Source organism: Mesoplodon bidens, assembly GCF_964165515.1.
Source record: "Mesoplodon bidens genome assembly, chromosome: 2".
NCBI classification, from domain to species: domain Eukaryota; kingdom Metazoa; phylum Chordata; class Mammalia; order Artiodactyla; family Ziphiidae; genus Mesoplodon; species Mesoplodon bidens.
In genome coordinates, this window is record NC_138177.1 from 25,393,431 (window position 1) to 25,515,005 (window position 121,575).

Here is a 121,575-nt window from a genome sequence, read left to right on the forward strand (position 1 = left end):
TGGTGACAGCATATTAAATACCGCACAGGAGGAAGGCACACAGTAACTTGTTTCCCAATTGTTAGGCTGATTACTTCCATTTTTTTCTATTAAAAGCAATATTGTAATACACTTTATTTATAAAGCTTTTCCTCATTTAGGATTATTACTTTAGAACAGAGTCCCATAAATAGAGTTACTGATTTAAAGACAGGAGTATTTATAAGAGTCTTGGTGCATATTGTCAAATTGCCTCCCCCAAATTTGAAATAATCCTAAATGGCTTTTAAATCTTGTGTAATTTCTCCACAGAGGCTCCTTCAGGCTTCTCCATTCCTTCAGCAAATATATAGTGAATTCCTATTATGCGCCTGGCAATCTTTTGGGTCCTGGGGATACAAAGATGAACAAGGCAGGTAAAGTCTTCCTATCTGTGTCATAAAACTCTACAGAAATTTTGACTTTTTAAAAAGTAGTTATCCACTTATGCTTTCCATGGCTCCCCACTGACTACTGAACAAATTCCAGACTCCCTAACCTGGCATTCAAATTTTCTTATGACCTGGACTCAGCCGACCTGTCCACCTCACACACACCCAGGCCTGTCCTCATCACCCCTTAGTATGCACTCCACATTCTAGTTACTTCACTTTCTATAACAAACCACATGATTCAGTCCTTTTATATATATCTCCCCTCTGCTAGTTTTGAGACCTATGGTTGGCTACCTACATTTTTTGCGATCAGGTTCAAGTTTTTTTTGTTTTTTGTTTTTTTTTGTGGTACGCGGGCCTCTTACTGTTGTGGCCTCTCCCGTTGCGGAGCACAGGCTCCGGACGCGCAGGCTCAGCGGCCATGGCTCACGGGCCCGGCTGCTCCACGGCATGTGGGATCTTCCCGGACCGGGGCACGAACCTGTGTCCCCTGCATCGGCAGGCGGACTCTCAACCACTGCACCCCCAGGGGAGCCCAGGTTCAAGTATTAAAGGACCCATTCAATAGGACTAGGAAGGGGCACAGATGTTTGGGTATATCTCACAGTTCCAGGAACTGTCCCCACTGTATGGCTACCCCATCTCTGTGGCTACCTGTCCACTAAGAAAAATATGACTCTTATCTCTTGGAATCGATGCTTGAAAACATGCATACCTCTACACATCTAGCTCAATTAAATAGTCCATTCTTCTTCATCACTTTGTATACCAATTAGCATTAATTTCAATATAGTGATTCAGGTAAATGTCCACTTAAACTGTAGTGTTAGACAATATAACAAACACAAACAGACATCCGACCGAACAATATACTTAATAGAAATCAATACTAAAACCATTTGTAATTTGGTAGTTTACTTTAAAGAAACTAATTTAAAATCTTTTAGTTATAAACATGCTTGTAAAAATGTATACCACATATAGACAACTATTAAATAGCTTCAGAGAATGTGTGTGAAAGTCATTTATAAAATGTAAAGAATTCTACAAATGTTAGTTTAATCTAGTTTTTTACATCTTTTTAAAATTATTATTCTATAGCAATTTGCTCTTCCCCAAATGCAGGCTAGTCTGAGAGTAACTAGTAAAGTCAACTCAATAGGATATTGGGCACAGACTATATAAAATAAGAGTTCCCTTTATTTATATTATCCATATTTTTTCCATGTTGTTAGGATGAACTGTTGAAGGTTGGTAGTATTATTCATATATTGCCTATTCTTATGCAACATCTTGCAAAATATAATTATATAAATTATAAATATAATTGTGTACAAATACAATGCAAAGGAAAACCCCTCAAAAAGGCTATTTTCATAGCTATTTTACTTGCATATCCATGAAAGCTTGGCCTCTGCTTGCTTAATTCTTCCCAATTCTTTATTTTTATAAAAAATTTTTATAAAAAATTCTTTATAAAGCACTAGTTTGTTTGTTTCTTTGGTGATAGGATTTGATGTTGATGGAGTTGTGAGATATCTCAGCTCTGGAGATGATGATGATGATGATAATGATTTCTCCCAGGTATGATATTTAGGTTCCTTAGACCTGTATATAAACCACTGACTCATTCTTTATTCTGGCTATCACCTAGTGCAGCAGAAATATTTGATTGACTTTCCTAGTCTGCTCATTGGCATTGATTCATCAGCTTTCTTCTCGAAGCACTGGCTGCAAATGTGTGAGTTGTTTCCATTTCAGACGTCACCAGCTCTGCTTTATTGGAAGGACTCTTACAGTTCAGCTTTAAAATATTATTGATAATATTTTAGTTGCCCGTTGAAATTACCCTCATAATGTTCACAACAATTTGTAGTACTTTTTATGTAGTATACTATGGTATGTATGGTACATACATATGGTACCTATATATACAGTTATACTATAGTACGTAGTGGCTCGCACTCAACATATCTGGTAGAATTAAATATTTTAGAAAATTCTATATAATAGTCTTCCTCTTCTATATCTATATTGATCTACAGATATTAATATATTTAAAGGTTATAAACTAGCATGTACTAGGTCCTAGTAAAATTTATTGTTGAAAACACTTGGAGAGGCATATCACACTGACACCACATATATTTATTTTATGTCTGCCCAAATAAGATATAAAGAGGTTCTTAATCTTTTATTTTGTGCCATGGGCCTCATTGGCAGTCTGGTGAGCCCTTCTCAGAATAATATTTCTAAATCCATAAACTACATATGATTACATTTAAAACAGTTTTATAGAAACACAGTACTATCCATGGGCCCCAGCTTAAAATCCTCTGAAGCTTTATAGGTGCTTAGTTTGCTCAGGCTGTGATAACAAAACATCACAGACCAAGTGGTTTAAACAACATAAATTTATTTTCTCACAGTTCTGGAGGCTGGAAGTCCATGATTAAGGTGCCACCAGCAAGTCTGGTTTCTGGTGAGGACTCTCACCTGGCTTGTAGACGGCCACCATCTCTCTAATGTCCTCACATGGCCTGTCCTCCATATGTGTTTGGAGGGAGAGGGGGATTGAGAAGGAAAGAGGGGAGGGGCAGAGAGAGAGAGTGTGTGTGTGTGTGTGCTCTGGTGTTTCTGCTTGTAGGGACACTAATCTGTTGGATTTGGGCTTCACCCTTATGACCTCATTTAACCTTAATTACTTCCTTAGAGGCCCCATCTCCAAATATAGCCACGATGGGGTGGGGTGAGGCAAATATTCAGTCCATAATAGTACTACAGGGAGTTAATTATAGTTTCTCTTTCCTTTTCTCAGAAGCTCTTGGAGATTAAAGTTTTAGGACTCTGAGAAATGGAAGGCATCTAGGGATTCTAGTGATAAAAGACACCTAAGCAACCCCTAAGAATACTGAAAAGTGAGCACTGTTTTTACAATGTGTCTTGGCACTATCATGGTTGTAATTAACTTGATGAAAGCATTTTCCCTGGAGTTAATGAGTCTGACAATAGAGGAACAGACATTTAAGGAATAGAAAGAAGAGGCATGATCTGTAATGTAGATAGAAGATAATTAGAAGCCAGTCAACTGTACAGTACATTAAAAAATGTAAACTCTACAAATATTAGCTTAGTCTAGTTTTTTAAATCTATTTTTTAAATTATCCTAGCAATTTTTCTTCCCCCAGTTAGAGGAGTATAAGTAAAAGTATAAGTATTGTTGCAATTAAAAGAAGAGGGCTTCCCTGGTGGTGCAGTGGTTAAGAATCTGCCTGTCAATGCAGGAGACACCAGTTCGAGCCCTGGTCCGGGAAGATCCCACATGCCGAGGAGCAACTAAGCCCATGAGCCACAACTACTGAGCCTGCACGCTAGAGCCCGTGAGCCACAACTACTGAGCCCGTGTGCCACAACTACTGAAGCCTGTGTGCCCTAGAGCCCGTGCTCTGCAACAAGAGAAGCCACTGCAATGAGAAGCCCGTGCACCACAACGAAGAGTAGTCCCCGCTCACCGCAACTAGAGAAAGCCCGCACGCAGCAACAAAGACCAAACGCAGCCAAAAATAAAGAAATAAACTTTAAAAAAAGGTCTTCCCTGGTGGCGCAGTGGTTGAGAGCCTGCCTGCCAATGCAGGGGATGTGGGCTTGTGCCCTGGTCCGGGAGGATCCCACACACCGCAGAGCGGCTGGGCCCGTGAGCCATGGCCGCTGAGCCTGCACGTCCAGAGCCTGTGCTCCGCAACGGGAGAGGCTGCGGCAGTGAGAGGCCCACGTACGGCAAAAAAAAAAAAAAAAAGATTTAGAATTACGACAATCAACTGAGAATAGAGATACAGTAGAGTTTACCTTTCAGCTAAGAGGGCAGACTACGCGGCCGAGCTGGATGATTAATTAGCTTCCGAGGACACAAAGAGGCAGCCAACCTTGAGCACAGTTCCCTAGGTATCGCCAGGATATTTCTATGCCTTGAAGGGAATCTCAGAAACTCTCTTCATTCTGTTGGCTCTTCTTACTCTGGGAGCCTGACAGCAAAGACCCCGGTGGTCCTATATTAGTAGTAAGAATGCTGCAGACAGTCTGTTATGAAACAGGGTCCTATTAAGGATGAAGTTAGTCCTGGGCATAATATCAGAGGTATTTATGGGATCATTCTTTAAATTTTTCAGCATATGAATTATTAAACTATGTGTGTTGAAAAAGAAATCTCTGTAAGCAGCCTGCCAAACTGAAATTTGGAAAACTTGGCTGAAGTCTTTGGCCAGGCTTCTTATAGATAAGAGCTTCTCCAAGGTGCTAAAAGATATTTTTGTATAGTGGTGGAGGTCAAGCTTTGGAGACAGCTTTGGCACTGGGGGGCAGGTGGAGATTCCAAACTGACGCACTGTCTCTGGAGTTGCTAATAACATAGGGAGACTATGCTGGATGGAGACTAGGCTCCACAAGTCACCCTCTGGAAGGAGGGAAAGCCACAGTGCTGATCGAGAAAGAGGAACTGCTCTCTGCTGTTGCCCTGAAAAGTCAGACCCCAGGGATGGAACTTGATAAGTGAATTTTAGAAGATTAGGCCAGGGCTCATTGTTTGAAATCCAGGAGGTGATTTGCTAACGGAAGTTACAGTGACAGTTGTACCACACAGAGCATCCTATCTACTTGCAGGAGTCTTGAGCCCACTCTTTACCCCTGTCAGAAGCCGCAAGCCTGCTGGAAGCCAGGGCTTCCTCCACAGTAAGGAGCTCTGTCTTGCATATCTTTTGTTAGCTTTATGCCTAATTTCTTTGAAAGTTTTTGATGCTCTTGTAAAGATATCTTTTATGTCTGTTACTTATTTCCTTTATTATTTTATCTAATTTCTTTTGTTCATGCATTGGAATGCCCTGGAGGCAAAATAGCATAGTGTTAAAGTACAAGCTCTAGAGCTAGTCTGCCTGAGGTTTGAATTCTGACTTTTCCTATTTTAGGTGTATGACTCTGAGCAAGTTACTTAATCACTCTGTTTCCGTTTCCACATCTGCAAGGTGGGAATAGGAATAGTACTTACCTAAGGGTCATTGTAAGAATTAATTTTAGTGTCAAGATGGTGGCATGGGAAGATGCGGAGTTATCATCTCCCCACAACTAGGGCACCTGCCTGCCACTGGTGGGGAACTCTGACCCCCAAGGAGGTGGGAGGAACCCCAGAGTGAGCCGGTAGGATGTAGGGGGACCGAGGTGGGTAGAGAAGTGGAGGCCAGACAAGATCAGTGCCCCTGAGGCTGGGGAGATCAGGAGAGGCAGGCGGGAGGGGCACTCCAGAAGGAGTGGAGGGCGACTGCCCCACCCACTCAGGCACGGGGAGCCTGCTGAGCTTGCAGGCCAGTCCCCTGCCCTCCAAGGCCCCCCTCCCCCCACCACCGCCCACATTGGTCCTGGGGACATAGGAGGGAGGCCTGGAAAATCAGGAGAGGAGGTGGAAGCGGCCCTCCCAGACCCCCAGACCAGAGGAGCAGCAGAGGAGGGCGTCTGCCCTGCCCACTCGAGCCCAGGAAGCCTGCTGGGTGCCCAGGCGAGGTCCCCTGCCCTCTGAGACCAGGTGTGGGGGCCATGCCTGGGCCTTTATGTTCCTTGAGCCTAAGCCCCACCCCCCACAGCCCCCAGGGCCTTTTCCAGCCCTGTGGGTCCTGAGCATTGGCCCCACCCACCACCCAAACCTCGCCCTTGCTTAGGCCTCGCCCTCCACAGCCAAGGCCTTCCCCTCCCCCCTGCCCTTTTTTTTTTTCTTTTCCCTCCTCTTCTTTTTTAATATTGTGGTACTGATGTATCTTCCAGTTGTTGATTCATCTATATTTTTATTTTTACATTCTTTCTAACATATGTTAGTTTTGTAGTCTAATTTTATTTTTTACTTTGTTATTGTTCTTTTTTTTTTTTTTTTTTGCTTCCCCAGGCAGCTTGCAGGATCTTGATTCACAACCCTGGGGTCGGGCAGAAGCTCCTGCAGTGGAAACTCTGAGTCTGAACCACTGGACTAACAGAGAACCTCAGACCCCAGGGAATATTCATCAGAGTGAGGTCTCACAGAGTTCCTCATCTCAGCACCAAGACCAGCTCTACCCAGTAGCCTACAAACCCCAGTGTTGGAAGCCTCAGGCCAAACAACCAGTAAAACAGGAGCACAATCCCACTAAAAAAAAAAAAAAAAAAAAATGAGATGGCAAAAAAATATGTCACAGATGAAGGAGCAAGGTAAAAACCTACAAGACCAAATAAAGGAAGAGGAAATAGGGAATCTACCTGAAAAAGAATTCAGAGTAATGATAGTAAAGATGATCCAGAATCTTGGAAATAGAATGGAAGCACAGATTGAGAAGATACAACAAATGTTTAACAAAGATCTAGAAGAACTAAAGAACAAACAAACAGAGATGATAACGGAAATGAAAAATACACTAGAAGGAATCAATAACAGAATAAGAGAAGCAGAAGAAAGAATACGTGAGCTGGAAAACAAAATGGTGGAAATAACTGCCAAGGAGCAGAATAAAGAAGAAAGAATGAAAAGAATTGAAGACAATCTCAGAGACCTCTGGGACAACACTAAATGCACCAACATTCGAATTATAGGGGTCCCAGAAGAAGAAGAGAAAAAGAAAGGGTCTGAGAAAATATTTGAAAAGATTATAGTGGGAAACTTCCCTAACGTGGGAAAGGAAATAGTCACCCAAGTCCAGGAAGCACAGAGTCCCATACAGGATAAACCCTAGGAAAAACACACCAAGACACATATTAATCAAACTAACAAAAATTAAATTCAAAGAAAAAATATTAAAAGCAGCAAGGGAAAACCAAAAAATAACATACAAAGGAATCCCCATAAGGTTATCAGCTGATTTTTCAGTGGAAACTCTGCAGGCCAGAAGGAGGGGCAGGATATACTTAAAGTGATGAAAGAGAAAAACCTGCAACCAAGATTACTCAACCCAGCAAGGATCTATTCAGATTTGATGGAGAAGTCAAAAGCTTTTCAGACAAACAAAAGCTAAGAGAATTCACCACCACCAAACCAGCTTTACAACAAATGCTAAAGAAAATTCCCTAAGCGGGGGAAACACAAGAGAAGAAAAAGACCCACAAAAACAAACCCAAAACAATTAAGAAAATGGTAATAGGAACATGCATATCGATAATAACCTTGAAAGTGAATGGATTAAATGCCCCAACCAAAAGAAACAGACCGGCTGAATGGATACAAAAACAAGACCCTTATATATGCTGTCTACAAGAGACCCACTTCAGACCTAGGGACACATCCAGACTGAAAGTGAAGAGATGGAAAAAGATATTCCATGCAAATGGAAATCAAAAGAAAGCTGGAGTAGCAATTCTCATGTAAGACAAAATAGACTTTAAAATAAAGACTGTTACAAGAGTTAAGGAGGGACACTACATGATGATCAAAGGATCAATCCAAGAAGATATAACAATTAAAATGTTTATGCACCCAAAATAGAAGCACCTCAATACATAAGGCAAATGCTAACAGCTATAAAAGAGGAAATCGACAGTAACACAATCACAGTAGGGGACTTTAACACCCCACTTACACCAATAGACAGATTATCCAAAATGAAAATAAATAAGGAAGCACAAGCTTTAAATGATACAATAGACCAGATAGATCTAACTGACATTTATAGAACATTCCACCCAAAAGTGGCAGAATACACTTTGTTCTCAAGTGCGCATGGAACATTCTCCAGGATAGATCACATCTTGGGTCACAAATCAAGCCTCAGAAAATTTAAGAAAATTGAATTCGTATCAAGCATCTTTTCTGACCACAACGCTATGAGATTCGAAATCAAATACAGGGAAAAAAACCTGTAAAAAAACACAAATACATGGAGACTAAACAGTGCACTGCTAAATAACCAAGAGATCGCTGAAGAAATCAAAGAGGAAATCAAAAAATACCTAGAAACAAATGACAATGAAAGCACAATGACCCAAAACCTATGGGATGCAGCAAAAGCAGTTCTAAGAGGGAAGTTTATAGCAATTCAATCTCACCTCAAGAAACAAGAAAAATCTCAGATAAACAATCTAACCCTACACTGAAAACAACTAGAGAAAGAAGAACAAAGAAAACCCAAAGTCAGTGGAAGGAAAGAAATCATAAAGATCAGAGCAGAAATAAATGAAATAGAAACAAAGAAAACAATAGCAAAGATCAATAAAACTAAAAGCTGGTTCTTTGAGAAGATAAACAAAACTGATAAACCCTTAGCCAGACTCATCAAGAAAAAAAGGGAGAGGATGCAAATCAATAACATTAAAAATGAAAAAGGAGATATCACAACTGACACTGCAGAAATACAAAGGATTATAAGAGACTACTACAAACAACTATATGCCAATAAAATGGACAACCACGAAGAAACAGACAAATTCTTGGAAAGGTACAATTTTCCAAGACTGAACCAGGAAGAATTAGAAAATATAAACAGACCTATCACAAGTAATGAAATTCAAACTGTAATTAAAAATCTTCCAACAAACAAAAGTCCAGGACCAGATGGCTTCACAGGCGAATTCTATCAAACATTTAGAGAAACACTAACGCCAATCCTTCTCAAACTCTTTCAAAAAATTGCACAGGGAGAAACACTCCCAAATTCATTCTATGAAGCCACCATCACCCTGATACTAAAACCAGAAAAAGCTATAGTATCACGAAAAAAGAAAATTATAGACCAATATCACTGATGAACATAGATGCAAAAATCCTGAATAAAATACTAGCAAACAGGATCCAACAACACATTAAAAGGATCATACACTATGATCAAGTGGGATTTATCCCAGGGATGCAAGGATTCTTCAATCTATGCAAATCAATCAATGTGATACACCATATTAACAAATTGAAGAATAAAAAACATATGATCATCTCAATAGATGCAGAAGAAGCTTTTGACAAAATTCAACACCCATTTATGATAAAAACTCTCCAGAAAGTGGGCATAGAGGGAACCTACCTCAACATAATAAAGGCCATATATGACAAACCCATAGCAAGCATCATACTCAATGGTGAAAAACTGAAAACATTTCCACTAGGATCAGGAACAAGACAAGGATGTCCACTCTTATTCAACATAGCTTTGGAAGTCCTAGTCATGGCAATCAGAGAAGAAAAAGAAATAAAAAGAATACAAATTGGAAAAGAAGAAGTAAAACTGTCACTATTTGCTGATGACATGATACTACACATAGAAAATCTTAAAGATGCCACCAGAAAACTACTAGAACTAATCAATGAATCTGGTAAGGTTGCAGGATACAAAATTAATGCACAGAAATCTCTTCCATTCCTATACAACAACAACGAAAAATCACAAAGAGAAATTAAGGAAACACTCCCATTTACCACTGCAACAAAAAGAATAAAATACCAGGAATAAACCTGCCTAAGGAGGCGAAAGACTTGTACTGAGAAAAACTATAAAACACTGATGAAAGAAATCAAAGATGACATAAACAGATGGAGAAATATACCATGTTCTTGGATTGGAAGAATCAATATTGTGAAAATGACTATACTGCCCAAAGCAATCTACAGATTCAATGCAATCCCTATCAAACTACCAGTGGCATTTTTTCACAGAATTAGAACAAAAAATCTTACAATTCATATGGAAACACAAAAGACCCCAAATAGCCAAAGCAATCTTGAGAAAGAAAAATGGACTTGGAGGAATCAGTCTCCCCAACTTCAAACTATACCACAAAGCTACAGTAATCAAGGCAGTATGGTACTGGCACAAAAACAAATATAGATAAATGGTACAGGATAGAATGCTCAGAGATAAACCCACACACATATGAGCACCTGATTTACAACAAAGGAGGCAAGAACATACAGTGGAGAAAAGACAGCCTTTTCAATAAGTGGTGCTGTGAAAACTGGTCAGCTACATATAAAAGAATGAAATTAGAGCACACCCAAACACCACATACAAAAATAAACTCCAAATGGATTAGAGACTTAAATGTAAGACCAGACACTATAAAACTTTTAGAGGAAAACATAGGAAAAACACTCTTTGACATAAACCACAGCAAGATCTTTTGTGACCCACCTCCTAGAGTAACAGAAATAAATACAAAAATAAACAAATAGGATTTAATTAAACTTAAAAGCTTTTGCACAGCAAAGAAACCATAAACAAGACAAAAAGACAACCCTCAGAATGGGAGAAAATATTTGTAAATGAAACAACAGACAAAGGATTAATCTCCAAAATATACAAACAGCACATGGAGCTCAATATCAAAAAAACAAACACTCCAGTTAAAAAATGGGCAGAAGACCTAGATAGACATTTCGCCAAGGAAGACATACAGATGGCCAAGAGGCACATGAAAAGATGCTCAACATCACTAATTATTAGAGAAATGCAAATCAAAACTACAGTGAGGTATCACCTCACGCTGGTCAGAATGATCATTATCAAAAAAGCTAGAAACAATAAATGCTGGAAAGGGTGTGGTGAAAAGGGAACCCTCCTATACTGTTGGTGGGAATGTAAATTGATACAAACACTATGGAAAACAGTATGGAGTTTTCTTTTAAAAACTAAAAATAGATTACCATATGACCCAGCAATCCCACTCCTGGGCATATACCCTGAGAAAACCATAATTCAAAAAGAGTCATGTACCACAATGTTCATTGCAGCTCTATTTACAATAGCCAAGACAGGGAAGCAACCTAAGTGTCCATTGACAGATGAATGGATAAAGAAGATGTGGCACATATATACGATGGAATATTGCTCAGCCATAAGAGGAAACAAATTTGAGTTATTTGTAGTGAGGTGGATGGACCTAGAGTCTGTCACACTGAGTGAAGTAAGTCAGAAAGAGAAAAACACATACTGTATGCTAACGCATATATATGGAATTTTAAAAAATGGTACTGATGGGGCTTCCCTGGTGGCGCAGTGGTTGAGAGTCCGCCTGCCGATGCAGGGGACACGGGTTCGTGCCCCGGTCTGGGAGGATCCCACATGCCGCGGAGCGGCTGGGCCCGTGAGCCATGGCTGCTGAGCCTGCGCATCCGGAGCCTGTGCTCTGCAAGGGGAGAGGCCACAACAGTGAGAGGCCCGCCTACCGCAAAAAAAAAAAAAAAAAAAAAAAAAAAAAAAAAATGGTACTGATGAACCTAGTTGCAGGGCAGGAATAAAGAGGTAGACATAGAAAATGGACTTGAGGACATGGGGTGGGAGGGCGAAGCTGGGTTGACATGAGAGTAGCATCAATGTATGTACACGACCAAATGTACAATAGTTGGCTGGTGGGAAGCAGCCGCATAGCACAGGGAGATCGGCTCGGTGCTTTACGATGACCTCGAGGGGTGGGATAGGGAGGGTGGGAGGGAGGCTCAAGAGAGAGAGGATATGGGGGCATGTGTATGCATATGGCTGATTCGCTTTGTTGTGCAACAGAAACTAGCACAGTATTGTGAAGCAATTATACTCCAATAAAGATCTGTTAAAAGAAAAAAAAGTAAAATTTCACATGTAAATATTACCAGCTGAAAAATAAATGAGCACTTATTAAAAAAAAAAAATAGAAGTTATGGGCCTCCCTGGTGGCACAGTGGTTGGGAGTCTGCCTGCCGATGCAGGGGACACGGGTTCGTGCCCTGGTCCGGGAAGATCCCACATGCTGCGGAGCGGCTGGGCCCGTGAGCCATGGCCGCTGAGCCTGCGCGTCTGGAGCCTGTGCTCCGCAACGGGAGAGGCCACAACAGTGAGAGGCCACAACAGTGAGAGGCCCGCGTACCGCAAAAAAAAAAAAAAAAGGAGAGTGAGGCTTCTCTGTTCTTTGAAAGTTTGAGAAAATTCCTCCTAAAACTATCTGAGCCTGCTTTGGTGGAGAAGAGGACAGTTTTTTTTTTTTATTTCAAATTTAATTCCATGGTTATCGGGGATTATTCCATGGTTATTTTTTCTTGAGCTATTTTTGTTAAGTGATGTGTTTTTCTGTATACTTTTCCAAAGCGGCTCAGCGTTGACCCGTTCTTATCTTGCTGGGGTCAGGGCCTGCTCCTGTAGGTGGATGGGTATCCCCATGATTAACACCGCCACCCTTCGTTGCATATCTGTAGACACAAGATACATTGTTACTATTTTCCTGACACCTTAAAGAATGGCCCCCACATCTGGCCTAATTTGCAGCGGCTTTATTCCAAAGAAAACTCAGGAAGGTCACGTGATGAAGGAAAGGCCGGATTCCTAATACTGCGTCCCAGCTTTCCCATCACTTCTTGGTAAAGAGGCAGTTTCGATTCTTGGATTTGCAAATCCAGTTGCGTGCCGGTCTCCTGCGGGCAGCCTGAGCTACCCTCCGCCTGGGAAGTTGACGTTCAGCCCCACCAAAGTGTACCCCGCCAAGGCCGCTCTAGAGCAGCCCCAAATAATTTCTGCGCCTAAAAAGTGGATCCCCCATCCCGGGGCCGGTCGCGGTCCTGCCTCTCCCCGAGAAGGCCTAACAGTGGTGGCGCGCGGGCCCATGGACAGAAAGCGACATCGAGCGGGCTTCGCGCGGGCAAGCACACCTGCTGGTTTCGGTCCTGGCAGCCTCCGCCTATGTTGAATCTCTCGGGCGGTGACCTGATGCGTCCTGGGCTCGCACAAGTTCAAGAACCCACCTGCGCAGGCGGCCCTTGTACCGCAGGAAGGACCTTCAGTGCTGTCGCCCAACTCCAGAGCGCGCCTGGAGAGAGCCCGGGGTCTGGGCGCCCGGCGCACGCCCCTCGGATTTCAGATCCCGCCTGCGGCAGGAAAGAGGTGTGGGCGAGGCGGCTAGGTGGGTTTGGGAAGAGGAACGTTTATGCGAGGCAGTGCAGTGCCGTCACAGCACCACAGCAACTGCCTCTGAGAAGCAAAGAGATTTCAGAGCTGGTCCCCACCGCGACCGAGCGGTCCCCGCAGCAGCGCTAACCGTCTTCCCAAGACGAAGAAGAGACAGCCCCGGGAGCACTACACCGCCTGGCCCGGCTCTGTCTGTTCCACCGCCACCAGGGGGTGATGCGCCCTCATCCTTCCTCCAGGATGCTGCGGTTGACAGCGAGGACAGTGGGGCTCAGGCAACCCAGCCCGGAGTCTCAGCTCGGGATGCTACGGCTGGCCATTGGCGGGGCTCGGGTGGTCACCTAACCTGTGCGCATTCCTCCTGCAGATTAGAAGGAGGCCCTGGGAAGTCCTGGCCTTCGGACTCACACATCCTGGCCGTCCAAAGGTGGGAGTTCTCAGGCCCTCCAAGAATGTTGGAGGTCAACGTCCTCTGGTGTGTTCAGGCTTAACTGGTGGACGGTGACTGTGGCATTAGGCCACCGTAAGGTTCCTGGCAGCGATGGGCTCAAAATCATTGCCAGATTCCGGACCAGGTTGTCACCTACAGGAAGAAATCGTTGAATTTCCACGTTTGGGAACAATCTGAGAGCTGAGGACAAAAGGGCCCTCACAGCAGTGGTGAAGGCAGGGGCATACAGGGACCCCACAGAGGTCACCCAACCCTGAGAACTTGAGCCCAGAAGAAGAGAGAGCAGAAAGTCCACTGTGAGATGGCGTCCCCATCAGGTCCTAGTCAATAATGATAGCTGCCCTTGATTGACTGCCTACTGGGAGGGAGCCAGCTAGAGCTGCTACATTACCTCCTTCAGTCCAAACCGTAACCTAGTGAGGTTTGAGCTGCTGCTGTCCCCATGCCATGGCTGAGGAAACCAGAGCTCAGGAAAGTTAGGTTGCCCTAGGTTACACAATAAGTGGCAGAGTTAACACTGAAACCCAGGTCCGACTGACACCAAATCCGTGTGTTCTCCCCTTTGCCGTAATAACCACAAAAATCAAAGTGAACTCCACTGAGCATGGAATATCTGTTAACAGTATGTGAAATGTTTTTGTCATGCTTTATTTACTCCTCACAACAACCCCATTATTATCACAGTACCTTACACAGGTATCCCTTCCTTTTTGAAAGTTTGCTTTACACTTCTTGGCTTTTCCAGAAGACCTGCATCAGTACCTGTTTTCACTAACTGAAAGAAATTGGAAGAGGGACTTCGCCTTTACCCAAAAAGCAACGATCAAGTCCAACAGGAGCCCTTAGAGATCCAGCACACTCCCCAGTCAGGGAGAGTAGCACCACCAAACTCCTTCCCTGGGAACCACACTCGGCATCTCAGCATCAAGCCTCCACGCTTTGAACTGTGTCTGTGAGCATCTGTGCTTTATCTTGATTTGTTTTGTGCATCTGTTAGCAAGGTGTGTCCTAAGGTAATTGCTTTTCCCCTTTACAACATTTCAGCTTACAAAAGGTTTCATAGGAATGCTCGACGTTCAGATAGTGGGGGAAACTTGTATTTATATAGTACCTTATTGTTACTGTAGTACTCTGTTTAATCCTCATCAAAACCCTGCGAAGTAGGTACTATTATTATCACTCTCATTTTACAGGGAGGTAAACTAAGTCATAGAGGGCTAAGAAACTTGCCCACAGTTACACAGCTAATAACTGGTAAAGCTGGATTTGAGCCCAGGCAGCCCCACTCTAGAGCTCACCGCTAGATACCATGTATTATTGTTAACGCTATTGTAGGTGCTCCCTCCCACCTATTCTCAAGGATTGCATCTGAGACAAACTGAGAAAGTGTGAAAACTCATCGATGCCCTCAAACCAGTGTGGCTGATGCCATCCCTTCAACCATCTGTGTTATATATTATACTACGACTCCATGCAAACCCACACTGTGGTGGTGGAGCTCAGGCAGGCCCCATGTCCACATTATAAGAGACCCTCTACAGAATACACTGGCCTCTCATCAGGTGCATATCAGCTAGGTTAAGAGATTTAGGCAGAATAATCTCTTTCCTTCCTCCTTCCTTCCTTCCTTTCTTCCTTCCCCCCTCCCTCCCTCTCTCCCTCTCTCCCTCTCTCCCTCTCTCTCTCCCTTTCTCTTTCTCTCTTCCTTCCTTCCTTCCTTCCTTTCTTTCTTTCCTTCTTTCTTTCTTTCCTTCTTTCTTTCTTCTTCTTTCTTTCTTTTTTTCCACAAATGTCTGATGCCTGGGTTTGTTGCCTCCCCCAGTTACCAAGCATATTGAAGAATCCAAACTTAGAAAATAATATCTGAATTGTTGACCCAAGTTCAAGAAGATGAGGCACGTCCCACCCAGTCTTCTTCTATATAGAAGTAAGACTACTGCCACTTTGCTGTGTTGTTTGAAATTGATTTTGCAGGATTGTATCTGTATGGTAGAGCCTGTTCCAGTTGGCTTTACTCTTACTGTTTCCCAGTAGGGTTCTTAAGGTTTAGGACTTAAAAAGGAAAGAAGGAAAAAAAGAAAGAAAGAAAGAAAGGAGAAAAGAAAGGAAGGAAGGGAGGAAAGAGAGAGAGAGAAATAAAGAAAAGAAAAGAAAGAAAAGGAGAGGAAATAAAAAAAAATGCCAGAAGTGTACGTTTTGCTACTTCATCATTATGCTCTGTTGGGAACCTATGACTAAATTTGTGTGTGAAGAGGGTTATAGCCTGTGTAAACCAGATTCATGAATTGTCTGCTTCCATGGCAGTGACTTTAACTTGAGGAATGCCTGTCTAATACCAAATGAACAGTAACTGGAGGTCACTTTTTTACTCACTATGATGGACTGCTGAGTAGCCTCACACCCCACAGTACCTATTGTATTGCTGGGAGGCTGGGATGGCAGGGTTTTTTTGTATGCCAATAGCGAGTGCCTCAGCCTTTTCTGCTATGTGCCAGTGGAAAGAGGACACTGTCTGAGTGTGTTCAGATGCCCAGCAGAGCCAGCTTCTGATCAGATAATAATGTTAATAAGCATTTACCAAGCACTTAATGTTCCACACAAATTATTCTAATGTCTAGTCTATTCCAATGGTTTCCAGTGGTATCCTACGGGATACCTAGGAATCAATCAGATGAGGACCATGGAGTCAATTCCAGCTGGTTGCTATGGGGATTCCAGGGGAGCATATGAAAGACATGAAGGATGTCTACTGTCCGTTTCTGGAAACTGATATGGCCAAAGATTACTGAACTTTGATTTCTCTAACAGAGAATAATTTCTGTTTAGTTTGCCCCATTATAACTTTGGTGAGAGCAGTTTCTCAACTTCGGTGTTAGAATCACCTGGGAAATTTAAAACAACTTTATGCCCAGGAACACTCCAGATTGATTAAATCAGAATGCCTGGGAAATGGAACCCAGGTGCCAGTATTTTTCAAAGCCCACAGGTGATTACAATGTGCAGCCATTCCTCATAGTTTTCCCTCTAAATGTTAATAAGTGATTCACAGTGCAGGGCACCAACAGCACCAGCCAGGGTAGAGGCCTGTGAGTTGGGAACCCCAAACATTCCTGGTGAACCTGAATGTTGACCTGACTGAACTAAAGGTGTCAAGTTCCAAGATGTTTGCTAAGCTCACATCAGAAATCGATTTTACAGGATCACTTTATGAAAAGAAATAGAGACATGTTGAGGGCATTCCAGAATGGAGGTGAACGGGCCTCTGTCACATAGAGGAGGTTGAGCCTGGACCTTGGCTCCAAAAGCCAAGTCTCATCTGGTAACCAGGTTTAAATTTCCCTTTGGTTATCCTAGAGCTTTAGGAAAATTCACGCCCACCAAAGCAGCTCCCGTCCTGCCCCACCTGGTGGGCTGCCTCGGCCAGCAGAGGTGCCCTTTCAAAGAGGCTCCTACTCCAGAGGGCCAGCCCTGCCCACCAGCCCACCCACAGCAATCACAACCCAACCACAACAAGAGAGCACATGAAGCCCACACAAGGGATACAACTGGAGCACCTGACTCTGACGACCAGGAGGGTTGTGTCACTGAGCCCCACAGGACACCTTCTACATAGGACCACTCTTTCAAGATCAGGAGACAGAGCCGATATACGTAATAAATAGAAAAAAAAACACAGAGAGTTAGGCAAAATGAGGAGAAAAAGGAATACGTTCCAAACAAAAAACAAGACGAAACCTCAGGGGAAAAAGAGCTAAATGAAACAAACATAAGCAATTTACCAGATAAAGAGTTCAAAGTAATAGTCATAAAGATGCTCACTAAACTTGGGAGAAGAAGAAGTGGGAACTTCAACAAAGAGATAGAAAATATAAAAAAGAACCAATTAGAACTGAAGAATACAATAACTGAAATGAAAAATATGCTAGAGGATCAACAGCATATTAGAAGATGCAGAAGAATGGATGGGTGATCTGAAAGACTGGGTAGTGGAAATCAGAACTACACAAAGAGAAAAGAATTTCTTAAAAATGAGGACAGTTTAAGGGACCTCTAGGATGACATCAAGTGTACTAACATTCACATTGTGGGAGTCCCAGAAGAAGAAGAGAGAGGGAAAGAGACAGAAAACTTAGCTGAAGAAATAATGGCTGAAAACTTCCCTAACCTGGGGAAGGAAACAAATATCCAGGTCCAGGAAGCACAGAATCCTAAACAAGCTGAACCCAAAGAGACCCACACCAAGACACATTATAATTAAAATGTCAGAAGTTAAAGATAAGAGACTCTTAAAAGCATGAGGGAATTCCCTGGTGACCTAGTGGTTAGGATTCAGGGTTTTTACTGCTGTGGTCCAGGTTCAATCCCTGGTCAGGGAACTGAGATCCTGCTAGCCTCGTGGCACAGCCAAAAATAAACAAACAAACAAACAAACAAACAAACAAACAAATAAAAGCATGAGAAAAACAACCAGTTACATACAAGGAAACCCTTGTAACATTCTCGGCTGATTTTTCAGCAGAAACTTTACAGGCTTGAAGAGACTAGCACAATGTATTCAAAGTGCTGAAAGGGAAAAATAAAAATTACAACCAAGAATACTCTACCCTGTAAGGTTATCATTCAGAACTGAATGAGAGACAGAGTTTCCCAGACAATCAGCAGTTAACAGAGTTCATCACCTCTAAACCAGCCCGACAAGAAATCATTAAAGGGACGTCTTTAAATGGAAAGAAAAGGCCATAAGTAGAAACAAGAAAATTATGAAAGAAAAAAATATCACTGGTAAAGGCAAACATATAGTGAATCAACCACCTGTAAAGCTAGTATGAAGATTAAAAGACAAAAGTAGTAAAATCACTTATATCTAAGTGATACACAAAAAAATGTAAAATATGATGTCAAAACATAAAATGTGATGGGGGAGTAAAAATATAGTGCTTTTAGAATGTGCTTGAACTTAAGCAACTGTCAACTTAAAATAAACTGCTATGTACATAGGTTGTTATATGTGGGTCTCATGGTAACCACAAACCAAAATCCTATAATAAATACACAAAAAATAAAGAGAAAGGAATACAAACTTAATACTAAAGAAAGCCATCAAATCAGAAGGGAAGTGAGGAAGAGAAGAAGAAACAGAAGAACAACAAAAATAATCAGAAAACAATTAACAAAATGACAATAAGTACTTACGTATCAATAATTATCTTGAATGTAAATGGACTAAGTGCTTCAATCAAAAGACATAAGGTAGCTGAATGAATACAAAAACTGTATATATATATATATATATATATATATATATATATATATATATATATACTGTCTCAAGAGACTCACTTCAGATCTAAAGATACATACAGTCTGAAAGTGAAGGGATGGAAAAAGATACTCCATACAAACGGAAATAAAAAGAAAGCTGGAGTGGCAATACCTGTATCAGATAAATGCAACGCTATGTTCATTGCAGCACTATTTACATTGGCCAAGATATGGAAGTAACTTGTGTCTGTTGATAGATGAATAAAGAAGATGTGGTATGCATATATATATATATATATACATATATATACTTGTATATATATATGTATATATATGTGCGTGTATATATATGTGTGTGTGTGTGTATACACACACACACAATGGGTATAACTCAAGCCATAAAAAAAGAATGAAATCTTGTCATTTGTAATAACATGGATGGACCTAGAGGGTATTATGCTAAGTACAATAAAATAAGTCAGACATAGAAAGACAAATACTGTATGATTTCATTTATATGTGGAATCTAAAAAACAAAACAAACAAAGCAGAAACAGACTCATAGATACAGAGAACAAACTGGTGGTTGTTAGAGGCGAGAGGGGTGAGGGATTGGGAGAAATAGGGGAAGGGGATTAAGAGGTACAAACTTCCAGTTATAAAATGTCATGGGATGTAATGTACAGCATAGGGAATATTGTCAATAATTTTGTTATAACTTTGTATGGTGACAGATGGTTACTAGACTTATCATGGTGATGAATTTGTAATATATCTGTAAATGTAAAATCACTATGCTGTACACTTGAAACTAGTATAATATTGTATGTCAACTATACTTCAGTTTTAAGAAATTAAAAGAAAAAACTCACACCCAAAGTGCAAACCTGGTTTGAGCTGTGCTGTGGGGATCAAGGAAGTGTCTAAGGGACTAGTAAAAGCGGAGCAATAACCTCTTTTAGGCTGACATAGTGGCTGGGCACTTCAGGAAGGGGTCAGCTGTGGCATGAGTAGTGACCACAGGCAGAGCAAGAAACAGCGTCCTGCCAGGTAGGGGCAGAAATACAGTGGTGTCACAGACTGACTTGGACCCTACATGAAGCCCTCTGACCCCAAGACTGCCCAAGGTCCCAGTTTCCCTGATAGTGAGGCTGGAGGTTCTGTGTGAAAGGATGGGCAGGACAGGCAAAAGGCATTATTATTTGGACATGATGATAAATTTGACCTCACTTGTACAGATGAGCAGGTGAAGCCTGTCACATATTGGCTATAATCAAATAGCTCAAAGGTATAGCTCAAGCCCTGGTCGAATATTCCATTCAAACTAAGCCTCACTCCCAACCACATGTAAGTTCTCTTTGGCTTTAAGTGTTAGACAGAAGTCTTTATGTTGCTGCAGAGAAGAACGTGTCTCTGAGCAATCTCTCCTACAACCAAGCAGCTGGTAATCAGAGGTCCAGCATGCCAGGTCACTTTGTATGTAATGCATGTCATATTGGATAGCAACTTCTTTGAATAAAAGGCTCTTCTCTGGCTGGTGCATTCATGAGTAGCAGTGATCAAATAAACTTGTGTTTTGTCTTAGTCTATGTTGTCTTTGAAATATTTTATCTCTAGCCTCCCTGAAACAGAACACTGGGGAAAGCGAGGCAATAACCTCAACTGAGCAAGAAACAGTGTCATTTTGAAACATCTGTAAATACCTGTTCTACCTTTTTCAAAATCCTCACCAACAGAGTCACAGTATCCTTCTAGTCATAATTTCAAGCACCGTGTCTCCATAGTGATGATTCAGGCTCCTGTTGCCATGGTGATAGTTCTAGGAGCTAAAATACTTCCACCAATCCTTTCCCTCCTTCCCATTACCATTGTCAAACTTTCAACCTAGGCCCTTATTATGTCTTCAGGACCTAGCACCGCGCCTGACAAATAATAGGTGGTCAGTGTATTGAATGAACATGTCTGACCAAGACTATTAAAATAGTTCTTACCTGGGCTTTCTGTCTCCAGGCCTTATCCTCTGGGTTATTATGCTTTACCTTCTTTCATTTTTTCCTTTACTGCAATTTTTAAATTACTGAATCAAATACATGCTCAGTTTAGAAAACTCAAATGGTGTAGATGTCTACAAAGTTAAATAGTCCTCTCTTCACCAAAATAAATTCTAGCTGCATCAATAATTTAAACATAAAAAACTAAAGTTCTAGAAGAATTTATAATTTGTGATAAGGAAGGCCATTTTAAGGAAGAACAAAATCCAAAAGCCATTAAGAAACAGAATTAATGTATTTGACCATATAAATAATTTTAAAAGCTGCATGGAGGAAAATGCCATAAACCAAAGCAAAAGGCTAATGGCAAACTGGGAAAATGTATTTACAAAGCAAATGGCAAAAAGTTAAACTCCCTCAGTTGTCAAAGAGTTTATATATGTCAGTATGAAAAAAAATGACTAACCCAGGAGAAAAATGTTCAGAAGAAACTAGTGTTAATAGAAAAAGGCACACAACCATCGAGAAAACAAATGATAAGATGTAAAACCTCACTCATAATGAAATAAATGCAAATAATCAAAACTACAATGACAAAAAGATAAGGTTTTTTTTTTTTACTTATCTGATTGGAAAATAGAGATATTTGATGACAACTAGTACTGCAAGCCTGGAGGGAAAATGAGCAGTCTCATAAATCATTGGTGGAAATGTACATTGGTACATTCTTTCTGACAATATCTGTCAGAATTTAAAATGTCCATCTCCTTTCACTAGTAATCCCTCTGCCAGAAACTTACCCAATACATATAGTTGCAAATGTTTAGCAAAATGTATGTACAAGAATGTTTATTGCTACATTGTTTTTCAATAGCAAAAGGCTAGAAACATCCAGCATTCAAAAGAAGGGGACATGTTAACTAAATTACTGTAAATCCATACGATGGAATAAGGATGCCTCTGTGAAAAGAATAAGGTAGTTCTGTGTCATCAAAAGCAAAAGAACAAGGAGCAGTACAATGTGTAACATTTTTATTAGAACCAATAAATAGATGCTTATATCATGTGACTACATGCATTAAAACATTTTTCTGGAATGAGTTACAGGAAACTATTATCCGTGGGATGGGAGCTGGTGTTAAGGGAAGGAAAGAAGCTCTCACCTTCATTTTGTACCTTTTACTCATTAAATTTTTCATCTTATACATGTTGAATATACGACATTTAAAAAACTGTCAGCCACAGTTTCCTTTTCTCTACTTCTCCCAACTGCAGTGCCCAGAGATACTTTTAGGGTTTTTTCTATATGTATATAATAAAGATGCAAATATGCACCTTTGCATATGCTCAACTATAATTTTTGTTATTACAAAAATGGTATTATATAGAGTTCTACAATTTGCTTTTCTTATTTTATATACCATTCACATCTCTCCAGACATACTGCATAAAATTTCACAGTAAGAATATGCTATAACTTATTTACCCATTCTTCTATTAGGTTCCTCCCAATTTTTTGCCTTTACAATCAATTCTACGATGACCATCTTTTTTTTTTTTCCACGGTACGCGGGCCTCTCACTGCTGTGGCCTCCCCCTTTGCGGAGCACAGGCACTGGACGCGCAGGCTCAGCGGCCATGGCTCACGGGCCAAGCCACTCTGCGGCATGTGGGATCTTCCCGGACCGGGGCACGAACCCGCGTCTCCTGCATCGGCAGGCGGACTCTCAACCACTGCGCCACCAGGGAAGCCCCGATGGCCATCATTTTGCATAATTATTTGTGTACGTGTGTATTTCTGTAGGACCAGTTCCCCAAAGTGGAATTCTAGGTAAAAATGTAGGTGACAGGAACACAGGAGGTCAAGCCAAACCATGCAAGTGATTTAAAACCTGTGCTCCCATCACATCTTTTAACTTTCCATTGGACAAAGGCAAGTCACATGGGCAACCCTGTCAATAGGGTGGGAGAATTACACTCTGCCCATCATTCAGCCATGGCAAGGATAGAGGAAGAAGGAAGACTTTTAGATATATGTACAATCTGGCTTAGTCTGACAAATAAATAGAAAGGATGTCTGTATTTTTGGTTTTGTCTTTTTCTTCAAGGATATTATTTTCTTTAACAGGTGCTATTCAATGCCCCACGTATAATACCCCTAATATTTACCTCTACAAGACAAAGCTGCTTACGGCAAGTATCCACAACGCTGAGGACTTGTCTTCAGCCCAGCAAGGAGGACAAGCAGGAAGCGCTGGGAAGTTAATGCCCTGGAAGCAGCTCAACCAAAGATGGGAAGGGAATTGAGGGGTAAATACTCTAGATTCCTCATGTCTCAATCGGGATGATGCGGGCATTCCTACACAGTCATCCAGAATCTCCCATCAGGACTGAGTGCCAGTGGAGGGAAATGGTGACTGTCCTGAGAATGAACTCTTTTTGGCTTCCTTCCTCTCCCTGACTCACTTCCCACTCCCCTGCCAGTGTTTTCCTAGGACCACCTCTCCAACAAAGCACGTGTTCTCAAATCCTTGCTTGGGGAACCAAAACCGAGACTGCTCTACCCCAAATGTTCACAAATTAATCTCTTCTGGTTTGAAAGTTGAATGTAAAAATACCTAGAACCTGTTTATGGGGGTTCTAATTTAGTAGGTCAAGGGGAAGGCACCAAAGCAATACTTTTTAAAAACATCCCAATATACTTGACCTAAATGTCCTTTTGGAGATGACATTAATTTCAGGCAAGTCCTTAACTTAAACTTTTTATAACTTCTTATTTTCACACTGCACTATAACGATGAACTCTGAAAAAAGACTTGGAAAAAAATGAACCAAATATAAGATGATTCTTCTTTAGAGAAAAACATAAAATTCACCCTTTACCTTCCTGCCTAGCTTGCATCCTTATGAATTCTGTCCAAGCTCACTTCTACTTCTTGCCAGTTATTTTCCAGGAATACAATTTTTATTCCCACATTTTTTTTTTGGACTAGAAGGATATCCACTAACTATATCCCTTATAATAAGGTCTCTGAGTCCAGCCTATAATGAGAAGTCATTACCACTCCTAGAGTGAAAGGGACAAGGAGAAGAAATAGTGTGACCAAGGAGAATCAGAACATCTCTCCTCCATAAGTCTCTGCTTTTACCTGGGGCATGACATCAGGGCAGGTGTAGGGGGTTAAACTGTAGCCCCCAAAAGATATTTCCAAGTCCTAATCCTTTGTACCTAAAAACGTGACCTTATTTGGAAATAAGGTCTTTCAAGGATCTCAAATGTTTTCAAGGATCTCACGATGAGATCATTCTGGATTTAGGATGGACACCAGTGACCGGTGTCCTAATAAGAGATAAGAGAGGGAGATTTGAAACACAGAAATACACAGAGGAAAGAGCCATGTGAAAATGGAGGCAGAGACATTTTCAGCGACATGGATGGACCTGGAGATTATCCTACTAAGTGAGGTCAGTCAGACAGAGAAAGATAAATAACATGTGATATCACTCATATGCATAATCTAAAAAAATTATACAAGTGGACTTATTTACAAAATAGAAACAGACTCACAGACTTAGAGAACAAAAGGATGGTTACCGGGGGGAAGGGTGGGAGGGAGATATAGTTTGGGAGTTTAAGATTGACGTGTACACCCTACTCTATTTAAAATAGGTAACCAACAAGGACCTACTGTATAGCACAGGGAACTCTGCTCACTATTCTGTAATAACCTAAATGGGAAAAGAATCTGAAAAAGAATAGATACATGTATATGTATAACTGAATCACTTAGCTGTACACCTGAAACTAACACAACATTGTTAATGAGCTATGTTCCAGTACAAAATTTAAAAAAAGAAAAGAAAAGAAAATGGAGGCAGAGATTGGAGTGATGCTTCTACAGGTCAAGGAATGCCAAGGATCACCAGCAGCCACCAGAAGCCAGGAGAAAAGCATGAAACACATTATCCCCAAGAGCCTCAGAAAGAACTAACCCTGTTGGCACCTTAATTTCAGACATCTGTCCTCCAGAGCTGTGAGAGGGAAGAAATTTCTAATGTTTTAAGCCACACAGTTTGTGGTCATTTGTTTTGAGAACCTTAGGAAACTAATATAGCAGAGAAGGAATGGGGAAGAAATACCCTGGTCTCCTCCTTTTCCTGCTCTCTGATCTTGGCCAGTGCTTTGCACTGGCCAAACTCAAATGGCAAGGGAGCCACAGAAGACACAGTCTGCAGAAAAGGGCATAAAGAGTCCTTTAATCTAGGGTGGGGTGTGGGTGAGGGCAAACTGAGACTATGAGCACCATACATGAAATGGAGATTATTATAAACAAGTTGACAAATGGAAATATAGCAAGGATAGCTGGTAAATTGCTTCAGAGAGGACATAGACCATGAAGGCTAAAAGTACTTCCTTTGCTGTTGGGCTGTACTAAATCACAAAGGTAAAAGAGAGATTTGGGCTCATCCAACCCAAGGGTTTGCCTGTTCTATTCTCAAAGAACCAGGCTCACAGATGTGTCCACCTTCCTACAGTCAGTAACTGAAAGAGTTGGGCCTGAAACTAGGTCAGCCAGATCCTAGTCAGTTTCCCATTTTCTGGTGTAATATTTTCCTCATCTAGAGAGTCTTCTTTCAGTTAAGAAGGCCAACCTGGTGCTTTAACTTTCTCTGTTTTTGAGATATTTTCAGAAATAGCAGCTTTTTGTTCAGATGGCCTCTCAAGCAGAACTCAACACAGTACCGCCAGAAGCAGTTGCCCCATTTTCTCAGGAGAGAGTGTTGCTGATTCAGAGGGTGCTTTCCCAGAGGGCTGTGTTGTGAGGCATCCAGACCTACGGCTTCAGTCAAGCATGTTTTAGGGCAGCTCCGTAGCTGCCCACAGTCTCTGATTCATTGTACACATGCATTAAGCATCTAATAGATACCAGGCAATGGGGATGCAACACTGAATCAAACACAGTTCCTGCCCTCAAGGGTCTTGCAGTCTAGAGAGGAGATGAGCAAGTAAAGGCATGGGGTGGGGGTGGTCCATGGAGTGAGTACGTACCTCACCCAGCATGAGATTCAGGAAAGCTTCTGAGCCTTGAAGAGTGTGTAAGGCTGCTTTTTCCTCAAGCACCATAGAAGCTCATGGGCAGAATTTTCCTCATTCTACAGTGTTTGTTGTTTGTTTGTTTAACAGACTTTATTTTTAGAGCAGTTTTAGGTTCACAGCAAAACTGGGCAGAAAGTACAAAGGGTTCCCACATATCCCTTGCCCCCATACATACACAACATATCCCACTATCAACATCCAGCCTTAGATTGGTACATTAGTTACAATCCAAGAACCTACATTGACTCGTTCCTATCACGTTTACATTAGGGTTCACTCTTGGTGTACATTCTATGGGGTTTGACCAATGCATAAGGACATGCTTCCATCATTATAGTATCAAACAGAATAATTTCACTGCCTTAAACATCCTCCATGCTCTGCCCATTCACTCCTCCCTCACTCCTCCCTAAGCCCCAGCCCCTGGCAACCACTGATCTCTTTACTGTCTCTACAGTTTTGCCTTTTCCAGAATGTTATGTGTTTGGGATCATGCAGTATGTAGCCTTTTCAGATTGGCTTCTTTCACTTAGCAATATGCATTTAATATCCCTACATGTCTTTTCACGGCTTGATAGCTCATTTCTTGTTAGTGCTGAATAATATTCCATTGTATGCATATGCCACAGTTTATTTATCCATTCACCTACTGAACGGCAGCCTGGTTGTCTCAAGGTCTTGGCAATTAAGAATAAAATTGCAACAAGGATCCGTGTGCAGATTTTTGTGTGCGCATAAGTTTTAAACTCCTTTGGATAAATACCAAGGAGTGTGATTACTGGAATGTATGGTCAGACTGTTTAGTTTTGTAAGAAACTACCAAACTTCAAAATCAGCTATCCTATGGTATATTTTTTAAATGACTTAATCTTTTTTTTATTATTTTTCAATTTTTTTAAACATCTTTATTGGAGTATAATTGCTTTACAATGGTGTGTTAGTTTCTGCTTTATAAAAAGTGAATCAGCTATACATATACATATATCCCCACATCCCCTCCCTCTTGCATCTCCCTCCCACCCTCTCTATCCCACCCCTTAGGTGGTCAGAAAGCACCGAGCTGATCTCCCTGTGCTATGCAGCTGCTTCCCACTAGCTGTCTATTTTACATTTGGTAGTATATATAAGACTTAATCTTGAATCAAGCAGTACCTATATGAGGTGCACTCTCAGAAGCTCCAGAAAACTTCCCTGATCAGCCTCTAGTTGGAAGATGCCTCTCCTTCCAAGCTTGTTTCATCTTTTTAGTCTGAGTCTTTGAACTCTGTCAAAATCGGAAACCTTTGTACAATTGGTAACAATTTTCATTGTCATCAATGATGTATAACTTGAATAGGAACAAACGTTCTAAGAGTGCTTTGATTAAGCAAAATGCAGTGAAGGTTAAGGGGAAGAACAACAGGATGTATAACTAACTGGTCTACATACTACTGCCCCCAGGAGTATTTGCTGTATCCAGGGAGAGAGATCTGTCCTGTTTAATCTAACCAGTGGGGAAGGAGCCAACAGTTGGCAGGCACTGAACTAGAACTGGGCATACAAAGGTGAGGAGGAGGAGGGCTTCCCTGGGGGCGCAGTGGCTGAGAGTCCGCCTGCCGATGCAGGGGACACTGGTTCGTGCCCCGGTCCGGGAAGATCCCACATGCTGCGGAGCAGCTGGGCCCGTGAGCCATGGCCACTTAGCCTGCGTGTCCGGAGCCTGTGCTCTGCAGTGGGAGAGGCCACAACAGTGAGAGGCCCGTGTACCGCAAAACAACAACAACAACAACAACAACAACAACAACAACAAAAGGTGAGGAGGAACAGTCTGTGTCCTTGAAGAGCTAACCACCCAGGCATGTACGAACAAAATTTCAATATAACATGTTAAGTACTATAATCCCAAAAAACATTTATCCTTGATTTTCAAAGAGTCTGCTTAGTTGTCAGTTGATGTATCAAATCATGTGTTACAATCTTTGATGCAGAAAATATGGTTTGCTTGAATAGAGGCATTAAAACACCACAGAAGCTCAGTGGTGAGCATGACTGACTCAGCCTGGAGGGTCTGAGAAGTCTTCACAGAGGAGACAAAATTGGGGCTTAATACTCAACAATATATGTGACAATTCCTGGCACAGGGGAGAGACAGAGGTTTTAAGGCAGACAAGTCAGACACAGGTCAGCATGTGCAAAGGTGTGAAGTGGGAAAGAGCTTGGTCTGTTTTGGGGTGGTGATTTGGTGTGGCCAGAGGAAAAGGTACCTGAGCTGGGGACAGGAGGGGTGGGTGGGAGGAGACAGGATGAAAGGCAGTCAGGAGGCTACATCATGGGCAGGAACCTGACCAGTAGGATAGCCACAAACCATATATGGCTCTTGAGTATGTGAAATATGGCCTGTGCAACTGAAGGGCAGAATTTTTTGTTTTAGTCATTTTATTTATGTAAATTAAAAAATGGAAGTAGTCTAAAATAGATGGATAGGTAGATAGATGGATAGAATACATGTTGAAATGATAATATTTTAGGTGTGTTGGTTAAATAAAATATATTACTAAAATTAACTTCACCTGTTTCTTTTCACTTTTTAAAAATGAGACTACCAGAACCTTTTATGTGTTAAGCTCACATTATATTTCTGTTGGGCCGTGCTGCTGTAAGCAGTTGGGAGCCACTGAGACTTTTTGTGCAGGAAAAGAATGTGATTGGGTTGAGGTTTTATAATTACAGTTCTGATAGTAGAGCAAAGGATGGCTTGGTGGGAGAGTGCACCTTGAAGTAAGGTGACCAGTTAAAGGCTCTTGCTATAGTCCACATGAAAGCCAATAAGGACCTCAAAGAGGCAGTAGAGATGGAAAGGGGGAGCTGAATTGAAAAGATATGTAGGGGAGGAAATTGGCATGGCTTAGTAATGGATTGGCTGTGGGGGTGTGTTGTACAATGAAGAATTTGACTTTTGCCCTTGGTCTCCAAGAGGTAACCTTGAAGTCTTTGGACTTTCCCAAGTGTCTTTGTTATTCATGATGGGCCCCTTGGACCACAACTGAGTTTATGCTAATACGGTGACTCATGGTGGGCCACTGAGTTTCAGGATAGGGACTGGCCATGCCAACCATGGTCACATGACAGACCAGCCATGAGATTAGGAGGCTGGGGCTTTGAGGAGGGGAAGAGAACTTTGGGGAGGGGAAGAGAGATTAGAGTGATTTAGTCACATGGCCAATGATTCCAGCAATCATGCCTCTCTAATGAAACCCTAATAAAAACTCTGGACACTGAGGCTTGAGTGAGCTTCATGGTTGGTGATGCACACTGATGTGCTGGGAGGGCGATGCAACCTGAGGACACAGAAACTTCACATTTGGGACCTTGTCCTGTGGTTTCTTCTTTGAGCTGGTCCTGACTTTTATCCTTTTATCATGAACTATAATTGGAAGTACAACACTTTCCTGAGTTCTGTGAGTTGTTCTAGTAAATGATCAAACCTGAAGCGGTCATGGGAGACCCTCCAATTTATAGCTAGTTGGTTAGGAGTGCAGGTGAAGTGGTTACTCCTGAGCTTGTGGCTGGCACCTGAAGTGAGGACAGTCTTGTGGAAGAATGTGCCCTTAGCCTGTGAAATGTAACCTGTCTAGCTAATGTCAGGATTGTATGGCAGGGTGAAAGAGAACAAGTCAAGGATGACTCCACAGATTAAAAATATAAAGAACCCAACAGGAGATGCAGGTCTGAGTCAGAGCAGGGGAAAGTGGATTTGGTGTTACACCTGTCACCTTTGAGGTGTCTATTGTCTTCAGGGTTGAGATGTCTATAAAGCAATGCAGTTAGAATCCAGGAGCGAGTCTGGGCTGGAGGTAAAGATTTGGGGGTGCTCCATTGACAGGAGGTTGAAATAGGAATTTTTCTGCTTTGTTGTCCTCTAAGGTTCCTTATTCCTCCATCCACTTCCCTCCCACTCTACAGATCTTCCTGTGTCTTTGTCTTTTCTACGCCACCCAAGTTATTCCTTCCTCTTCATGCTCTTCCCACTCTGGCCTGTACTGGCCCCCAGAACTGCCTTCCTGCCCTAGTGTTGAGCCAATGATCTGGAGAAGCCGGATAAACAGGTAGCTCTAAGCACACCTTCCCCTGCCCTGTGTACAGTTCATCCTCTTCTCTCACCGATTTTTATCTGATAATCTGCCTACATGACTCTTGCCCTTTCTACCTTTTCTTCTGGATGCAGAGAGCACAACTGTGAACCTTTGCAGGTGGAGTTTGTCTTATCACTCATGCATAATATAACATGGTGAGAGTTCATGTTTTTAAATGCCAAAGACGTTCATTTTTCTTCCCAACAAATATCTGAGCACCTAGTATGTGCTTAGTGTTAAAGATATAAAGATGAAAAGACATACTTGTTTACAGTCTGAAGGACTTTGAACACTTACATGTTAACCAAATTCTTTTGATAATGTGACTGTGTAAATTATAATTGAGGAGGTAACCTAATATAAATTCATCTTAGAGCTGACAGAGGTTAATACATTCAAGAAGAGTCGTAAGTCTTTTTACTGTGTCCTCAAGACTTTGTCCATTAAAGAAACCAGATTTAAAAAACAAAATATTTCTTCTTTTTGGGTTTTTAAATTAATGCCAAACATCTAGATTTTTAAAGCACTTTTCATATCCTTTCATTCATATATATGTTTCATATACATCTATATTATTTTATATGTATATATTCATATTTATGTATATGTACTTTACATATCATATACAACCTCCTTTTCCCTTGCTCTGACACTTCTGTGAATATGGGCATGTGGTCTAGGGAAAGAGGAAGAATTATTTTATTTTGAGACAAGCTCTACGAAAGCAGAATGAAAACAAATCCATAGAGGTTCCAAAGACGGCCACTTGTCAAAAGACTATGCAAGGATTGGCTCTATTCCTTGATACTCTGTACTATTCAGAACCTGGTAGCAACAACATGACCTGGGAGCCTATTAGAAACGCAGAAATCCAGGTCCGAGCAAGATCTACTGAATTAGAATCTGCATTTTAATCAAGATACCCAGGTCATTCAAATGCACAAAAAAGTTTGAAAAACACTGCTCAGAGAGTTTCACATGGAGTTTTGTGAAATGCTATTATTATACAAGAGAAATTAGATTTCAATCCCCTTGTAAACACTGACTGCTTGTTAAAGACCCTTGGTGTGCTGGCCAGCATTTTTAATGAGCTGGCAGAGAAAATTGTCCACTTTTGGCTCGAGCACATTCTCCTACCTTAGGATATGGAGAAGAATCTTGAAAGAGGGACCTTTGCTCAGCACAGTTGTGCAGAGATGGACTGTGTATTGGGGGTGGACCTGAGCAAACTGAGCCCAGTTTCTCGATGCTCCAATTTCTTGGAATGGAGGTTGGGAAGAAATGTGGTCCCATGAGCAACAAGGCCTGCCCATGGCTAACTGAATGGCGGGACACTTTTAGAGCTCAAAGTTTCCCTCTCTTGGTGGCTTAAGAAAGCAACTTTCCCTGGATTCAGAATTCAGACATTCCCTCATTGGGTTTCAGCTTTTGGGGGTTTGCCTGGGTTTGAGATCTGTACCTTGTCCTGAGTTAAGTGCCTTTAGACTTGGGGGCTAAAGGTTTGGGTTTTCACTTGGAACTTGATCATATTGTAATTATTCATAGTCACCCTGGGGAAGCAGGAGCTCATGGAAAGTGCACCGGTTAAGAAGTATGGCTAGTAGTTCCTTGCTGTGCCCTTGTATTAGTTTCCTGTGGCTTCATTTATACACTACCACAAATTTGAAGGCTTAAAACAACAGAAATTTGTTCTCTCGCAGTTCTGGAGACCAGAAATTGGAAATCAATCTGTCTGCAGGGTCGTGTTCTCTCTGAGGGCTCTAGGGAAGAACGTTTCCTTGACGCTTCAGTTTCTGGTTGCTCTAGGTGGTCCTTGGGTTTTGGCTGCACACTTCCAACCTCTGCCTCCTTCTCCAGATGGCTGTCACCTCGATCTTTCTGTGTCTTCCCTTCTGTCTCTTATAAAGACATTTGTCATTGGATTTAGGGCCCACCAGGATAATCCAGGATAATCTCATCTTGAGATACTTAACTTCATTACATCTGCAGAGATTCTTTTTCTAAATAAGGTTACATTCACAGGTTCTGTGACTATTTTGAGGGATCCACAAATCAATCCACTGCAGACCCTAGCGAGCTGTGCGGCTCTGGACAGCTATCTATATAATAAGATAAGCCTCAGGTTTCTCATCTATGAAATGAGATCTCTGTTAACAATAGTGTTAATATTTTCTGACTCTAAGTCTTTTACTTGAGTCCTCTATCCCTAGGCAGAATAAGACAATTAAAGGGAACACCCTCCAGTGTGTGTGTGTGTGTGTGTGTGTGTGTGTGTGTGTTTTAAATAACATCATCCTTATGGTTCACTGTTTTTACATTAATTCTTTAAACAAATATTTGTCTAGGATGCAATTCCCAGCAAGGTGTTGGACTACAGTGATAAATGAACAAAATATAAGATTCCTGTCCTCATGGAGCTTACATTCCATGTAAGCTTACATTCTCTCCTATTGGAGAAGAGACACAATAAAGAAGTAACCAATAAATACTCAAGCTAATTAGATAATGCTACATTCCACGAAGGAGATAAGGTGACGGACAGAGGCACCAGACAGGATGACTGGGAAGGCTTCTCCAAAGAAAGGATGCTTAAACTGAGATATTAAAAATGAAGAAAAGCTACGAATAAGGTGGTTCAAGAAACTGAAAGGAGGCCTGTATGACTGGAATAGATTTTTGGAAGCCTCCATGTGAAAAGTGAATTATGGAGAACAAAGCTAATAGTGTATGTGGAAAATCTTGAAGGATTTTGGTTGACAAGGTGTCAGTAGTGTGCCGGGAGTGCCACTGCAGTCCCTGTGGTCATGGGCTGCACAGGCAGAAGTCTGGTCTCCACAGGGAAGATGTTGGTCCTGTGCTGCTCAGAACACCCTCAGTGTGTTCCATCTGGGCACTGTGCATGGTCCAAGTAAAACTGGGTCAGTTAAGGACCATCATTTTTTGTTTGTTTGTTTGTTTGTTTTTAAGTATCTTCCTTCCTCCCTCCCTCCCTCCCTCCCACCCTTCCTTCCTTCCTTGCTTGCTTTCTTTCCTTCTTTCTTTCTTTCTTTCTTCCCCCGACCCACCTTCTTTCTTTTTGTATTTTGGCCGTACTGTGTGGCACGTGGGATGGTTCCCTGACCAGGGATTGAACCCATGCCTCCGCAGTGAAAGTGCTGAATCCTAACCACTAGGCCACCAGGGAACTCCCAAGACCATCTTTGGACTGTGTAAAGTTAAAAAAAAAAATCCAGATCTGAATCCAAATGATTTGAATAATAATGTAAATCTTTATTAAGTTTTTTTGAACTTACAATACAGATGTTTGTGTGGAGCATCACAGGAAAAAAAATCTTTAAAAATTCTCTTTAGACATCTTTTTCACCCAAGCTCCACACTCGTGCTATAGCCTCTCAGCTTCTCTTCTCTTGATTGCTGTCCTTTCATACCCTCCACCCCAGTGCTGTCTCTCCCATCACCCCCTCCAAAAAGCCAGGGCTGTCCATGTCTGCCCCTTCCTGCACTTCCCACTGAGAGTGTATTTCCCTCTCTAATTTCTCCTTTCACGACAAGCAGCCCACCCACCACAAATAAACCTTTCAACTCATTGCATTGCACACACTTTAAGATGGCCGTGGAGGATAAATACAAGAGATATTTAAAAGGTATGATCGACAGGACTCCGTAACTGATTGGCTCATCATAACATACTCTAACATTTATTTTGTTCTTGCTATGTGTCACAGCCTGTACTATTCTATGAAGCAGACGGTGTTCTTATGCTCATTCAAAAATGGGGAAACCAAGCCTCAGAAAGACTCCATGACTTGCCTGAATCCACAGAGCTGGAAAATAGCAAACATGGGATTTGAACCCAAGAAGTCTGACTCTGGCAACTGGACATTTCACCTCTGTGCTGGAATAGAAGGCTGAGAGAAGTCTGTGATGATCTTCTAGGACTCAGGTTAACTAACTGGGATTGGTGAGCCCATCAACACAGGTAGGAAAACTAGGTTAAAGGGCAGGCCTTTTGTTTTTGGGGTGGTGTGGCTAGTGTAAATTGCCGTTACTCCTATGTTAAAACGCCCAGTTTATCTCTAAGGGTAATGTAGAGATTGCTTCTTTTCTGTTTTCCTGCCTTCTTTATTCTGCCTTTGTAGTAACTCTTAACTCTGATTTTTAGAATGCAATACACCAAACTCTTCCTAAAGAAATAGAAAAAGATAGGTGGAGCACACCCAAAGAAGATTCAAAATCAGACATGAAGCACTGATAGCTTCATAGCTTTGTCTGATCTATTTGGCCACCTTCCACCCTTAGCAATTGGAGTGGATGGCTTGGGGGGTACAATCTGGGGCTAATGGGGGTTCAGACTCTATCTATGTGTCTGATGCAAACTATTTGGGTAGTGCCCAGGTGCTTCATGTCCCCTGGTTACTTAGATTCTTGGTGGCCACACCTATGATTGGGATAACTCCTGCCCCCTTCCCCGACCCACATCAATCTATAGTCACTGGGTGCTCCGGGATTATCATAAAATTTAAACAAGAACTTCTTCAGACAGTTCCTCTCCGTGGTTAATGGGGAGCACCTTTTGAACAAGTTTCTTACTCATAGACTCACAAGCAAGAAAGCTGCCCACCCAGAATCAGTCTCCCTGGACAGCAGGTGTGGCTTTTGATACCACATTATTCTTGCTGGTTCTCTTCCCTGACCTCCCTCATCCTGGACTAAGGCTGCTTTTGCCCCTTACGGCACAGTCACAGTTTGTTTTTCGTATTCAAGGCCTGGTTTCTGAAAATACCAGAGGCTTGACTCACAAAAGAGAGACAGTTTTAGAATCCTTTATGATCATTTTCTAGACCAAAACACTGGGTTTCAAAGACACAGAAAATGAGGACCAGCAAGAGTCTTCTTTTTTTTTTTTTTTTTTTTTGCGGTACTCGGGCCTCTCACTGTTGTGGCCTTTCCTTTTGCGGAGCACAGGCTCTGGACGTGCAGGCCCAGCGGCCATGGCTCACGGGCCCAGCTGCTCCGCGGCATGTGGGATCTTCCCGGACCGGGGCACGAACCCGTGTCTCCTGCATCGGCAGGTGGACTCTCAACCACTGCGCCACCAGGGAAGCCCCCAGCAAGAGTCTTCTTTTGCTGTCTTCTGCTCTGGCTCTCCCCTAGGGGTGCTTGGACTCATCAGTCTCAGTTTATTGTATCATCCAAATAAAGGCACTGTCATAGAAAACAATCTTATGATCACCAAATGGGAAGGGTGGTGGAGGGATAAATTAGGAGTTTGGGATTAACAGGCATACACTACTATATATAAAATACAATGGATAAACAACAAGGGTCTACTGTATAGCACAGGGAGCTATATTCAATGTCTTGTAATAACCTATAATGGAAAATAATCTGAAATATATAAAAATATATGTAAATATATATAAATAAAACTGACTCACTTTGATGTACACCTGAAACTAACACAATATTGTAAATCAACTATACTTCTATTTAAAAAACTTAAAAACGAAGTCACTGATATTCACATTATATTATCCATGCAGCAGTTTTACCCTATGGGTCCTTTGATATTAGAACAAGCCTTCCCTCTTGGTGCAAATGAGAATTTTGTTCTAGTTTTCTTCACAAAAATCTCTCCTCCTCTGTCTGCTAAGGCTGCAGTTATATTTTTCTCCCACTTCACAGATGGGGAGAAAGAAACAAAGAGCTAAAGCTCACACACATAAACTCTTAATCAATCCTTCCTCCTGTCTTTCCCAAAAGAACTTGAGTTTTCCCAGGTGTCACTCACTACTCTCCATGTATCAGTCATGACTCAGATGCCAGTGGCTCCAACTCTGGTCCTTATTCATTTAAACCAATCAGAACATGGCAGACCTAAGTCAGCAAATTCAGGCTAGCAGGAAGGACCTGTACTATACGCTTAAAGGAATGGTTCCTCTCTCCATTCCTGTTGGTTATGAGCAAAGAAACACATTGTCCCAGTTGCTGACCCCAAAGAGAATTAGCTTTAGGATGAAGCTTAAACTTGGATGGCAAAGATGAAAGTTAGAAAGAGGCCATTGATAACATACTTAAGCCATTGAAACACCCAAACATTACAGCTTGTTTTACATTTTGTAAGCTAATAAATTTGCTTATTACTTTTGCCAGTTTGTGTCAAGGTTTTTGTTTTTGTTTTTGTTTTCTTGGTTTTTGGTTTTTTTGCTACCAAAGCATCCCATCCTACCCTGTACTTTAATCTTCTCCACCATAGGAAATCCTATCACTCTCTCATCAGTTATTCAAGTCAGAGACTTAGGAATCATATTTGTTTTTTTCTTTTCCTGCACCACCTCCAAAATTTAATAAAGCAACAAGCTAACCTCCAGAATATATTCATAATCCATCCTATACCTCCATCTCCAATGCCACCATCTTAGTCTGTTATCTCTCATATAAAATCTACAATAGCTTTCTAACTGTTTCCCCTCCTCCCACCTTGACCTTCCTATAATCTGTTATCCATGCAGAAGTCAGAATGATCTTTTGGAAACATAGTTCATGTTATTCATTGTTTGGAACTTTCTAATGGTTTCTCACTTTGAAAAAAAATCCAAATATCTCATTGATTTAGTTACAGTAAAGACTACATCACTATTTAAAAAATCTCAAATACAGTGACTTAAATAAGACAGAAGTTTATTTCTCTTTCACATAAGAGTGAAAGACAATTCTGCTCCATGAGGTCCTTCAGAGACCCAGATTCCTTCCATCTTCTTTCTCCACCCTCCCTTAAGCAAGCGTATTGTCCTTATTTACATGGCTGGTCACGCAAGGGAAGGAAAAAGAGAGGAAGTTAAAGATAAGCATTTTCCTTTCAATCAAGCGGGGTGGGTGTTGCACACATCTCCTCTGCTCATATTCCTTTGGCAATAACATTGGTGGCACGGCTGCACCTCACAAAAAGAAGGCTGGGAAACTCTGTCTGGCTAGGTGTCCAGATTAAAGTCTTTTACCCAGGAGGAAAAGGAGAATAGATTTTGGAAGGATGATTAGCAGTGTGCCATGCTTACTGTGGCTTTCAAAGCCTACATAACCTGGCCCTTGCAGGCACTCCAGCATCATCTCCTGCTTCCTTCCTAGTTCACTAATCTGAGCCACAGTGGCTTCCTTTCTGTCCTTCAAACATCCTGAAATCCTTCCTACCTACATCCCCTTGCACTTGCTTTCCCTTTGCCTAGAACGCTGCCCAGTGATCCTCACAATCTAGGTTCCTTCTTATCCTCCAGGTAACAGCTTGAAAATGTCTCCTCCTTAGAGAGGCCTTCTCTGACCACCTTTCTACTATTGTCCTACCTCTTAATAATTCATGTCTGTAACTCTGCTTTATTTTATTCATTACACTGATACTTTTATGAAATCATTTCTTTATCTCCATACTGGCTGTCTGTCTCGCTGGAATCAGAGCTCCAGCAGAATAGGGCTTTATTGGTCTGGTTCTTGTTTACTGAAGTTATTTGGTCAAGAACATCATGTAGACATGATGAGTGACCAACAAATGCTTTTTAAAACAAACTGAGTAAAAAGATAAAAGGATCCTAAGCAATTTCTCCCCATCTCATCCTGTGCAATTATCATTTAGATCAAAATTTAAGACTTTGCATTTATTCCTCTTAAATTTATTCTATTAGACATGGCCCATTGTCCCAGTCTATAGACCTCTCTTGGGATTTAATTCTGCATTGTTCACTGCCAGTGGGTCTGTAAGTACTTCCCAGCATCCCATGTGAGCTGGCCATCAGCCTCCAGCCCTGGGTTAATGGACACTCAGTGTTCCCAGATCCTTTCATTTATGTTGCTTTTTCACTGCACTTCCCTTTTAATATGTGCTTCCACAATCTCTACACTTGTTTACGAAGCAAGAATTAAGTGTCATGGGCAAAAATAAACTCAAAATGGATTAAAGACCTAAATGTAAGGCCAGACACTATAAAACTCTAGAGGAAAACATAGGCAGAACACTCTATGGCATAAATCAGAGCAAGACCCTTTTTGACCCACCTCCTAGAGAAATGGAAATAAAAACAAAAATAAACAAATGGGACCTAATGAAACTTAAAAGCTTTTGCACAGCAAATGAAACCATAAACAAGACAAGAAGACATCCTTCAGAATGGGAGAAAATATATGCAAATGAAGCAACTGACAAAGGATTAATCTCCAAAATTTATAAGCAGCCCATGCAGCTCAATATCAAAAAAACAAACAACCCAGTCCAAAAATGGGCAGAAGACCAAAATAGACATTTCTCCAAAGAAGACATACATATTGCCAACAAGCACATGAAAGAATGCTCAACGTCACTAATCATTAGAGAAACGCAAATCAAAACTACAATGAGGTATCACCTCACACCAGTCAGAATGGCCATCATCAAAAAATCTACAAACAATAAATGCTGGAGAGGGTGTGGAGAAAAGGGAACCCTCTTGCACTCTTGGTGGGAATGTAAATTGACACAGCCACTATGGAGAACAGTATGGAGGTTCCTTAAAAAGCTAAAAGTAGAACTACCATATGACCCAGCAATCCCACTCCTGGGCATATACCCTGAGAAAACCATAATTCAAAAAGAGTCATGTGCCACAATGTTCATTGGAGCTCTATTTACAATAGCCAGGTCATGGAAGCAACCTAAGTGTCCATTGACAGATGAATGGATAAAGAAGATGTGGCACATATATACAATGGAATATTACTCAGCCATAAAAAGAAACGAAATTGAGTTATTTGTAGTGAGGTGGATGGACCTAGAGTCTTTCATACAGAGTGAAGTAAGACAGAAAGAGAAAAACAAATACCATATGCTAACACATGTATATAGAATCTAAAAAAAAAAAAAAGGTTCTGAAGTACCTAGGGACAGGACAGGAATAAAGATGCAGATGTAGAGAAGGGACTTGAGGCCATGGGGAGGGGGAAGGGTAAACTGGGATGAAGTGAGAGAGTGGCATGGACATATATACAATGCCAAATGTAAAATATATAGCTAGTGAGAAGCAGCCACATAGCACAGGGAGATCAGCTCTGTGCTTTGTGACCACCTAGAGGGGTGGGATAGGTAGGGTGGGAGGGAGGGAGATACAAAAGGGCGGGGATATGGGGATATATATGTATGTATAGCTGATTCACTTTGTTATAAAGCAGAAACTAACACACCATTGTAAAGCAATTATACTCCAATAAAGATGTGGAAAAAAAAGTAATGAGAAATTAAAAAAAAAAAAGAATTAAGTGTCATGGGGATTAATGAACCAGGCTTCAAGATACCTGGTTGCTAGTTCCAGTGTCTGTTGTCTTTTTAAAAATTACCTCAAAAAGTCATTCCCCTCTTTGTGATCTCATTTTCCCATCTATAAAATAGAGGGAAAAATGCCTGTTATGCTTTCCTCACAGATTTGTTATGAATCAGATAACAATGTACATAAACATGCCATGGAACAATCTAAAATTGTATGAAATAGGAAGTAATATTCCAGACAGCCAGGGCCGAGGACAGGAGTCAGGGAGAGGCTTTGCAATGTGGGGAGATTGCTGGGGATCCAGGGGCTGTTCTCTGGAGCTCATCTCCAAAACCATCAGTCCTCCATCCTTCACTTACACAATAGGGCATCTTGTCCTTTCTTCCCCTGGTTTTCATGCTAAGCATGGAAACACCTCCTCAAAGAAGCCACCAAAAAATCCCTTTGTGCTAGATGACAAGACAGAGATCTTGCTAAGAAGGGAGATTTGAAAATTCTGTTATAACCAGTTTAACACACACTAAAGTTCCTCAAAAATGCCAGAAGGGATTTCCTTCATAACAAATAAAATAATAAAATCTTTAAAATATTCTTTTCATATCTCCCTCAAGATCCTACACCCCAAATCTCCTTCCCCCTCTCCAAAATCTCCTAGCTCATCTTGACCGTTATCTTTCACCCTTTTCTCTCCCACACTCTGCTCATTCCATGTGAATCCACTGAGCCAGACCAGGATCCTCTGGGCTCTGCCTTCACTCATTACCTTGTTTTATATCACAACTTGCAGATGCTGAGCTGGCTGTTCCCGATATGGTATACACTGAGAGAGAAAGAGGTTAAGAGGTGCTCATAACACTGATATTTTCTACCTATCACATTGATTTGTTGCCTTTTAGACTAAAAGAAACTGAGGCTCCGATATGGTGGAGAGGAGAGCAGCCCCAGAGGCGGTCAGAGATTGAATAGATTTCTCTAGTAGCTCAGTGCTCCATCTCCCCCACTACCTGGACAGGATGTCTTCCAGGCCCCACTGAGTTGTCCAATCCTGATATCTCTGTCTTGGATACATAGCTTATAATCCTCATGGTTCTCAGGAGCTTGGGGATAGTCATGGCTGGTCTAGGTGCTGATGAAAACACACACAAACAGCTTGTGGCCTAGAGACTGGTAACTTCTTTCATGTTTCAGTCACAACAGCATCAAAACCCTCTATGGATATAAATCCTCGGAGTGAACAGCTGAGGTTGGCAGCCAGTATAGGGTCTCAGGTGTTTCTACCTCCAAGATCTCTGGCCTCTCGCCCATGGCTTATAGGTGAACACAATCCCCATCTCCTGCCCTCCAAACCCCTCTAGGCTTACCTGTCACTGAGAAAGGGACCAGTATTTTGGTAAGTCCCTTTCAAAAGTTTTCCAACCTCTGCTTTAGCGTATGGCTAGGAGGAAAGCCTCAAGGTGACTGAGGTCATCTGTCCTGGCTGAGCATGGCCTGGATATGGAAGGGTTTGGGCATATTCAACCAGCATGGGAGTGACTGCTCTCCAGCCTTCCTGTGATCAGAGCTTTCAGAATATCATAACATGATCTCACTTTGGTTTAGTTCAGCTAATGATGGAGAACTTATTGTGTACCACGCACCATAGTGATCTGAAGGAGACAAAAAAAAAAAAAAGCATACTTTCAAAGTACTTGCATTTCAGTGGGTGGACAGACACAAAAAGGGATTCTTTTGAATTCACGTTGAATGCAGCGACAGGATGAACACTGCCGGGGAAGCAGGGAACTGGGGCTTTTAGCTCAGCCTGGTGGGAGCAGGGATTCCTAGAGGATGTGACATCCAAACTGAATCTTAAAACATGTGTAAGGAGGTGCCCAAAGAGGGTGAGGAAGGCATTCTGCAATAAAGGCACAAAGATGCAAAACAACACAGTGTATTCACGTGCTCCTTATGATTCTGCATGAGAGCACAGCAAAGAAAAAGAAAACAGAGAAGTTGAAGTAGAAATCGGCAGTGAAGCTGCAATGGCAGGAAGAGGTTGGACCACAGAGAGCCTTGTGTACTTTCTAAGGCACTTGACCTTGTGTCAAGAAGACTGTGGCGAGCCAGAGAAGTTTTAAGCAGGGTGTGACAAAGTCAGACTTTGGCCTTGCCAGGTATCGTAATTTCAGTTTTCTGATTAGGAAATATTTATTTATCTATTTCAGTTTTCTGATTAGGAAATATTTACACATCTGGAATTTCGTAACTGAGGGTCATTATCAAGGTGTGATATAGCTTGTGTGAGAGTGTTCAGCTCTCACTCTTGGATGATCTATGTGCTGCTAAAATTTTTGCCTGGATCCAGGGGCTCCAGCAACCACCCAGTTCATGGCACACAGCCCAGTGCCCCAGCACCCAGCCCTCTGTGTGGGTCAGCACTGCCTACTGTCAGGGTGCCTTCTACCACAAGCCAGAGTTAAGTAGTTCCCTTTTATCCTTTACAGTTCTTACAGTGAGAGTCTTTAGGTAGACTTTTTTCTTTCTAATACTTTCTTTCTAATGCTCTGAGGAGCATTTGGCAGCTTTGTGAGAAACAAAACAAAACAAAACAAAAAAACCCCAGGTCTCCATAAGTCAAGAACTTAAAATATTTTATTTGGTTTCAAATTTCCTTGAGAGCAAAAAAATTGTTGTTGATAAGTTTCTTGGAATGAGAGATGCATCTGCTGTGATGAAGAACTGTTTGCCAGCTCTTGAAGACTTTTCCTTCTGAAGCACTGAAAGTGGACACAAGAGCCCTCAAATGCCTGGAGAAGAGGTTTCCTTTTGAAAACGCCCCAAGGCCTGATCTGAAGGACGAGAGTTTGGATCATTGTGAAAATCCACCCTCGTTGTATTGAGTTATTTAAATCTGAAGAATCTCTATGGGCGCTCTCCAAGTTCTCCTCAGGCGGAGGCCTTGGACATGGTGTTTGCTTTTCTTTGAGAGAATATCTCTTAATAAATGGATATGTTCCCCTCAAGAAACTGCTGCTCTAAATTTGTTAAAACTTGTTCAGTATTTTGTTTGAGTTTCTGTGTCAAATGCTGGAATGGAAAGTGTAAATCTATGGTCAGATGGGTATGAGATACTGGTTGCCTAGAAGAATTAATGAATTTTTTTGAAAAGATATATTTAAAGTCACATAATCTAACATAAAAATTATAGGTACAGATACATACATCAATAAACTTTCTAGAGCATGTACAAATATTTTTTGGTCAGCAAATGTCCTCTGTACCATTAGAGGTTTGGGGGGGCACAGCCCTGTTTTCCCATGACCAATGCCACATACATGTACATAAAGAGTACAAGTCAAATGAGGGCTCCGAGGGACAAATATCTCCCTAATTGCAGGGTTTCCAGTAAACTTGTGAGAGAATGCAGCTTTGGTCTGAGGCCAAGATGCCTAGTGATGACTCTACCCAACTGCCCCCTCCCATGAGGGAAGTAAGAACAGAGGTGCTGGCCACCCTGAGACAGGAAATGAACGAGGAAGTGGAACAAGAAAAGAGAGCGTGGGGTCCCTGAACACTCACGTTTACATGTGAAATGTGGCCCGGTGAGCTGCAGGGATTCTCAGGAATCCAGTTAGTTCTCCTCTCCTGCTAGTACAGAAAAAAATAAAGAGGTGGATAGGGAGGCTAGAAGTCCCCAGTTCTGTAGAGCTTGGAGAGGAAAGGAGAAGGCACTTTGCCGAACACCAAGTATTTCTCTTGAAACTAGCTAGAACTTCTGACAACAAAGTAGAAGGTGAATTATTAGGGGACAACACTGGAGGTGGGAGAGAAGAAAGGGGGATATTAGACTAACCCAGGAAAGAGATGAAAAGTCTTAACTAAGGCAGTGACGCAGAGACAGATTTCTCAACTTAGAATGAGCAGAGTGTAAGCAAGGAGATACACCAGTATGTGGAAGGCTCTGGTGAGAATTTTCACTGAATTGCAAAGAAAACAGCCCCCTAATGCCCTGGATAGGGATATTACACCGGAGGGGTGTTCAAGGCCCTGTGACTGTAGGAGAAGAATATTTCAGCATGCAGTAGTGGATGCCCATTGTTATGGTATTCTGTCTGCCCAGAATCCCTTTTCCTACTTCTATTCATAACACCTCCCTCCCTCCTTTGGAGAAATGTTCTTATCCCACTATCCAGTCCATCACTGAGTCTCATCCTTCTAGTCATAAACGGACTTGCCATCTCTCTGGCCACAAGGATGAGCTCAAAGATGGGCACATGACTCAGTATGGGTCAGTCACAGCCTTTCCCCAAGATTGTTCCCACGGGTAAGACCCTTCACCTATCTGGGGCCATGTGAGCTGGAAAATTGTGACTCTTGGACTGCTAGTGACTATATTCCTGCCTTGTACAGAAGGTCTGTCCTCAGTGGGAGAAAAATGTTGATATAAAAAGATAAACAGATGTGAGTGATAGACAGGGAGAGAATCTGAATACATCACAACCCAGATTTTCCCTCAGTTCCTACAACTCTACTTCCATCCCATGATCTATCCCAGGATCTTTCTGATACACAACCTCCATCTCTTCCTTTTTTTTCTTAAGCTAGCCTGAGCTGGGCTTCTGTCATTTGTAACCAAAAGATTTTTGACTAATAATGCTGCAAAAAGAAAGCAACTTCAGCTGGAACTTCAGTGGCTGTCTCTCTGGCATGAAGGAGTAAGAAAAGCCAGTTGCCTGAACCACTGCAGCAACACCAAGAGGCTACGGGAGAGAGGGGATGGTACTAATGTCCATTATAAGTGAATTCCATTCAGCTGAGCAAAGGGCTTTTATAAGAACAGTGCTAAAAAGAAGTTGGTGTGAGCTATGGCTGCTGAGCCTGCGCGTCCGGAGCCTGTGCTCCGCAACAGGAGAGGCCACAGCAGTGAGAGGCCCGCATACCGGAAAAAAAAAAAAAAAAAAAAAAAAGAAGTTGGCATATCTCTCTCTCTGGCTTTGCTCTACTGGAGACTGAACATCTCAGGAAAAAACAAAACAAGCCAAGAATACATGGGTGCTGGGTTGCAGCACAAGATATGTAAAAAACATAAGAAGACATCTCTTGAGAGCAAGGATTGTTTTTTATAAAAAGTGTTTTAATGTAAGAGACTATGGAATCTTCTCTGCTTGTTTTTTTTAGAGATGGAGCGAAAGAGTGAGAGCGAGAATGAGAGAGAGAGAGAGAGAAAGAGAGAGAGAGATTGATTCATCTTTTTACAGTCAAAGGCCAGGGAATGGATGGTTTAAATCCTTTGGTTGCACAGTTCAGTGACATAATTTTTGCTTGTTAATGAGAAACTGACTTCACTGCAATTCTGCAGCATCTGAGTCTGAGCTGACTTCAGTACTTATATTTCAATGGTGTTAAAAAAGAACACATTAAAATAGCTTTAAATCAAGGGAGGAATGTGCTTCATTTCCACTTCGTACCAAGCAAGAAACATGAGGTTTTCCCCAAGCGGTACCCACAGAAGTCTACCCTGAAACTATAACATGGAAAGGTCTAAACTTGCAAAACATACAGAAGGACTCACCACTTCCAAATAAAGAACTCCTAATGCACTTAATTTGATTTTCCATAAGTAAATTCATACACAACTTTTTTTTGGGCATGGCTCATGGGCCCAGACACTCCGCGGCATGTGGGATCTTCCCAGACCAGGGCACGAACCCATGTCTCCTGCATCGGCAGGCGGAATCTCAAGCACTGCGCCAGCAGGGAAGCCTCCATACACAACTTTTTAAGGATACAACTCTTAGACACTGTGAGGCACACTTCAATACCTTGAGTCCTGGAAAGTTAGCACTAGAGGCGTTCCTTTATATGTGTGCCACTAGATGGCGTGTCAGGCTAACTCACTCCCCTTCTCTGAGCAACTTGCTAGCCACCTCTACACCTCCTGCCATATTTGGTGAGTCATTTCAGGCCACCTGATGAACATTCAGGAAATGCTTAATACCAATTCAGCAGAAATGTAACTTTCACCTAAATGGTGTGATGAGTATTATTAAGATGTCTCTACCAAGATTTTTTTCAGAGACTGAAATCAGCCTACTTCTTTATTTCTTGAATTGAATGTATATAAAAATACATTATATACATTAAGCAAACAGAAATCAGCAGGGTTAAAATGTAAAATAGTTGATTTTTCCCCACAACTGCCTAATTCTAATCCATCCTATGGGTCTACTCCTTCCTTGCTTCTTGAATGAAATCTAGATCCATAATTTCTTTGGTTACTCTTGAATGATACATGGCATTCTGTTCACTTTTAACTCGCCCAAATAGTCTTACTTCCATAATTAAAATAATAATTCTTTTATAATGATCAAACTGGACAATTTGTAAAGTTAAAGTTTCTAGAAGCTTGCATTAGAGAGAAATGCATGTACCTTCTAGATTTTCCCCACTAAGCACTTCCACTGCTTCTTCCCTCAATCACTTATTCCTCTTGGACCCTCCAGGGTTGCTGTGTATATGTATGTAGATGTGGAGTTATTATGGAGAGAATGAGGACAGGTAAGGAGCAAGAAAGGTCTTTCTTGACTGGCATCAATACAATATGACATTTTACCAAACATGAATTCACAATCAAAAACTACAAAACATATAAGGAAACAAGAAACCATGAGTGAGAGTTAGCAGAAGTAACAAACTTCAAAATTAGACCCACAAAGACTGCAGATATTAGAACTATTGGGTATAAAATATAAAATTAGTACCTTTAATATATTCAAAGAAATAAGAGGGAATTGTATACAACAGTAAGGAGCAAAACACTATCGTCAATGACCATGCAGATTTGAAAAAGAATTAAATTGAATTTTTATAAATGAAAAATTTATAAAAATTTGTTAATTGAAATTAAAACTCAAAGGAAGGAGACTAGGGGAAACTAAAGAGAAAAGTCATGAAGTGGAAGATAAACTTGAAGGAATTACCCAGAAGAGACCACAGAAAGATAGAGATGAAAAATACAAAAGATAGATTTAAGCAATATGTAGAATAGAATGAAAAGGTCTAACATACATTCAATTGGAATTCTCAAAAGAGAGTTTAAAGAGGAGAAGAAATATTTGATATGTTAATAGCTGAGAGCTTTCCATAATTAATGAAAAATCCACAGATTCAGGTAACACAACAAATCCCAATGTGAATAAGTAAAAAGAAATCCACAACTGGTCACGTGTTGATTAAGCAAAAAAAAAAAAAAAAAAAAAAAAAAACACACACTAGAAAAAAGAAGAAAATCTTAAAAATAGCCAGAGAGACAAGACAGATTGCTTGCAAAGGAAGGATAATTAGATTGGTAACTGGCTTCTCAAAAGCAACAACAAAAGCAGAAGGGAGTGGAATAATATCTTCAGCGTGCCAAGAGAAAATAACTATTGATTTAAAATTGTGTACTCAGTAAAATTATCTTTCAAGAACAAAAATGAAGTAAAGATTTTGTTTGAAACAAATACAAACTGACAGAGTATCCTACCAATACACCATCACTAAAGAAAACTTCCTTCGGATAGAATGGAGAGGTTTTCAAAAGCAGATCTGAAATGCAGGAAGAAAAGATGTGTAGAAAAAACATGTAGGTGATTCTAAACAAACACTTTATAAGTCAAACACCGTATTTTATAAAAGCTGAAAAGCAAGATAGAATTAAAGCAATGGATAAAATCGCAGAAAGTTCAGAGGAGGTAATCAGAGTTGAACTGTTTTAGTGTCTAACTTTAAATTAAATCTACATGTGAACATTTTAAAGTTAACCATTAAAAGAAGAAAATTGAGTCCAGATGCTTCAAGCAAGGACAAATTTTCCATTCAACCAGAACCCTAAAGTCTGGAAGTCCCTTGAGAGGGCCTGGCCAAGAAGAGAGGATTAATTGTTCTCTGGGGGTACTTATCACTTCCTTTGCTAACAAAAGTTTTAAGTTGCCTTCTCTAAATTATGATGCTGTGGAATTTTTCAAATCTCTTCAGAACTTAAAATCTCTTCCCACAAATAGTTTCCTTCCTCCCTTCCCCAAGTGCCATTTCTAGCAGGCAAATGCTTGGACCCTTCTTGAAAATGAGCTAAGAACCATCCCATTGTCCAATCATCTTTCCCACTCCTCAACTCCTGAGTGTCAGACAGTCTGTGGAGAGTGGTGAGAGTGGCCACAGAATGTATCCGGGCCGTAGCTTATTAAAATCTATAAAAACATACATGACACTCTGTCAGTACTTGCCTCTAGTCCCACAGTATTCATTCCCCATTACAGTGCTTAAAACAACCTGAGGAGTTCATGTATTGTATGACTGTTTTTTCCTCTGCTGAGGTCATTTAATGTCAGCTCATGATTAAGCATAGTTGTGCTAAATCATGAGTTCTTCATAACCAATGTAGGTGAAAATGCTTTATTTACTTTAAACGTTACAAATTCACTTTGTATGTTGGACACTGAAGAAAAGTCACGGACAACAGTGATACAAATATTTCAGTTTTGATGCCACAGACAAGGCACACAAAGAACTGGGCAGGTGACGCTCATGAAGCAGCTTTCTGACCTTTCTTCGTCCTCTTGTTCCTTCCATTCCCTTTTCCTTTATTCCCACAAGGAAAATTCTCATTGGATAGTGCCCAATACCTTTGTTAATAGAGTGGCTTTGCTGAAAGCCAAGGTAAGAGGCAAGTTTGTATCTCTTCTAGCCTCCCTAGAAGAAATGAGCCAGATGACATGGACCTGTATCCAGCCTCACCAAGAAACCCTAACATAACTATTAACTAAACTGCTGTATTGGCTCCCTCTATATCTGGCCCCTGTTCATTCTACCTAAAATCCCCAAATGCAGTGAAGATGCCAGATAGTTCATTCCAGGCAGGTCACCCCCAAGCCCCGGAATTCTGAGTCTAGATGAATTTGTAGTTTGGCTCAGAAGTTCCTCTTCGGGAAGGACTCTAACATCGGAAGCACATTTTTATCAAAGCCTTTTCCTCTCCAGCATGGCTAATGAAAAGGAAAGTCTCCTTGAGTAGAGCTGACTCCCTCTTAGAGCAGTATTTGGGGACCAGTGCTTAGGAGGATGAAGCAGCCACAGTGCCTGTCTCCATAGCTTCACCCCGGTGATGCCACGAGTGAGCACTGCATCCAGGACTCTTCTCCCCAGATGCTGGGCTGATTCCACTCCACGGTATTCTAGGAATTGGAAAGAACCCTTGACAGACGGTCAGAAGGCCTGGCTCTATGATTTTAAAACTGACTTGACTATAGGCAAATCACTTAGCCTTTTTCAGCCTCAGTTTTACATTGTCTGATGGGACCACCACGTCCACCCTGCCTCTACCACAGGGGTCACTGTGAGGATCAAATGCGATAATGCATGTGAAAGTGGTCTGTAAACAGCAATATACCAGAAAAATAATACAAACTTTATTCTTACTACCCTCAGGCAGTGCTAAAGCTCAGGCTGCTGCTTAAAGCAGCTCCACACTATCCTTGATCCTCTCTGTTGTTAAAAGCCCCTTACTTGGAGCTTCACGGAGCGGCTTCCCAGGCGAAGAGAGGAAGGATACTGGCGGGAAAAAACTAGGCACATTTTTCTTTAAGTACCTGCCCCTATTTTGGTGAATCTGGATCTGTACATCTTATAAATCAATTTCAAACCCCTGTAAGATTGTGGCAGCATTTAAGTCTGGTGTTGGAAGGATATATAACATAGAATTTATTGTTCTCGCCCATCCCACTTTGGGTCTAAAGGCGGAGGTAGGTGTTGACCAGCCAGGCTGAAGATTTGAATGCTTCAAAAAGTGATTTATTTTTGCCAGTTCCCCAATGGTCTCTTTTCTTTCTCTTCATGATCTAAGTTTTGCTCAGAATGACATCAAGGGAATGAGAAAACTACCTGTAATTCTTGTTCTCAGATCTGAGATGGTCACAACAGGATCTCTATCCCAGGACTGGGAACAACTGAAATAGCCTTCTGGGGCGTGCTCCCAGCCCTCCTTTCTCTCTGCCTTACACCGTTCTCCTACCCCTGGACCCTGGCGAACCAGTCATCACCATCCTAGCCAGACTGCTGGGAGGTTCGACACTGCCAGCCCCAAGGGAGAACGAGCGACCTCACCAGGACATTTGAAGAAAAAATTTCGAAGCCTGAGGAAGCCTCACGACCAAGTGTTTTCGGGCACACGATGAGGTATGATCTAGTGTAAGATTTCCCCAATACAAGTGATCATAGGACTCTCCAGAAATGTGTGTTAAAAGTACAAATCCTAGCCCCAGACCCACCCTGTCAATCTCCCAGGCAGGGCCCAACAATACATTTCCAACAGCAATCAAGTAATTCATATGGTTAGGCAATCTGGGGAAACACTGATCCAACAGAAAAGACCCAATTAGGGTTTTGACTTCACTAATGGCAGCGATGGCTTATTTCTCCATCTATAAAGAAAAGAGGGGGTGAGTTACAACACTATCTGTGACCTTAGCCTCTCTCAAAGGCTGCCTAAGGTCTCATCAGATTACCTATAGGAAGTCTTTCAGACTATTTAGAAATATTTACAGATGTGGCTAGGTCTTTTCAGCGTGGAGAGCCGTGGGCTAGAGTGGCAGCCACTTCTCATGCCCAGTTTGCACAGTCCCATGCCAGGTGCAGAGAATGGAGATGTGGCCCATCATCTCTGCAAGACATTCTCTGCATTAGTGGAGGTGGACAGCAACACTCATGGCTGCAGAACTGAACCCCTGGAGAGCTCCCCCATGAGCACTAGGTCCAGCAAATGTCCCCAGCTTCCTCATAAGTCTCTGCATGGCCTAGAGAAGTTCATCTACCTGCCACCTGCATCCATGCCCCCTCATCCAACACGTCCCTGACGCAGCTGTGACTCACAGGCAAACACTCTCACGCGTCATCCCACCGGGGCCTCTGCTTTTCAACCCTCCCCATCCTAACTCACCTCTTTCAGCTCAGACTTTTTAATATTGGCTTTTCAGATCACTGAGCATATCTTTAAATAGGATGGATGGACAAACACACACAACACAAATATCAAAATATACCCATTTAAATTAAAAACCTTTAATTCTCTGGGTTTGTTGTAATTAATCCATAGCAATATTTCATATTATATGCACAAAATCTCCCAGTTCTTTCTTGGGCATGTCTTATTCCCCCTATTCAATGGCAGGGTCCCCATGGACAGAGACCAAGTCTTACGCAAGTCTTATCTTGTACCCCCAATAACACCTAGGAAGGAAGCTCACATGTAAAAGCACTTCCTATGCAGGACAGACTATTTAGGGGAGAAGAAACAGAAGGATGTGTTGAGAAAAGCTGGGGTGCCGAGGATGGCCAGCTTTGTCTTTACTTGTCCAGTCAACCTTATCTCCTGTCCACATACCCAGAAATGACTGTTTTCTCTCTCGACTGGAGGCCTGGAGGTCTGAGTAATTTATGCAGCCCTTCAGAGGACAACCTGGTCCCATCTCCCCAGGTTATTTCAGTAACCTGTTATCATCTTTGTATTTTTTATTGTCTGTCTGTAGTTCTGTTGTTTGGGGACTGCAGGTTTCCAATTTTAATAATTCTTTCTCATGGCTCCCTTCAACCTTCACCAAAATCATACATGCCCCTAATAAAAGCAGTATTTTTGGTCTCTGCAGCTGGTGCTATGGGGCTCTTTGGTGGTGAATAGCCTGACACAGTGCTCAGTATAATGAGATAATAGCTACTGCAGCTACCCAAGATTCTCTAAAATTGCCTGAGCAAGTTGAAATCCAAAGCTGGTGACTAAGAAACGATGTTTTAATCATCTTTTCCATCGGAATCGGGGCCCAAAAAGACAGACTAGACCTAAAGCTTTCAGAGGCCAGGGACACCAGCAAGTCTAAAACTCAGCACCAGGGTTATGGCTTGTGTCTTCCAGCCCTTGGAAGTGCCAACACTGGGCTGAACTGTTCTCCTGGTTCCACTCACACAGGCCAAGGCCACTGTGAAGTCTTTTGGCAGCCCAGTTCTCCCGCAGGCAATGATAACAACTCATCCTTCTGACCCTCACCTAGCCACTTCTTTATTTCATTGCACACATAGGACTGGTTTGGAAATGCCATGAATTAAATGGATACCAGAGGAATGGTACTCTGAGAAAAGGGCCTAGCTCCGGTCAGACAGTTCTGGAGAGACCAAGGAGATGCTGAAGAAGCAGCCTTTTTCAGAGGTTGCCCATGGATCCATAGATAGAGGATGGACCGCTGCTGGGAGCAGAGGGATAGCGCCAAGCATCATTGTCCTCCAGTGATTTGACCCAACCATGTATCCCACCATAACAGTGTGGGATGAAAAGCTTTGACAAAGGTCTGTCAAAGAAAGTGGAGACTGAGAGATACCTAAGGTTAGATGGAGTCAGGGTTTTAGGGCTAAACATTCAGACAAGAAGAAAAAGCCAGTTTTTCCTTGAAGAGAAATGAACATTTAAAGAGTGCACCAACTTCTCATGCCTTGAGTAGGAATCAGCAATTTGGGCTGGGCTCAGGTAGGCAGTTCTTCTGTTGGTCTTGGCTGGGCTTCCTCCTGTGTTTGCAATCAGTTGAGAGTTGATAGGCTGCCAGTTAGGGTGATGGGGGTAACTGGGCCCCTTTCTCTCATCATGCAGCACGCTAGCCCAGGCTCATTCACCTGGTGGTGACTGCAAGTTTCCCAAGAGCAGCAAGAGAGGACAAGCCCCATGCACAAGAACTTGTCAAGTCTCTGCTTGTGTCACATCTGTTATTGGGCCACTGGCCAAGTCAAATCACATGGCCTGTCCCAGATTCAAGGGGTTGAGAAACAGACTGCGCCTCTTGATGAGAAGGGAAGAGTGGCCATTTTTCACAATCTATACAAATTACAAAATCCAGAGAGATCTAGCTTTGGGATTTAGGCAAAATCTATCATTTAGGCAAGGGTGGGAGTAGGAAGTGCTCCTTCCTGAGAAAGGAAGGATAATCTCTCTCATCTCCCAAGAGCATCCAGAGTGGCAGCCTGGTGAGGCCAGGGTCCCACACTCAGGTGTCCTGGAATGACGAAGCTGGGGTGGCAGGAACAACTCACGGTAAACGAAGTATAAAACACACAGAAGATCCAGGGGAGTCTGTGAGGGAAGTGGCCCATAGTCAAATTATAATGAGACAATATATTCTTTTCTTCTTAGATTCCTCCTCATTCTTCTCTATTTTGCATCACTGTCTTCTCCTCTTTTTCTCCCTCTTCTCTTTCATGTGTCTATTTTAATCATTTATCAAAAGGCACCTGATGACAAACTAATCAGAGTGCAGAGGGAGGCAGGGCTCTGCGTGTGGCACCAAAACCTGTGGTGAGTCCAGGAGAGGGGAGGACAGGTAGAGCCCTTGATGTCCAAGACTCAGACGTCGCTGTGCCAAAAGAGAAAAAGCAGTTCATGTTCTCAGGATGGAAGAAGAAATACCACTTCGACAGCTCTTGCTTTGCTCCAGCCACTCAGGAACTGTCATTCAGAACAGTACACTGAAGTCATTTCTGTGATTGTCCCACAGGTCACTGTCGCTGAGCTCACCACAGGCCTGATTTCAGTGTAACAACAGTCATTGACTAGTGACTGGGAGGTAATGGGGCTAAAAGGTATACTTTGTCTGAAGCTATCTTCCACTGTCAGTGAACCCCTTCTAACAGGAGTAATCAATTCTGTCTCTAAGCACAGCACAGGAGGTATAGAAAAGCAGACTGTAGGTATAGGCATTATCTGGAAGTTAGCAGTCCAGAGCTAACTCCCTTTCAGAATTGGAAAAGGAATCCTGGTTTGGCTAAGGAAGGAGATCGGGCAGGATGAACTCTGTGGGTGAGAAACTCCATGTGTGGGAATGTGCTCACACGTAGTTGTTTTCTTGATACGTTTCTCAAACTAGTTAGATGGGCACTGAGGTTTGCAATCAGCCTCCCTTAAAGGCTGCCCCCCCCCATCCCTTGCCAAAGCAAAGATCAACAAATCTTCCAAGGTGGTGGCCAGAGAAGGTCCCGGGCCTGCTGCTTCTTGGATTTGTGTCTTGTTCCCGTTTTCTGCTTCTGATTTCTAGTCATCCAGAGAGTTGTCTTGAAAACAAACATCAGACCACAAGGGACATCCTGGTTGGAAAGTCACTCTGGGGGGAAGAGCAGGAAGAGCCTGATTAAAGAAACCCAACCCGACACAACAGATGGTTCCCTGGGCAGAGTCCACACCTGTTCAGAGCCTGGCACACCCTGACTTTTAGGGCATTTCATTAGGCTTGTGACTACTGTCCCTAAGCCTTAACTGGTGCTGAAGACAACACACATCTCATGAAACTTAGTCCCATGGCCACAGAATAACTTCTCACCCCTTTAAGGATAACTAAAATGTTTACAGTTCCACAACAGTTAGTGCAGATGGTGTACCATGAACCTGATATCACTTGAAAGTTCCTTCCCTTCACACAGTACTTTTGGTCATCACAGTTTTTGTTTTGGAGGGGTTCATAATCATGCCAGAACCTTTCTCTGTTCATGTTCTCTCCGCACACTACACACTAAAGAAAACGTCCAGCTTGGAATCGTGAAAAACAAAATGGCGGGAGAGGCGGGGTAACTGAGGAGGGGGCATAAGCATCCGGGCTTGGAGAGTGGCCTCTGGAGTACAAGGCACCTAGGAAACCCACATCTGTGACTGTCCCCCAACAACCTCTGAGGTCACATGTTGGGGCTGAGGGATGGAACGGGCTGCTCTATGGCGTTTAGAAAGAAAACAAAGTCTAAATAAGGCCATTTACAGAAGAGACAATTAGCTGGGCAGGGACTGAAAGATTTCCTTCACATATACAGGGCATAGGATAGTTTACACTCAATAAAACGTCAAAGGAAAAAAGAAGTGAGCTGTCCTTCATGATCACCCATGGCTACTAACCTCGGGAATGTGGACTCTTTGGGGCATTTGATGCAAGTTACAAACCCTCACCCTAAAGGGGATAAGGGAGGGAGAGGAAGGCACATCTAAGCATGCATAGGGCATAGATCGTCTGCACACAGACCTCAGAAGCCCACCTAAAGGCCTGTGGTAGTAATGACCCCTAGAAACCCTGATGCTAAAACCCCTGAAGCTACTTAAAGCTCGTCATTAATGCCCTCGAATACTCTACACCTACGCACCTGCTACTTCTGCCTTTTTTCAATGCTCCAGGGGCCCACACTCACTTACCTCACCTGGTCCTGGATAGAGGGAAGCGGGGGACAAACCAGCCTGACACCTGCGTTCCCCAAGCAGGAGGACCCGCTCCCTCCACCTGGGCCCCACTAGGCATCTGGGGTAGGGCCCTCCTTCTCAGCTCTCCCTCCTCCCCAGCCCCGCGGCTCCTGGACAGGGATCGTGCCCGCTGACTCCCCGCCCAGACCCCGTGGAGGCTGCCTGGGCCTCACCGTCTTCTTGGCGGGTTCCTTCTTCCTCTTCTTCTCCGAGTTGCTGTGGTAGGGCAGGTCACGGCCGCGGTAGGACGGGCCCCGGCTGAGCTCGCGCTCGCTGTAGGGAGGCAGCGCGTCGTCGGGCGCGTCCTCCTCTTCGCCCTGCGGCGTTCCCTCCTTGTAGGTGGACGGCGGCGACCAGGCGTAGTAGGAGGCGCTGCGCGGGCCGAGCTGCGCGCTCCGCTTGGACGGCGTCTCGAGGCTGCCGCCGCGGCTGGCGCCCTCGGGCAGCGCCTGCCGCTCCACCCCGGCGCCCCGGAACGAGTGGTCGTACTTGGGCGCGGCGCCCGGCGTGCGGCTCACCAGGCGGGGCAGGTGTGCGTCGTCGGGCGGCCGCCGGCGCGGGGGGCTGTAGGACCAGCCGCGGTCCGCGTCGGTCAGGGGCTCCCGGCTGCGGCTCCGCTGCCCGTAGTACTCCTCCAGCGAGCCGTCCTGGTAGAAGCCCCCGTGCGCCCGCGCCTCTGAGCGCTCGAAGCGGCTCCCGCCCCGGGCCTCGTGGTTGTTGCCGTCCGCCCTGCGGGACCGCGGGCCGTAGGAGTCAGCGAAGGCCGCCAGCTCGTCCATGGAGATGGCCGGTACCCCGGTGGCGAAGTTCTTCCGCGACAGCATCTCGGATTTGGAGCGCTGCTGGCTGCGGGCAGAGGAGGCGCTGGTCAGTCCAGGTAAGCCGTGCGCGAGGCAGGGAGCTTGAGCGGGGATCTAAGGGCCCCTGTCGTGTCTGGGGCCTCTGTCAGGAGACCGAGGTCCGAACCACGGCTCTGCTCCTGGCTGGATGAATCACCTTGGGCATCTCTCACGCCTCAGAATCAACAAACAACAAGCTCAAGGCGGCCACGCCCATCTCGAGTGTTAGTGTTAAGAATCAAGATGGGACTGTGTGGATAAAAATACTTCGTGATCTACACGGTGCTGAAACACACGTTGGGCCTTCTTTTGGCCATTATATCAACCTCTGGTTGACAGCCTCCTGACTCCCTCCTCACACCCTCAAAGCCAGCGTGGGTGATGTGGGCCTGCAGTACACACAGCGGTGGCCCACGGAGTCCCTGTAATATTTGGTGACAAACAGAGGCCTTTTCCTTCCTCAGAGCCGAGGGCAAGTTACCTCTTGGGGTGGCAGGCAAGAGGGAGCCTGCAGTTGGTTCTCTGAGAGAAAAGCAATATCTACTGCCCCTCAAGATACAGGATAGGTGAGTGGGGAAGGTGCTATCCAGTGGGCACTGGCTACACAAAACTGGACAGACAACTTGGCCGCCCCGCATTCATTGGCCATGTGACCCAGGGTAAGTTCCTTAGCATTTGTAAGTTTCAGTTTCTCCAACTTAAAATGGTACCTCCTTTTTAGAATTATGAGACTCAAATGCAACAGTATAACACGTTTGGCATTTGACCTTTCACAAAACAAATGATCAAAAATGACGGAGGTGGGCTTCCCTGGTGGCGCAGTGGTTGAGAGTCCGCCTGCCGATGTAGGGCACACGGGTTCGTGCCCCGGTCCAGGAAGATCCCACATGCCGTGGAGCGGCTGGGCCCGTGAGCCATGGCCGCTGAGCCTGCGCGTCCGGAGCCTGTGCTCCGCAACGGGAGAGGCCACAACAGTGAGAGGCCCGCGTACCGCAAAAAAAAAAAAAAAAATGATGGAGGTGATGGGTGGGGTTTTTTAGAGGTTATAGGATAAAACATGAGAAGAGCAGAGAAATGTTAGCAAGGTTCATTAAGGGGGCCAGAGTACCCTCTTCAGAGAGCCTTGAGTGATTACTTCTGCACATGGTGTCCCAAGTGTTCCCTTGCTTAATAAATGTGGGAAAGGGATGTTCAACAGAGAGACGTGGCAGGATAACCTAGAAGGGCAGACAGAGATGCTGTTGGATCACAGCAGCCTCAGATGCACCCTGCCTCCCAGCTCCTGCCCCCTCACGCCCAGCACCAGCGTTGCCCTGCCACAGCCATCTTCACCTGTGCCTGAAGCTCTCCAGATCCTCTTTGTTATACTCCATGGCCGAGGGCCCCCGGCTCGCCCCGTTGCTGCCTCGCATGACACCTGACCAGTAGTCAGGATTGCTTTCCAAGTCCCCAGACACAGGGAACTGTTTGCTTCGCATCTGATGGTAAGACTGGCGGAAACTGCTGTCTTCCTCATGCAGGGAGCTGAGTTCCGAGATGGTGTTGTTATCTGCAGGGACAAAAACCCAGGCATGACAGAGCTTCCTACCCATAGAACAGAATGGGAACTCGGTTAACGGCTGAGACTAGAGGCTTTGGGAAACTCCCACCCGAGGGCCTCAATCCTGTCCAGGGTGGGTTGTAGACCTGAACTAGTGGTATTTGTGTTCTTAGCTCAGCAGGAACTGGCTCCATCTAGAAGCCCACTTGCCTACAGAGAGGGAGGCTTCCTACATGCTCTGTTCTTGGAATAGGAAAACAATTGTTATTGTTCCACCTAAGGCAGGCTTCCCAGAACTTGGGCTCTCTACAGCTGGTCTCCTCCTAATACATCAGCCTCCTTGCTCAAATGTTTTTCTTCTTGTTGTTTAATTTGGTGATGAGCCATGATGATCCCAGGCATGAGGCAAAAGGGGCAAAAAGAGAGAGAAGCCACAGACCACAGGATCTTCCCTACTGTTGGCTGAGTCCCCAGATGGGGCCTTCGGAGTCAGTGCTACACCCCCGCTTTAGAGGCACCCCATTCCAGCTTCCTGCAGTTGTGCCCCTCCCCACAGAGTGAGGAGTCCACAGGGCCAAGGGGGTGTACACACCTAGTGGCCATCCACCCCCCCTTCTGGATGTTCATCCAGGAACCTAGACTATCTTCCCCAAACAATACCAAGTCCATTTCCAGGGCCTGAGTAGACCTCTTCCACTCCCCCAAAGAGTATGGGGCCATGGGTGGCCAGGGCAGCTGTTTGGAGGTGCGGAAAGGAAAGGGGAAGGTTGGGCTGCACTTAGGGCTTCTGGGCCTCCACTTATACTCTGGTCCTAGCCCAAAAATGTAAAGAGGGAGGGGATGGTCACAGCCTTCTCATTTCCTACGGTGGCCTAAGTAGCTTTTGACAGAAGCACTTGTGAATAAGGACCAGAGAGTCACGGTCTGGAAAGAAAAAAAAGAAAAAAGAAACTATTTATTTATAAAACTTTGAAATGGGTTGAATTTCACATTATTTAAAAAATAAATCTAGCGAATCTATTTGTAATGTAACTGAATCCATTCGTTTTCCAAAAATCCTTTGAACTTCAAACTGTTATCAAAATCACCATTTATAAGGTGTAGGGCCTGGCTGCTGAGCAAGAGGTAAACCGAGATCAGATGTGGGAAGCGCAAATGTGCGTCTGTTTCCCCTCTACCTCGTCTCCTCCCTATATCCCCAATGGTCCTTAGAGGAGCAGAGAATTTTTGCTGGTTCCCACCCATGAAGGGAAGGGAGGGTCTCCCCCCACAGCATAAACACAGCCTCCTTGTCGTGTTTTACCAGGACACAAGGCTGACCAGGAATGCCGTTCAGTTCGGTCATGTGATCAGCTGGTTTTGAATTAGAATCTAATTATAAGCCTTTCCTGCCCCGTAAGGAGAATGGACTAGTCTGTGCCTATTTTAAAGGAAAACAACTCAGATCCTATTGATTAATCAAATCTAGAGCCGTTCTTTTCTTATGATCCTAGCAGACTCCAATCTCCCAGGAACCATACAGAAGAGAGCCTTAAAATGCACCAAGTGTGCTTATTGAAAAGTGACATTATTTAATCAGACCTTTCCTTAAACTTCAGGGAATAATGGACAGTTTTCATTTCTCCAGATACTAAGGGCTAGCTTTGTTTCACCATTCATATGATGGATAGTCCGGGCTGTATGCTGCTCTAAAGTTTCTGCCACAGTGAATATGAACATCAACATTCCCCACTTCACAGACACCTAATAATGGAACTCTAGAGCAGGATAGGCAAACTTTTTCTGTAAAGGGCCAGATAGTAAATATTGTAGGCTTTGCAAGCCATACTGTCACAACTATTCAACTCTGCCATTGCAACATGAAAGGAGCCATAAGTAATACAGAAGTGGATTGGCATGGCTGTGTTCCAAGAAAATTTACTTGCAAAAACAGGAGGTGGAACATATGTGCCCTGGGAGCTGTAGTTTGCTGATTCCAGACTGAAATATCCTAAGAGCCACCCCCTGTTTACAAGGGGCAGGCGAATGAGGATCACACTGGCTGGGAAATTCATGGGCCTGACCCTGAAACTCCTGTTTCTTACAGAATCTATTACTCCCTTGCCGCACCTGAAACTAAGAGACTCATTTTATGATGAGATCTTCAAGAGTGTCCTGTGTCCATGATCCACCCCAGGGTTTACTTTACTCTTCAGGAATAGAAGCTCTCAAACTAAAGAGAACTAGATTCCTACTTCATCTCTCTGCAGTTATGGTAATGTCAACCTGCAGGTACAGGAGTGCCGGGCTCCAGTTCTGGCCCCGACACCGAGCGCTGGCACTGGTTACTTTCCCTCTCTGCCTCCCTTGCCTCTTCCGTAAAATGAGGGAGGTAGATTCAACAGCCTCAGTCTCTTCCAGCTCCAACATCCTAAAGTCCTGTGAGTTAGAAGGCTGTGGTCTTTGACTAGAAACTGCCGCTGCAGCTATGGCACCATCCACAGTTGGCTCCAAAGTTTCTAGTTTAACAAAAGGGCACAGGACGGGAATCAGAAGAGCTGGGTTCTAGTCCTGATCCTATCACTTCAACCCTCTCGGCTTCTGTTTCCTCATCTGTCGACCCAGGCCATCCCTTGGACTCTAAGATTCCTTGGTCATTACCTTATGGCCAGCCAGCCCTTGGAGACCACTTTAATCCAGGCAGACAGAAGACATCACCTAAACTGGGATCCACCCTTTAGTTTCAACCTCCGTTTTTCACTTTTTCTGTGTGTGTGAGATTCACAGATTTCCTCCATGGGCTCTTTCTCCTTGATCTCTGACTATCTCTGTCTCTGTCCCCTTACAGGGATCCATGACAACACTGTTACAACTAGCTTGTCAAGTGCAGTGACATCTGCATTCCTGACATTCCAATCTGGAGATGGTCTTTTTATAACCAGTGTGGTGGGTGGAGGCAGCAATGGATGCAACTCAGACAGGATGAAATTAGAATTGCAAACTGGGAGGAATATGTTGTCTTTAATCTGAATAAAGCTCCTCTAGTCGGGGACTGTTTCCCCAACAATGCCATCAAGTCTCTCGTTGATTCCAAGGCGAGGAGGGTTCAAAGAGAGAAACGTAGTGACCTCACTCCCAGGCCTGCCAGCACCCTCTGATAATTAGCCTGTCCGTGTCAGACCTGCCCTGTGTTGCCTCTCATGATAGATGGTAATTTGGAATCCAAATCAAGAATCAGCTGTGTCAGCTGCAAAGTCTCCAAGGGCTGTGGGTGAGTTAAGGGTTGGGGCCCTGACACCTACAGACTCAGTAATTAAAACCTTCTTTTGACTAGGGGGGCAGTCTCTTTGCTTGCCCCTCAGCCTCTGCTGCTGGGCATCTCAAAGGAATGTAGGCCTCTTTTTTACGAGATTTCTTTGGCAGACTTGCTCTTTCACTTTCACTGATACGGCAAGTCGGGCAGCTGGACTTGTCATTCAATGCCAGGGCCTTTCATGTTGGAAAAAACTGATACTCAAGCTTCCACATCCTAAGTCATTATTTTGAATATACTTTAAAGGGAGTAGTAGAGAAAGGCTGTTTTAATAAAATATTTCCAACCCCAGGATTGCATGGCCCCAGCAGTACTGACTGCCCCATGGAGAGACACAGCAGGAACCAAGATGGTACATGATTGCTCTATTCTTTTTTTTTTTTAATTCTATTATGGTTTATTACAGGATATTGAATATAGTTCCCTGGGATTGCTCTAGTCTTCATACCAGAATCCCTTTTTTCTTTCCTCTGTGTACTCAGAGCTACTTTCTTTAGGGTGGTGTCACCAGCACCCCTACTAGTTCTGACCCTGAAAGCTCAGGCCTGCCCACGTATGGTCACCCCCAAATCCCCTTTAGCACGATGCACAGATCACGTAAAACTAACAGATGCTCACATCTGCCTCTCATCCTTCTGGCTGGATCAAACTGAGCCAGCTCCTTCTCGACATAGTATAGGACCTTCATGGAGTCTCTCTCTTTGTCAGCTTGGATCCGGTAACCTTTGCGAACTGTTGAGAAACAGACAAGAAGGTGAGGTGAAAAAAATCAGGAGAAGGCAGCTTCCATTTATTTTACCAAGTAGAAAACATGGGTCCCACTAATCACAACTCTTTTTGAAATCACCCAGAAATAGTAACCTGTAGTTCTATATATGGAACCATACATGAGATCCCCTTTATCAGATGGTTCCATTAGAATGGAGGATTGGCGGGTCAACAACAAAATTCTATTACAGTATATTTTTAGTCATTTGTTAACCTCTGCTTCCTACCTCCTGACCTCTTACAGCTCTACTTAAAGCTCATCTTCTCAAAGTTTAGGGGAGGACACTCACACTAGAAAAAGACCACTTTCTAGACTAGGGCCGCAGATCACTCTACAGTCTGAGGATCATACCTTCACCTGGTGGAAGCACACGTAGCTTTAAAACAGATACCCAAACGTCAGGGACCTTGACACAGGTGGCCTAAAAGCCTCTAGTTGCTTGGGAGATTGTGCAAAAATTCCGTAACTAGGTGACGCATAAGAGCTAATATTAGATTATAGACTTTATACACATTAATACAAAATAAAATGCAAAATACATGGATTACTAATTATGGTTCCATTATTATCTCTTTAGCATTTTCCTCTTAGGAAAGGGATTACCATATTTTTGACATGATTAATTCGACCTGCTGCTAGGTGGTTACAGGCAGGTGTTATTTTCAGGGCTTAATAAAAAACAAAACTAAAGCATGAGAGATAATACCATCTCCTACATTCCCATCACTCATATTGTCAGGGACAAAGGCTGTTGAAGCCCCATGTCACTTAAGCATCAGTCGAGTCCAATACCAGCCCCAAGGGTGACCAGACGCGGGCAGGTCCAATCTTCACAGATAAGAGAAAGAGAAAACAAGAAAGAGTGAAAGGAATGGGATGGGAACAGAACAATCAGGGTAACAGACAACACTTAACTGGGCACTGAAATGTGCGAGGTACTGTGCTAAATGCTCTACATGGACATTGATTCCTCACAACTACGTAAGGAAGTTAACTGTTAGTAGCCACATTTCATGGTTGAGGACACTTTGGCTCAGAGAGGTTTTATAACTTGCTCAGGAATAAGTGGTAGTTCTGGGACTGGAACCTTGTAGTCTGACTGAAGCCCAACCATACTGGGCATCTTGCCTCTCTGGAGTCTAGGAGCAGAGACAGTATGGAGAGATAGGAGGGGAAGACAAAAAGGAAGAGCCCAGAGTAGAAAATGTTCCTAGGTGTGCCATAGGCAGTGTCATCTGAGGCACGGTCCTACCTTACAGCCCGTCAGGACTGTACAGTGGGATGGAAGCAAATGACCCACCTCCAATATTCTCTGTTCCCAGAGTAGGGCAAATACCATAAAGAAACCATATGACTGCATGCACCTCTGGAGTAAATCCTGCTTTCTGCACTCTGGTCATGTTACCCTGGCTGTGGACAGAGCCCCCCACACAAGCATGTACATGGAAGATTAAAATATCATCTTCCACAGACTCTAATCACAGCCCTGGCATTGAAGACTGGAAAGACGCCCACACATCCATTTGCAGGTGCACTGGTTTTCTATATGAGAACAGGATGGGCAGTCCACATTCCGCTCCAATTGTGGAATTACTTAAAAAAAAATTAACGAATCTCAGCACACGCTTTTTAGTACACCTTCTCCTGGAGGTTAGATCCATAATCCCTACGCAGAAGCAATTATTAGCAGAAATGATTTTATTTATCAAGCTACACACTCTTCCATCTCTGCAGAGGTGTTTACGTAGTACAGACAGTTCACTTAAAATGCAATTATCCCACGGAACTGCTATGTCTGTTCTGAGGCAGTTATGTCTGATGGATGAAACACAGGGCTGGGAAATGGGGAACTGGGCATCTTGTAGGCATGCTGCTGGATTTACTGAGGGACCTCATATAAGTGGTGACCTATCCAGGACTCAGTTTTCATGTCTGTAAGATACAGCTAATACCTTTCACCTTTTAAATAATCTCATAGGGAAAAGACAAATATATAAACCAAAAAGAAAAAGAAAAAAGAAAGGAGACAACAAAGACCAAATCAGTGGAGCGCTTTGAGTTCTCTGTAATTATTAGGGGCAGCTCAAATGACACCTCATCCAAAAGGCTTTCTTTTTCTCTATCTAGAAAAGTTCTTTCCCTTCTCTCTCTATCCCACTCCTAACTTACAAATCATTTACCTTGAACTTTCATCATGGCCCTTAATATATTCTCATTGGTTTCAAATGATTTGTATAAATGTCTAATCTTCCCAAAGATTCTTGAGGGAAAAGAATGCTTATCATTTCTAGCTCAGTGTAAAGCCCAGGATGGTGTTCTATACATAGTATGCACTTAAATGTTTGCTTGAGCTGACTTGGTGCCAGCCTGGGGCTGGGGGTAGGGTTAATGCTTTCTTTAGAAGGAGTATTTTCAGTAGTTTCCCTGTCTAGACTGTAAACTTCCTGAGGTCAAGGACCAGTTCTCTCTGTTTATCTCTGCATCCTGAGCACCTAGCATAGAACCTGACACATTGCAGACACTCAAAACACATGTGTTTGTATGAATGAATGAATGAAAATCAGGAATAAAACATTACAAAGAATTACAAAATAAGGCAGCAAAGGCCATGTGATGGGTTTGTTGGAGAATTTTCACCAGGAAGGGGAAGGCTTGAATGGTAGCTTGAGGGAGCAGCAAGGTTTAGGTAAGATTTGTTGTTTTATTGATGATTATTTTTTAGTAAAGAAAATGAGCATGTTTATAGGCATTAGGGAAGGGTCTACTCTACCTGCAGCTGTGGCTTTATCTAGGTGTTCTTAATATGTGAAGCACTGTATGGCAAACATTCAGTAATACTGAGATAAAGGGGGGAAGAGTATTGCTATAGGGAACAACGTACCAGCTGTCCCCTGGCAATGAGAGATCGCTGCCATCCTGAGCAACAGCTGGAAACTGCTCCCTTAACTGCAACTTGGACCGGCGCTTAGATTGCTTTCTGTGTCATTATAACAAATTGCACTCCTCATTATGAGACAGATTTGATCATGTATGCATAAGTTACATGCCCCTGAAAAGTTACAGTAACTATTCACAGCCTCAAATGACAATGGCAGCTTCACCTTTCAGTACTGGCATTATAAAGAGACACCACTGTACTAGATACTTTCAGCTTTGATTTCTCAGTCACACCAGCTCATGACTTCAGAAATCTTAATCCCTCTACTTTGTCAAAAAGGACAGAGGCAGAGTACTGATGTTTAGACTTTAGAGGCATCATCTGTTTGGTTTCAGTAGCTAAAAAGCTAGGCACTTCTCCCTTTAAGAGGTGTTGGTTTTCCTTTTTTTAATTGAAAGCTGTATATTCGATGGGTGGCACACTATAACTAATTCTCTCATCATGGTAGAACCTGGCTCTGTGTCACGTATATGCTCAGGAGCACAGAAAACCTTTCTTGATCTCTCCAAGCAGATGAGACTTTTCCTTCTCTGAGCTGGCATCAGAGAACAGTCTTATCATATGCTCCTTTCTATTTTTCACCCATTTGATTTCCATTTACAAGCCCCCAGAAACCACTCTGCTGGACCGTAAACTCCTTGAGAGAAAATTTGTATGCATTTATTAAATTTGTCTTGATTTGAAAACAAATAGAATGGTGTCAAGCCCATTTTTATCTGTAATTTGTCTGAAGATCAGAGAACTCTCTGATGTGTGGTGATATTTTTATAAGAAGTGTCCTACATTATTGGCCAAAGACCAGCATTTTTTTGGAAAATGACTTTTTTCCTGGTGATATTTCAGTGTAGGGTCGATGGATGATTTATTTCTCTTTTGAAGTTCAGTCTGGTCCAAGTCCTTTGGTTGGTGTGGATTTTCATACTTCAGCTCCTCTCATTTATTAGCCTTGCCAACTTTGATTTTTACTGGAGAGGGACTATTGGGATATTCCTTTTGATGCCCAACTATAACTTCAAAAATTCTTATTGTTACAAGATGTGAGTTGATACTTCTGACCCAATTAAGGCTCAGCTATTTTTCAGCTAATTTCCCCTTTAAAGCCAAATCCAATTTGTAAAACTTGCAAAAGAAGTCTGTAAGGCAGATATCCATGGATATAGCCTTGTTCTTCCTGTCCTATCTTAATAAGCTAAGGAAGGCTGTTTATGGATAATGGAACAGCTGCCAGATTCCACCCCCAGGATGACAGCAGCTCAGCTGTGGGAGAAGTGATGCTGAAAATCTGCATATTCTCTGTATACATACAGTAGGCATATATAGAGACACACATCCTTATTAGTTTGAAAGATGACATTTCAGAACCCTACTTGCCTACTCAATTCTTTTGCAAGAAGGATGAGTGGAGACCAGGTAGATGTGAAAGTAAAATGGATTCATCAAGGTGGGAGATGATGGTGGCAACGACTAGGACAGTTGAGTAGAGATGGACCAACTCAAGATTATTTGGAGGTCCAATCTGAAGGACTTGGGGACCAGTTGGATGAGAGAAGTGAGGGAGAGGAAGAGATAAGGATCAAGTCCCTGCTTCTGATTTGGGCTACTAAGTAGATAACAGTGCCATCCACTGAAAATAAGAAATGTAGGAGTTGGTTTGAGGTTGAGAAACAGCAGATTAATTCCATTTCCTAGATAGATGTTGAGCTGGAAGTACCTGTAATACATTAAGGTGGATATGTCCAGAAGGCAGGTGGATATATGGGACTGAGGAACAGGAGGATGGAGATAAAGACTGGCAGTCATCAGCATATAGATGATGACTGAGGCCATGGACTAGATATGATTTCCCAGAGAGAGGACCCTGCACAAACAGGAACACCAGCATCTGGGGGATGTGTAGAGAAAGAACAGCCAGCATATAGTGAAAATGGTAGGAAAAACTATAGAGTACAGTGTTGAGGAGGGCAAAGAAATATGAGTGCGTTGTCAGGGGTGGCAAGTGCTTTTGAGAAGTCAAGGGGGCAAGCTTTGAGAAGCATCCATTAGAGTTAGCAATAAGGTGGTCTTGGCAAGCGCCGGTCTTTGGAGTGGTGAAAGCAATAGCAAGACAGGAGTTAGTTGAGGAGAGGAAATGGAGACATTAAAGATTCAAAACTCTATCAAGGAGTTTGGCCATGAAGAGGGTAAAGTGGATAGGGAAGTAGCATCAGAGGACTATAGGGTTTTTGCACATTGTTGTATTTTAATGGGAGAGATCTGAGTGTGTTTTGAATGCTGATAGGAAGGAAAGGCTAAAGACGTGAGGTGGGCATGGGGTGGGGTATGGAGATTCAGCAAAGAGAGAACCTTGACAAAGCTGAAGGGGATGGCTCCAGAGCAGGACAGGAGGAGACAGTCATCTTTTTTTGTAACAGAGGTAACAAACAAACATAGCAGGTAACTGCTATGAAGAATGGGAGAAGGAATCAGGGTGCCCATTCGGTAACTAACTGGCTATACCATACGTAGCTCATCAAAGATGCCTTTTCAACTACACAGAGTGTTCAAAAGAGTACTGTGTACAAATGTGATCTGAAAAATTACTGTTGCTAGATGATTACCCTAAAATTGAAGTAGCATAAAAATAAAAAAATAGGCTAAATTTACATCTTTATAAATCAGCATTTCTTAACACTTCTAACGTTCTTTAAAGAACAATCTACATGGAACAGTGGCTTAAGCCATTTTTCTTAAAGGAGAAATAGCCAAAGGCCATCAGTAATTCTGGCCATGGGACCATGAGTACAGAAATGTGCCCAGTGAGGATCATGAAGAACTCACTCCTGACTCAACGAGCCAGAAAATGATAACATGAGCCAGACTAGCTTGGTCAGCACTGGTTGTGCATTCTCCCCTTTTCCCCTGCTAACAGAATCCTGACTTTGTTCATTTCCAAGGTGAATAGGTGTTTTGGCCTAAGAGATGAGTCTTGGTTGGTCCGAGCCAATCTGGTTTAGGAATGGAGACAGGACACAATTCTTGCCAATCAAATTACAAGGAGAAGTCTGCTGGAAGGGGAAAAGGCTTCTGGAAAAGTTTTCCTCACTCTTGAGAAAAGGAGCACAAGGAAGGAGCATAACTTTTCCATCTCTGAATGCATTTAGTATCTGGGACTGTGGCAGTCATTATGGAATCTGGAGGGGAGCCAGCCCGGGAGGACAGATGATGCACTCGGGATGCCAGAACACAAGATAGAAGGAACTAGGTCCTTCAGTGATGCCACCTGAACTGTTCCATTAACCAACCCCAGAACCACCTTACCTTGGAATTTCCTGCTATGTGAAATCATTTTTTTCCCTATTGTTTAAGCCACTTCTAATTGCAGTTGGTTAGTGTGGCAGGATGGAGCCAAAAGGACTGAACTGCATGCAAAAGCAGGAACTGGAAACAGGTTGAAAACAGGAGAGAAGAAGCATTTGCCATTCTATGAATAAGAGTCATTTTATTATGAGAATCCATTCAATCAAAAGTAAGAGGGAAAGGGTTCTGATGGGAAGGAAGGAGACAGAAGATTGGGGGGAAAAGGCAAGCTGCAAACAGAGCATGAGACAAGTCCTATTAATGCCTCTTCTGCCCACTCCATCCTTCGGGGAAATGGACTGTATTGTCTTTATCTCTCTAATACCCTGTGTGTCCTTGATCATTAACTTTTACTTCTCAGTCTGTGACTCATTCCCAGTCTCAGACGTCAGAATCCTGCTAATAGTTCCTGAGAGAGAAGAAACACAAATACCAGTTACTCACAGAGGATATCCACTCCTTCCAGGGTGGAGCACTGACAGTTCATTAAATGAACTGCTCCCCACTGAAGGCCGTCCAGATACCTCCAGGGGAGAAATGTCTGTTTCATCAACCCTAGTGGCTCACTTACACCTAGGGATTTAAAAATCACCTCCTAGGACTTCCCTGGTGGCGCAGTGGTTGAGAGTCCGCCTGCCGATGCAGGGGACGCGGGTTCGTGCCCCGGTCCGGGAGGATCCCACATGCCGCGGAGCGGCTGGGCCCGTGAGCCATGGCCGCTGAGCCTGCGCGTCCGGAGCCTGTGCTCCGCAACGGGAGAGGCCACAAGAGTGAGAGGCCCGCGTACCGCAAAAAAAATAAATAAATAATAAAATAAATAAATAAATAAAAATCACCTCCTAAACATACTACATGCACAGTTCTAACCTTTACTACTCTGTAGTCCTGTTCAGATGCCTCCAGGAAGGCTACACTGTAATGTCTCTATACTCCTCTACCCCTGCCTACAACCTCGAATTCATCATGCCCTCAAAGGGGCTAATCTTCATCCAGATAAACTCTCCTTACCAGTTATCTCATTTCTGTCTAGAAGATGCACCACTAGACAACTGGGCTCATTTTGAAGCCTCCTAACATCTAACTGCTCGCTCTTTCAAAGCATCTCTCAGATTCATCCACTCATTTCAACGCCCATTGTCTCCATCATAATCCAGACACTCACATGTCCCACTTCAGTCACACCTCAGCTCAAGGTCTCTGATTCTACTCTCTCCTACTTACCACTTGCTTTGTCAACATGTCACCTCTCCACTCAGGAACCTGCCTGCAGTGGATCTCATTTGCTACGGCACCAAGCCCCAGCTCTTCTGGGAGGGGTTTCAAGGCCCTCCCTAATCTGGATCCGCCATATTTTTCCACTGTCTTCCAGTCAGACAGACAAGCTAGACGCTGTCAGATACACACACTGTGTTCTTGTAGCTCTGGGCTTCCACCATGCTGGCCTGTGTGTGTCTCTGCTTTCCTAATCCTTCTCATTCCTCTAGGCCCACCTCTAATCTCCCCTCTTCCCTGAAGACTTTGTAACCATCCCAGCTCTTTCTCCTTTGAACTCCCAGTACCATACGCTTTAGCACCTAATTGTCCCACTAAAGGTCCATTTTCTTTCCCTGGTTGGGCCACACTGCTTGTTAGACAAACCTTGTCCTACACTTCTGAGCGTTCCTCATAGTACGTGGTAGAGTCCTGAGCACTAGGGAGGGAAGAGATAACTATTTATTCATTGAATGATCAACATGCAAGGGGTACACCTTGCCTCTTTTTCTTATAATTTTAGCTATTGAGGAACCTGGGAAGAAAGCAAGGGGCAGCCATGTCCTGCAGCCCTTGGAAAGCCTGGCATGCATTCCAGGAGATATCTGATACAGCTGGCAGGCTCCCATTTCCAGAATGGAGATAATCATTGTCCAAAGAAGCGTCACCGAACTGATGGTTCTCATCAGCAAGGAACCAGAGTGGAAGCCGGACAGGAGCATGGGGCAGGGCAGTCGGGAACTAGATTTACCACTGTGGCTTCCTCCAGTGGAGTCACTTGGTGCCAGAGGAGGCGGATGCGGCTTGTCCATCAGCACGCCAGATGCGGGGGCTCCTCCCAAGGGGACAGAGGGGATGGAGTAAGGGCCGGGGACACCGGAGACAGAGGGAGGGTACCCGGCCTTTGCTGCCTTCCCTGCTTCATACACTGTGGAGGGAGATGAAGAGCAAGAGAGATTACATCATCCCACCCTCCACAACCCTCACACCAAAAATTCCTGAGGGTGTGCTTAAGGGAGCTCCTGGATGTATGCGCGGGCGTGTGTGTGTGTGCATGTGTGTGTGTGTGTTCTACTAGTCCTGAATTGATTCATCGGAACCCCTCTGCCCCACTCTCTTGGACTCCTCCAGCGACGACATAAGGAATTACAGTGTGTAGTAGTACCTGGCAACTGAGTAATTTAGCAGTGCTGGGAGCTGTCACAACAGCCTCCCCTGTGACAGAAGCAGCCCACTCTTAACCATGTTGCTGTAGGCTGCCTCAGCCCCTCTGGAGGAGGCCGAGCACTGGGGCTGCCCAGAGCTGCTTCCAGGAGGCTCCTAACCTCTTCTAGAGAGGCAAAGCCAGCTATGTGCTGACACACGGCCCCGCTCTATGAGCTCAAACACAGAGCAAACAACCTGACTCCTTTGCGTGGAAACTGTTGTGTCCCTAAGGATATGAAAGATACACATTGTGTCCTTCAAGATGTTTATGGCAGGGTGCCAACCTTACTGCCTATATGGGCTTGGCCAGGGAGGTAAAATTGTGAATCCCCAAAGGAGGACTAGTTCCTCTGTGGACCATTTTGTCATAGGAGGAAATACAACTCATCGGTGTCTCGATGGGACCCAAAGGCTGTGGCTTGCACACGCTGTTGGTAGAAAAGAGGAGTTCTCTGCACGCACAAGGCGTGACCAGAGAAGGTTTTCTCTAGTTTGGATGCCCAAGGAGAGGGCAAAAGCCTTACCCCACAACCTCACCATCCTGAACCTGCCCTTCCTTTCAGCAATAGTGTCAGTGAGGATTCCAAATGCAGGGGTGATAGGTGTAAATCAGAAGCATGGAGAGGTGCCTGTAGGTGAGAAGGCAAACAAGAATGGTCATCTCGGGAAGCTGGGGGCTCCCAGCAGAGGAGAGTCTGGAACGATCGCTTTTGGGGTGGAAGGAAAGGCGGTGGAGAAGGCGCTCAGGGCACATAGCTGTCTGATGGAAAGGTGACATTTCTTTTGATCACTCTACAGCTCCACACTCATCACTTTACTCACAGGCCTGCGGGCAGCAGCAGGAATCTGGGCAACATGGGCAGCGGATGTAGCAACAGCAGCTGTGAGGGCAGCACTGGCACCAGCAGATCCCCACCAGGACGAAGAAGAGGAAGACTCCCAGGATCACCAGGCCAACAAACACCCACTCTGGAAGGACGCACAGAGAAACCCACACTCGAGGCGGCCCCCTGCCGGGACAGGCACCTCTCATCAGTGTCTCCCTGCGAGATGAGTGAGTGGGAGGGACCTGGGGGAAGACAGTATCTCGTAACAGGGCACAGAGCCCCCAGACTAAGGAGGAACTCTGAGAGTGAGAAGTGCAGACCCTCCCAGGGCTGGGGCGTGGAGAGCAAGGAAGGTTACCGGGGTCATACTGAGCACACATAAGGACAAGTACAAAGTGATGGGGGAGTTTTAGGGCCCCTTCCTGGAAAAAGGGCTTACCTTACCAACTGTAGTGTCAGAACACGTATGGGACAAGAGCAGAGATCCCTGGCTAGGTAGAGGGGAACTTTGCTTCCTGAGCTATAAAATGGTGGGTTCTGTGAATTCGTATGTTTTGTAGCCAAGTTAATCTTGTCCCTAAAAGTGTAAGTCCCGAGAAAAAGTTCTCTATGTCTATATGGTCTAAATCAGAACATATTTAGGTGGTCCATGTCCCTTGTGTATTCATCCGCTTTCCCTACTGACTGCCTCTTAACATCTTTCCTGTACTCAGCATCAGGGCTGAGACCAAAACCCTTTGCTAAAGAAAACTAGAGACATAGGCTCCGAAGAGAAGATACTGTCCCTGTTCCCCAAGAATGGTTTGATCACACTCCAGTTGACCATGCTACACAGCCAGCATAACCATGGACGAAAGTGGCTCAGGACCGTGATGACTGGGAAGGCGCTCATGTGTATATCTGACCATGTTTGTTAACGTCTGCTATTTTCCCTGCTCTGCCAGAGGCTGAACGTGCATTTAATTCATTTGCCCATCCAAGAGATTAAGAGAAAGGAAACAAATCCACCTGGCTTAGATAAAAATGACTGTGGCCCTGGAGTGACCTGACGTCATGCTTTTGGGACTTGGCTATAGGATCCAATGTCCCGCTGGGGGCCTGGGACGGACTGGAATGAGCCATGATTTCCTTTCAAAGCAAAAGATTAAAGCAATTCATTTTGACTGAAAACCATCTCCCAAAAATCCCTTTGCAATCAACTTCAAGTACACATGTTTTGTTTGAATTTTAGTTATTAAATATTCCTTCAGTGAAATGGAACATTTAGTTGGAGCTTGAGAATAGGATATTTTGGTTACATAAAGGGTTTTGTGATAATGATGAAGTTATTTGGCCTTTGTTTAGAACATAATTTCCTCAGAGAGGAAACAAACAACTTACATTTCCTGAATGGTCCTCCTCACTCACCCATTCAGAAATACATTCAAAATAACCAGGTCACCCTCTATTCAGGAAGTGAGAAGGCCTTGTACCCAGCTAGAATGTTCTGGAGAGCATTCTTGCGGAGGACAGTAGATAGTTGAGGGCTTTGGCCTGTGCCTTAGCACTAACATAATAACACAATGCGGCCTGAGATAGACATGGGCCCTGAGGATTAGATGAGATGTGTGGTATGGTGGCTACAACTTGGGTCAGGCAGTTAAGGATAAAAGACTGGCAGGTTACCTTGGAGAAACAAAGAATGTTATCCATGAAAGGATTCTTGGAGTCAAAAGGGAGAGGAATTCAGGAGACCAGGACCAGATACGAAAAATACAGTAACTTTTCCTTGGGACTGCGGGATATAACATCTAGTATGAAGCAATGCAGTGTAACCTTGTTTTTTTGTGATGAGCAAATGCGTACAAATTGATGGAACTCTGGATAAGGTGGATTACAAAGAAATATCTATTTGCGTCCTTGGGATCAACATCAGTAAAAAGAATGTCTGTATTTGGGTTGGCCAGCTAATGGGAAAGGATCAGGAGAATTCACGGAAGAATAATTAGTGAAGCTCAACTGTGAAGACTCTGGATGCTTCTTAAAACCTGAATCAAGTCAAAACCAATCGCCAGGATTATTTTGTTTCTCTCTTTTGCTCTCAATTATTAAGCAGCTCTTAACCCTTTGGCAGAAGCTCTCCAAAGCAAGGCTCTCATATCCTTTCCTATTCCCGGCCTTTGGATATGTTCTCTCCCACAGTTCATTCTTGTTTCTCTCTAATCCTCCTTCCATGATGGGCTATAGTGCAGCATCAAACTGATGTTGGCTTGTCTAGCTGGTATGTTCAACAGAAGCTACATAAAAAGACAGAGGTGTACATTCAGTGCAGGTGTCCTTGACATAGGGTCCATGGACCCCAGGGACTTAGGGGGCCAAGAAGCCCCTGAAATTGTATACAAAGCAATGTAGATCTCTAAATGTGGACTTTTCAAGGGAGGAGGGGGTGCATAGCTTTCATAAAGTTTGAAAAAATGTTTTGATAAAGTTAGAAAAGGCAATTCAGAGTAACATGGTTGTGCACTAATGAATGGGTCAACATAAAACTTAGGGAATAAGGAATGCAGATTAATAACCACTCGTTAAGGGTACTTATAGCTCTCTGGGTGCAGCTGAGATACTGAGATTGCGAAAAGGCCTGCATACCTGACACTGGAGGACTGGGTCCCCATCTCAGCCTAGTTTTAATTACCATTATTCTTTTAGGGCCCAGTAACAGAAGAAATACAATTTGAAGGCTCTTCCAATGGGCTTAATTTCATCCTGGAAAATACCACAGACATATACAGACAAATGTACAAATAAACTAAAGGAGCCATTAGTAACTAATGCAGAAGCAAGACAGATGGAGGGATAGCAAATTAAGCAAATACAGAGTTAAATGACTGAATACCTGGCATAATCTCCACAGCAAAACTGGGCAAGAGATCAGCAAGCAGCCCTGTCCTGCCTAAAAGAAGTGGAAGGAAAAGAAGAAGTAAAGAGGTTACTCCAGAGGAAAAACACAGCCTGAAGCCTAGCTCCAGTTAGCACCATCCCTACATGGGGCCATTGATCCATGCTGTCTGTGTCATGAGACGCACATCACCAAGGCTGGGCTCAGTCAAGAGAATGACCTTCTCCATCAATCTTTGGCAGCCATCTAAGAACTTTGCACCTAAACCAGGCAGAAGCAGAAACAGAAATTTCTCTCCAACTATTATAGAAGGAGGAAATCTCTGCTTCAAATATGAAAAAACCTGCTTGAGCAGACTGACATATACCATCTCCATTCATTTATACATCCTACTCCACGTATATTATTGGAAAGTCAAACCCGTCTGTATCCAAACGTTCAACCTACATTTTCATACATCCATACACAGTCCCATGTCCATATAAAAACAAAAGTACATATTTGGTTTTAACTCAGAATTATCTCCCTACATGATTCTATTTATAGCCTAAAGATATTTCAATGATTAAAGTTTTCAAAGGCAAGGAAATGATAAAGCTAGATCAGTTATACACTCTTCGACACCCCTTCTGGCTTCAGAAATACTCTGTACATATGTATATGGTATGGCTTTTCCATATGGCACCCACAGCTGGCATGGGATGGACCCAAGTGCCTTCTGCGTGATATGGCACAGAAGCTTAAGGGCTGGTGTCAGAACAGGTGCCCCTCGGGGCTCGGAGAAGCAAAGAGCTGTGCAGGAAACAACACACTGGAAGAGGTTGGGGAGGAGGTTAGTCCTTTTAAAAACTAGCCTGGTTTATATAGAAAGAAGTGCTGAATGCTTCCATCATGTTCTCATATCCACGTAAATATAAAGGCTGTAATAGGACTTCTGCCCTGTACCAGGTTCTCTCCATCACAGTGCAGCCTTGCTAAGAAACAAGTTGCACTGGGAAACAACTAGCAAACTCGCTTCCTTTGAGGCTTGTGATGGCAAAAGGTCACTATGGTTCCTAAGCCTGCAACTGAATCTTACTTCACTTATGGGCATGACATGCTTCTAGAACAGCTCTGTCCAGTAGAAATATAATGTGAGCGACCAGTAATTTTAGCTTTTCTAGTAATCACATTAAAATAGTTTTTTTTTAAAAAGATGAAATTACCTTCATAATATTTTTACTTGTACCAATGTAGCCAAAATATTAATACTTCAAAGGCTCTGTAGCCACACATCACCATTAGAAAACACACCTCTAGGGGTCTGGTCTCCGGTTCATTAGAAAACAACTTTTCCTGTTGAAGTTCGTTGAGGTGCATTAGAGAAAAAGTTACCCATGTGTGTGGTTTATATTTTGAGTCTAAAGGTCATATAGTTGGTCACTGATCCTCTCCTCTATCAAATCACCCCATAGAAAAGCAGCTCTGACAAAAGTCAAAGAAAAAGTTCTTCCAAGGCACTAGGAGAGGACACTGCAGCAGGGGCAAGGTGTTAGGGAGTCAGGTAAAAGGGCTCTTTGCTCACTTTATTTTTCTTGGCTCTCCTCAACTATACGCGGCCAGTGTGGTAAAATGTGTCCCAGTCATGTCTCCTGCATGGGTAATGGTCCCACATTTGAAAAGTTAATCAGTACCAGAGTACGTTCCAAGGAAAAGAAAGCATGGAGTGGGCCACTAGGTTAACTGTTTTATTTTTTATTTAGTTATTTTTTTGGCCACGCCATGCAGCATGTGGGATCTTAGTTTCCCAACCAGGGATCAAACCCGTGCCCCCTGCAGTAGAAGCTCGTAGTCTTAACCACTGGACCACCAGGGAAGTCCTGAAGTTAGCTGTTTTAGGTTTTGGCAAGAAGGGTTTCCTTCTTTCTGTCTTCCATCTTGTGCAGCTGACACGGTAAGAGTGGTTTGGTGCTTGCAAGGTCTCTTGGAAAGACAAGTGGGTGCCAAGTAGGTCATTGGAAAAGGGCATCTTGAAGGAGAGATGGGCTAGCCTTTGGCCTAAGCCAACATGAAAGGCTAGGAGGTTCCCCAAGGCTCACACGCAGTCTAGTCCATTTCCCTAGGATAGGCGACCAGACAGGGATTTGGGGCCAAAGTCCAAGCAAGTGATTAAGAGCATGCATTGGTCTCACATGGAATGTTCTCTGTACAAATATCTCTTGGAAGCTCAACAAGGCAATAGACAGGTGGTCAAGGATTTGGGATCTTGGACATCTCTTAAAGGCGTAATTAGTATTAATTACAGCCAACAGCCAATGATCAAGAAGTCAGTATTTTAAAAAAAGTCAATATACTGTGCTTTTAGCAAAGCAGTTATCAGATGCTTACTTAATGGTGTTTTTTTTACTATGGACAATTAGTACTTCTAAATATATCTTATTGTATGTAGTAAAATGAGAAGCTTTTATTGTGTTTACTCTCTAGTTCTCAAGCCTACCACTGTTTTAAACATCCCTATATGTGCTGTAGCCCAAATCATTAATTACATTCATAACAGAAATGTTATTGATGATATAAGCTATCGATTTGCATACAATTTCTCAAAGGAAATTAGCTATGTGATAATAAGTAACTATAAAAAAATCCATACATTCAAGGAGGATATGGTACTCACACATATTATATAGAGCATATTCTACTGGAGCAAGCAGTGGACTGGGAGTCAGGGTACTGAAGGCAGCTTTGACATTAGTTTACTTGGTGACCACTATGGACAGATTACTTCCTCTTTCTAGGACTCAATTTTCTCATTAGTCAAATGAAGCAGTTGAATGAAGAGGTCCATAAATAGGGAGACCATACATCTTGGTTTGTCTGGGACAGTCCTGGTTTATGCCTGTTGTCCTGGTGTAATTATTAATAGCACCCCTTTTAATTCCAAAGTGTTCTAATTTGGACAATTATTTATATGGTCATCCTATCCATAACATTTTCAGTTCTCAAATCTGATACTCAGTGATCAGAGTTGCAAACTCAATTCCATGTATTTATACGGACCAATAGCTAATGCAAACAAGTGCAGCTGGTCAAATGTAATACAACTGGGAGCAGCTGGGCATGTGGCAAATGGTATATTGTGTCTATAGGGGCTGCTTCTACGCACCTCTAGCCAATTGTTGCCTCACAGAAATGTGTCTTCAGGGTTGCAAATCTTCCTATTTTTCAAGATTAGCCAGACCCCAGATTTTTATGTGAAATATCCTGATTTTCAAATGTTGGCAACTGCTTCATAGATTTTTTAAAAATCACTGGACAAGCCATACAAAATATGTTTTGGGACTGTATAGAACCCAGGGGTCACGTGCTTGCAACCACTGCGGGGTATATATACAGAGATATAATTATGATGGATAAAACACAAAAGCTGGATTTCCCCACATGCTGTTTAGAACAACACCTTGATGGTGTTCTGACACTACTTCTGCACACAGAATGCTAGTGAGTATAAGCTCTAGGCACCTATGTTCAAATTACAATCTGAAAGCAACAGTATGACACACCAAATTGTTAGCCCTTATTTCTGGGGCACTGGAACGGGCATCATGGAAGAACAATGAAGGGGCTTTCATTTTTTAGATTTTTTTTTACACGTGTAATTGAAAAAGTTAAAATAAGAAACATGGACAGGAGATTCACAAAGCTTGTCACTCCATCAGAAAGACATACATCAAGCTTCTCATTCTCCCTGAAGCAACAGCCAACAGCTGACCCTTCAGAAGATGGTGAAGCCTTCCCATAATGCACCCGTGTAGTGTTAGCCCCAGGGTGGTGTGGGTGACAGACTTTGGCAGTAAAGTGGGTAAAATTGAATTCAGAACATAGTAGGAGTTTGGGGACAGCAGATTATACCACTATGTTATGTCAACGGTAGAGAGGGAGAGAGACAGCAAAGCTCTCTGGCTTCTATACCATGACCTATATTTTCCTGGAGCTAAAGGCATTTTAAAAAGTGAATTTATGCTGGAATCCTGTATTTCTAAAAGTCATTTTGCTTCCAGCTTCTTGCTTAACAATTCCTAGAAAATGCTGTTGCCAGTTAGAAATGCTCTAACTTTTCTTCCTATTCTACTCTATTCTGTCACATCCAATGAAGGACGTGGGAACAGATGTATATGTATGACTGATTCACTTTGTTATAAAGCAGAAACTAATTAAAAAATAAATAAATAAACTTTAAAAAAAAAAAAAAAAAAGAGTCCAAACAATTGCAGTAAACACATTCCAGATTTCAGCAGCACTTTACCAACACTTGTGAATCACTGTCATTCTTCCAGGATTCAGTTAGAGTGGCAATTACAAGTCACTTTCATGTCTAAGAAAAGGATGGAAAACAGACCCAGCAAATAGAAAGCCGCATTTACTCTTTTCAAACCCCAGCTCAAACTATGAGTAGGAAGTACAGTTTTCACGTAAGCACTTCAAAGAGTTTTCCCCAAACCTTGCGGAATCTATTACTTTTAAGAAATTTCCACATGAATAGACCAAATGAATCAGGCATACTACTAGTTTGTACAGGCACACATGCAAGTGTCAGTATCATTCCATACCGTCACAAACATCATAGCCCAAAACATTCATGTATTTTGGGTTGAATGATGAGGGCGGAAACAATCACTTTGAATAAAACAACTTACAGATTTTACCTATATAATTCCCTGTTTCAGCTGTTTTCTGCCACGGACACCTTGAAGTTATCCCCAACTGAACTCTCAGTACATATTCCTGAGAACAAGTTCACTTCTGGAATGTCTCCAATTCATTCATTCAACAAAGAAATGTATATTGTGCCTGGTGGAGACGCAGAGAGGAACAACACTTGACCCCTATGCTTGAAAGCCTCAGGCTCGCCCACGCAGCTTGTCCAGCAGTGTGAGGCTAAGAATTTGGCTTTACGTCTCTGCTTCTGGGTCACATGACTTACCAAGGTCAAAGGACTTTCTTCCTGCCAAATCCCCTGATTTCATTAGATTTTTTTTTTTTTTTTTTTTTTTGCATTTTTGACATCAGGTTCCCCCAGTCATGAGGCCTTCCCCCAGAGACACAGTCCTTGCCTGGTTTCCCACTCCTCTCCTACCCGTGGCATTAGCTTCACATATTTCACAACAAGCCATGTCCCGGTGACATTTCCCCAAGGTTCTGGTACCCTTTCCTTGGCCGGTCAGGCCCTCAATGCAGGATGTACTTACCTTCTTTACTAAGATAACCAGCTAATGAACTTCTCAATCTTCTGCTTCACTCACATTCTTACCACACACAGTCTACAAGACTCTGAAATATGTTCCGACAGGGCCGTGTAAGAATACTGCCCTGCGAGGCTGCATCTCCTCCATGTTCCCGGTTTCATGAGAGCACTTGTCTCTCAGCTGCCGTGATTCCTTTACATGTGCCTCCACTAGCAGGATGGAAACTCCTCTGCCTCCCCAACAGCGTGGCATGAGGAGGCACCTCACCCGTCAGGACCCTGAACTTTTCCCAGTAGTAAATCCCCATTGTTTTCTATGCTGGGCTTCTGGCTGGACTTCTGATTTACTGCTCGTTAGTGCCTTTTATCCAGCTCAAATGGACTCTTAATGAGCATATGAAGGAACCATTCATTCAGCACTATTCTATGTAATGGAGAATGTTTAGCAAACCCTGGACTCAGGGCTCAATGCCAGGAGCATCCTCTACTCACTGGAATATCCCCAAATGCCATCTTGCCATCTCAGAGGATTGAAGCACCACCTCGTTCCACCCCCACAAGCTGAAAGCCACAAGGCTAGGGTATTTTCAAGGCAGCCATTACAGAGAGATACAATGTGCACCCCAAATTGGTTTTCGTCTCTAGTCTTAAAACTTAAATCCAAGCTCTGATCATTAGTCCAAGTTCTAGATGTAGGACAAACTTGTTTTCAGATCCTAGATCTGCTACTCAATTATTTGATGACAAAAGACACATTATTTAATGCATTGGACCTTATGAAAAGAAGGGAAAACAATACTTCCTTTGTCCTTGTGATGTCAACACTGCCGACAGCAGTTATCTCCATTCATTTCTTTGAAACGTACTAACTTGGAGTCCTTTTCAGTTTTGCCAATATATCATACAAATGAACCTTCTGTTCAGGATGATCTAGAATGTTTTTCTTCCCCAGCTTCTTGAGGTTCCCTTCTTCTCCCTTCTGCTTAATGGACATCTGGGCTTCATCCCACTTCCAGGCTTTCCTAAGACACCCTGGATCCATTTTCAGGGATGTACTGTATCCACCCCTGATCTCTCAGATCCTAACCCTCTAAAAGGTTTCTTTCCTAAATCTTTGAGGAGAGCAGATGTTTTTCTCTGGCCCTTTTAAGTGTAAAGTTGTCTCTATGGCTGTTTGGAAACCCCCCAAATTGGAAATTTCCCAAGGGCACACACATCCCTGTTTTTATTCTATATTCCCATGGCAACCATGCATTCAATAAATAAAGATTATGATTATCCATCACAAATGTGGATATAGCCTCCCTTTCTTTTATATGTAAACTATGTATTTAAGCATTTCATGTGTGTTTCTTTTCTTTGTCCCTTTCGTTTTAGCTCACTTTAAATTATAGTGAATAATTCTTACAGTGAATTCTCTCCACAAAATGAGTAGTATCAGACCATCTACAATTAACTGTTAATAAATGCTTCAGGCTTTTCAGCAGTGATTATAAGCTTGGCCTAAGGCACTGACTTCTATTCACACAGAATTCTAAAATCAGATTGTATTGCCAGAAAGGATCTCAGAGGTCATCTAATCCATAACCCACTCCATGTTTTCAGTAACCTGAGGCTCAGAGAGCTTAAGAATCTTACCCAAAGTCACACAGCTGACTAATAAACCAGGAGTAGAACCTGGGTCTACTCACCCCCATCCCTATCTTTTTTCCCCAGTATCTCACTCCCCCTCAAGCTTTGCTTATTCTTAATTTAGAAATGTTAGACATGTGCAGCATTTCTAATCTCCTAGTATCTGCAGTGAGCAACACAGACATTTGTGTGGCATTACTGCTCTACTTACATAATTAAAGTATAATGTCTGGATATAGGAGTGTTGGAGATGGTTAACAATTTCAGCACCTTTTAAAGCTGTGGCCAGAAAATGATTACTGAATACATCATAACACAGTATGAGCTAATCAAAAGGCGTTCACCATGCTGCTATAAACTAATAAACAATAATAAAAATGATTGCAAAGCACTCTGCCTTTGCAAAGTGCTATAGTGATCCAACCCCCTAGCCCTCAAGAGTGAGTGGATGCAAAGTGTTATTAGTAATATAACGTGCTCAACTTGGCCTGAGATGAAATGACTAAGACAGTTAGATTTGATTCCAAAATGATATGGAGCAGGGTGGGATTTAATGGAGGGAGGAAATTGAGTTTCTTGGTGCCCAGTGTGATTTCCTGAGCTCCCTCTGCTCCAACCATCAGACCATCAGTACAGACACTTCAGATGCAAAGATATCAAGAACGGCTAGTTTCCTTAACCCCAAAAGCCCAGGTGGTCCACGGCAGACACGGAGGGGCACACAGCTTGGTAGGTCTCGGATTGTCAGAGTCCCTGCCCTTTCCTCCGTGGCCAGCCCCCTCTCGGTGTGAGGGGCTTGAGCATGGAGCATTTCCCAGAGCAAATTCTGAGGCTCTGCACCGTGTGAACTCAAACCTGCACACTTGAATAGCGGCAGCTGGCTTTGGAGAAAAATGCCATGGCTGTCTCCTGACCGGCTTTCAAGGGCTGCCATTCTTTCTTTCCAGGGCTGAGCCGATTTTCGGCGACACCCGCTCTCCCGCGGGCCTCCAGGGCCTCCCCTCGGCGGGGCCCGTCCCCTCCCTCCCGCGCACCGGCTTCGCATTTTTGCCGCCTCCCGGCTCTGTCGACTACAATGCGGCCGGCGGGCTGACCCAGCTGCTCCAGCTCCCGCCTGGGTAACCACGGCAACCGCGGGCTTCAGGAATGCTCACTAATTGAAGGCCGAGTTTCCTCCCACAGTGATGAGCAACAAGTGAAGCAAAAATAGTGAGGCGGGATAAAGGCTTCGAGGGAGCGGGGGCCGGGAGGGGGGAAGCAGTCGCAGAGCGGGACTGGGTGGCTGGGGGTGAGGGGAGGGCAAACGGCGCCTTCAGCACCTCGTTTGTTCTCTTCACAACCCAGGGCAGTGAAGAACCCTAAAGGACATCGTTTACCCGTCAGAAATCTCAGCACACGTTTTTCAGTGAACAACTGTTACTGCAAACCACCACCTCTTTGCTGGGCCCCTTTGCTTCTAGTCAATGAGTGGAGATGTGCACATCCCTAGGTCCCCGTAATTAGAATGCCAGCTAACATCCAGGGTGCAGCAGGTGAAGGTGAGCTGAAACTAATTTGATCCCAGCTCCTCTGGATCTTCTGTTCTCTTCAATCAAAAAGAGAACTTTCCAGGTGATCAGCTCTAAAGATGGGGTGACCATCATACCAGTATGCCTGTTGTCGTGACATAAATTATTAAAAGTCTCCCCTTTTCACTCTCAAGAGTATTCTAATTTGGACAATAAATGATAAGGTCACACTATCAGAAGTCTTTCCAGGCCCATCCAGATCCTAATCCAAGTCTTAGATGTTCCCCAAACCCTTCCAGACTTCATCAAATGGCCTCTGTGACCTAATCCTTGTATTTAGGTTAGGTAGTAAACACCCTGTAATTAACTGAGAAACGGGGGCTTCCAACAGCTACCAAAACATAGCAACCAAAAGTCAGCATGCTGGACAGAACACCCTGAAACCCACAAGCAGGAAGATTCCCACGGGCCTGATTAGGGTCACCACTCGCAAGGCACTGCACAGATGTCACTGAGAAAACATGAATCTATTAGTAATAGGATTGCCAGTTAACAGATGGCTCATTAAAGCCTCTGCCCATGGAATGGGCTAAAAGAAAATCAGCTCTCTAGGAGGAGTCCCGGAACACAGAATTCCCTAGAGGGTTCCCTCAAATTAGGGATGACATCCTGGCAATGAGATGTGGGGTAGAGGAAACGGTAGGAGAAGGGAACTGACATTTACTGAATTCCTATTCTGTGTTATTTAATCCTCACACTAGGTCTTCCATGTGACTTTCATTTTCCCTCCCCCATTTTTACATACAGATGAGGAAACCGAGACTCGTCAACATTGACTTACTGGAGGTTATATTGCTGCACTGAGTCCACAGATATCTGACCCCAAAACCCGTGCTCTTCACGGTGGACCTTATCCAGTGTCCAGATTGACCTTTGGTCAAGATCAGGGTTTTGCAACCTTGGCACTATTCATGTTTGGGGCCAGATAATCCTTTGTTGGGGGTAGGAGGGCTGCCCTGTGTGTTGTAGGATATTCAACAGCCTCCTTGGTCTCTATCCACTAGATGCCATGGTACCCCACAAGACGGGACAACCACAATGTTTCCAGACATTGCCAAGTATCTCCTGGGGGGGGTCCAAAGAGGCCCCTCTTGAGAATTAGTAGCCTAGATATTTAATATCAAATATAGTTTTTTTTTTTTTTTTTTTGCGGTACGCGGGCCTCTCACTGTTGTGGCCTCTCCTGTTGCGGAGCACAGGCTCCGGATGCGCACGCTCAGCGACCATGGCTCACGGGCCCCAGCCGCTCCGTGGCATATGGGATCTTCCTGGACCGGGGCACGAACCCGCGTCCCCTGCATCGGCAGGTGGACTCTCAACCACTGCGCCACCAGGGAAGCCCTCAAATATAGTTTTAATCTTTTCTTGTATTGTTCTCTCATTGCTTCAGAAATATAATGCTTATCTTTACCAAAAGACAGTAATTTTCATAGGGACAAAACAGTGCCATTTTAAACTTTTGTATCCTCACTGTGCTAGGGACATGGTGTGCAAAAGAGATTGGTTAAAAGTTAAATCATAATTCAAATACAAATCACGCTTGAAGCAAAACTGACTCTATCACATGGTGCCTGTCAAACAGCAAGTTTGTGATTATGCTGTGGAGAGGTCTGAAGGCCAGAAGAGGCTTCCTGCAAAGGGTAAAAGGCATGATCCCTAGTCTTTGGAGCAACCCCAAACCCCACTCCACTGCTCAGATGGTAGAAAGCTCATTTTTGGCAGCCATTAACCAGAATCAGATGCCGGTTGATGCCTGGTTGACTTTTCTGCCTCCGCCTTCTCCTCCACCCCTTCAACAGTTTTCTGGTTCTTCTCAAAACCAAAACCAATAGAGGCATCTAGGTAAGCTCAGGGCAGAGTAGGCCAGAGCTAGGAGAGGGCTGGGAGAAAAGCCAGCGGGGCTGAGGCCTAAAAAGCTCCCTCCCATTATAAGTTTTGTGTCCCCCCTTTCATGGGCGGCAGTGCAGTTATCTCAGCTCTTCAGGAAATCTGAAGATAGATAGGGTAGGTCCGTCCTCCTAGAGGAATCAACTCCCCTTGACGTCTTTCATGTGAAGCCAAGACATCTGAAGTATAATCAAGTCTGCAAAGGAAAATGTGGGCACAGCCCAAATTGAAAGATATTCCAAAGGAGTAACCCCCAGATTTATGGCTAGAGTGTGACTCGGTAATTAATTCCTTCTCTCCCTTTTGCCAGGAGTCAACTTCTCTTTCTTCTCCTCCAATTCTTTCCCCCTCTTCCTCTGTTTGTAAATCTTTGAGAGAAACAGCAGCAGCCACTCTCAGAGATCAAAGTTTGAGCAGGCAACAAAGACCTCCGAGGAGGAGGCTGTTGCCATGGGAACTCTCTGAGCTGAAGCCCTTTTAATCGGCAAATCTCCTGGTTAGCAGCACAGGCTAGGGCTGGTAAAGAGGAAGAGGAGGGGAGTCTTGGCAACAAGTAGCCTTTGTAAACAGCCAGAACTCCACCTGGGGGTGGAGGTAGGACAGGATTCAAACTGAGGCAGCAATGACACGGGGGTGAGTGCCTGAGTATTTCTGCACAGCCATAGAAGCAGACTTCCATCAAAAATCCCTAAAGCCCATCACAAATCCCGAGATGTCCCCTCCCAAGAACTCCCTGATTTCTTATTATGTTCTTAATGGCTTTTTAATATTAATGGGCAGAAAGGTTAATTTTAGACCGGAATAACACTTTCAGGCGCAGTATTGTGAATAATGTGATTTTTTTAAAATTACTGCATGCCTGTTTCTCCACCTCTTGTCTGGGTAATATATGTTTACTTCTGGATAAGTCATGGGAGGAAATGGAAGGAAAAAATAGAAGCACGACAGGAAAACAAAGGTAATTCTGTGGCATTACCTTCACATTCTGTGGCATTATTCTTCACAGGGAATAATCAATCCCAACTTAGCGCCTACTCACAAGGACCTGCTGGGAGCAAGCCTATTTCTGGCCTCCTGAAATAGCATGGCATTTGGCCTAAAAAGAAGCAGAAATTGATGAATTCCACAAAATATTAACAGTGTGTGTTTTTGCCTGCCTGGCATTCTTTTCTTCTTCGTTTGGAAACAAATGTCCAACTTCTCTTTAGGAAGCTAGTCCTTTACCCTTTTGCCTTCAATTCATATGGTTCATTTGGGGCTGGTGGTACCCTACACGCCACCCCCCAACAACAGGATGTTTGCTGACACTGTGGAGAGAGGCAGTTTATCCTCCTGAGAGCAAAGGTGTTAAAGACCTGCTAGGGGCCAGGTTTGGAGACAGCCTGCCCAAGAATGCAGCTAACACAGAGGAGATAGAGATTCTGTAAAACATAATCTGAACACAGCCATGCTTGAAGCTAGGAATACCCTTGGACTTATTGGTTACCTGAGCCAAAAAGGTCCCCTAAGCCACTTTGAGAATCTATCCCTTGCAATTAAAAGAGTTCTGAAGAACACAATAGTTAGCTCTGATGGCGAGAGTTTGAAGAGGGATTTTCTTCTTTTTCCATTTGGTTTGAAATTTTTATAATAAACGTATCATTTTTTCTAAAACAGAAACAATATTAAAACAAAACAGGGGGCTTCGCTGGTGGCGCAGTGGTTGAGAGTCCGCCTGCCGCTGCGCAGGGGACACGGGTTCGTGCCCCGGTCCGGGAGGATCCCACATGCCGCGGAGCGGCTGGGCTCGTGGGCCGTGGCCGCTGAGCCTGCGTGTTTGGAGCCTGTGCTTCGCAACGGGAGGGGCCGCAGCAGTGAGAGGCCCGCGTACCGCAAAAAAAAAAACAAAACAGGACAGCAGTATTTGGGGCTTCACCCTATACAGAGAATTAATTCTGCAATCTGTGGATCTTTTAGATAAAGGCAAAATTATAGAAAGAATGCTAAAGCCATCTTGTTTATCCTAATATTTTGGACAAGAGAACCTGTTCCATGTTGAAAGCTCATCAGAGAGGGAGTCTCTATAATCTCCTTCAACCAACCATAATTTCCAAAACTTGTTATTTACCATTAGGAAAGTCTTTCTTAGCTCTAATTCTGAACACTCGTGGCTCATGTCCTGTTATTCTTTTCTCGGTCCAGAGGCACAAGTGTTCATCCAGCCATATTTCCACTGGGGCCCTTGCCCTCCTTTATCTACTTGGCCCTTAAAAAACAAGCTACCACATGACACATCAGAAAGAAGGGGTCAGGCCCTTATATTGTGCACAGAAAGAAATAAGAACAAGGCGAGCTGCTTTCAGATTTTAAAACAACAACTTCCCTACTTGAGCCTTCCTGAATGGTGAAGTCCTTTTCCTGCCAGCTGGAGCTGACCGAGGGAACTTTATTCCTATCCAAACAGTGGCATGGTTCCAGGTTATAAACAGACTGTTCCCGCCACTGATCCTGGACCAATGTCTAATCTCAGGGTGGCAGATTTCTGGACACTTCCACCTTCTGTGACTGTCTTCTGGTATGGCCCTACGATCCCAGACATCTGTCTAAATATTTCTAAGGTACCTGTCACTGTCATCTCAAAGCACCCTAAACACCATGTGCATTTCCAGCTTCAGAATGACTCTACCTTCTGAATCATCAAAAAGAGACTAAAGAGTTTTCAGTATAGTGTTTGCATTTAGTGTTGAATCAGCAGTTATCCTCCCATTTCTCTGAATCACATCTCTGGATATTTCTGAAACCTCTGAAAGAAGCATCTGAAGCGATTTGTAGATGGTTCAGATGTATGGGGAAAAGAAGGTGGGTCACGCCCAGTGGGGAAGTACGCAATCTGGACAAAAACAGCTATGTCTTGGAAGTGAGGGTCCAGGTTAGTGGTTACAGGCATTGGCTATAGGTTTCACTGAGAAATGAAATGAGATACTAAAGCAGATCTGGGACAAGTAAAAACCTTTACCTACGGCCTAAAGCAGCAACAACATTTTTAAAAACATGACTTATGCAGGGGAGCATTCTATAGCTTCTTAATATAGACAGGTCGTGTGGTATCGTGGAAAGAGATGAGGCTGGGAATCAAAACACTTGGGTTTGATCAAAGACACTTTTTTTTGAAGGGGATAATAATTACAAAACCTGAACATTAATTTCTTCATTTGGAAAACAAGGGAAATAATGCCTGCTCTCCTACATTACAAGGTTATAATAGAAAAATTTTGTGAAGTCAAATTATTATCAGTGTACATTAATGTTAGTAGTAGATGTAGTAATGGCATCACTTTGGTGGATATTTATTGCTTTTTGGGGCACCTCACATCCATTCTCCCTTTTTTTTGTAACAGTGCCCCGGTTTACTTTGGGGAATTAATTCTTCTCCGTATCTTGATGGACTAGCCACCAAGAGCCTCTAATCTCCTAATGCTAAGCAGTGGACACCTACCCAACTGGACCAGCTGGACTCTCTCTCCTGAGACTGATTCTTTTTTTTTTTTTTTTTAAGCTTATTTTTTAATTTTTTATTTTATTTTATTTTTGCGGTATGCGGGACTCTCACTGTTGTGGCCTCTCCCGTTGCAGAGCACAGGCTCCGGACGCGCGGGCTCAGTGGCCATGGCTCACGGGCCCAGCCGCTCTGCGGCATGTGGGATCTTCCCGGACCGGGGCACGAACCCGTGTCCCCTGCATCGGCAGGCAGACTCTCAACCACTGCGCCACCAGGGAAGCCCCTGAGACTGATTCTTGAGTGAGAAAATGTAAGATCAGAAAAAAAGAGATGAGTTGATTTTTCTAATGTCCATGGAGCCCTAAATACATTGTCTATTAATTCTTGCTACATAGACCCTGGAGCATCTCTGGTGGGGCAGGAATGGTGCTGTGTTCATCAAAACATTTCTACTTTCTTCCTGGACACAAAATAACAGGAGAAGTAACCCATGTCACTGACAGACCTGACCCTTAAAAAGTCCCCCATGAATGACCTTCCTTACTTTTTCTTTCTGTGCAGCCAGGAGCAAAGTTCTCCAATACAGCAAACTAAAACAATGGAGAAGCCTAGACCCCTACACCATACTTGGAAGGGAGCTCCCCAGGTAAAAGCCTCCTAACCCACATCTGACTATGACAAGATGACGTAATGAACTTCTGTGGTGGCAAGTCACTGAGATTTAGGGGTTATTTTTACAGAAGCTAGTAAGTGTTACCCTAATATATTATCCTTTTTGGAGACTGATTTTCCAGCCTTTCTTTCAATTTTGATATCCTTCCAATGAATTCCTTTCCTGCTTAGGTTAGCCAAAGTCTACTTCTGTTGCTTTCAACCATAGTCCCGGATGGTTCTGTCACTAGTAAAAATTAAAATACCCAGATAAAGAATCATGCCCGATGAGATTAAACCATGTTATATATCACTTGAGACTGTAGACATTTATTATATAAATACTTCATAAGTCAACAAATATATACTCAGCACTGATTAACATTTAAGAGGCACAAAGTAAATATTACTTACAGATTCTGCCCATTTATCATTTAAAAAAAACAGTCATTCAAGCTTCTTTATTCTAGACACTCTGCTAAGCATTGCAGATAGAAAGATGAATGAGAACTGGTTCTTGCCCCTGCAGAGCTCATGTTCCAGTGCTAGTGAGAAGCGTCCGATGTCATAGGGGAAATCAAGACAAATACACATGCAGTACCCGTGTGGCCACTCACATGAAGTCAAACTAGAATATAAGACTGATAAGGTTCTGTCCTTGACCCTTTTCATTTTATATAATCTTCTTGGGTGACTCATCTAGTCTTCCATGGTTGTGACTCTCATTCATGACTCTCAAATCTATTATCTCTAATCCTAGTTTCTCCACTGAGTTCCAGACCTATATTTCTAATTGTCAGCAAGACATCTCCACCTTGGTGTCCCACAGGCCTCTCATATTCCACATGTTTTCTGCATCTGTGACTATTTCTGTTTTGTAAATAAGTTCATTTGTACCTTTTTTTTTTTTTTTTTTTAACCAAACTCATTCTCCTGCCTCTCCAACCTGCTTTCCAAACTGTGGCCTCTCTCCCGGTTGACGGAACGGTTGGCTACCCAGCTAGCTAGAAACCATGGTGTCCTTTTGACTCATCCCTCTCTCTCATTTTTTTTAATGCATTAGTCACCAAGATCCATCACTTCCATCTTAGAAATGTTTCTGTGTTGTTTGTTCTCATTACTCTGCTTCAGAATCTCATACCCTTTCACCCGTGCTGCTGCACCTCCCCATAACCCATCCCTCTGTTCTAGCACTCCTCTCTAATGCATTGTCCACCCTGCTGCTAATTATTGTTTTGACCCTGAGATCTAATTTCATTCCTCTGTTATGGTTTCTTTACTGGTTCCCCAAAGTCTTCAGATGACGTGCAAACTTCTTAGTCTGACACATAAGACACTTCATAATCTTGCTCCATCAACTTTCTCATCTTTACCTTTGTGAGTGTAATGAGAAAACAAAATTCTTCCTAACTTTGCCTCTGATTTATCCCTTGAACGAGCTTTCCTTACTAATTGGTCATTTGAAATTCCAACCAGCTTTCTACTCCCCATGTCCTGATCATCCTTGAAGAAGAGCTCAAGTTTCAGCTCCTTCAAGCCTTCATCAAAAGTTTATTCTCCTTCTTGTGGAATTAGTCCTTTTAGCCCTGACCTTCTGCAAAAGACCACAGTTCATTCCTGCTGGCTTCCTGTGAGTGAGCACCACCCTGTATGTTCTTGTAACCAACCTGTAACTCTTTTATCTCTGTCATGAGGACTGAATTACCGGGAGGTCATTTTCTCATTTATCAAGGTAGTCACATCATTCACATTCATCTACTTTTTAAACCAAGAATTTTAAAATTGAAAGAAAACTCAAAAATAACTGAGTTGAACACCTTTTCCTATACATAAATGCCTGATATAATAACTCATAAAAAATCTTCCACCTTCTTAAGGATACAGAAATTACTACTCCTAAGAACACTGATTGTATCTTTAGATGTCTCTCTGATTGTTAACAGTTCTTTCTTTATCCTGAGATGGACTCGCTCCCTTTGTAACTTCCGCTCCTGGTTCGAGTTTTACCTAGCCACACAGACAGAGTAGGTTTCCAATCTCTCTTCTATACAATTTCACTTCAGATGTCTGGAGACACTTCCCATGCTCCCTTTCCCAAGTCCTCTTTCACTAGACCAAATCCTGCCAATTCCTCCTACCATGCCTCATATTAAGTTCAGTGGCTTATGGAGGTTGTAATTAGCAAACTGTGGACTCAGTTATCTTCCCACTGAGGTCTTAATCTCCTTGAGGATGACTTCAGAAATCAGGTTGCTCTCCCAGTCTCACATAGAAAGCATACCTAACAAATGGGCCTGCAGGATAAAACCACCAAATAATTAGCATTTTTGAAACTGTGACAGTACTTTGAAAAATTCCATAAAGGGGTGTCAAGACCAAGAAGACTCAGAATGTTGCATTTGGTAAATACAGTACTTCCTGCACCCAGAAAATCCTCATAGATTTCAAACTAACCCCTTTAATTAACGAACACAACTAGCATGGCAAATTTACCATGCTTTGAACATTTCTAATTATTTAGAATAATAAATTTCTAATTAATATGGAATATAGCAGAATTACATGTTTCTCCTCCCCAAGACCCCTAGTATGTCTCTGTTTATCTCACAGATATGCTGCTTCTACTGTGATGAGCTGATTTGCAGCATCCCCACTTTCCCTTTATGGTTCTTTTTAGGGTAACACTGATTTCTGTTCATATCTTTTCTTCCATCACTGTTGACCATTGTCATCTGAGTCTTCCCTTCGCCCACCTTGTGGTCCTGAGGACAGCATCTTTGCCCCAGGTGCTTTGTATGTTTCGATCCAGAGCAATGCCCTTCATACACTTCAGCACATCCTCAGATGACAAGGCTTTCGCTTTGTTTCCCCACATTTGCAGATCTGGGACCAAATTATTTAAAGTGGCTTTTACCTGGCCTCCTTTTCCTGCACAGGCAATTACTTTGCTGCAAATGGTTGCACTGGCCAAATAACTGTGTTCACAATTAGCTAATTGCAGGCTCAGTGAGCCACTTGTTCCTTCAAACTTAGCCATTAGAGTTGTGTTATTAGGCAGAAATTTATCTTTTTATTCCCTACAGAGTCACAACAGATCCTGAATCTGGTTGCCCTGTAGTCTTTTACAATGTCAATATAAACCTTTTACATTTTTATTTCCTTTTGAATATATGTCATATTTCCCATTCTTTTACAGATGACAGCAGTTAAGCTTCATATACTGGACTCATGTATTTGAGTAAACATGTATTTGAAATTAATTTAACTGTCTAAAAAGGGCTAATTATTATTAATTAAAGGGTTAATCATTAATAAATAATTATTACCTTAATCCATTTTGTAAACTATAAAATTAAGGCAAGCAGTACAGTTGATTTGCCAAAGTCATGATAGAGTAAAACTAAAAATCTTAAGCAAATTCCATTTTCTCCTGGGGCACTGAATTTCCCACAGAGGGTAAAAATTAACCTTCAACCTCATTTGCTTCTAAAAGAAAGCACCTTAAATATTCCCCCCAAATTGTTAAGACCTGGTTTCTTTCTTTCTTTTTTTTTTTTTATTAGTTTCTGCTTTATAACAAAGTGAATCAGTCATACATATACATCTGTTCCCACATCCCTTCCCTCATGCATCTCCCTCCCTCCCACCCTCCCCATCCCACCCCTCCAGGCGGTCACAAAGCACCGAGCTGATCTCCCTGTGCTCTGCGGCTGCTTCCCACTATCTATCTACCTTACGTTTGGTAGTGTATATATGTCCATGCCTCTCATTTGCTTTGTCACAGCTTACCCTTCCCCCTCCCCATATCCTCAAGTCCATTCTCAAGTAGGTCTGTGTCTTTATTCCCGTTTTGCCCCTAGGTTCTTCATGACATTTTTTTTTTAAAATTCCGTATATATGTGTTAGCATACGGTATTTGTCTTTCTCTTTCTGACTAACTTCACTCTGTATGACAGACTCTAAGACCTGGTTTCTTGGAAGCTACAAAAAAATGTAAAATGGCTTCAAGGATTTACCTTTTATGCTACAATTAATGTTGTTTCTTTTCTTAATTTCTGTATGTTTTATTCTAATTTTCTTGTCCAGGCAACATTTATAGAGCACGAAATACGTGCTCAATTTTCAGTTTCATACAAGGAGGTCATCTCCCGCTGATATTCCTCCAGTCCACAAAAGAGAAAAGTAGCCAAAAGTAATGAGTTTTCATTTATGAAGAAATTAATATTAATAAGGATTAGGTTATATTTGCTTTGCGAATAACTTGGACACTTTTAGGTTTCAAGAAATTTGCCTTCCAATTAAACACTATTACGTCTCCCCCATAGCTCTTTTCACTGAGCACCTTTTATTATTAAAAGTTTACAGCCATCTTTCCTTAGGATTGTCTTAAGTGGAGATAATTGAATGGGAAAAGATTCCTTTGTCTCAGGAGATCCTAGCACACCAGCGAATTCTTATCTCTCAGCTGTCTCTACCCTGCTTCAAAGGCCTCTGGCATTTTCCTCAATCATTAGCATATGTAAAGAATAAGAGCAGAGAGAAATCAGGGTTAAAGGTGCAAGTGGAGAGGAGGGGAAAAAAACTAAGAAAGCAGAAGAAACATTCAGGAAAATGGTAAAAAGTGGGCCATAGACACCAAGGAACAAAATATAATAAATACACCTACTGCTCATAAAGAACATATTTCTAAAACTGGTTTGTCTGTGCACCAAAGGTAAAGCCTGTGCATGCAACCTGCTGACACAAGCAGGGAGGAGAAGCGAGAAGAGGGAACAGTGCAAGCAGTCGAAGATGAAAATGTTACTGAGGGTTGTCACTTACCCAACACCAGCAGTTCCACCGAGTCCTCATTCTTGCCCTCCAGGTCATCAGGGGTGGTGATGATACAGTAATAGAGTCCACTGTCTCCCCACATGAGTTTTCCAATTTGAAGATCTGCATCTGTTATCACAAAGAGAAGGACCGGGTCCTAAACTCTGTCCTCTGAAGGAAAACACTAAACAACGGAGGGCGGGGGGCAGCCCTTCTGGGTGTCTGTAGTGTTCTATTTCTTTCCCTGGATGGTGTTTGATGAGATGTTTGCTTTATTTAAAACAAACAACGAAACAATAAGAAAAGCTAGCATCCCTAAGGGGAGAGAATTAGAGCACCCCCAGAAACTGGTCTAGTTCCAGTCTGGTTTCTGGAATAGAAGACTGCTTTCAACCAGGCCTGGAGAGGCCCTTGAAAGCCAAGTAAATTCCAGAATTAACCTGGACTCCTGGAAATGAGCTGGGTTCACAGGAGTTCTTCAAAATTTGGAACTTTTCCTTGCCCAAAGCTTTAGGGAGCAGGAAAAAAAGGTGGAACTGTTGTAAAACTACCTGAGGCTTGGGCCATGGCATCTACCTGGCTCTGCAACTTGTACACATACATCCCTTCTCCCAGCAGAGGAACTTCTTAGGGAAGTCTGCTTTCTGAGTTAAGGAAAGGGCAATAAAGGCTGGTGTCAAGGTGCGAGGTATTTGACTGAGAAAGCTTTCACTAGAACCCATTTCAATTCAGTTCTGATAATAAATCCCTCAGACTGGAGGTCAGGCTCATGAAAGACTATTTCCAAAGCTCATCTCTGTCTTCTCTTGATATTACAACCCTCCATCCTTCCTCTCCATGCCATCCCATTAAAGCAATTTGCTAGGTTTCTTGATACTCCCATCCCCCATAAAATCAAAGTCTTGAGGGACTGAAAGGGTGCAAGGCTGACATCCTCTTGTATCTGGGAAGAATGGAACCAATCTTTCCTAGATTCAAACCAGAGACATTATTACCATGAACAATTGTGATCTCTCTGCCCCTGTAGAAATCTCCCAGGGTCACGGTCGAGCCCTGTTTGGAAGCTACCACTCGAACAGTCCTCCTACTGTCCAAACAATCCAAGTAGGGGTCCCATTCCAGGTTTCTTTTGCTGAGAGATTGGGCCCGGGGAGAGGACATGCCCAAGGATTCCCCCATGCGATCCTGGCAGTAGGACTTGAATTTCCACTGCACAACTGCAGGCTGATGGGAAGACGTGGAGAAGTGGCAGCGAAGCACAGTGGGCTGGAAGAGCATGGCCACCTTCTTCTTGTCGGGCACTGTGACCTGTAGGCCTCCAGCTATGGCTGCAAAATAGAATGAACATGTCCGAATGGTATCAGTATCCTGGACCTCACCTCACGTATCATAGGTGTGCCTTTCCACCTGACCTCCCTAACCTGTCTCTCCCCTTGTTTTCTCCATCACAATGAATAGCATCAATATCTACCTGGTTGCCTTGTCCAGAAACCTGCCTTCACTCCCAGTATCCAACTGGTCACAAAGTCATGTCAACTTGACCTCTTAACATCTTTAATATTTCCTTCCCCTTCTTTAACCCCACTACCATTGCTTGTGTGTACGCTCTCCTCATTTCTTGCTTATAATTTTGCAATAATCTCTCGTCTGGTCTCCCTGCTGGCAGTTGCCCACAGGCAGTCCATTCTCCTTGTTATAAGTTCAGGTTATCTTTCTAAATCTGACTGTTATGGCTCTCCTTCTTAAAACCCTTCACTCATCCTCCATGGCCTTCAGGATAAAACCCAAAGTTCTCGGCAAGGCACTTAAGGTGCCCCATCAACTATTTCTCCTCTGCCTCACGTCTTGCAGCACCTCCATTTGAGCACCAACCTCCGATGATACCAAACTAACGGTTCCCCCAAGTGGGACGTGGTATATCACACCTCTAGATCTTGGCATGTGCTATTTCTTGTTTATGGAATGCTTTTTCCTCACTTCTCTTCCTGAGAAACTCTTTTCCATCTTTCAAAACCAATTCAAAGGCTTCTTGTCAAGTCTTCTGTGACCAGTCGATCCATTTGTCACTTCCTCCTTTGTGCCATCAGTATCCCCAGCATTCTCTAGACATTTACTATAATAATTTTGTAATAAGTTTGTACTTATTTTCATGCCTCCATCAGGCTTGTCGGGTCAGGTAAGGAATGTGTCTTATCTTGCTGTCCTGGGTGAAACCCATAGATACTCAACAGCTATTTGATAAATGAGGACAGTGAAGCCAGGACATATGACTTCAGGAGGAAGTGACTTCCCTTCCAGCTGGCAAGCAAGCAAATGAGACAGAGATTAAGGGGAAAAGAAGGCTTTGAGAGGAATGGAGAATTTTGGATCAAAAGCAGTAGACTAAGTTCAAAAGCTTTGAAGGGTAATGCAAAACAGGGTGGGGGGAGACTAAAAAGCAGATGAGAAGTTTAAGTGTTTAAAAAGATCAGTTTGAGGCTTGGTGTCCAAGAAAGAGAGGGAAATTTCAGTGAATGAAAGCCCAGGGGAGTGTTTGAGAGGCAAAGGGCTTCTATGAACTTAATGGTAAGATCTAGAAATTCCAGGCAAAGAGAACATAACTTCTTCAGGTGAATGGGAGAGTTAAGAGTTTCTAGCTTGATCTGAGGTTAGAAGCAGAAGTAGAATAATAATGAGAGGCAGAAAAAAGGAATATGAATAGAAAGGCATGATAAAGAGGTTCAGAGTTGAATCCAGGAGCCAACTTCAGGTAGCTTGAGGCAAAGAGTTTCACCCTAGAGTTGCAGGTGGACTTGAGACATACAAGAAAGGGCTAGTTTCCAGGGGAAGCCTACTGTTCTTCACTATTGCCCATGGTCCCAATGACATCCCACAAAGCAAACTCACTCTCACAGCTCAAACATGCACTTATTCATGAACCTGTCTTTATAGAAGCTCTCTTAACAAGGGCAAGATACCATATTTGTACCTACTTCTGAGTTCCAGACCAGTGTCTCCCTTCCATGAAAGCACTGTGAAAACTAGGTTCTAATTCCTGTTAGGAAGAAAAGGATTCTGCATTCTATGGAATTGGGAAGAGAATGCAACAGAATATTTGAGATTTAGTGTTTCGAACCTAAGTACTCGATAGCTACTATGGAATAAATGAAGGAATGGGTGAGCAAATGAATGACTATTAACATGGGAATTTCTAGGACTTTGCAGAGAAAACTGGTTAATTGACTCATAAACAGCGTAGTATAGGAAGAGAGCACTGGCATCAAAAGATAGGGCTTTGAATCTCATCTGGCCATTGTACTAATGGTGAGACCTTAATGAAGCCTCTTAAGCAATACTCACCCGTAAAATGAGCCTCATATTCCTTACTCAACAGAGTTGTTAACAAACCTTCTCTCTCTCTCTGGGCGCCTGCAGAGAGTGAACTCTATAACAGAGAACCTTGACCATGACCAGTAGAGGGGAGATCTCAAATGCAAATCCTACCTCACCTTTCCTGCCTTTGGCCTCGCCTCCCATTCTAAGGCTCCTGAATCTCGATGAATGTCTACCACTAATGGGTTTGATTATAGCCAAATTATGTAGATCAGCCCCATTGAGGGGCAAATAATTCCTAGAAAAGAACCCTAGTTCCCAGGCTCCACTGCGTCCCTTCACCACCCCCAAATGTTGGTGTGGCTGATTCTACTCTTTCTAACTCACACACCTGGATGAGGAAAAAGCTTTTTTTTTTTTTTTAATAGTTTCTCCTTAAATTTTATTGCATTCATTTTTAACCTTGTAATTCTTCTTCAAAACCTTATTCACACTCCAGTTTTCCAGGTAACAAAATGGGACAGAGAGTTGAAGTGTCTTCAGTTAGCTGTAGTGGAGACTGGATAACCAATCACAGGCGTTGTTCCCAGCACAAGGCTTGGTAGTTGACCAACCACCTTTCTTCTCTGCTACCTATTCAGGCTCTTCTTGGGAAATCACATTTCCTTAGCATTCCAAGATAAATGAAACCAGCAAAGGAGGCAGGTGCAGCACAAAAGTGTTGGGGGGTGGGGAGGGCTGTTTTTGGTTTTTTTGAGAGAGTTAAGTATGGGTTTTCTTCATTAGATGATTACTAAGAGTAACCTCCTCCTCAGCTCTGTTCCCTGTTAATGGATTAGCTACTTGACCAAGCCATTCAGCTCCCTTAATTATTATTTTTTAAAATTGTGCACTCCCTTAATTATTAATAGAGGTTAGTCAATCCACAGCTTCTATGACACACACATAAGTTCATGTTCCAAAGAATAAAGAATACGTTTTCAGAAACATCTGCCTTTTTACAGCATGATAATTAAAGGCATGGATTTTAGAGTGAGTCCTAATTTAGAATCCAAGCCCTACCACTTCCTAGCTGCATGACATAAGGCAAATTACTCAAGTCTTAGGAGTTTCAGTTTCCTTACTGGTAAAACCAGAATAATAGTAACTATCTTATGGAGCTGTTTGAGGGTTAAATAAGATTTTATCCTGGGCTTCCCTGGTGGCGCAGTGGTTGGGAGTCCGCCTGCCGATGCAGGGGACACGGGTTCGTGCCCCGGTCCGGGAAGATCCCACATGCCGCAGAGCGGCTGGGCCCGTGAGCCATGGCCACTGAGCCTGCGCGTCCAGAGCCTGTGCCCCGCAACGGGAGAGGCCACAACAGTGAGAGGCCCACGTACCACACACACACACACACAAAAAGATTTTACTCTAAGCACTTAGGATAATACTGGTATACAGTAAGCACTCAATAAATGTAGCTGTTGCTGCTCCTGGAAGCTGGAAACAGAGGGTACCCTGAGTGTGTGTACACATACACAGAGATATATACATATGCAGGTATAATGGAAACCTTGGGAGTCTAAGCTAAGGATAGATCTGGATAGCTAGGGAGGACAGATCTAGGAATTTCGAGGAAATGTCAGTTTATTGGATCTTTGAGGACCATAAAAGTGAAGAGTTAGAGAGAAAGCTGAAGATGCCAATCCCTGCGTTAGCTCTAGAAGCATCAAAATGTAGGATGAATGCCACCCAGGTCCCAAGCCTGCCCAGGCCAAACCTATTAGGAACCCCATTCCCACTGGAGGGTGAGGTCTAGAATTGCTCTTCTGGCCCTAACCCTGGGTTCTGGGCGAGGGCAGGGGTTCCTACACCCACTGAGCCACATGTCTTTCCCTCAGCCCGTGTTTATGTGAGACTGTGTTTCCACCTGATTTGCAATCCACTGGTACAAAAGCCTTGCCCTGAGTTCCAGCCTGCTTGCCTGGGCCCTAATATAAGCCCTTCTCCTGAGGATTAGGTTTTGTTTCCTATATCCTCACACACGACTGATCCATAACTGAAACTATAATCTTGCTATCCACCCAACTTCAGAAACTACCTCTCATGGGACACCCACTCCTACCCCAGATCAGGCCCTTCAGAGATAGTAGCTAATTTGGATGAGGACCAAGATTGACAGTTCCCCAGGGACACTGAGATTTGGCCTGGGAACACCCTCCCTCTGACTCCGATTCCCAATAGATCTGCCCTGGGGCTAGGTTAGTATCCTGAACTTGGGTGCCACCTCTTATAGATTTTTTTTTGTTTTTCTATGTTACCACCTGTCAGATGCCAAAAACCTAGTACTTCTTATGCTGGAGTCTATACAGGCTAATAAGAATATCTTTGAATGCCAGGTAAATAAATTAAAAATTTTCAGCCTCTTTGTAATGTTCACCTGTGCATTTGATCTAAGAAATCTTATTCTCCCGTGGTTCCAACTACCAGTTATGTCTCAGACCCTCAACTTCATGAAACCTCATCTGCACGTTTAACAGATACTTCAAATTAAACATATCTAAACTTTGTTCATCACCTTCTCTTTTCCCACCTCAACTCTTGCTTATAAAACAGTCTTTCTTGTCTCCCTAGCTCTTTTGCCAGTATACTCACTGTCCTATCATCCCAGATAGAACTCATAGCTTTGATCTCCTCTTTGGCTCTAACCATATCCAGTGGCCACTAATTCTAAATCTCTCTCAAATTTGACCCTTCTCTACTCCCATGGTCACTCCTAGTGGGAATAAATCAAGTTTCTATTCCTTCTACCAGGAAGTGATTATGAAACACTTACGGTATGTTAGGAATTGTATTAAGTGCCATTCATGGAGTATCTTAATAAATTCTCTCCAAAAATCCTGTAAAGTAGGTATTATCATTACACCCAATTTACAGATGAAGAAACTGATCCTCAGAAACTGTATGTATCTTGCCAAACACCTCAGGGTTAGCAAGTGACAGATTTGAACCCAGGCTGACTGGCCCCAAAGCTCTTACTATCACTTTACACAAGTCCTCATTACATTTTTGGTTTTGTAATAGCCTCTTCTGTGGTCTCCCTACTTCCAGCCCAATGTACTCTCCACATTTTTTCTATCTAGAATATTCTTTTTTTAAAAGACAGATCCAATCATGTCAGGCTATAAGGCCTCCAATGATTTCCCATTCCTTTTAGGATAAAACCCAAATGCCTTGACACGGCATGTAAGGTCTTCTCCATGATTTGGGCCCATACAAGTTCCAGGCATACTAAGATGTTTTCCATTCTTTGACTATAAATATGTTATCCTCCCATCCTGGGGAAACATCAGGGCATGTAACTGAGGAGTTTCTGGGAGGTAGACTGAGAGAAGCACTGAGTGTGTGTCATGCACACACATGAACAAGCACGTGCTGGCACAATGGGAAGTCTGGGACTCTGAGTCCAGGCAGGGGTGACACCATAAAGGACTTGTGTTTTTAAGCTCTTATAAGAACATTTACAGAAGTATGGAAAGAATCCATGTTTCATCCTACAAAGTAAAGCAAGTATCCCAAAAAACTTGAAAGAGTGAAGTAAGTGAAGTATGTCCGATATCATACTATATAGAACACATCTGTAAAAATTAGGATTCCTGAAAGAAGCACCAGAAGGCATATTGAAGACTGAAGATTACAGGTGGTTTTCTACATTTGCAGAGGAGGGAATCATCATCCTTAGACCATCAGACCATTCCTTCTGTTTTTATTGTGCCCCTGATCCTCAGGAAAACTGCCCTTGGCTATCTAATACAAATTCATTAAAAAACATGTTTTAAAATACAATGTTACATTCTGGGAACATAGATTTAAAAGACCAGTCTCTGAGCTTGAGAAATTCAACATAAACTTGGTTTCTAACTCTAAGGTCCCTGAGGGCAAGGACCAGGATTGGTTGATTCTGTATCCTCAGTATACAGCAAGCGCTATTTTAGGGAATGAATATGTGGAATGAACAAATGAACAAGTGAATCTGAAGGGCCTTTCTTAGCAGGTGGTCCTCAGTGCAGAGAATGGATTCTGGTCAATAACTAGGAAAGCTGCCTAAAAGTAGAGTGATGAGTGACAGCTCAGAGCATCAGCTCCCACCTCAGCTAGTCACCAGGGGTACCAAGTCACCAGGCCAGGGAGGATCAGCTCCAAGTGCAGACAATGCCTCACTGCATGTGGCAAAATAAGTTCCTGCCCCAATTCTCATGTAAAGAAAAGGATTCTATACATGACGAATTGTGTTCCTGCAAGGATAACAAAAGCAGTATCTACAGAAATGCCGTTCTTATTTTAGTACTTTCATTTTTTTCAAAGCAAGTTCCTTTTTCCCACTAGTTGTAAGCTATTCCTGCCAGCATCTTTGAGAGGCAGATCTATAAGCACAGCCCCATTTTAGAGAAACAAAGATTGCTGCTAAAGATCATGGAAAATTATCATCACCACAGACAGGCATCTTTAGAAATTTTGTATCAAGCTCACCCATCCCTTAACTCTTGAACTCCCAGAAGTGGGATTTGACCTCAGAATTGCCCATTCACCAGCATATCTTGGCTTTCAGACTCCTAAGTTTTTTCTTCATTCAGTATGACAATACACATCTTCCTTTTCCTGCCTTTAAGCTAGATCTTTAAGAAATTCATCTTTTTGTCCTCACATTTTTAACATACTGTCCCAATTTCCTAGGACATTGTTTTAGGAACAATTAACGGGCAGGTGTTCTAAGTGTAAGAGATGAATAAGGAGTGTCCAAGCATCTCCACTAGGTTTGGTCCATGGCGTGTCCATCCCTTAGTAGCAATGTCAGCATGGGAAGCAAACCATTTTGAGAAATGATGACCCACAGGCTCAATTTTTAAAGACAAAACACAGCTTGAACCTTTTTTCCCCCAGAAGTAGAAACCATTCATCTTCTTGATATAGTTGGGTTAAATAATAAAATAAAAAAGCCTTTACCAAGAAGAGTGGACATTTCCTTGCTGTTTGGCTATTTTCTAAGCCTAGTTCTCCAGCTTGCCTATTAGTCCTGTAAGTTACTCAATTTCCTTTCAATAAGTTTCTTTCCTGCTTAAATTGGACAGAATCAGTTTCTCTTGTTTGCTACCATAGTACCTAATGGCTTGATCCATTTTAGGGTTAGGGTGACCAGATGTACTATTTTGAGATAATAAAAAATATGACAGCATTCTTGCATGTTTTCTCCCCAAGACTCCTAAAAGGCATCAGTATCTCCCCCCTTTCCATGGGGCTAAAGTAAACACTGGTGCTGCCCTCACCCAGGTGGGCATTGCTCATGGCCTAGTTATTATTTGCTGCCAATAACTCTAGTGCTTGTGCACACAGAGCTTGCCATTCATTAAGCATATGTTCTGTGTGTCCCATGGAGCCATGCTTTCCCATTCTCTGCCACCACTGCGCAGATGAAAGCAAGAAGCATATCTCCTTTCTGTCTGATTGCCTCGTCTTCCAGAGATCTGAAATGAGCTCATGGGTAATGTCTAGCTGGCCCACATGCTGTTCCAGTACGACTAAAGCAGTACTAAAAGAGGTCAGTCTCTACCCTGCAGGGCCGAGGTACTTTGGAAGCTGTCCTGATGCATTCAGGTGGGTCAGACTTCTAGGATGGATCAGCCATTTGGACAGAGAAAGCTCCTGTATGAAAGCTCTTCTCCACTTTTATCAACTTGTTACCTGCATTTCCAGTTTAGATCTCTCACCCAAGCTCCAGACCCAAATATATAACTTCATTCTCCATCTGGATGTTATACAAGCACCCCAAACTCATCATTCTATAGATGGAGATGCTAACTGCCCCCTTCTTTTAGTAACAGAACTTCCCAGGTTTTAATCTGGCCAGCCAAGCCAGCTACATACTACATTTCCTAGCCTCCCTTACAGCTAATTGTGGCCATGGGACTAGATTCAGGATATAGGTATGTGAGGAGAAGTGATGTGTGTAATTTCCATGTCACCTCTCTAAAAATAAACTACTTGCCCTGACCCTCTGCTTTCCTTGCTTCTACTTGCTGAAGAGTAACTATCACTGGAGCAGTCTTGGGAGCCAAATGTGGGGAATGGTAGACTCAGTCCCACTAGATCTCTACTGTTACAGGAGAGAGAGAAAAAAAACAGTTTTGTATGAGTTACTGTACTTTAGGGTCTTTTTGTTATAGCATCTTAGGCTATACTCTAACTAACCTAATGAAAAAAACTGAACCTGTCTCTCCCTCCCTTAAACGTTTCTCCTCCTATATTAGTTCATGTCCACAAATGGCATCCCCAGCAGACCCAAGCCAGGTACCTGGAGGCATCTTTGACACTCCTGTCTTTCAGCCTCCACATCCAACCAACCCAGGACTATGGACTACTTCCTCCATCTCTGGTCACTCTGTCCACTTCTCTCATCTCCACCGCACCACAAGATTTCAGGATCTCATCATATCTTGCTTCTCTTTCTGCAAGGGTCTTCTAGCTGGTTTTTGCTGCAAGTCTGCCTATGTCTAATCTACCCTTCACACTGAGGTGCAAATGATATTTCTAAAATGCACATCTGATCACAGCACTCCTTTACTCTCACCCTTTTAAAGACTCCCTCTAGGCATTCAGAAGCACAAGGGTTCATTTCAGATGGAGCCACTCTCTTCCATTCCTCCTGCACCACTAAATTCTCCAGCCATACTAAAATATTTGTACTTTTTGAAAAACATCATGTCCTCTTTTGATTGTTGGCTTTTGCACATGCTGTTTCCTCTGTAAATTTCCCTTCCCTCCGTCCCACTCTTTCTCTAGTAACTCCTACTTATCTTTCCGGACTTCCTCAGCTATCACTTCCTGTAGAAGCTTCTTCTTGCTCTTATTACAGTCATATTACCCTAGAATCACATCACCTTGCCCGAGAAGTTCCTATTTAGTCATCTCTCTGCCATTAATAACAAGCTCTCTCCTTCAGGCTTTTAAAAAGTCTGCTACGTAGTAGGTACTCAATACATTTGTTGAATGATTTAACGCAGTTGATGGATTGTGTTATTTGTTCCCAGTTAGTTTTCCCTCCTCACTCTTAGATTGTTCCCTGTAGGTAGAGTACACTTACTACTCCAATGACTAGAGGCTTGGCCATGTGACATGCTTTGGCCAATGGAATGTGAGTATATGTGCCATAAGACTTGTCCAAGCAGAAGCTTAAAAGGCATTTGTGTGGTTTGGCTCTGTGCCCTCCCCCTACCCACCTTGAGTCCTCCACCATGAGAACAGCATGCCTAGATAGTGGCTGCTCCTTCATCCTGGGCCTTGGAATAAGAAGACATTTGGAACTGAGCCAAGTCCACCAATTGGCTACAGTTGACCTGCAACTGACTGCAGCTCTCATATAACATGAGCGACTAAATGTTTGGTGTTGTGAGCTGTTGAGATTATGGAGTTGCTTGTTGCTGCATCAAAATGTTGACTAATATTCCTATTTGGGGTTCATAAGTATTGAGAGCTTACTATTTGCCAAATATTGTGCTAGGAGTTGTACATAATTTCATTTTAATTATCACAACAACCCTATAAGTTAGCTTCTCCACTTTAAAGCTAAAGAAAATAAGGTAAACTATTAGGTTAGTATTCAAATCCAGGTCAGTTTGAGCCTCATCCCTCTCCCCCAGCAGCCCCCTGATAAGCCAAGGGCAAAGGAGGAGCGACGATACAGGATCCCAGGTGAATGTGAAGGTTCTACTCCTATTTTAGAGAACCACTTCCTGCAGGGCTCTAGCTGCTGTAGGAGAACAGGGAAGCAGCATGTTCTTCTTCTGAGTTCTTCCTTGTTTCTTGGCCCATAAAGAACTCTGGTTATCCAAAATGCCTTCTTTCATTCTCAGGAAGCCAAAAGCTGTCTTGAAGACCAAGATTTTAAGCCTACATATGCCACAGTCACACCCTGTGTAGCTCCTGGATGCACAGTACCAGCGCCTAGTCCCAGAGGGGCTCTGACATGCCAGCAGTCTCTGCTGTCACAGGGTCACATCCACTGCTCTCCTGTGCCTCATCACTAGAGCACTCCTCATTCACTCTTTTCCTGTAGATCTTAGGATTTAATTAGAAATACTAAATGCTATTCTTTATCACTTCTCCCTGTCATATTTCCCTGAGTTCTATGAACTCTGAGCCTCACTCCCCAATGCCCCATAATAGACACCATGTACGTTCCTTTAAATCAGGAGTCCCAGTTTTACCCACCTTAACCAGAAAATAATGTTTCTCTTGGATTCAGGCATTTGAAACAATCAAGTCATATGTAAGTCAGTGACACTATTTCTTATTATAATCAATAAGATACCATAGACTTAGACCAGTCATTTACTCCCTTTTATGTATAGGTAGGTAATATCAGCCTTACTTACTTAGAAGGATCAAAAGGGATGATGTCCATGAAAGCCATTTAACACATAGAAAAGAAAGCATTACAGTATCTAAATAAGCAAGAGCAACAATCAGATCATACCTTTCTTTATATTCCTGATTGGCAGTAAGTTGATATAAGAGCTAAAATAGTTGGAAGGGGTGAAGAGGTGAGTGTGTCCTGGAACAAAAAGTTGAGACTAGAAGGGACGTTCTAGGGCCATGTTGGCTAGAGTACGATTCATCTCATCTGGCCCAAAGCACTTTCCTTGCTTCAGCAGTCCCCAGTATGACTACATTTAACTGTTCAGAGTAGACCCTATGCTGTCCACCAAGCACTCAGTGCTACTCCACTTGTTCCTCTGAAAATGCTAACAAGAGCTCTCCCTTCCCAGCTGCCATTTTTCATTCCAATCATTAGTGGTCAGGGAAAGGCTGAAGACAAATGGGGCTCCCTCCATGGCTCCTCACTAAGGATCTATTGCTTTGTAAGTTTGATTTCCAACTCATCAAAATTAAATGGAGAAAAGTTCAGAACCATAGAATCTGGGAGCTGAAAGTGACCTAAGACGTGACCTCATTCAAAAGATTATAATACATGCAACCCCATGTTCACTGCAGCTTTATTTACAATAGCCAAGATATGGAAACAACCTAAGTGTCCGTCGCTTCATGAATGGATAAAGAAGGTGCCATGTATATTTTTTATATGTGTGTGTGTGTATATATATATATAATTTATATACATGTACACACAATGGACTATTATTCAGCCATAAAAAAGAATAAAATCTTGCCATTTGTGACAACATGGATGGACCTTGAGGTCATTGCGTTAAGTGAAATAAGTCAGAAAGACAAATACTGTATGATCTCACTTATACATGTAAACTTTACAAACAAAAACAAAAAACTGAGCTCACAGATACAGAGAACAGATTGGTGGTTGCCAGAGGTGGTGGGTGGGTGAAGGGGGTCAAAGTGTACAAGCTTCCAGTTATAAAATAAATAAGTCCTGAGGATATAATGTACAGCATGATGACTATAGTTAATAATACTGTGTTGAATATTTGAAAGTGGCTAACAGAATAAATGTTGAAAGTTATCACAGGAAAAAAGTTTGTAACTATAAATGGTGATGGATGTTTAACCACTTATTGTTGTGAGCATTTCATAATATATACAAACATGGACTCATGTTGTACACCTGAAACTAATATAATGTTACATGTCAATTATATCTCAATGAAAAAATAAAATAAAATTACATGCCAAAAATAAAAAAACTGATCATAAGACCCAGATCCCATGGATATACAGTTACTTTGTGAAGAAGATGGGACTGGAACCCCATCCTCAAATCCCAGGTCAGGGTTCTTTCCACTAACTAAGTCCTGGTACTAATACTACTAACGCTGTACTAAGCACTTGAACTAAGACCACAGCATGGTACTAGCATAGTGTTGCACTAGGACTACTAGAACTAATACCTAAATCTGTATAAACTAGACATTTAGCAGAATCATGAGTCTAAAATCTAAAGAGTAATGGGGATACTGAAACAACCCCCCTCTCCTAGTTCAGAGAGAAGCACCCAGGCTGAGCATGGTGGGACATGGAGAGGGCTGTGACAAGATGCTGAGAGAAGATGCTCCAGTTTGAAAAAGGTCTCTTCCATGGAGGAAAGTAGAACAGAGGAGGGAGAAAAATTGAAAAGTATACAGGATCGGAAAGGAGATAATGGAAATTAAGGTGTCAGGAATCTCTAAAAGCAACTCTTCCTTCTCCAGGGCTAATTACACTTTAACCCTCCATACTCAAGCCCATCCTCTCATGGTCACCAGGCATCTACCTGAATGCAAACCAAACCAGCCACTGTGTCTGGATACCTCCCTGCCTGCTGCAGGCTGGGTCAGAAGCCACCATGAGGCACCCACACCAGTCAGTGCAGATCTCTGTCGTGGCCTTTGTACGGGGTACGCCATAACTGTACCCTTCCATCACTGGAGTCTCCACCGTCGAACTGTAAAAGCTCCTTGAAGGCAGGGCTTGTCTTATTAACCCCAACACAATGCCTGGACGTGGCAGTAACTCAGCAGCTGACTGTGCATGAACAAGTGTATTAACTCAGCCATCACCTCTTTGGGAGTTTGTTTCCGAGCTGCTCCATTCCCATCCCAGGTTTCAGGCACGTAGGCCTCATCCGTGCTCTCGTAGCCGCTGTGCGTCTCTCGTGGCTCCTATCATAGGACCTCTTACCTCCATATCAAAATCACCTAAAAACTCATTCGCGTCACTGAGTAGACTGACAACTCTTTGAGGGCAAGGACTATGTCCTTTCTCTCTTTATTCTCAGCACCTATCATAATACTTAGAAACCACAGGAATTTAATACAGACTTGGAGAAAGGATGAATAAATGAATGAATACAACCAAAAGGGTACCAAAAGAAACGCTAATAGAACAAGCACTCTTCGTCACAGAGAGACCCAGAAGAGTCTCCAGGAAAACGAACTGCCTGCTCCCAGAGTGTCGCCACAGCTCTGGCGTTTCTTGCAGCCTCTGCTGCCAGGAAGGGCTGAAACGCCATCCACATTCAAGAACAAAGACAGAGTGAACCCTCCTCAAGTCTATTGCTAGATGGCACCTGTTGCTAAAATAGCAGCTGGTAAGCATTTTGTTTTGTGCAAAACGACAAGGGCAACAACAAAACAATTTATGACAGGAAGCGGCATCACAATGACAATGAGAAATCATGAGGCTAAATATACAGCAGAAAAAAAATACAGAATTTTGGTAATGAAAGACGAGGAAGGAGCTGCTGGAGTCTGAGGGAAAAAGCCTGAAGTGTTGATTAGAAATTGCTCAGCCTGCATGAAAAGAGAGAAACTAGGGGGGTGGGGGGGAAAGGGGAGGAGAGGAAGAGATAAAGAGAGAAGAGAGAGAAAGGGAGGGAGAGGGAGAATGAATGTGGTTTTTTTTCCTGGCTCTCTGACTCATTTTTAATGTGTCCTTTCCTTTCTCCCTCCCCTTCCACCACCCCCTCAAGACAGAATTCATTGATTGGGCTGGACTAAAATGTCTTACCTTTCCGTCTCCTGGTTGCTCTGTGAACAATGAGTCTGAATCCATCTCATCCTTGACTGCTCCTCTGTCTTCCCTCCCTCCCTCTCCCCAGCCGCCATTGTTAGCTGCTTCACTTTGCTGAGGCTGAGGCTTGTCCACGGTGGGATGCGGGGTGGGGGGGGGCGGGGAGGGGAAACTGGGACCAGGGGATGCCAGTGGGATCTCTGGAGCCAGGCTTACTTGCAGAGCCTGGAAGTCCCAGCTCTTTGACAGCTGGGATGGCCCTGATAACTAACCTGTTGCCTGCTTCCAGGCAGGAGCAACCTCTCCAGGTGCGGATGGGAGAAGGCACAGACCAGATGAAGCAGCACCTCCCCTCAAGACAAAAACAACCCCCCCCCCACACACACACCCCACAAAGCTCAGAGAGGGAGCTCAGGAGAGTGCAAACAGGACTGGCCCGGGGTTTGGGAGGACTGGGTCTAGCGCTGGCTCCAACACAAACTTGCTGTGTGCACATAGCCTCTCTGGGCCTCCATCTATATAAACTGAGAGGACTGAATTAGATGGTCCCAGGGACCATTTCATGAAAAGCTGTCAGCCATCTAGCAAGGGCTATATGTTCCCCTTCTGCCCCATGCCCTGCAAATCCCTAGAGAGTTCTTTTTGGGTATTCCCCAGGGTGTCTGGAAGAGCACCTCTGACTTGGGGACCCCTCCCCAGATGCCTAGCTGACTTCAGGGAGGTGGTGATAAAGGTTCAAGGCCAAAGTTCCCCTCAAATATGATAACTGAGAAGTAGAGGCAAATTAAGGACATTCAGAATCAGTGAGGGTGGAAGTAGAAGGCACTGAGAAGCCAGGGGAGTGGGGAGGCATGGATCAGGCAATCCCTGAAATTAGAGATGATTCATATTTGAATAATGTGGGAGGAATGAACTCACAGCAGCCAAGAGAAGAGGCTAACTCTGCTGAGGGACCCCTCCCCAAACCTAAACCCCGCAGGGGGTAAGAGCCAGTGTTAGGGACCCTTCATTAGCAATAGAAAAAAAAAAAACTGAGGCAATCTATAATCTTCTTCTGAAGCTAAGGGACATAGTGGTTTTGTCTTTCTTCTTAAATGTATTTTACCCTCTTTCAATCACTTGCCTTAGATACTTTTATCTTGTTCCTCTTTTCCTACTGACTTGATTTTTCCCAGTCTTCAGTGCTCCCAGAGGGGACACAACTTTGCTCTTGGTGCTATTTCCCATTTTCTCTCCTGCCCTTCACTACCCCATCTTGTCTTCACCACTTCTCCGCTCCCTTGTTCCTCTCCTCCAACCCTTGGTTCCACCTTGCTTTGAATTGTTGCCTCAGACCCAGTCCAGACTACCCAAGCCTTCCTAATCCCTCCACCTCCACCCAAGGCAGGGCTGCTCTGTGAATCTCTCAGGGCTGCCCATTCAGCCTGGCCACCTATCTCTCAACCTCACAGATCATCCTGTGGGAACACGTGCTGGGAACCAGAGCTGTTCCAGACCCCAGGAGGGTGGGGAGAAAGTTCACCAAAAGGGAGGGGGAAACACGGAGGTCTCAGCTAGAGGAAGTGACTCTAATGCTAAGGCAAGGCCCTACATTCTGAATATCTCTGCAAATTATCTTTATTAGAGGGTGCTCCCACCTGTTTATGGGAGGAGGAAGGCTCTTCTCTTCTATGGGACCACTCCCCAAATGGTACCAAATGCGAGTGGGGCCCTCAACTCCACAACCAATCAAGCCTCCATCCCCATGTCCTTCCTCATCCCCACTCCCCTGCACACCTGGGAGCCACTGAAGAATGCCCCTGGGGCTCCCGGCTTCTCTAGGGAAGGAATTAAGAAGACACTCCTCTACTTCCAACCCCCAGAAAACCAGTTCTTTTAATCAGTTTCCTCCGAGCTTTCATTTTTTTTTCCCAACCAGGCTTTTCCCAGGACTCACAGCATTACAAACTCAAGATAAGACCGAGGAAGAACCGTTGTATGGAAGGAGAAATGCACACCGGAAAGAACAATCTCATATCTCGAATGAGTCAAAACACCCGCATCTCGATCCAGCTCACTTGATACCGGGTTTCTCCCCGCCTCCCCCATCATTCTAACACACACACACACACACACACACACACACACACACACCCCTCCCCCCACTTACCACCAGCCTGCTAAGCAGCTTTAAGCACAATGGGGGGTAACTGGGGGTGCGGTGCGGTGGGCTAGGGTTAGAACAGTACCAGTACCGGAATACATATAAAGTTATCCGTCTCGGTAGAAAACGCCTCTTACCTGTTAGCCAGAAGAGAGCAACCCACGCCAGCAAGACCCTGTCCATTTTCCCCAACTTCCCATCCAGATTAAGGAGTGAGGGAAGTGGGAAGCGACAGAGACGGGAGGATCGAGGTAACCGAGCGGCGGAGGCGACGGCGGGCGCGAGCGGGCCCCCGGAGTCCCTGGGCGCCGCCGCCCGGGCCGCGCAGGCGGGGCCCCGGGCTGACCGCGCCGCCGGAGGCACGCGCGCTGCCGCGGGCTCCCGGGGTCCGCGCGGCGCTCGGCGGCGCCTTCCCCGCGGGCTGGCGCACCCGCACGCCCAGGCAGCTTGGCCCACCGAGCGCCTTCCGGCCGCAGAGCGCGCCGCGCGGGGGAGCTCGGCCGCCGGCTCCCGGCCCCGCCGCCAGCCGCCCCGGGGCTACCAAAGTTTCTCGGTCACGTGCACGCCCCTGCGGCCCGCAGGTCAGCGCTGAGTGACAAAGTACAGGGGGGAGAGGGGGCGCGGGGGAGGCGGCAGGGCGGGCTGAGCGGAGCCGGGAGCGATCAGCGCGGCTGCTCCCAGCGAAGCCAGTGTTCGGGACCCGAGCCAGAAGCGGGGTTGGGGACTCGAGGAGGGGGAGTCTGGGTACGCACGTGGCCAGGGCCATTCTGAACTGGGACAGAGGGACCTGCGGGGACTTGGCATAACTTATTGGCAAGGGTGTGCGCTTTCGTTGACCCCCCTGCCCTTAACGTTCGGTTCCCTTTTTGGCAGTGCAAGGAACCGAGGGGCTCAGCAGAATTGGAAAAGGTAGGCGGGAATCCCGCGTCGAAACTTTCTGTTAAAACATTACGAGGTTAAAGCAGTATGAGATAAGGGCATGCAGCTCTTTAACAGAAAATATGTAAAACTAGAATGAAATGAACAATTATACGGTTCACATTTATCCAACATTTAATCGCTTCTCGGCCTTTTGGCTAAAATCAGGCGCATTTGTACAAGACTTTACAGTTTGCAGGGCGCATTAACATGGATTACTCCATTTCTTAAAAGGATCTTGTGTGTGTAGGAAAGGATTCTAAATGTATGTGTTTCGAGACAACCGAGAAATGTGTATGTTCACGAACATATTAAGCACCTACTAGGTGCTAAGAGCCAAGGCTACAAAGATGAGGAAGACAGACTTCCTGCCATTAAGGGGCCTCATCTTGGGGCCCGGAGAGGGAGGAAGATCAGCACATTGAACACAAAACACATACTGGTAGTAAAACAGAGCAAATGCGATGATGGAGATCTGGAGAAAGGGCCCTCAGAACATGAAGGAAGGAGCAGTTTAGTGGGGAGTGGGGGAGAGTGGGCAACACCACAGTAAAGAAGGGGTAACATCTCAATTAGTATTTGCAGAATGGGCAAGATTTGTGCTATTGAGGGATTGAGGGTGGAAAGGGGACAGGGCAGGGGGAATTCTGGGCAGAGGAAAGAAAGGAGACAAGGCAGAAAGGTAGAAAATTCCTCTGAAAACAGAGTGGCTCTAGGCTTGAGGAGAGTTCCTGGAGAGAGACTCTACATGCTTAGGAATGAATGAACGTATATGTGCAACGGGGATGAGATGTGAACATCAGAAACGGTGAGAATTGACTCTGGTCTTTCATGGCTGCCTGACATCTCAATTCCCTTCTTATTTTCAAGGAATCCCAACTATGGAAGCCAAAAAGTCTACAGCAGTCTCCCCAACCGGGGACCCTCTCACTCAGAGCTTTTTGAACCTGGAGCACATGAGGCAAGAAGCAGAGACAGCGGAGAATCAGTTTTGCTGCTGAGGTGGGCAGCTGGCGTCCAGTGTTCACAGGCCAGCCATGGCAGAGGTCAGGCCATCAGACTACTGTGATGTGTGGGTTTTGGCTGTGCTCTTGGTTGTGTAGCCTCTTTGGGTTCCAGCTCACTTTCTACGCCTGGCTCTTCAGCCTTCCTGGCAATTCTGTGAGCCACCCCATATCCTCTTGTAAATTCTCTCTTTGCTTATTTTGGCCAGAGATGATTTCTGAAGCTTGCAATTAAGAACCCTGACTAATATGCTGTGTGAGACAAATTTGGAGGATTATTTTCTTTCATATACAAAAGAAAGAAGGAAGGAGGGAGGGAAGGAAGGAAGAAAGGAAGGAAGGAAGGAAGGGAGGGAGGAAGGAAGAAAGGAAGGGGAAAATCAAAATAAAGGAGATACCTAACATTTGTGGGTTTCCTATTAGGTTCTAGACACAGTCCTAGATGTTTCACAAGCTTTCTCGGTTAATCCTAATGAGGAAACTCAGGCCCAGAGAATTTAATTATCTTCTTAAGATCAGGTAGCTAGCAGGTGGCAAAGGTAGGATTTGAACTGAGATCTTTTGGCCCAAAGCATATTCCCTTTGCACTATAAAACTGACATCTAGACCAGAGGGTTGATATGATGATGTATTTGTATCATCTACAAATTATTTACACACATTTACTATGTGTGTGTATATGCATATGTGCCCACGCACACAGAGCATAAAAGAGTTTGAACAGTGTTTAGTATTTAAGCATATATAACGATGGTATTTTATGCAAAACTTGGACATTAGAGTTGAGAAATTGGAAATGGGGGATGGACTGAGCTAAGGCAACCTGGATGTGCATGGAAAGTGGAAAGTGAGAGCCCACAGAAGTGAGTTTTGAATGTGTGCTTGGAGTTTGTATGTCAGCAAGGAGTCAGGGCACTTGGGGAAAAGCTTGTGCCAGAGTGAATCATAGAATGCAGGGGACTTGTCCACCATCCAGGGAATGTATTTTCTGTGTAGCACCCTGCATGTCTATCTTCTAGCTAGAGAGATAGTTGACCAGCATCTTCCTGAGTGGGTGGAGCCTGGGCCATCCCTAAGGAGATGCTAAACTGGACTAAATCATGGTGTGTACCCCTCCCTAATGCACGTTATTACCAAGGTGATGGAGGGTTAAGAGGAACTTTAAGGGTACACCTGATGATTCAAAACATGCAGCCTAAAGGATGGAGGTAGGAGGAGGGTGGGACAATGGTATTATTTTGCTGTATTGGTGAAGGTAGCAGGATATGACACCAGAACCCTGGTGCCCTTCCAAGTGTGGTTTTTGAACTTCGGCATCAGAATCACATAAAAGTGTTTGCTTAAATGCAGATTACCAGTCTCTACTAAAAACGACGAGATCAGAAATTCTGGGTGGGACCTGGAAATCTGCATTTTAACTGCCTTCCTCACATTCTTCTGAAGCTCACTAATGTTTAAGAAGCATTACTTAATCACTTTTTTGTTTTTCTGGGAGGCTGTTGAGTTGATGTTTGCACATGAGCCTCAGATTCAGATCTGGTTAAGCTCCAGTTGTCCGTTTATCCTGGCCAAATAGGACAGGACCCCCACAGAGATGACTTTTTCACCGCCAAGGGAAGGGTCCGGATCCCCAGCACCTCAAACTTTCTGCTGCAACCAGAGACAAAATGTCAGAATATAGGCCTGTGTGGGACCAGACCAGGATTCCCAGGAAGCCACAGCTGGAATTGTATATGATGGGGAGTGGGTGTGGACTGACAGGCGGCTGTGCCAAAGTTGCACCCTTTAGGACAGAATTAGGACATGGAGAAAAGAGAAGTGAACCACCGCAAGGAGACAGGCTGGTAGCTGGTAGCAACCACATAGTTATAAATATAATGCAGCTGAATCCTCTTTAAAACATGATTTCATTGCAGGCACATAGGCATGCATGCACATGAATTCTGCTGAACGTAGATCTTTTTAAAGCACACAGATAACATCACATTTCTACTTCTCTCTGATCTGTTCTTCCAGGAGGAAATCTATGAGGTGTGACTTTAAAACAGATACCATGTTTCTCAACTAAGTTTTGTTCCTCTTTCCTTCCCTTGTGCTACCTTTTCAGTTTGTTAATGTCCCCCATCCCCCATATCTTCAAAACCACCTGCAATGAATTATAATTTTTTAAAAAATCTAAATTAAAGCGATAAACAAAAATAAATAAACAAACAAACAAATACTGGCGACTCTAGGCACCCTGTACTGGAAACTGGAAACATTTTCAATCTGGAAGCTGTTTCATATTGCAGAATAAATTGTTTCATTAAGAAAATGCTTTAAAGAAAGGAAATGCAAATATAAAGCACATGATGCCAAAGAATTTTAAAAAGCTGCACTGCCAAGAACAGTGGTAAGTATATAATAAGTAAAAGATTGGGAGCATGTACTGAAAATTTCACATACTTGAAGCAGATTTAACGCAAGAATGTGCTGTCTCAGGCTTCAAATCAAACTGCGGTGGTGCATTGGGGGCAGAATTCCGTGATGTCTACTTGCCCCGTGCTGAGGCCAGACCCCACCAACGGTGGGCGGCTCCCACCTGAGCTAGCTCTCTAAGCTTTCCCCACAGAGGTCTACCCAAGGATAATGTGCAGACAAAAAGAGCAGAACATCAACCTATATTTAGGGCATGGTCTCAAATATGGAAAAGGTATTTAAAAGAGATCATGGAAACAACAAAAGAGTAATAATGGTTATCTCAGGTAGGACATTCATTTATATTTTCTTCTTTACATTTTCTACATGCTCTAATAGTTCTACAATGCAGAAAGAGTTGCTTGGACAAAAGATACAGCTGTGCCACAATTTACTCAGTCTCTGGGACATCCCTGGAGGAAGGAGAGAGTCACCGAGAAGGTGTGATGGGTGTTTTGTCAGGCCTGTATCTTTAGCCAGATACAAAGCCCCCACGTGTACACCTGCACTCATTCTGTCTCAATCATGAACTGTTAATCAAGTTAATTATGAGCAGTTGAAGCCCTGGGAGCCCTTAGTGACTGACAGTTCAACCTATAATTTCTCTGTGAGTTACAGAGCCAAAGATGAAGTAAAGCCGCTTCTCTTTCAGGAGCCCTATCTCCAGTTTCCGCTTTTGCTTTTGTTTCAGTGTTAGCCTCCTTAGGAAACCAGCACAGCATCAACAGCCCCCCAGATTAGCAGCAGAGCAGATTCCAGTGATCAAGCAGCATCCTTTAGCCCAAAGGGGGAATGATGAAGGGGGCCTGTCTTTCTGTATTTTATCCAGGCTTTGGGTCCTAGGTCTTGGCGATTAAGCCAGAAGATTGCTTCTCAGCCCTAAGCATTCTCCTAGAGGCCTTCTCCCCTGGCACGGGTCAAAGACAGAGCCCAAGAGAGGGAAGTGAGCCAGAATGTCATCCAATGACCTCACCCCCAGAAAACAGGCAGGTAAGGCAGCTAGAACAACAGAGTCAGAACACTGAACAGCATGAGGGGAAGCAGCTCTAGCAACGGAAGGGTCATTTGCGGGCCCTGGAAAGCTAGTGTTAAAGAACGGCAGCCTTGGGCTTCCCTGGTGGCGCAGTGGTTGGGAGTCTGCCTGCTGATGCAGGGGATGCGGGTTCGTGCCCCGGTCCGGGAGGATCCCACATGCCGCGGAGCGGCTGGGCCCGTGAGCCATGGCCGCTGAGCCTGTGCGTCCAGAGCCTGTGCTCCGCAACGGGAGAGGCCACAACAGTGAGAGGCACGCGTACCGCAAAAAAAAAGAAAGAAAGAAAAGAACGGCAGCCTTGACCTTTGTGTTGGAGTTGTGGGGTGAGGCTCTCTCTTGAATCGTTAATTCTGTACTCCTACCCGATTCTGAGTGGGTGCCCTATACACAGAGGTGATCAATATGTATTTCTGTCTAATTAATTACAACCTGTTCCAGGGCCTTCTTCCCTTTTCCTCATCTTCTCTCTTTCTTGAATGCATTCATTTATTTATTCCATACACATTCACTGAGCACCTACTGTATTTTAGATACTGTGCTGTCTAGAAATTCAAGATGAGTAGGAATTCAAAGATGAATGAGTCACAGCCTCTTCTGTCAAAGAGCTTACAGTTGAGTTGTAGCCGTGTGTGTGTGTGTGTGTGTGTGTGTGTGTGTTGGGGTGGGGGAGAGACAGACACATGGCCTTTAAATGTGATAGTGTGACAGGGCCCATATTAGGACATGTTCTAGGTATGGTTTGGGAACAAAGGGAGAGGGGTCAGTTACCCGTCTGGAGTGCTGGTCAGAGATGTCTTCGTGAAAAGGTGACCCCTGAGCTAAGTCTTAAACATGATCTGGGCAGAATTTCTAAAAGCAGAAATGGAGCAGGAGGTAGTGCAGATGCATAAGCAACGGGCCGAGATGAGAGTGGGGCCAGCTGCCAGGAATATGAGTCAGCAATGAGGCTGGAAAAGTTGGCTGAGGTCGGACCAAGGTGATCCAGGCTATCAGGTCTGGACTGAACTCTGCAGGCAATGGACCACCCATAAGGATATCTAAGCAGAAGAACAAGATCAGACCTGTATTTCAGCCAAGTTATTGTGGCCACAGGATGTAGGATGTACTGGTGGAAAGAGAGACAACAGGCAGAGGCCTCTTCCATGGGAGAGCTCATCACAAGAGCCCAAGAAGGAACAAGTACCAGAACTAAGCTATAGCGTGGCAGGAATGAGAAGCAAATAGTATGTAAGAGAGACATTACAGGGAGACACAAGAAGTAGAATCCACATGACCTGACAACAAGTTGCGTGTGTATAGACTGAGCAAGCCAAGGAATCAACCAGACTCCAGGGTGAGTTACTCAAGAATGTGGTGTGCATTCAGGCAATATCTAGAGATGATGGGGAAGTTGGAAATGCCCCTTTTTGCTTTGGCAAAGCACCGTGTAATAAACATCCTTGAGCACCTATAATGAACAACTTGGAATACGTATGTTAAAGAAGCAGGGATCTCACAGAGGTCAGGGCCGCTCATGGACTGTGTGGCCTGGGGAAGGCACTTTACCACTCTGAGCCTCAATTTCTCACTCTGCAAAATGGGGATGATCATTGAATCTCTTTCATAGGGTTGTTATGAAGAGGAGAGATGAGATTACGCTGTGCAGTGTTTAGCAGGGAGTCTGACACGGTAGTTTTCAATGAATGTTAGCTATTATTACTATTATTATTAGCACGTGTTGGAGGATGCACTTTAACCATACTGTCAGGGCCTTAATTTAAACTAGCATCAGGACAAAAATAGCATAAGGAAAAACATTTTCCTAAAATGCTGTTTCTTTTGGGGTGGTTTCATAACACTCAGCTGAAAATCACACCTCATACTTAATATTTAAAAAAAAAAAAAGTAGAAGCCATCCAAATTTCCAATGGCTTCTCACCCCTTTAGGTTGAAATCAAAAATCCTCACAGTGACCTTATAAGCCCTGTATGATTTGGCCCAAGCTCCCTCTGCAATATCCTCTCTGCTCTCCCCCTTGCTCACTTCACTCCAGCCACAGACTTACTTTGCTATTCCTTCAACACCCCTGACGTGTGCCCACGTTGGAGTTTTTGCACTTTCTGCTCCCTTGGTCTGGAACGCTCTTTGCCTGACATCTTCATGGTTTGCTTCCTCACTTCCAGTGTTTGCTTAAATTTCATTTCTTCAAATAGAGGCTCTCCTGACCACCCTAAAATTGTCCCCTCCATCAGTCCCTATTCCCTTATCCTGTATTATCTTTCTTCATTGGACTTATTGTCCAATAAGATGTTCACACATCTTATTGTATACATAGTTGTTTATTTCTTTATTGTCTGCCTTCCTCATTAATAGGTTTGTTCTGTTCCACTTATTATTGTGCCTGAAATAGAGCCTAGCACTCAGCAGACTCTTTTTAATATTTATTAAATGAATGAAGCACTTCCTCTTAGAAACTCTTCTCTTAGTTTCCGTGGTTTTCTCCCTCCTTCCTCAGACATTCCTTCTTCCTTACCTTTACTGGGTTTTCTTTTCCTAACTGACTTCTAAATGCTGGTGTTCCTCAGGACTCCATCCTGGATCCTTTTTCTCTGTCTTCACTCTCAGCCTAAGCAATCGCATCTATTTCCATGAATTTAAGTACCAGCTTTATGTGGCTTACTTCCAAATTCTATCTCTAGCCCAGAACTCCAGACTTAGCCGATTGCCTGCTTGACATCTCCACTTGACTGTATAATAGGCATTTCAAAATTAGCATGTCCATAACTGGATTCTTGATCCCCCTGGCCCCTGCCATGCATACCCCCAACAAAAACCTGCCCCCCCTCTAGAATTTCTGAATAGGAAGATCAATGTAGTTGGAAAAAGGGAAAAACTGTTCTGTTTACATAGGACTTTACTTAAGTAAAACTGGAAAAAAAATCAATTGTATCAAAGAAGGAGAGGAGCAGGTAATAGAATTATGAGGAGCGTTGGACCCCCTTTGGCACTAGCACAGTCCTTGCTATTTTACAAAAGGACACCACTTGCCACTGGGTTACCCGAGTCGAAACCCTAGGATTCCTCCCTTTCTCTTACTTCTGCAGCCAATCCATCAGCTAGTTCTGTTTTTCCACAAAGTACAATTGAAACCGTCCTCACCGCTCCATGTCTGCTCCGTGTCTCTGTTCTAGGTCATCATCATCTCACGTGGACTCCTGAAGAAGCCTCCTAACTCATCTCCTCGTGAACATTCTTGCTGATTTGAACCTGTTCTCAGACTAGCATCAAGAGTGACCTTCTTAAACTGTAAACTGTATAATGACACTTTTAAAAAATCCCTTAAATGACCACCCACATCCTTAAGAGTAATACTTGAACCCCTGACACTGGCCATGCCCAAATCTCTGCTGGTCACTCTATCCTCAGCATGCACCACTCTCCACCTGACTGGATACACTTCAGCAACACCAACCAGTCTTCCATTGGTTCTGAGGATTCAACAAATTCTTTATTGCGTGAGGCCTTTTCATGTGCTGTTCCCTCTGTCTGGAATGCTCTTCTTTCAGCTCTTCACATGACTAGCTCCGTACCTTTGCATCCTTTCTCATTTTAAACGGCACCTCCTCAGAGAGGTTTGCCTCCGATCACCTATTTAAACGTTTAACAGTTAAATCCAAATATTATTTTGAATTTTTAAAATAAGATAAAGCGATCTTGGCCAAGATGGAGTAACAGGAAATGAATTTATCCAGCAGCCTGAAACAACTAAAGAACTGGTTAAAATATATGAAACAATGTTTTCAGATACTGGACATCAGGAAGCGGAGATGAGTAATCCTTGAAAGAACAGAAACAGGGTGAGCCCTGTGATTGCCCCAGGTTGCTGCCTAGAGAGAGGATCCAGAATGCAGCATCAAGAGGGGTAACCTAGGCAGAGTCCTGTGGTCTCCCTGGGTTAAGGAGATGGTGTTGGGTGTCTGGTAGGCCAGGGTGGCTAGAGTTTACAGGGCAGAGTACCAGAGAGAGCAGTGCAAAGAAAAAGCTCTGGAAATCTGCTGAGGATCTCCCTTGGAGCTCCTGAATACTGATCAGTGCATGTGTGGGAGGAAACTATACAGTGCCAGGGAAAGAACAACGTGAAAGGATTAGAAGGAACAATCCTTGAAATTCACACAGGGCTAGAAATAGTCTGTGTTTCCATTAGCCAAAGTGGAAAAACCTCCAAATTCATGGGTTGTCAGGAAGAGTACTCAGAAGGGTGTTATATCAGCAGAGGAGAAAATTAGTCCTAAAGGTTGCTCTGATTCCGAATAACAAAGCATAAAAGCGAACCTCAAAAGGAGGAAAAACTAGACTAAAATTGTTTCCAAATTACACAAAGCACAAGAATATTTATAAGAATACAAAAATATGCAGCATTCAACAGGGTAAAATTTACAACCGTCATCCAACCAAACATTGCCAAGCTTACAGAGAAGCAGGACAAAATACAACCCATAATAAGGAGAAAAATCAAACAGTAGAAACAGACCCAGAAATGACACAGATGATGAAATGAATAGGCAAAGATATTTAGTAGTTATTATAACTATATTCCTTATTATAACTACATTCCATGTTAAAGGTAGAGGACAGATAGACCACATTAAGTAGAAATACAGAAGATATAAAAACGAGTTAAATCAAATTCTGAAGATGAAAACTAAATGATTTGATACAAAAAATACACTGGATGGGATTAGTAACAAATTAGACACTGCAGACGAAAAGATTAGTAAACATGAAGAAATAGCAGTAGAAAATGCAAAATGAAATGCAAAGAACAAAGACTGAAGGGAAAAAAATGAATAGAATATTAGTGAACTATGGGGCAACTTCAAGCAGCCTAACGGGGGTAGTGAGGAAACTTTTGGGGGTAGATATGTTCATTATCTTGATGGTGGTGATGGTTTCACAGCTGTACACATATGTTAAAGCTCATCAAGTTGTATGCTTTAGATATATGTATTTAACTTACTGTACTTCCATCATGTCTCAACATTGGTATAAAAAAGCAGTCTGGAACTAAAATCCCAGATAATAACATGGGAGATGGCAATGGGGTGGTAGAGCAGTGGGTTGGGATACTAAGTGAGGGGAAGCAATAGCTCTCTAAGCTTCTTGTCTATTTGGGTCTATTTGTCTAATAGGTAATGGGTACCTATTAACTGTATAAGTTGTTATAAAAATATGTTTTAAAACAAGTGTCTTAAAAAAAATTGAAAAATAAAACAAGTGTCTTAAAAATATGGGTAGCTACTGAATGAAGCAAAATAGAATGCATAACTTGAAACCAATGAAGAGGAAGTAGAGCAAAAAATAACTGATCAACTAAAGCAGAAAAAGGAAAAATAAGAAAACTAGAAAGATAGTAAATAGAAATTGAAAATACTTGAATGAAGCTTTTTATTCAAGAAACTAGAAAAAGAACCACAAACTAGCCTGAAGTAATAGAAAGAGGGACTCTGTAAACTTAAAGCAGAAATAAAAAGGAATAGGAAAACTGTAAAGTTCATCAATAAAACCCAAAGTTGTTTTTTTTTAAGATCAATAAAATAAACTTTGGCAAGTATTAAGAGGAAAAAAAGACAAGGTATAAATAACATTAGGAATTATGTATATTTTAAATTACAAGCAAATATTTTATGCCAATAAATTTTGTTTTTTAAATCAACTTTATTGAAGTATAATTTACACACAATAAAATGCACACCTTTTAAATGTATTATTTGAGGAGTTTTGACAACTATATGCCACCTGTAACTACTACCACCGCAATCAAGGTATAGAATATTTCTGACAACCCAAGAGTTCTCTTGTCAGTTCTCAGTCAATCCCCTTTGTCTACCTCTTGGCCCTAGGTAACTGCTGATCTGATTTCTAAATGATAGTTTTACCTTTTCTTGAGTTTTGTATAAGTGGAATCATACAGTATCTATCCTTTTATGTATGCCTTTTTTCATTCAACAAAATTATCTTGAAATTCATCCATGTTGAATATCAATAGTTCATTGCATTTCATTCCTGAATAGCAGTCTACTATGGATATACCACAATTTTTAAATCAGTTCATCTCTTAGTGAACACTTGGGTTGTCCAGTTTGGGGCTCTTATAAATAGAGCTGCTATGAAATTCATTTCCAAGGGGATATATTTTTTCATTTCTCCTAAATGAGTGGAAGTTCTTGGTCCTATGATAAATGTATGTGTAACTTTGTAAGAAACTGCCACTGTATGAAAATTCTAGTTGTGTCACATTCTTGCCAACATTTTACAGCAATATAAATGAAAACCTAAATGAAATAGACAATTTTATAAAAAGTAATGAATTACCAAAATTGG

The 121,575-nt window shown here is 43.3% G+C and overlaps 1 protein-coding gene across 2 annotated transcripts; it reads right to left on the reverse strand.

Annotated features, from left to right (window-relative positions):
* Window positions 1-50,570: 50,570 nt before the first annotated feature.
* Window positions 50,571-110,033, reverse strand: ILDR2 (immunoglobulin like domain containing receptor 2). 2 transcript variants are annotated; one of them, XM_081225035.1, is made up of 9 exons: window positions 109,941-110,033; window positions 93,848-94,180; window positions 92,862-92,981; window positions 70,724-70,870; window positions 69,447-69,623; window positions 61,020-61,133; window positions 56,902-57,118; window positions 54,904-55,576; window positions 50,571-53,615 (listed from the first exon to the last, which is right to left on the reverse strand). In XM_081225035.1, the coding sequence occupies exons 1-9, from the start codon at window positions 109,984-109,986 to the stop codon at window positions 53,580-53,582; spliced, it is 1,863 nt and encodes a 620-aa protein (XP_081081161.1). In that variant the 5' UTR covers window positions 109,987-110,033; the 3' UTR covers window positions 50,571-53,579. The 2 variants fall into 2 exon arrangements, with proteins under 2 accessions (XP_081081161.1, XP_081081162.1); XM_081225036.1 differs by lacking the exons at window positions 69,447-69,623; window positions 70,724-70,870.
* Between the last annotated feature and the right edge of the window lie 11,542 nt (window positions 110,034-121,575).

Bases quoted from the DNA above. Each gene is read 5' to 3' on its own strand.
- ILDR2 (XM_081225035.1), bottom strand. From the start codon at position 109,986: ATGGACAGGGTCTTGCTGGCGTGGGTTGCTCTCTTCTGGCTAACAG. The intron at 94,181-109,940 runs GTAAGAGGCGTT...TCTATTTTGCAG, and splicing joins TGCTCTCTTCTGGCTAACAG to CCATAGCTGGAGGCCTACAG. The intron at 70,871-92,861 runs GTAAGTGACAAC...GCGTCCTTCCAG, and splicing joins GGTGGAACTGCTGGTGTTGG to AGTGGGTGTTTGTTGGCCTG.